General features: G+C 37.1%; 2 protein-coding genes and 1 long non-coding RNA gene across 4 annotated transcripts in view; 1 reads left to right on the top strand and 2 right to left on the bottom strand.

Annotated features, from left to right (window-relative positions):
• LOC145984019 (uncharacterized) overlaps window positions 1-9,020 on the bottom strand; it is an 11,439-nt gene extending 2,419 nt beyond the window's left edge. The window contains exons 1-2 of one of the 2 annotated variants that reach the window (XR_014441275.1): window positions 8,916-9,020; window positions 3,849-3,899 (exon numbers count right to left, since the gene is read on the bottom strand). This is a non-coding gene — a long non-coding RNA (uncharacterized LOC145984019). The remainder of the gene's footprint in view (window positions 1-3,848; window positions 3,900-8,915) is intronic. The other variant, XR_014441276.1, reaches the window with a different exon arrangement.
• A 6,731-nt stretch (window positions 9,021-15,751) lies between these two features.
• On the top strand, window positions 15,752-36,320 carry Dbct (Dihydrolipoamide branched chain transacylase E2). The gene is made up of 8 exons (XM_083117331.1): window positions 15,752-15,982; window positions 19,643-19,848; window positions 22,842-23,059; window positions 23,226-23,347; window positions 25,389-25,661; window positions 26,783-27,169; window positions 32,363-32,434; window positions 35,063-36,320. Exons 1-8 carry the CDS (start codon window positions 15,911-15,913, stop codon window positions 35,228-35,230), a joined length of 1,518 nt encoding a protein of 505 aa, XP_082973457.1. The 5' UTR covers window positions 15,752-15,910; the 3' UTR covers window positions 35,231-36,320.
• A 5,055-nt stretch (window positions 36,321-41,375) lies between these two features.
• On the bottom strand, window positions 41,376-113,954 carry AGBE (1,4-alpha-glucan-branching enzyme). The gene is made up of 14 exons (XM_083117332.1): window positions 113,761-113,954; window positions 108,364-108,533; window positions 105,118-105,233; window positions 101,041-101,169; window positions 95,626-95,770; window positions 90,013-90,103; window positions 86,299-86,508; window positions 85,488-85,559; window positions 73,753-73,924; window positions 64,466-64,675; window positions 59,223-59,394; window positions 54,301-54,485; window positions 48,014-48,262; window positions 41,376-41,608 (listed from the first exon to the last, which is right to left on the bottom strand). The coding sequence occupies exons 1-14, from the start codon at window positions 113,871-113,873 to the stop codon at window positions 41,558-41,560; spliced, it is 2,085 nt and encodes a 694-aa protein (XP_082973458.1). The 5' UTR covers window positions 113,874-113,954; the 3' UTR covers window positions 41,376-41,557.
• Between the last annotated feature and the right edge of the window lie 7,942 nt (window positions 113,955-121,896).

The following is a 121,896-nucleotide window of genomic DNA, read 5'->3' on the forward strand; positions in this document are numbered from 1 at the left end:
AGCAGGGGTAACACTCCTATGGCTTAACATGGTGATAATGAGATGAGTGATGGGATGCTTTGAGTAAATTTTGCCAGCAGGGGGGTTAAAATGATTTGGGCATGGGTGTCTCTTAGACAATTTAATTATATCAACACACATCCTCATCTTTGCAATTAGCCAAAAATGGCAGAAAAGTGAAGTAAAGTAAACCAAAACCAGTCAATCAATTCTAGCTGGGGGGATACCATCCACACATATGCCCTACATTTTGAGCACTGGAAACATGCAAAATTTATGTTTTAAGAAAATGATACCTAATGTTTAATTTTTAACGATTGTCAACTGGTACTAACTAAATCAACATTTCAGCTATTTAAAATTCAAACAATAATTTGCACTTTGATATGATAACCTTTGACTAGCAACATGAAAAAGGCACATATAAACCTTTGACATAAGGAAGATTATAGTGCTCTGTGGCTCAAAAAGTTAGAGAATTGCTTAGGATTTTGATTTGGTTTTTGTTATTTAACATTGTTTTCTGTCACTTTTGGCTAATTGCAATGATGAGGTTGAGTGGTGATATGATGAAATTGATGAAGGGACACTCACAGAGAACACCCATGCTTAAGCTGGGATTTGAACCCAGGGACCCTGGTATCATACCTCAATATGCTAACCACTCCACTCAGAGGAACGGTAGCATCAAGGGTGAGGTAGAAACGTTTCATTTTGTTTGTTTCCTCATCTATTTCATCTAGGAAATTTTGGCTGATACTGATATAAAATTAGAAATGGTCCTTGAAGAACATGAAATGTTCATTGATCTCCTTAATACATGTGCGTTTCGAGGTCACTGCAGTGCGAAAGAAGTTGAATAGGCCTATTTAGATATTTCCTTTTTTAGAAAGTAGCGCATGGAGATTACCCATAAAAATTTAACAAAATAGCAGAATTTTGCACTAAATTATGAGACATTTGTATATATATCGGATCGGTAAAATAAATGGTATTGGTTTTAACTACAGCGCCTAGAATAACGTAGTGTGGAAAACGGCATGCTTCTGTGCTCTCAGGCTGGTTCCACTCGAAAATGATACCAGAGGCGCTGGTGTCGGTACACATGCTAGGCATTCGTCTGCTTATAATGGAAGTAAATGGAGTTTTCGCTGCAACGTCTGATTCTTTTACATGAAGCATTTCTATGAATGTGATAATTGCTATGATATTTGGTACAGTGGTCGCGAAGATATTAACGAACATTCTAGACAGTCGACCACATCCTGTTATCGTCATGCTTTCGTTAATAATACGGGAGAAAAAATATGCGTGGAATGTTCTTGGCAACTAAATTTTTGTGTATGAATTAGGTTCATTATTATTATCATCATCATCATCATTTCTTTTAAAGATATACACACTGAAGCATTTGTATTTTGGATATTTATCTCTTTTCTTCTGCTTTAAACTAATCGCGGCGATGATGATAATGATGATTGCATGAAACGACAAGGGGAACCCCACAAAACTTTCTTAGAGCCATCGACATGAGTGTAAGGCAACTTTCAAACCAATGGGACAAGCGACACGGGATGTTCACACTGTCACACTAGTGACACACACTTCCAGATTGTAAAATAGCATTCATTGCACATGAGGGTCCCAACTAAGTGACAAGCGACATGGTGCCTTCAGTCTATTAGCAAGCGTTGCTTGCGAACAACAGATAGGTGACACAATAAATCGCACATTACAACAACAGATCTAGGCGACACGATAAGCCACACGTGTTGCTTTGTCGCTTGTGCGTCGCTCAAACTGGGCCATTTCCTCAATAGCTTGCAACTTGTTGCCGTGGTTTGTTGTTTGCGCATACGCGATGCAATGAGTGTCTTGCTTTAGTGAGATTGCGCACCAAAGCGACACTTATCCCTTGAGGTTTTCACCAACCTAACGCTGGCCTGTGCTTCCCGTCATGCCGCTACGATGTGAAATGTTGCTCTTGATTGGCTCCTTTCCAAGCAACATGTGTCACTTCGGTATGAAAGTTGCCTTGGACCGAATGACCCGTGTCGCTTTGGTGTGAAATCCTCGTATCGTTTGTCGCGTGTCGCTTTGGTGTAAAATCTCCTTGAGGAAACGGTGCAGTCAGAGCTTTTGTCCCTACGGTTCGAAAGGCTGCATTGATTTCCGACTGCTCGCTTTCAAGCGACATTTGTGGTTTGTCGCCTCGGTATGAAATAGCTCTCAGGATACTATTTATATTCTAATAACATAGAAAAATAAACTCTAATACACAGTCCAAGACCTGACGTCCGGAATCACATTGCGATGTTTCTTCTTGTGTTATGCATGCTATTTATTTATTAATTTTATTTTACTTTTCTTTCCAAATTAATACCATTTCTTGACTGCAAATCACTCCACAAATATAACTGTTTCCATCAATTCACTTACCGCCTTTCTAGAAAAACAAATCTACACAATATATTCCAAAAACTAACTAAGCCGCATTACTTTCATAACAAAATTAGCAGCTGTGTCGATCGCACTGCCATCTACTTGTCATCGTCTCGGGGAACCAGTTTCTTGGGTCGTTTTCCACACTACGTTATTCAAGGTGCTGTAGTTTTAACGAAAACTATGTTTCAGGATTCCACTGATCCCTTCATCAGGTTACCAAACTAGGCCAGTGTAACTACACCTTAGCCGCGTCAGATATGACAAGGACTTGGGAATTTAAAATGGGTCGAATGAAATAAAAAGGAACATTTAGTCATCTGTCCCCATATGCATAAAACTGCCATGTTCCCAATTTTTTTTAAAAACATCTACTGTGTTCAGATTTTTAAATAGATATAAATAAAAAATGTTAATCAGGAAGAATGGATTACAGTCAAACACACTACATATTATATTGAACAGAATAATTTAACTTGTAGGTCATCGGTATAATTTAGGTATGGGGAAAACCCCTTTCACTCGTTAATTTCATCTTGTTTGACATTGGTACTTACCTATTATGCATTGCCAAACATTCTTTAAGGTGGAATTTTGATTTTCTCACTAAAATAATTTCAATTTTTCACATTACGAGTATTTATTGTTCTCCCAGAGTGATTTTACAATACCAGGAGTTTCTCCAATTTGTTTCAATTTCGACATACTCACTAATTTTGCCCCCCTAATCATGAATCTGCAGTTAAAATTAGGCGCTCACGCGTACAAATTGCAAAATAACCAAAATTAAGTGGTCTGCGATCGGCGAATGTATAGCCGTTTATAGCTAAGATATTGCCTTTTAAATTTTTGAGTCCAAATTTACCACCGATTCCAGGCTCCGCCCCTGGGGTAATTGACCCACCACTACCATGGCACCCGCCTCCGCTACACTATGCTCCGGCTACCCGGCTTTCACTATGGAGTCCCTTTTTAAGGGCATGTTAGAAATTGGCCGGAGTCACCTGTCACCAAATTGCAACTGCACATTCTTGATTAGAAGACCAAAATTAGTAAGTATACCGAATTTGAAACAAATTGGAGATATTTTCGTTATTGAAAATTAACGTAACCTATCCTTACCGTCAATGATTCGTTGAACAAACATACAATCCACACCCAAATTTCAACTTCACATTCATGATTACGATACCAAAAGTAGTAAGTATACCAAATTTGAAACAAATTGGAGATATTTCCGTTACTGAAAATTAATGTAACCTATCCTTACCGTCAATGATTCGTTCAACAAACATACAATCAACAATATGCAACACGTCCATTTTCTCACATACAAATGAACACTCCATGCAAGTGGTATACATTTAGGCACAACACTCTAGGAACAACACCATTGCTAAACTTACTATTTGAAGCCGCATTCCACAACTTCTTCTCCCTCCATATCCTCATCGGCACTGTAAATAATTGCACCACATTAATGATCTTTTCACTCCTTCATTCTTCCATGATCAATGATCTCCAAGTGATAAATTAACAATGTCGCAATGCTGTTGACAGCGTAATGAATAAAAGAAGGTAAAGTTCTCCCCTGCCATGAAGGCATATAGGGGGTGTGGGGGTAGCACCCCACACTTTCTTGATTCCGTCGTGAGTGGGGGTGATGTGATCAACATCATGCCCCTGACTGCCTTTACCCCCCAGGGATTCCCCCAGGTACCCATGTCATTTGACGCTGGGTGGGTGCCGGGGCAGCTTCCAATGTTAGAAAAGTTCCCGGATTTGAACTTTTGAACGAATACCGATCTTCAATTGTTCACCTCATCAAATATGGCTACCATAATAGTGTATCGACAATCATACCATTAATAGTTGCACATAATTTCGCAATTTCTATACGCCAGCGCCAAATTTCAACTTGAGATTCATCATTAGGAGGCCAAAGTTAGTAAGTATCTCCAATTTGAAAGTAATCGAATGAACTCCCCATATTGTTAAATCATACAGTTCTTCCTTTTTCTTGCTTTCGTAAGGCACAATATGGCGGGCTCAGCTTGGCGCATCATGGATCAGTGGGTATGCACTGTTCCACAAACAATTCATGGAAGGTTAGGTTAGGCATAGTTAAAATTAAAAACCAAACCATTCATGCATAGCCCAAAAACCATTGACGGATAGCCCCACGAACCATTTCCAGCAAGGTTAGGCAAGCATAGTTAAAATTTTGTTCATAAAGCAACATGATACAGCTTTCAATAAAAAATGACCTTCACATCGTGCAAAACAACGGCTTGATTGTAAACACTGACAGAGGGTTACGTCATCAAACATACGGAACATCCGGTCCACGTAGAGGAAGAATGGCAATTGTGCATCGGAGATACATTTCTCTTCGAAAATACATGATTTCCTGGTCCAATAGATTCAACGATGAAAGAAAATACCTCCACGAACTTTGAAAATGTCACAGAAACTCATTCCAGTTAGTTTCTCCTGTAAACTTGAAGAAATGCGGGTACTAATCTGATATTCCCATTTTTTCATTTTTACAGAAGAAACTACTTACAGTAATAAGTCCTGTAGCATTGTCTAACATCTGGAAGGTGTTTTGTGATGTGGGAATCTTTCATAGCAGAAATTCAACCCCATGAACCATTTCCGGTAAGATTAGGTTAGGTAGAGCCACGTATAGTTTACAATAGTTAAAAATTGGTTTTGAAAAAAATATGCATAGCCCCACGAACCATTGATACACAGCCCCCAAAACCATTTGCGGAAACGTACATTCTTCAGGTACAAAATCACTTTTTTTTTTAAAAAAAAAAATGTAATTACTTTGATCAAAAAAACGAGAATACACGTTAAAGAATGTTCCGTAAAGCATATAGTGGTCATTCCATGGGAAGTCACCAGAATTGTCCGGAAACGGGTCGCCACATAGTAACAGATTGTAACAAGCTTTAGTGCACGTATAGAGTTAGTAAGGAAATATCATTGTGTGAAATATCTCGTTTCAAAACATAATACATATTGTACAGGGTGCCTCTAAAGAATGTGATCCTTCAAAAAAAGTACAATACACCGACATTTTCACATAATTGTTAAGGAACAACGAACTGAGATAGAAAGTATGTTTTTGCTTTATTGTACAAAGTAAAGTATACTTGGTTGTAACGAAATGTAGATTTTGCCTTACCTTTATATGTGTATGCCCAGGAAGTGGTTGAAATTCATTGTTGTTACGATGTGCGGCAGAAAATCAGGTAAGTTTATTAATTTCCCCCCTACTGAGGAAATCAGCCAAAGTCTTTATATTCGTCATAGTGTGACTTCTATGTATGGTTCATCAGCACACACCCTCATATTGCTGTTTAATGTTTCTGGTTATAAATTACAGACACTTTTTACAGTATGTGTGGGAAAGAAAGTGCAAAATGAGGCTATTCCAGGAGTTAAAATCTTGTAATGGGAAAGGTGGCAACACTATGCAGGTGGTATAATTGGAAACACCTGAACTTTGTTATTATTTACAGGAAATATGAAAATTGCACTCTGCCTCATTTGGTATCTGTTGCGGACATACGAAATGCATGCAGTGTAGAATGTCTGTAATACGGAAGTTTCCAATAATCATATCCCAAGTCAACTGGAAGTTGTAAGTGGAAAGTAATTTCAAGGGATCAATCGGAGAGTAGCGGTGTGGAATATAATTTTACATTGACAATGAAGGTTGTCAATTTAGTTCACTGAAAACAGCTCATTTGTATGTCGCAAATGCAGTGTGAATACGTTGCACAGTTGCTGAATCCAGAGCAATGCCAGTCTTTGGTGAAGGCAGTATTCCTTTCTCAGCTCTCAGTTTTTTGGCTGTTTGTACCATGTACTCAGTAGTGTTGAAATATTCTTTAACATTTGTTGTTTGCCAACTATGAGGAGCAAGTGCGAGTATTTGAAGCTGTTCAGCTCTTGAAGTCTTGATGAATTTCTGCTGAAGTTCTGACATGAGAAGGTTTAGGTCATGTTCAGCATGAGTTTTTGTAGCCTCAGCAGATTCTTCTGACTCTTCAGGGATATGTAAAACTGCTGCAACATGCTTTGTAACACAAGATGGTATTTGCTTCATTTTTGTTTTTCCATACCTTTGCCTCTTCTCTTTGTTCACATGAGTCAGTGTCTTCATGGGAGATACTTGTATTTCATGCAGACTTGAATTCAGTCTCTTCGATGGACTAGCACTGCTGTCTGGGACACAATCACTGTCATTTACCTCATCAACATTACCCAAATCTTCAGGCTGGTATTGTGTTTCTTTCACGTGTGTCTCACATTTTCCACACAATTTTTGTCCAGGAATCAGTTTACCACCATATATCCTTGCTGTTTCCACAGTAATTGTCCTTAGTGACTTCTTACAAGGACCCTTGTGATAGAATGGGTCGCAGCAATGAGAACCAAATATGTGAGAATAGTTTTGCAAGTAAACCTTTGCATGATGAAACAAATGTTATCCACACTACCGATTCTAAATTTCAACAGTTCTTGATCTAAACCTGGCAGGGTGCTTACCAATACAGTTCCTGTTTTTGGTGTGTAGTGATGTAGGTGACAAGCACTGTCTATCTTCAAGCCTACACTGCACTGCACTCAGGGTTCATGTGGCACACATGAGGCAATGCCATGTCTGTGTTTATTTCACTTTGAGTTATCACACACAGAATGAATGTCTTCCTGTCTCTAAGTACAGTTTGTTAACAAGTCTTACTGTTCTTCACACTGAATAATCTAAAAACACCACTACTCTCACCAAAATATTACGGTACACCACCAGAAGCCAGCCTCATATCACACAATAGATTTGGCGAGAAAACAAGTGTCCTGAAATTCACATGAAACAAATGAGTATCAAAATGCACAAATGTTTCACAATTTGCATTAACTTTTTTGTTTTGGAATATACTCTTTTACAGGTGTGAGTGCATGGGTTGCGGTACAGCAACCTGAAATATTTGAAAGGAAAACTCAATTACGCATTATATGGGAAAGCAGATATTAGCAGAACGAGAGTACACATAATTCAGTATTCTATGAAAATGGTTCAGAGTGCAATCATGAAATTTCTCCTGAGGAACATGTTGGAATAGTACAATATTTTACTGCCACTCATTTCTTCTTGATATCTTTCCCTCATATGGAACTTTGCACCCAAAAAGAGTGTTTTTTTTAGCTTTTTCATATTTTTAACATACATGACACACTTTTTAAGCAAGAAGGAAATATATTGCAGCCTTCCTTTTTAGTGTGGAGACCCCACACCTTGGGAACTGTTCTTGTGAGAACTATGAAGATTGCATTTTATTTCCTTCCACTTTAAAATATGACATAGATTTCCACATATATACCACATATATGTGTGGGAAGTTGCTTTTTCGGTTATGAAAAAGAGAACCACAAATTAATATAGTTGTCACCAAACTTAACTTTTTTCATTGTATATATTTCCTTTACATAATACAACAACTAGAAATCATATGTCATTTCTTTTCGTTACGCTACAAGCATTTATCTTGTACCTTCGCGCTGTACGTTACCACGTCACTACACACTGAGACAGTAACTTTAATCAGTCCTGTAGCCCAAACTAATGACCGTAGACATAAATAATTTTACAGTTTTCCATAATACCCTCAGACATACATTTGTGCAAAATTTTATTAAAATTGGAAATGTAGTGGTGACTACCATTTCGGTGATTTGCCATGGAATGACCCATAGGTAAGTACAAATGTCAAAAATTGACAAAATAAAGAAGTTATATGTGTCCGGGGAATATCAGATTTTTACCGCAATGACTTACAGTAATAAATTCCTGTAGCATTGTCTAACATCTGGAAGGTGTTTTGTGTGATGTGGGAATGTTTCATAGCGGAAATTGAACCACTGACGCATAGCCCCACAAACCAATTCCGGTAAGGTTAGGTTAGGTAGGGTCACGTATAGGTTAGAATAGTTAAAAATTGGTTTCGAAAAAAATATGCGTAGACCCACACACCATTCTCGCATAGCCCCACGAACCATTTGCGGAAACGTATGTTCTTCAGTTGCAAAAACACTTCTCTTTTTTTTTAAAAAAAAAAATTGCAATTACTTTGATAAAAAAAAAAACGTGAATACACGTTAAAGAATGTTCCGCGAAGCATATAGGTAAGTACAAATGTCAAAAATTGACAAAATGAAGAAGTTATAGGTGTCCGGGGAATATCAGATTTTTACCTCAGACGGTTACCAAATTGATGAAAGGGTGATTAGAAGCAAGAATCCATATATAGGCAGGGTTCGAACCTGGAACCTTTGATAATCATGAATCGATCATTGAACTTACTCCACACATTAAAATATCATTTGAAATGTCTCAGATTTATACGCATGGAAAATATCGTGATTATTAAGTGTAAACTAATCTCGCACTTGCTTACCTTTCCTTGTTGAATGTGACAGTCTATGTTGCATTATCCGAATGTCATTTTCTATGAAGCATAATTTTGTGTCTTCTTATTTTCTTATGTTTACAACAGCGTACACAGATTATTACAAAGGCCGAGGATCACAGACTAGAAATGAGTAGGCGGGTCTTCCTTATCGCACAACACTGTATCCGCCTTGACTTATGACGTCACCAAGAAAAGCGTAAGCTTTGTTTTTTTCACAGTAACGTAGCCTAACACAGGGTGTGAATTCATTTAAGACTGGTAGGGGGAGAAAGATCTTAATATACAAACCACCTCCCCCACAAACATACATATAAATTAGACGATATACATATTTATAATGTTATTAAAAGTAAACATTTATTACTAAATTAAAAATAAATTATTATTATTAATTACACACAGGGACGTAGCTAGGTTGATCAGTTCGGGGGGGCCAAATCTGAAATTTGTTCCTATGTAAATATTTCCAGACAGTAAAGGTAAATAACTCTGTGTGTGTAATGTACACACACATACACACACAGATATATATATATATATATATATATATATATATATATATAATATTATATTACATTATAATATTGCTACATATATAGTGCATTGGTATATTAAACTACTAAGAAGTGTATATAATATACGTATATGTGAATACTGGAGTTCAAATAAAAATTAGAGTTCAACAATTTTCAGGAAGCAAATCAATTTATGTAATTACAGTAGAGCGTCGATTATCCGAACGTCGGTCAACCGAACGACCGCTTAACCGAACTGTGTACTCGCTCACTTTCAGATATCTGTAATGAAAAAAGTACGTGACTTAGCTGCTCGTAAGCGTGTAGGCTTGCTTAGACAGACCAAAATAAAGGATTTTTTAAACGTTAATTTTGTGTACTGTGTGTATTGTTCATGCAAAATGCGTATGTAATATGTACATATTTTTGTTTAATAAACTGTACCACATACTATATATTCCTACTAAAGTTGCCTTTGTACGTTACTTTGTAATACATACTTAAAGAGATGCCTGTTTTTATGAATAAATTTACTGTACAGTACTTCTTTTTGGCAAATAAACATGTACAGTTCGATTATCCGAACAAACCAGTTTTCCGAACACCCATGTCCCCCAATTACTTCGGATAATCGACGCTCTACTGTACTATTAAACTATTACTTTACAGTTTTCCTTAATGTATTTTACTTTCTGCTTGTCTCAATGACAACCTCTTCTTTTTTATCGAAACTATATCCTCTGTGGAAATGCTAAACTGATATATTATTATGTGTAGGATCTTTCCTATTCATTCTGGAGGATACCGGGATTTTTTTTTCACCTGTTCGAGCGGCTCCGGTGCCCACCCAGCGTCGTACGTATAAAGTGGGTACATGGAGGAAACTCTGGCAGGTAAACGAGGCCAGGGACGTGGTGCTGATTGATCACATCACCTCCACCTTCGGCCGTGATCAAGAAAGTGTGGAGCCCTAACTACACACCCCTATACGCTTTCATGGCATAGCGAAAAGCACAGGGGAGCACATTACTTTACTTTTTCATTATTTGGTATCCAGTACGTCATCATTAACAAATCATATTACATACACACACACGCACACATATACACAGTTTTTTGGGGTAACAATTATAACTTGTTACTTATGAGAAACGCTTATATTGAAAGCGAAGCGAACAAGAAAAATATTACTAATTTCATACCTTTCATTCTTTCAAACAGGCAATAACAAATACTTTCACGAGTCATCATGTAAGTAAACTGCTACATTTTCTTCGTCCTCTTGCATCTGCCTCGCCTCCCTCCCCCAAAGCCCTCCTGCCTCCTCACTAAAGTTATTGCTTGCTCGAAAGCAGCAAGGTCATTGGACTGTTCTGGTACTTGGCACCCTGGATAGAAGCAAAATCTAGCCGAATGAATCGAAAACAAAGGTTTACTGGGGAAGGGAAAATTTAACCGCATTTGCGTATTGCCTTACAGAAACGGTGCACTGAAACAGCAGGGGTACAATAACTCAACCCAGGGATAAGTCTTCCCTGCCATTTGAATGCCATTTCCTTCCCTTAATCCCTTAAAGCAAGAAAGACCGCTCCCTGCAATTTGTCAGGTTCGACACAAAGGGGTCTAGTCATACAGTGACGACCACAGATTAGAAATAGGTCTCGCAGGAACATTTTATGACGGGCAGTTCAGAGAGTATTTGGGACGCAGTGCCGCCTTTGGTTGTCCGCAACCATCTCGCCAACATTTGTTGAACAAGCTTGTTGTATTGTCTCCATTCAAGCTTTGTGCTGGTCTTAGGGCCGCCTGTCAAGATGTTGCTTTCCTGAAGAAAGAAGATCGCGTTTTATTCTAATTTCTGGACCTTCCCGATGGCGCAGTGGTACCGTCGTTCCCTTGTAATTAAGGGGTCCCGGGTTCGATACCCGGTGGAGGCACATAGTGGTTCGGATCCCACTTGAAACTGTAGGTCCAGTCCCGATTAACCTTACTGTGCACAAAGTGGTCTTAAAACAACTCAATCAATCAATCTTATTTCTGGCTGTGAATTTAGGCAGGGACGTAATTATAACAATAATAGGACGTTATGAAAACATTAATAATAATAATAAAAATAATAATAATGACGCTTTTAACATTGAAATTATTGTCAATTTTAAATTCTAGCACATTTAGTAGTATTCCAGCGCAAACAGCACTTTAAATTATGCGAGTGATTTGTAACTCTCCTCTAGACACTAACGTGTGCAGGTTTTTTTTCAGAGGGGATGGGGAGAGACAGTATAACATATTTCATAATTAACAACTTTTAAGCTTCCTTTTGAAAGTTTTCAAAGACAGAAATTTCGGGAGAGTTATAGCCGCATCAGTTCCCCCATGTGTACACCAGTGCCTCGAGATGTAGTAGGAAAAATAGATGCGTGCCACTTTTTTTGCGCCAATTTCGAAAATTGTGCACCTCTTAACTTGCACCCTGGATTCTCGCAAAACGACGTTGATGGTTTGTGCAAGTATCATGCACAAAGACACTGAAGTAGGTGTTTTCACACTTTGTTTATTTCTGTCTTGAGTTCGTGTTATCAGTAGGGAGCGAGTTTATAATAGCCACAAAGCATGCTAAATAGACAGGTAAATTGGCGCCAAAAATGACAAAATTTGACAACTTCAAAAAGCACAAAAAATAGTTAGTAAATATCAACTTGTTATTACCTTTATTTTTCAGTTTCACCCCTATTTTTTTTATTCTACGTATATTATATTTTTTTAAATATTGTGCCGATTTTTTGTTACTTTTAGTTAATCGCAATGTTGACGATCATGAATGGCAATTACCCGGTGGAGGCACAAGTGGTTCGGATCCCACTTTAAACAGTAGGTCCAGTCCCAATTAGCCTTACTGTGCATAAAGTGGACTTAAAACAACAAATCAAATCAAATCAAATGAATGGCAATTAATGAAGGAAAACTCACAAATCGCCATCACAATTATGATATGTAATATGCAGAATATTATTGGCGACTCAAATGTTCTGTTTCTTGTTGTTGTTGTTTTTTAACATTCTCAAGAATAAATTCATGTTTTTGCTTTATATTGCATATTTACCACGGCGGACCTCCTCGGTGTGGTTTACCACGTTGCCTTGTAACCAAAGAGTGCCAGGTTCAAGTCCCGATGGAGACACATTGCACAATGGGTCGGAGTCAAATTTAAATTATAAATCCAGTTCCAATTAATCTATTTGAGCATAAAATGGACTTTAAACTATTTTTGATTACGACGACAATGGGATCAGCTATTGTAATAGTGGAAGAAAATAATATCTCCTTCAGGATTCAAACACATAGTGGTTCGGATCCCACTTTAAACTGTAGGTCCAGTTCCGATTAGCCTTATTGTGAATGAAATGGACTTAAAACATCAATTCAATCAATCAATCAATCAAAGCAAGTATTAGATATGCCTACATTCTGATTTGGACGCCGTGGAAAAATCTTGAAACACTAATGGCGCGGCAAAACGAAAAAGTTTGGAAATTCCTGGTCTAGACCATAGAGATTAGCTTTGTTCCTTCGTTCGTCAGTGCTATATATATTTTTTAAAACAATGCAAATATAGGTAAAGATTATTTCTTCGTTGTGTGAGGTATCGGTAGACCGTTAACATCTGCTGGCAATGCCAACAATGCATTAGTGTACATTGTTATTAGATAGGCTTCCACTCTCCCCGACATCCATTCTAAACAATGGCATTACTTATTTCATTTATTCCAGTGTTCGTGGCGGAGTGGTAAGCGTAAAGGGCTACGGAATCAGAGATCCCATGTTCAAACCTCCACCAGCCATTGGTGACTCATTCTGTTTGTCTATGCTCCCATCACCTTTCCATCCGTCCATCATTCATCCATCCACATCGACTTCTAAAAATTAACCTACGAGGTAGGAAAAAAGGTAAAATAGCCAAATGAAAACCTATTGAATTCTAGCCGCCTCAGTGGCTGAGCACGTTAGCTACCGAATTACGATTTTGTCCCAAATTGATCTAAGTTCGAGTCCGTGAGTTTTTGTATTAAGTCCTCTTCATGCACAGATAGGCCAATCGGGACTGGACGTACAGTTTAAAGTTGGATTCAAACCACTATGTGCGTCCACTAGATATCGAACCCAGGCCAGGACCTCTTAATTATATGGTGACGACATTACCGCTACGCGATGTCCTCGCCTGGAGAGGCAGGCGCTCTTTTTGTTACTGTCCATGCATTAATTTCTTGTATCACCGTTGCATATCTTTGACATTAGCCAGACGTGTCAGTAAAGTAATGTAAAATCAGGAAACGAAAATCAAAGTAGCTACATCCAGTGTTCAAATTGAAATTTTTAATTTAACTCCTGACCAGGTAAATAATTTTCCTCTTAAATATTCTCGATCATATTTTGCTATTGCTAAGAATTTGACGTAATCATTTCTTTCAACTTCAAGTAAATATTACATTAATATCATCATATAAATTGTCAGTTTCTGTACTGAATTTTACATTAAAATTAATACTGTTGTTGGTTTGCAAATTACAATATGTATTTGATGAGAAAATATTTCCGGATTAATTTGCCTTCCTCTAAGAAAAATAATTCTGATATGAATTAAAAGTCCACTGAGACGAGATCAGTGATTACTGAACTCTTGTACATTAATTGGAAAATTTGTGTTATTTACTTTGAACCATCAGTCCGTATGTTTTAGGTACAAATCTCAAAATTTGAGAGGGGAAGCTGATATGACTTTTCTCCTCAGCATTTTTTCAATTTGAACACTCGATATACAGACATATACATATTTCATTATTTAAGTTAAACTACGAACACATACACACACACATATAATTGTTTTACAAAACTGATTGGTACTCACCTTGTAATTCGCCCACAATTCCATGCATTTTAGATGATAGGACGTTCCTCCGTTTTCCTTAATTTTTTCACATGGTTTCTTCCAGTTGCGAATCCCTATTTTCCTGAAACTTGATTCTGCATATCCTGAATCTGTGCCAAATTTACGGCATGGAAAACAAAAGCATGCGTCAAGTTCCACACTATATTCTAGCCACGGCGCAGATGCAAACCAGTATTTTTGAAATAATCGCTTTCGCTTTCCGAACGTAGTATTTGGATAGTTTTGCAAAAGTGGTTGCCTAGGATTATCTACACCAAGATCAGTAATTATTTTCACATTAGTACATTCACTTGTTTTTGCCTAACTTTGGAACGTCAGAACTTGGATCAACATCAACGAAAGGGTGGAATTTTGCTGTCCTACATTTGCTTCCGAAGATTTTCTTCGGAACAGTGTTTCCAACTCTGCTACAAATTTACCAGAAAATAATATGTAGTATTAATTTAGGATAATTTTTAATCGATCAAAATCTTGTTTGCGGGGGCCAGAGTTACAACTGCCGGGGCCAAAGCCCCCCCAGGCCCCCCCTAACGACGTCCCTGATTACACAAAAAGAAATAAATTTGTTACTTATCTATATATATCAGACATTATAAAGTAGCAAACTACTTCCTTTACTAACTGGTTAAAGTTATTAATAAATTATGAAATAGTCGAAGTGGTTCTATGGTTCTATTATGTGTAAGTTTTTTTAGTTTTTGCTTTATGTTAATATAAATTAATTAATTATTATTGATATTATTGTTTTCCGTTCTTGTTTTACTTTTATTGTGCGTGTTGATGTAGATTTGTTAATGATCTCTTGAGAGAGAAATGGCATTTAACACGTAACTACACTAACTTGTGTTTTTCCGATATTATTCTTAGTAAAGTATATTCGAAATTAAAAGTAATTGCTTATCTTTTGTTTGTTGTAACAAAACTCTCCCCCAGGAAATTTTTGGTGGGGGTATTTTTGCGGCCAAGAATGTTGGTGGGGGGATATCCCTCGCGTTCCCCCCAGGATTTCGCACCCTGTTTGCGTAGGCATTACGCCTTGACGTTAGAACGCGCCTTTGCTCTAGTGGTGTGCGATAAGATACGGAGATCCAAGAAGGGTTGGGTAGGGCCGCTAACCTAAACCCATATGCCCATAGCACCCGTACCTAAACCAAAGCTGCCTAAAATACTCACGTAGGTTAGTTGTTTGCTTTTTTTGGGCGGGGAGGTTGTCTTAGCATAAGTACAAAACGTTGTTATTTTTAGTAAGAGACAACACGTATGATGCAAGACAAAATTTGATAAAAATAGTCGTGGACAATTTGCCAAGCAATACTTGTGCATCAGCGATGTACAAACGTTTACGGTTTACAGCATAGTTTAGTTCGCAAGAGCGCTCGTACTTTGAACCTTTTTTATTACGTCAATGATATTGAGATATGGTATCTCGAACTCGTTGGGATATGTGAAATAGTATAACACGCAGGATACAGTGGTCTGTTGTAGCGTTTTTGTCATGCAAGGAAGTAACGACAAATATGACAATTATTACCGTCGGGAGACTTTTTAGAAGTGTTACCAAAAGTATCCGAGGAGAATGCATGTTAAAGGTTCGGTGATTAGGTGAAGAGCACTATTAGGAAAAAGCGTGTTTTATTAGTGGCATGACCATGCTTCGAATTCTTTTACCAAATTATATAATTTACAAAGAGTTCTTACAAGTTAGAAAATGCATGAAATTACTTTTGGCACACACTGAATATGAATTCACAGTCTCAACTTTTCATAATACTCAAAGTTTACGGTACAAAATATCAAGTTTCTGCACTTTTAGAAATTGATTGATTGATTGAGTTCGTGTTTTAAGTCCACTTTATGCACAGTAAGGCTATTCCGGACTGGACCTACAGTTTAAAGTCCAGTTCATGATGATAGGGCAGTTGAGACTGGGCCTATAGTTTATCATAAGATCCAAACCACACTGCAATGTGCCTTGCAGGGATTGAATCCACTTATTATTGAGGTGCTGATGATTATATTAGGATACAAAATTAGGTCCCAATGAAGTTTCAACTGTTAAGTGTCTGAGATTTCGTGCTGAAGTTACAACTGACACATATTGCATATCACTTGAGTATTTGAGTAATTGAATACAGGCTTGTGCAGGCTGTCATACTGCTACAGTGTGAATTGTTACTGTTGATGGGTTCTTTTTCAGGTGATATGTTGCATGCTCCTCATTATTTAGGTCTCTCCCTGAAGTGAGAAAGCATCATGCCACTTGAGAACAAACGCACAATAACAATGTTGGCCCAAGTTCCTTTTGTTTTATTGCGATTTCATCATGCTATGAATGCAATTTTTACATGGTTCGATTTCGATGTACGTCTGTTAATACATACTGCGGAGTTTTAGCAATTATTTAAGGTTTTGTTCAATATATGCTTTCGTGGTTTCGTTTGGTTCCCTTAGCATTAAAATGAAGTCGCTAAATGCATTTTACTAAGGTTCCAATTTACTTCTACATTCATTCCCACGCTTCTACGATATTTACTGTCGCTTGTCAACAGAGAATATATTGTCCATGAGAAGTGAGAAAGGTAATTTTAAAGTTCTTTTTTTTTCAACATAAATAATGGTATGACTTAAGATGACCTCTCTCCAATTTTCTTCATAGTTGACATACTTACTAATTGAGGCCTGCTAATGACGAATCTGAAGTTAAAATTTGTCGGAAATGTCTAGAAATTGCAAAATAATTGCGAACTAGCCCCATGAACCATTGACACTAGCCCCACAAACCATTGACGTGTGGTTAGGTTAGACATACATAGTTAAAATTTGGTGTTGTGGTAGTATCAGGAATATATATATATATTTCCTTGTGAAACAAAAATTTCGTGAAAATCTACGGTTTCCATTCCGAAAACTATCGCCTTATTTTAGCTTTTTTTTTCAATTTCAATGTGTTTCCGACTCAGATTCGTGATTAGGAGGCCACAATTAGTGAGTATGCCGAATATGAAGAAAATCCGAGAGGGGTTCGGTCATCTTAAGTCATTCCTAAATAACTTTTTTCGAGTCCAAACAGTGCTCATTAAGGTAGGTTCAAATTTCATGTGACAATGATTTCCAAAGTTCTACGATAATTAGTCTTTGTACTACGAGAAATCATAAAACAATCAAATACACTACTTGACTCCAAATCAACGAACTAGACGACTATGTGTTGCACCGTGCAACAAACTAGACACTTCGGTGCAGAGAGTGTCAAAGCGAGTCAAAAAGTTCAGCGAACTAGACAGGGCTGGTGGTATATCACACTGCAGTTGCCTGCAATTGATTGGTCTGACCCCAAGTGACACATGATGCATGTTGTTTCAGTGCGAAATCTCCCCATGGGTAGTGCAATTTGAGGAATGATGGTAAGTAACAGGCCAAACAGTTGGGCTTGTTACCTTGAACCTTATTGGTACATTGATTTGTCTTTTAATAGATAGATTTTGATATTTGTGTAACTTAAAATGTGTTTCAAGCTTCAGAAGTGGTACCCTTGACCCTCTGTACCCCCTCAAGAAAATGAAATATTTTGCATGTTTTTTTAAGATTTGTTTTTTATGAACATTTTCAGTTGTTTTTAGCTCACGGGAATGTGTTATTGTGAAGTAAAGTACGTCTCTCTGTAACTTACTGTGAAGCAGAACAGCCCAAAGGCTTCGTGCAAGTGAATATATAACCCAAAATGACACTCAACAACAGCAGCTATAATTTTACATTGTTATGTTAGGTTTGGGACTGATAGTTATTTTCAACGTGTTCTTTCGCTATTTGTGTATGCATACGTGGTTTTTACTAATAAAATGCAGGGAAAATACTCCAAATTGGCAGGTTTTTACTTATGTGGACCATACTTTGGAATGAAATATCTCAGTTATTTTTATTTACCATGTGCTGGAACCAATTTTATTGAAACATTGAAATCTGTCGATTAAAAAAAAATCAACATATTTCTTGAGGGGTACAGTAGGTTAACTGCCCCTGTGTTCCTGCAATTATTACAGTTCTCCACTATATGGGTATTACCAGGGCTTGAAAAATCCAGGTCACCATGGCAACTAAAAATTTCAGCCTGGCGACTGATCTTTTGCTGTAAAATTGCAGTACAGCATAAGTTAGTAAATGATTTTTATATCGACGTTGTGAACATTCCATAAAATTAGTAACAATTTTTTACTCTTGTCCCCAACCCCCATTTCCCACTTTCTCACATGATATAGCGATGGTGTGATTACGGTGATGCTCTGCTTCTTATAGTTAGATTTTTGATTAATTTGCTTTATTTTACTTTGCTTTTTGTACCACTTTTGGCTAATTTGCGAAGATGGTGATGATATGATGAAACATCCAAGTCCAGGCCAGGATTCGAACCCTGGCGTCGTAGCGCGATGTGCTCACCACTCTGCCATGGGAGTCGGCTCAGCTTCTTATGGTATGCACAATTGCTAGGTGATTTCAGAGCTGGCGCCTAGCTCTGAAGAAGATTTTTTGAGCACTGGATATTACACTCCTAATGATCTACTGTGAAATTCACCTGTATGAATGAGAACAGCTGCATGTGCACATGAAGTACAAACATTGTGACACAAATTTCATACAAAAAGAAGGTCTCACTTTTTGCACACCTATGGCACACAAAACAAATTTTATTCATAAAAAGTGGACATATGCACACTCAAATAGCAAAAGAAAGAAAATAAAACATGTGCAAATGATAACACCACAAACCAAACCAGGCACTCCTAACCTAGCAACGTTCAAATTGGTAGGCAACATCCCATCTGGTCTTGTTCTGTCTTGTATCAGGTCCTATATTCACTTTTGTAAAGTCTTCAGGCTGGGCTGCGTCAGGTTAAGGTAACAGAGGTGCAGTACTTCACCATAACACATCTCTTTGAGCTAAAATCAACTGAAGACGTTTATGATCAATATAATCTTCATAAACCATGCACATTTTTTTTCACTTGCTAGTGGGTAAATTTATGTAGGTTAAGTTTTGCAGAGTTTGCTTTAACTTTCCTTTATGTTTAGATAGGCTAATTGGGTTGACATACTATTTAAAGTTTGATCGAACTTCAGACCCCTGATTAAAGTATAAGGAAGTTGAAACACAAGAACACATTCAAACTATTCAGATAAAATCTTGGAAACTGTCTCAGTAGTGTAATTTATTAGTACGAAAGCTGTTTATTAATAACTCCTATATATTACAGGCAACAATAGTAGGAGGACCAAGGCCCATAAAATTAAGACATTGTTTAGAAAGGATCCAAAATATTCATGATACAAGACTGAAAGTATTTTCGACAATAGTACATCAAACATCAGCCTTCCACGTTTCATCTTACAATGCAGCAATAGTTCCATTTAACCTGTCTGATATTGGAGAAGGTATTACAGAAGTGGCTGTAAAGGAATGGTAAGTGTCAGTATTTTGTTATTACTGTTTTATTGCGTAGATTTCACCAAGAATATAATATTTTAAGGATTTTATTTAACTCAACATTGGTTGCACCATATCTCTGAGGTACATGTGTCTAAAATTGTTGATTTTCTTGGAAGCAATTAGACATGTGGTTCTAAGCTTCTCAGTAGCTTATTCGGTAAAGTTCCAAATGTTTAATGATTTTTTCAAAGTTTCATGGGGGAAAGACAAAGTATTGCAGAAAAGTAGAACTGATTGTCACAGGAAATTTGAACCTTGGTTAAAGTGATTCTCACTGAAATTCTGAAAAGTGCGATTTATGGGGGGGGGGGGGAGGGGGCATAAAAAGTACCTTATGGAAACATCCACGCTTGCCATCAGCAAGGCATTTTTCTTTTGTAGAAGAAAGAGAAACTTCCTCAGTATAGTGGAAATGATTGTGAAAGTAAATTTGAAGCTTTCTGAAAGTAATTAACACTTTTTGCAATTCTCAAAAGTCCTATTTATCAGTGAAAAGGAGATAAGTACTAAAATATCCCCACTTCTCATTGAAAGGCTCTAAGGGGTGTCATGCTTGAAGCCAGCACCAACATGATGAGATGTTGAAAGCATTTAGGGAAATTATTGTGATGCTAAGAACCCTAAACATAGCCTGCCCTACTAGGGTGACCATAATATTTTGACCCATAAACAAGATGTCTCTTCGGATCCCACTTTAAACTGTAGGTCCAGTCCCAATTAGCCTTACTGTGCATAAAGTGGACTTAAAACAACAAATCAATCAATCAATCAACAAGATGTCTCAAGGAAGTCCGTTTACTTCCTCTTGAAAAAACTATTTTTTTTATTACTATTAGTTAAAGTACAGATCACATAAATGATACATTATAAACAACAAATAAAATATGATTTCCCATTATTAAAAGGATAATTGTGAGCTCAATATGGTGTTTCTTCTCTCTCCTGATCAGCCTTTGATGTTAGGTCTTCAATAATCTCCCCAACCCTCGCTCCCAACTCTCAGTAAAGTTAACCCATACCAACAAGATAGACTTCATTGTTGAAAAAAACATGTAAGAAAAATTTTTCACCTGTCCACATATTGTTCAGAATTGAGCAAACATGCTCAATGGGAGTAAATGTACTAGGCAAGCATAACACATAACAATAGAAACTGTGACACAAGCTAATGTAAACAGTAAACTGCTGCCTGATCGAATCTTCTCGACGATTCGCCACAGTGGCCATCTTGGATTTCTGACATCACATATGTTTTATTAGCAGCAAAACACCTACTAATAAATTATTACATGCCTACAAATGAAGACATATGCCCCATACCCACGCCTTCCTTTCATGTTCAATCAAAAACCAACTGGGTTATGAATGGTCAAAATCACTCGTGTAGGAGTTAGGATAAATTTGCTTTATTAATGTCAGAGGAGGCAGCCATCTTGTATTTATGACATCACTTAGACCATATGCCACAATTGCAGGTATTAGCAACATATAACAGGCAGTCATTCCTTCCTTTTATATGCCAAATCGCAAGTAAAGTGTAAAATATTGCTAAGAATCCTTCCAAAAAACGTACAAAATAGTTTCACTGGATATATCTCCATAACGGTGCGAGAAATGAATAAAACTGTAAGAATAATTTTTCTTCCTTTTTCAATTCTGAACAAAATATATCAACACAAAATTGTCAAAAACAACTTTTAAAGGAGTTATGGTAGATTTCCTTATTAGAGCGTGAGGTGGTAGCCATCTTGAATTTATGATATCACACAGGTCACATGCCACGTTTGCAGGCAAAACACCTGGTATTACATGATTGTGTACAACATTAGCATTGCATCACCAATGGTCATATCATTCCTTCATTCAAAAACCCACGCGATTACAAATGCCCCTGGACTAAAGGTAGAGGAAAGAGAAGGCGATTTGGAGACTGAACTGGAATGTGGTGAACGGCAGAGTGATACATATAAATGATGTTTGTAAAGTGACAATAAATATCATATGTAGTGCTAAGTAATGTTTTAGTATGTTTAAGAATCATTATATGTAAAAATAAAATAATGTGGAATTTTAAAATTAATCATGGCTATATTACTACAACCATACGTGCATCTCACATATACAGTGCGACAGATCATGTTAGTTTTCCAGGTGTGACCGATGAAGGGTTAAATTATTCATAGGTGATTTTGACTATGAAATTATTAACATAAGCACTGTTTGCCTTTTGACATGGACATTTTTTTAAAAAAATACTGTTGTTCTTGGTTGTATTGTTTTCGTAAGCTAGAATTGTTGGTAATTTTGGAATGGTAGCAGAAAGCGTGAAGTCAGAAATGTAATTTTTCCACAACCACATTTTTTTACTATAGATGACATCTGAACCAATCTGATACCAACATATCCACATTGTCTGATACTAGTTTGAATCTACAGATACTGTACTTGATTGTCTGAATGTTAACGATTAGCATGCAACTTTAATTGGTTTTAATTGGAACACTATATTTCAAGAGAGTATCTATGTTTTATCCTTTTATGTATTAATTTCAAATGACAGTTGTGGGGGATCACACCTAAATTGGAAGGATTGAACTGCATTTTATTACAACTTTTAAGAATTTAAGGACAACATACTATCACTTCATGAGAAAACAGACTATATGGTTATTTTTTATGCTGATTGATTGCCAGTCTTATCAAATCTTCCACCAATTTGAAACGTGTGATTAGGGCCTCCCCAATGTAGTGGGCCTTCCCAGTGGAGGCACATAGTGGTTTGGATCCCACTTTAAGCTGTAGATTCTGTCACGATTAGCCTTACTGTGCATAAAGTGAACTTAAAACACCAACACAATCAACGAAACATGTGATTAGTGTGTAGATGTTAAATATATTTTCTAAACCTTAGGTTTAGAAAGGTTTCAGACCTTGAGTGTAGACATGAATTTGTTTTTGCATTCCAGGTTTGTAAAAGTAGGGGATAAAGTATCAGAATTTGACAGCATATGTGAAGTTCAGAGTGATAAAGCTTCAGTTACAATAACAAGCCGATACAATGGAATTATAAAGAAGCTGCATTATGAAGTGGATGATACTGCATTTGTAGGAAAACCTCTTGTCAGTATAGAAGTAGAAGATAGAGGAGATACTGCAACATCAAGTGTGGAGTCTTCAGTTCCAGGTTTGTCGCTAAGTATTCATTTTCTATTTTTATTTATTTAGGTTATGAAACTATATCTTAAAAATGACTGATTTCCTGTTGCATCTGTAAAGTAAATTTTGAAAGTAACCATGTTCTGTAAATATTTATATTGATGTCTAAATTTGCATTACATCAATTTTTATAGCAAGAAAAGAAGCCGAGATTCAGAAAGATGGCACATCACATGTTGAAGTCGGTGGAATTGTAGCTTCTGCTGGAAAACCATTAGCCACACCTGCTGTCCGTCGCTTGGCTATGCAGTATAATGTAAGTTTTTTTAAGTGTGCATTTTTCTATTCCTTGTCTTTGTAAATATCGTAATTTAAACCAGTATTTTGTGTTCGAATAAGAAAGTTTTTCATGAAGAATAAAAATGTATGTTGTAGGGTCAAATTTTATATTCTCTTATTTCAGGCAAATGTCTTTTTCCTTTTCTTTCAACTTGTGTATTATCATAACTGTGTAAAGCTGACCTCCATGGCAGAGTGGTTAGCACATCGTGCTACCATACCAGGGGTTCTGGGTTTGAATTCCGGTTTGGGCATGGATGTTGGTAAGTGTCCATTCATCAATTTCATCATATCATCACTCATCCCCATCTTCGCAAATTAGCCAAAAGTGGCAAAAAGCAAAGTAAAATGAAGGAAATCAATCAATCAATAACTATGTAAAAATCCAAATACAAAAGGCCCAAGTTTAATTCTGTACTAATCATGGTACACACCCATTTCTAGCATGGTACAATTTTTATTGTCTGTACAACAGACGATAGAATGATTTTCACTATTCCAAATGCTGCTATAAAACTTCCATAATCTTAAAGAAAAACATGTAACTTAATGAAGCAGTTTATCCTACTTTTTTTTTACGGTTTTTATTATATCTATTTGAGATATATAATGCACCACAACAGGTTACATACTTGAAAGAAGGTAAAAAATGCTCACATTACTTCTAACATCAGTAAAATAGGTAGTGGCTGATTTAATAGTTCACTTTGGTGAAAAGCATTCATGCACTATGCATGGGAGGAAGTGATGGGGGAGGGGGCATCATTGGTATTTGTTTTTAAGTTGACAATTTATTTTTACTATAGTCTTGAGAGGGATAGTCCCTCCCCCTCCAAATTAATCTGCCCGTTTTAAGTAAAAATGCAGCATAACCAAATACATTCTGTGTTTGATGTCAAGGCTCTGCTGGACTTTTGACCTACACCAGCTGAGCCTTTTTCGAAAATTCCTCTCCTTTCAAAAAGCACTATGTGATGGAAAATAGGCTTACATAGCCACAAAACTATTGTGAATATCCAGACGTCAGCGAAAGCAAACCGCACCCAGATTCACATGAATGCTCCAGAACAAATTTAAGCAGATGTATCTTCTCAGAATTTGGAATATCAGTGTTTTTTGTAAAGGAGAATAATTTTTGAAAACAGCTTTGCTGGCATTGGCTAAAGGTCTAGTGGAGCCTTAAATATGTATTAGAATATGCATTCTTAGGATCTATTTCCATGAACCCTTGCAAAATATGTCAACAGATGATTTAGCTTTCTCATATTCTTTATTGAATTACTAACTCATCCTTTCCTTTTTGAATGAATGCTATACAGTTTTGAGGAACTGTGGCTAAAATTTTTATAAAGTGGGAAAATGTATAATCAGAAAAGTTCATGATTTTATTCATTGGTACCATGAAGATGAAATGGAAATTTAAGGTTCCATTGTACTATACTCTGTTCCAGGAATCTGTGGAGCAAACGTATGAAAATGAGTCCTCTGTACAACTAGTTTCTCGACTAAGATTTTATTTTCTTGTTTCCTTTTCATAGAATTATATATGGTTGAACCCCAATTTTATGTTCCCAGATTTTACATTTTCTGCATTATACATTCAATCTTGATGGTTCCAACAAAGCAACATGTTATAAAGTTTTCCTCAATTTTACATTTTCCTGCATTTTAAGTTTCTCTAGCCTGCCACGCAGGAGACCCAGGGTGTGTGATCTAAGGTCGGAATTTTTCCACCCTTGCTCCCACATAAAGTGGTTCTGGGGTTCACCCAGCCTTAAATCAAAGGGTACCTGGGGGCAACCCTGGGGGGTAAAGGTTGCAAGAGCATGGTGCTGATCCCATCACCTCCAAATTGGCTGAGATCGAGAATGTGTAGGGCTGTACACCCACATCCCCTAAATGTGCCTTCATGGCATGGTGCTATATGCAAGGGGAACTTTGCCTTTTTACCTAGCCTGGTCCCCTGAAAAATGTAAAATCGAGGTTCCACTGTATATCTAATACTTTTCATGTTACAGGTACAATTGAAAGATGTAAGAGGTACAGGGAAAGATGGAAGAATTTTGAAGGAAGATATTTTGCAGCATATTTCCAGCAGCAAATCTGGAGTAGTTGAAACATTGGGGCTTCCAGCTAAAAGTACTGCAATTACACAAGAATCTGTACCAAAAGCAACAGTGCAGGTCCCTAGTAGCACATCAGATGTTATCAGCTTGAAGAATGGAGAGGAGCGTGTAGTACCTATTTCAACATTTATGAAAGGGATGGTCAAGTCCATGACTCATTCTAAGGTGTGTAATCCTTTTGTTTCATGACATTAATTATGATGGTAATTTTGATTCAAGAGTAATGCATTTTTCAGCCAGTAGCATGCTGCAAGATTTTGTAAGGGGGAAATACTGTACATGTAAGTGAGATGGTTATAATGCCTTTTTGTAGGATTCAGTGCTATTTTTTTTTATCCCCACGTACTTACGATAGCTGGACGAAATACAGAGTTACAATCCCAACCAGTCACTTCCATCTGAGCATTCACTGATTCCAGTTCTACATGGTTTGGATAAATGTAATGTAGCTTAAGGCTCAGCTGGAATTTTGGTGGATGCCAGCAAAGCTTTTCAGAATTTTTTTTACTTTCGAAAAGCTGCTATGATATTCCAAATCCCGAAAAATTACATCTGCTTAGAATGCATTCCAGAGCATTCACGTGAATCTTCATGTTATTTGCTTTCACTGTTGTCTAGATATACACAATAGTAGCCACAAAAAATTCCTTGGAAGGAATTCTAAGCAGTCGTAATTTTTCAGGATTTGGAATATCATAGCAGTTTTTCAGGAGAGAAAATTCTGAAAAGAGCTTTGCTGGCATCAGCCAAAGGTCAAGCTGAACCTTAATTAGTCTGGGCATTCCTTGAATTCTAGAAATCGCGTAATTTTAAACCTTTCATGCATTAATTTTGTTCACAAAGATGGAATATTGCCTGTACAACACCTTATCACATATCGGAAGTGGAACCTTGAACATTTTTCAGGGGACCAAGGTGAAACCTTTGAATAAAAAAATCCAGGAACATAAATGAGGGTTCCACAATATGTAGTTTGCTTACAAAAGCAGTGGATAACATTGCACACTTGTCCTTGAGCCAAAAGTTTTCATTCCAGTATCTGGATAAGCCTTTGCTTTTGAGAGATCCCTGAATTTGACAGTGTTGTATGTTAGGTTTGCTTGAATCTAAGTACAATACACAAATTGATAAATCATTGCGTTGCTGTAGGTGGTAATTTTCTCATATGCAGAGGAGTAGATAGGAAATAATTATTTGTGTACTAGCTAGGTAGGTACATGTGTATAAGTAATGATCAACTGTGTCTTGTCTGCTATTGTGGTAACACATCTGCATCTTCATTTCAGACCATTCCTCATTTTGGAGTTTTTGATGATGTAAACATGAGCCAGATGAGGGAACTCCGCACTAGGCTAAATCAAAATACAGATGAAAAATTGACATATTTACCATTTGTAATTAAAGCTGTCTCGCTTGTCATGAATGACTATCCAATAATTAATGCTTCCATAGATGAAGAATTGCAAAACATTATATATAAAGGTTCACACAACATTGGAATTGCAATGGACACACCTTTTGGTTTAGTTGTTCCAGTCATAAAAGATGTTCAACAATGCAATGTTCTCGAAATTAATTCAGAACTGAAAAGATTGCAAGCACTTGCAATGAAAGGGTCTCTAAGTCTAAAAGAACTTAGTGGATGTACTTTTACAATTTCAAATATAGGACCAGTAAGTATTTTTTTTTTTTAATTATTTAGAAAGTTAGATATTTTATTGCATGTGTTGACTCATATTTTGCAGAGTTGCAAGATGTCTGATTATGGGCCTCAAGTTGTAATATTTTATTAATGGAATTATGTATATTCTGCTTCAAGGAAGAAATGGTACCATTATAACATGATTCTGTAGAAAACAAAGAAAATATTGAATTGTAGCATAAAGATATGTAGAAAGGCTGTTTGCATATTAGTTCTGTTATTCATTGAGAGTGAAATGTTTGGTTGTAGGTTAGGAGTACAGCGCCTAGAATAACATAGTGTAGAAAACGGCATGCTTCTGCGCTCTCTGGCTGGTTCCACTCGAAAATGATCCACTAGAGGTGCTGGTGTTGACCCCGGTACTTGGTGTTCGACTGCTTATAATGGAAGTAAATGGAGTTTTCGCTGCAACGTCTGATTCTTTTACATGAAGCATTTCTATGAATGTGATAATTGCTATGATATTTGGTACAGTGGTCGCGAAGATATTAACGAACATTCTCGACAGTCGGCCACGTCCTGTTATCGTCATACTTTCGTTAATAATACGGGACAAAAAATACGTGTGGAATGTTCGTGGCAACTAAATTTTTGTGTATGAATTAGGTTCATTATTATTATCATCATCATCATTTCTTTTAAAGATATACACACTGAAGCATTTGTATTTTTGATATTTACTGTCTCTTTTCTTCCGCTTTAAACTAATCGCGGCGATGATGATAATGATGATTGCATGAAATGACAAGGGGAACCCCACAAAATTTTCTTAGTGCCATCGACATGAGTGTAAGGCAACTTTCAAACCAATGGGACAAGCGACACGGGATGTTCACACTGTCACACTAGTGACACACACTTCCAGACTGTAAAATAGCATTCATTGCACATGAGGGTCCAAACAGCAAATGACACGTTCATATGGCGTATTCGCGTGCTACTTGTTACTTCGGTCGGAAAGCTCCTTAAAGGAAGGGTGCTGAGACCGAAGCGACGTGCTACAGGGGGAGTTCCCAACTAAGTGACAAGCAGCATGGTGCCTTTAGTCTATTAGCAAGCATTGCTTGCGAACAACAGATAGGCGACACGATAAACCGCACATTACAACAACAGATCTAGGCGACACGATAAGCCACACGTGTCGCTTTGTCGCTTGTGCGTCGCTCAAACTGGGCCATTTCCTCAATAGCTTGCAACATGTTGCCGTGGTTTGTTGTTCGCGCATACGCGATGCAATGAGTAACTTGCTTTAGTGAGATTGCGTACCAAAGCGACAAGCGGCACGTGACACTTATCGCTTGAGGATTTCACCAACCTAATGCTGGCCTGTGCTTCTTGTCATGCTGCTACGATGTGAAATGTTGCTCTTGATTGGCTCCTTTCCAAGCAACATGTGTCACTTCGGTATGAAAATTGCCTTGGACCGAATGACCCATGTCGCTTTGGTGTGAAATCCTCGTATCATTTGTCGCGTGTCGCTTTGGTGTAAAATCTCCTTGAGGAAACTGTGCAGTCAGAGCTTTTGTCCCTACGGTTCGAAAGGCTGCATTGATTTCCGACAGCTCGCTTTCAAGAGACATTTGTGGTTTGTCGCCTCGGTATGAAATATCTCTCAGGATACTATTTATATTCTAATAACATAGAAAAATAAACTCTAATACACAGTCCAAGACCTGACGTCCGGAATCACATTGCGATGTTTCTTCTTGTGTTACGCATGCTATTTATTTATTAATTTTATTTTACTTTTCTTTCCAAATTAATGCCATTTCGTGACTGCAAATCACTCCACAAATATAACTGTTTCCATCAATTCACTTACCGCCTTTCTAGAGAAACAAATCTATACAATATATTCCAAAAACTAACTAAGCCGCATTACTTTCATAACAAAATTAGCACCTGGGTCGATCGCACTGCCATCTACTTGTCATCGTCTCGGGGAACCAGTTTCTTGGGTCATTTTCCACACTACGTTATTCAAGGCGCTGTAGTTAGGAGTACAAGTAGGCATTTGAAATGTGTCACTGTAAATTTGTGTTTTTCTGTAGAAATGTAATTTTACATGTGAAAAATGTTTCATCCAAAAATTAACAAGTCGCAATACAATATATACCAAGGTAAGTCATTAAATAACAGGAATTTTGTTCTAAACTTGATGGAGATTTATGGACAACAAAAATTTGTATTTCGAGAATGAAAATAGTTACTTAGCAACACACCCGAAAGATGTCATGACGATTGAGCAGTATGCACCTGCTTGTAGAACATGGCCACTTCACTGTTCACTTGCGCCATAGAGGAGCAACGAAGTGTTATCGTTTTTTTTTTTTTGTTTTTTTTTGTCAGAGGGAGTAAAACTTCTGAAATTTACTGCAGAATTAAGGTTCAGTATGGAGACAATTGTTTAAGTTAGTCTGTACTAAGTTAATGGATTTGCTGGTTGATCTGCTGTTTCGCTGCCTCAGTTGCCTTGCTAACTGGCCTCCCACTCCATTGTTAATCACTGACATTTTGTCTTCTGTTTCTAAAAAGGGATCTTTCCACCCATTCATACACCTTCATTCTGCTGTAGATTTTAGAAGGTTTCACTCCCTCTGAACAAGAATAACACTTTGTTGTTCATCTATGGTGCAAGTAAGCAGTGTAGTGGTAATGTTGTACAAGCTATTGTGTCACCACACCTTTATGGTGTGTTGCTAAGAGTCCCGAAATACAAATTTTCATTGTGTATAAATCTCCATGCAGTTTAGAATAAAATTTGGTATTTAATGACTTCCCCTCGTATATATATATATATATATATATATATATATATATATATATATATATATATATATATATATATATATATATATATATATACACACACACACACACACCGCGTGAGGCACCTAAAAGTACCACCTGAAATAGCGAAGAAACCAGAAACAGTAGCGATGTGAGGTTTGCGGGAAACAATAATATCAAATAGGGCTCGTAAATCGGAGGTATGGAGTGGGTCGAAAAATATCAACAAATGGTGCATCTGGAGCAAAGTCATATTTTTTTAAATGGAACGATATACAATAACATGCATAATATAAAAGAGCACACACAGAGAAACACAACGCCGTTGGTCTCATGCATCTACTGCACATAGGAACGAAGATATGGCCATGTGAAAATATGTAAACAAACTAACAAGTGGCCCACTTGACCGTCAGTACCACGGCATGTACAAGTATGAGATGTCGGAAGCCATTGGACAAGATGAAGACAGAACGTGTTAAAGGAAGAAAAAATACAGTAGACATTGTGAGCACCATGTATTTGACAGTGTTACAGCATAATGTATTGAAAATGACCATGACAGTATGTCGAAGAACCACTGCGTAAGAAGCGAAAACCCGTCAAAGTGTGTGTTCAAAGTGGTGGCTGTCAGCTGCGATACAGACAACGAGGCGCCCACGCAAAGATCGTTGCACACAGAATGTAGCATCTCGTAGGGAATGTCCCTACAGGCCGCAGTAATGCGGTGTTGCATATCCTCTGGAGTTGTTGTCACATCCCGGTAGACAATGTCCTTCAGCTTTCCCCACAGGAAAAAGTCTAACGGTGTCAAATCTGGGGAACGAGCCAGCCATTTGACAGGCCCTCCACGTCCAATCCAACGATTTGGAAATGTATTTTCCACACATGCTGTAGCGCGTCTTGCACTGTGAGCTGGGCACCCGTCATGTTGGTACCACATTTCCCTCCTTGTCTGAAGTGGTACGTCCTCCAATAGTACAGGCAGTTCATGTTGTAAAAACTGTATGTATCGGTCAGCATTCAGTGTCACTTGTATAAAAAAGGGCCAATGAGATGTTCACCCACTATACCACACCACACGTTCACACTCCATGGGCGCTGGCGTTCCACTTGGCGAAGCCAATGTGGATTTGTCACCGACCAATAGTGCATGTTCCTTAGGTTGACATTTCCATGATTGGTAAAAGTTGCCTCGTCAGTGAAGAGGATACGTGACAAATCGGGTGTGTCGTGTCGTAACATCCACGTGTAAAACCGAACACGGTCCACAAAATCATTCCCGTGAAGTTCCTGATGGAGGGAGATATGATATGGGTGAAACTTGTGTGTGTGCAGAATGCGCAATACACTTCGCTGACTCATCCCAGCATCCCTGGTAATTTCACGGGAGCTAACGTGCGGATTCACAGCAACAGCGGCGAGAACATTTGTTGTACCTGCCTCACCTGTAGTTGGCTTGTTCCGCACACGTGCTCGTGGTGTTACACTTCCGGTGTCTCTTAATTTAATAAATAACTTACCAAACAGACGTCGAGATGGCTGTCGTCTGTCCGGATATCTCTCTGCGTACACACGTTAGGCTTCTGAGGCATTCTTTCGGCATTCCCCATAAATCAGGATCATGTCCGCTTTTTCTATGTTTGTGAACACCATAATCTTCGCTCTTACCACTACGACTGCTTGCTATGAACTAACACGATCTCGTGGACCTGCTATCAAAACTTGCTCTGCGTAAAGGCAGTTCTGTCAGGCACCTGAGAAGTCTTACATGCCGTGGTACTGACGGTCAAGTGGGCCACTTGTTAGTTTGTTTACATATTTTCACATGGCCATATCTTCGTTCCTATGTGCAGTAGATGCATGAGACCAACGGCGTTGTGTTTCTCTGTGTGTGCTCTTTTATATTATGCATGTTATTGTATATCGTTCCATTTAAAAAAATATGACTTTGCTCCAGATGCCCCATTTGTCGATATTTTTCGACCCACTCCATACCTCCGATTTACGAGCCCCATTTGATATTATTGTTTCCCGCAAACCTCACATCGCTACTGTTTCTGGTTTCTTCGCTATTTCAGGTGGTACTTTTAGGTGCCTCACGCGGTATATATATTAGGGCTGATACCAATAACCGATGTTTTACCCTATTTGATATAAAATTTCTAATTCTGGCACCCACCCAGCATCAAATGACATGGGTACCTGGGGGGTAAAGGCAGTCAAGGGTGTGATGCTGATCACATGACCAGATCAAGAAAGTGTGGTACCAACTATCAGGTGATGTTTCTTACCTTTTCCATATCAGTTTGTTAAAAAATGTTAACCCTTCCATTTTTTCTCTTTACTTACATATATATGTATTTATTTTCAGATTGGTTGTACATATGCATTTCCACTAATTATTCCACCTCAAGTAGCAATTGTAGCATTGGGGAAAATTCAGGTGAGAATTACTTAGTCATTATTTTTTAGTTTTTTTTATTTAGTAAGATCAGGTTCCTGTTGTTCAAATATTTATTTAGTTGTGGCACTGAAACATGCCTGCTCATTATAATTGTGGAGATCACACAGAACAGCAGTAATATTTTTTCAAAAATACTCGTACACTGCCCTGCAAAACTTAAGGACAAAGTGGGAAAAGAAACATAAAGTCACAAGTAGCAGCAACAACAGTTAGACAAAATATAATAAAACTTACGAGAGTGTGTGTGAGAACAGGAGCAATAACACACATAATAAAGCAGGAGCATACTGTAGACTAATGTCAGCATCAAAAATATTTAACCCTAGGTTTACATGCAAGAAAATTGAACTTCATGGGAGAACGAAGTCAAATAAACCTCATTCGATAGCTTGCAATTATCTATTTTTCAATAAACTTTATCTGAAAATTATTCTTCATTCCATATTATTATTATAACAAAAAATCACTAAAAGGAGTAGTTTTTTCTTCTATTTTGCAACACCTTAACACCTTAAAATTCATAATCAACTGTAGATATAATATTGAGATTTTGCACACTTGAAGTCAGATTAGTTTTGCATGTCTGTGGAGAAAATCAAATGCAAATCTTGATTAGATCCTTCAAAATTGGAAATTTTAGGGAAATGTGCAAACTTTAAATCCATAATTGCAAATTGAACAAAATTGCAGGAAAAAAAAATAGAAAAATAATATAAAACATTTGATCCAAATCCAGAAGTATGACATGTGTATCTCAAATATAACCAGAGATATTAATAATTATTTTGCACTCCTAATATGGTAAATTTAGTGAATGACATGTGGCGGGATGTGGCCAATACCAGACTCTGCAGGTTGCAAGTGACTTTCATAATGTTGCCACTTTGCTACACAGAATGTAGGAAACTTGGAAGTGCATTCCTATGGTCTGAACTAAAGCACTATTGTAATGTAAAGTAATAAATAAAATATTTCTCATGTTGCATTTGTTAACTTTTATCCAATCTTTGTACAAATGTCATTTTCTCATTTTATCCAATCTTTGTACAAATGTCATTTTCTCAGTATCATTTTATGTTGCACATTTAAACAGTCAGAGTGAGATCAACGATGAGCACGATTTGGTGAAGTTGATGAAGGATCTTTCCAAACATTTGAACCCAACTCCTCTGTATACAGTAATAAAGTATGCGATGAACAGCAACTTAATAACACAGGAAAAGAGGGAATGAAAAATTCATGCCAGTGATATCAATGCTTAAAAATTGTAGTTTAGAGGGCAGGCAGGCAATGCTTGGCTACAAAAGTGCACTTGCTCCATGCACATTTTAGCAATACGTCAATGAAACGTGGGGCCAGTTTCCAATACAAATAATTCTATTTTTTTCCCTTTGCACAATGTGCAAAGACAAGATATGGACATTTGATTTTTATTCCATGACCATCATTTGTATATGTATGCATTGCCACTGGGTTGACCATTACTGAGATTGCAACATTGTAATTAAGCATTAATTGTGGTTGTTCCACAAATGATATCAACATTATACATGATCGACATATTCCCACATTAATAAGCTTCAATCACAAAAAAGCTACGACACCAGGGGTCCCAGGTTCAAATCCCAGCCTGGGCATGGGTTTGTTCTTTGTAAGTTCACAATTAGCCAAAAGTGGCACAAATGTGAAGGAAAATAACCAATGAATCACAAAATATATATATTTTACAATATTTTATGAACTTGCACACAATTGAATTATACTTATACAGAGCATTTGCTATGAGACTCAGTGGCAAACTGCCCGGCATCAGCGCTTGTCTTTCCCGGTGAATGGGTCCACGACAGTCGCTTATATTAAACCTCACAAAAAAGTTTACAGTAACAGGGTCAGTTCTGAATAAAAGTGGAAAGAAAAATGGGGAAATAAAGTATACAAAGAGGGAGAATTACAGTAGATGAACTTGCACGTGTAAATGCCAATTTCCTTCGGAGATGCCAGGAATGTGTTGCAGCAGAGGGACATCATTTTCAACACCTTCTGTAGTCAAGGTTAGTACACAATATGAAAACTGTAATTTTAATAGCCGACTCTAGCGACTGTTGCTGACCTGTTCACCGGGAAAGACAAGGGCTGATGCCGGACAGCTTGCCGCCGAGTCTCGTAGCGAATGTCAGGGAATGCTCTGTATAAAAAAAACGGAAGAAAAAAAATACATTTTTACAACCATTTTTATCTGAATGAAGAACAGAACTTTACTTTTACACAAAAGTAAGGTAGACCTTTGGTTTTCCAATGAGGTATATTTGACCTTTTTCCTCCCATGGAGTACAATTTTACAAGCATGTAAACCTAGATCTTAATATTTTTGGTGTAGGTAGTAGTAGTACCACCAAAGTTAATAAAAGAAGAAAAATCAAGTATCAAGAAAAAGTTACACAGGATAAACACACACACACACACACACACATGTGAATGTGCACAAAGTTAAATTTGGCAGTAAATATTGCTTAAGGATTTCAATTTGCTGCTTGGTTTCCTGTAGCTATGTGCACTAATTATGAAGTATATTCATGAAAACTGATAATTGATTTCAATAATTTTCAGGTGTTACCTAAATATGATTCAAGTGGGGCATTGAGACCAGAACATATAATGGGTGCTAGTTGGACTGCCGATCATCGAATTGTAGCTGGTGCTGAACTTGCTAGATTTTCTAATTGTGTAAAGGAATACTTGGAGAATCCAGGAAGAATGTTGTTGAGTTTGAAGTAACTTTTTAATTGGTATGATGCTTGGTTAATGAATAGATTGTTAAACTTCTACAAATTTTAAATATCTTTTTGTTAGAGAAAATTGTGGAATATATTATCAATTTAACGAACTGTGTGTGCACATTCAAAAATAACATAAATAGTAGTTTTGTTTTGATATGGGTACATAGAAGAACAAAATAGCTCTCCAGTAAATGTTCGAGTTCCATATATTTTTTTGCCATTGTTTACTGTTAGAATATGTGCACTTGCTCAGTAGACACTTTGATATTGGAAGAAGTAGATAGTTTATACATGTTTGATATTTATTTTTATATGTGTATACAGTGGAACTTTGATAGTATAAATATTAATATTGGAGAAACAAATATTTTTGTATGTTCATAAAATGCACATTAATCATGGAAGGATCGATCTGGCAAAGAATTGTAGGGATGTTCTGTGATACATATAAAAATACATTTTTTATCTTGCATGGGCATTGTAAATGGAAAAGAATGTTTGTAGTGTTGATCATATGTAGTTTACTTGCAGTTAGTGCAAGCCATATGAATGTGAATTATTGAATGTACAAATAGCAGAGACATACATCCCCTCCTATAATAAGGCTGTGAATACAGGGTTTTAAATTGTACCAGGTAGCATATGGATATAAAATTTTGGTACTAATATGAAACCCTAAAATCATGACCATTAACTCGGCAAGCACATACTGATATTACCTTATTATGAGCACTGTTATTTGTTTATTGTTATTTTTTTATTCCTTACATTTTGTATATTGAATTATTATTTTCTTGTTGTACATGGGAAAATTATAGTTAAATACTCATGATTTATTTCTTGCCTTATCATTTGCAAAACTACAATATATGTTGAATACTCAGTTATACACCATATCACTGTAAATCTTTTTGTAAAATGGACAAAGATATTCATCTTAATTATGTACAGTTGTGGACGCTTCCGAGTTACAATGATTCCATTACAGTTTGGTCCAAAAAAATATCCCCACCCAAAGTTTTTATTGAAAGCACATGAGAATGAAAACTAACCTTATTCTATTGAAAACAAGGACACAGTATTTTATTGTTATTATTGGATTGAAAGATCTTATTATACACTAAGTTTTATAACATATCAGATAGGGGGTGTTTAAGGAGGGGGTGCAGAATAAAATTAAGGGATGCGCAAGAACCCCTTCGTGCCTCCCTGGCACCGCTCCTGCTTGTGCATTATCCTGTGCCATGAGGCACATAGGAGATGTTATGACTAAAATCACACCACTGTTGAGTGACTTTTACCCTTAGGGGTTTCACCCATTTATGAAAGACTGTGTGTGTGTCCCAGATCGACTTATGTAGGGATATAGACGCAAAAATTCCCACCTAAGATTAACGACCCTGGGAGTCGAATCCGGGCTCCTGTCTTGTGGTCACAGGCTCTTATAGAACACAAAATGTTGATAAATTTCACAAAAATTGAAAAATATAATGGATAGTAGAAGAAAATTGATGATAAATAGTGTAGAAAAATACTACCTTGTTTTCAATAGAATTAGGTTAGTTTTCATTGTCATGTGCTTTCAATAAAACCTTTGGGTGAGGATATTTTTTTGGACCAAACTGTAGAAGCCAATGCAATCACTAACAATCCAGAAGTGTACGTGACTTATCAAATTACATTCACATATGCAGCCTTATTTATTACTAATGGTTGTCTTTAAGAGGGAACCTAATGAAAAATAAGTAAATGGCATTATACACACTTATTACAAGAGTTGCAGCTGTGAAATAACCATAATACATGCTACATGTGTCACTTTGTGACAATCCCAGAGAGAGGCTTAATCTATCAGCATTTCTTAATTCTCTGGAAGTTTCATTTTTGAAAAATTGTACAACTAGTTTTTCCTCATTTGCTTTTGTGTTCTGTTCACTCTGAAACACTTCAATATTTCCATCTAGGTAAAATACTGCTTGCACTTCTTGTGTTGACAATTATTGATTGTTATAAGATTACAATTGGGACTATTGAGTAATAGAGGCAGAATAAAATTACTGCATAATTCGTATGGAAAAACATGCAGAAAGGTAAATGAAATCAGGTTTGTTTACGTAATAACATGTAACCCATGTATCAACAGCCCATTGAGGGCCTGGGCCACCTACCAAGCTCACTCCCACCTGATCGTACTCACTAACTCACCCGAGGTGGGAGATCATCCAACCACTTACTGGGCGATGTGTGGTCCGCACGACTAAACCCCAGTTGTTGTAGGTTTCCATGACCAGGTTACACTACTCATTCTTAGCTCCCCAATTTCCCCACGATGGTCGGTGGCCACTGATCCCACACAGGCCGAAGTTTCAGGACAAAAGTTATGGTTTCCCCAGGAGAGACTAACCTTATGCAATTCTCGTGGTATCTTTTATTTTTATTTCTGCCTTTGTGAGAAGGTACGCATGGGAGCAGCATAGGAATTTGAAATACTTTTACTGGATGTTTTCTATATGGATTTCACCTTGACAGGGTTATTAAAAAAGAACTCTACCACATAGCAGAAAATTAATTAAAACTTGTTTATAATTGTGGCCACCTGGAAAGATATCTTATGCAGACGATTTCTTCTTTTGGGTTTTGTGAAAGATTTAGTGTTCATCCCACCCCTCTTTGTTTTGTTAGAGGACTTACAAGATGCATAACTGAAGCCATCGTGTAAACCTACTAGATGGAGAAAGTACGAGGCTGAATTTGGCTAAAGGAGATTTCACACCAAAGTGACATGCAACATATGCAGCTCTGGGATGAGCCAATGAGCAGTATCATTTCACACCATAGAGCCATGACAGGCTGCATAGGCCTGCATTCGGTTGGTGAAATCATCAAGTGCCACCTGTGAAATCTCCCTAATATCTTGAGGTGTGTAGGGTTTATCCATGGAACGCACATTATGTGTAAGTGAATTCTCAGATATGCAAGCAGGGTCTCCCTGATGGCATAGCGGTAATGTCACTGCCTTGTAATCAAGGGGTCCCAGATTCAATACCCAGTGGAGGCACAGTGGTTTGGATCCCACTTTTAACTGTAGGTCCAGTTGCAATTAGCCTATCTTATGTATAAAAGTAAACTTTAAACAAAACTCAAACTCTGATATACACATTTGATACCTCTTTTAAATTTAAATAATCCTAAACTTGTATTACAACAAACATTGAAAGTTATTGACATCACTTTGAATAACTGTTTTTCTCCATTTTAATCCTGAAGAGATCTGTTCTACTTGTAAAGCAACTCGTAATAATTTTTTATTATTTTTTCCCTATATAGTACTGTGTTTCAAATTAAGACATTTTGCATTCGAACTGAAACTTCTGATTACAATACCTGTCATGTAGTGTCCAAATTCATTTTCTTTGGCAGTTTTTGCACAACCACCCATTAAGGCTGAAGTAATATTCTTATCCTTTTATCCTATTATAAAATGCATTTTTTACACCTGTTGTAAGCATGTGCTCACATTTTGATACAATGAAAAAAAAGACCACAGATACTTAATATATACACAAATAACTATATATACAGGGTGATTCAAAAGTCCCAGGACAGCCTTTTTTCTCTGAAACTGATATAATGGCAGATCAAACTTCACCTGGGTAAGGGGTCTGTGTGTGAGGGTGTTTCCGGGACATGGCCACCCTATTGGATTGTCAAATTTTTCAAATGGCAAGGAGGTCATGTGGAATATCAAAACACATTAGAATTTTCCAAGAAATGCAATGCTATAATTAGTTTTGTGATAGCTGTAATGGTACAAAAGTTATTGACACTGAAAGTTGCCACATCTTCTGTTTGTTGGCCAGTGTGGTCCCATTGAATGGCCAGCAAGATCTCCATACATCACTTTCCCAGACTTTGTTTTCTATGGGGTTACTTGAAACAGCTTGTGTACTCAGAGAAAATCTACAATGCACCACCTACGCTACTGCATCATGCAGGCCTCTGATCAAATACCCCCACAGATGCTCACGCGGGTCCATGCAGAGTGGATCTCGCTACTTCGAATAGTGTGTTTGGCACAATGGGAATCACATCCTCTAGGACATGAGGTGGGTACCGCAGCATGCAGTTTCTATCTTTGTGTCAACTTTTGTACCATTACAGCTATCACAAAACAAAATTCTAATGTGTTTTGATACCCCACATGACCCTCTTGCCATTTGAAAAAATTGACCTCGATCCAATATGGCGGCCATGTCCTGGAAGCACCCTCGCATATAGTCCCCTTACCGCATCCGTTTCAGAGAAAAAAGGGTATCTTGGGACTTTTGAATCTCCCTATATTTTGCCAGCTTATAAAGAATGTTAATATGTCTGAGAAATCATTAAGTTGGAAAACATGCAATATTTTATTTTATTCACAGGAAAATGAGTACATGCTTATCAACACCTATTACTACAACCCCATACTTTTTGCAGAACTATAACTTGGTGGAAGTACTCTGCATTCACAAAAAGACAGATTAATTAAGTGTTCATATTACTGACAGCTGCAATTATATTTATGCTAAAAGCAATTTGTTTCACTTTTTTTTAGTTGCTGAATGAATTTTATCACAAAAAATGAACTTATCACATGTAATTTGCTTGCAGACGATGGTTCTATACTATGGTAATTGTTGGGATCAATGTAGTAATCATCTTGAAATTTGCGCATAAAAGTCAATTTTTAATAGATTAATAAAATGTGTTATTTCACTGGCCTCTTGCACCAGGAGGTTTTCAAGTGGTGGATCTCAATGGACCAATGTGAGGGGGGGAAGGTGCACATCCATTTGAGATGTAGGAACAACTTTCTATGTGGTACTGAGACACTTGATGATCAGAGGCAGCTAGTGTTGAAACAAGATTCCTCATATTCAGGACTGCCAACTTCAAATAATTATTGGGGGGGGGGGGTTGCAGAAAATGTGCCTTGTTCCCATCCAAAGTTTGCATCTATGTTCATATTTATGGACCACTGAAAGGAACTTGAGTTGGAAGATTTGCATAAGGTATAGGCTAAAATAATTGGTTTCAGGTTCAACCAGAGGAGTTTTATACACAAGTTATCCTTTGGTTTATGAAACAATAGCATTAGTGCCTAACTCCGGAAATTTAATTTTGACTGAATTAAGTAAACTATGTAGCCAACCATGTTTTATTTTTAACTGGTACCTGCACAGAGGGAGGGATCTCTAAGGATATCCTTGTTCCAGTGGCATATTCTCCCATGTTACCTGGTTTACCTCTGGTAAACAAACTTTTTCATTGTCATATATATGTATTTTGCTGAAATATTTGAAGTTGTCAGACTTCTGTTTTTGTTTCACTTGCATGACTGCATTGGCGTGTTATACCTATTATATCAAATTCATGTATAACATACACAATAAATAAGAACTGTTGCTGTAAACCAGGTCAAATTTTCAGAATATGCGACTGCCTTGTTCTAACCATCTACTACCACTATGATAGTAGTTAAAATGTTGGTGATGCTTTGAAAGTATGTTTTCATCATAACTGTGCAAATTATCTTGACATGAACATTCTTCTTAAAACTTTAAATAACCACCTTGCATATTACCAAATAATACAATATAAAGATATCCTTGTTCTATTGCTACTATTATGATGGTTAAATTTTTGGTGATATTTTTAAATTGTGTTTTCACCACACTAACTTGGGACAATCTGTACCAGTGTATGAACAGAAATCCAATGCACCGGATGCGAGGAATGAACCATGTGTGGAAGCATTTGGAACTTGAGTTAACCTTTCAGCAAATGGCAACAGGCAAGTTCAACATTGACTCTGTTGTAACCAGATATGGAAAGTCTCCCCATTTGTTCAGCTCTAGGTCTTATTTTTAGCTTTGAGATAGGTGGTTAAAGGAAAATTTCACAAAGGGCTTATTCTAGTTCTAAGGTTGGGAATAAGTGGTGTTTCATCCTGATTTCCTGTATGCAGGATGCCTCTAGATGCTAAATTGACAGAAAATTGATTAGACTTAAAAAGCTCAGGAAGAGCATGTTTTTTATAAAGTTTCCACATGAGAAAAACTGTTTACAGATTTAACATTAGTTCCAAAGAAGCAATTCAACAATTCTTCACAAGGATAAACAATATATTTCATCAAAAATATAAATGCATTACTTTTCTAACATTGTTAACAATATTGTACAAAAAATATGGCACAATTTTCTTCTCTATGCAAAAATCGTTGTGAAAATTGGCAATTTCTTTGCAGCAATCTAACTACAAACTCAAGCATTAGTCTGAAATTGGTCATTCCTTCACTGGAGCAAACACCAATGCCGTACGGGATGGTAAATATGCCTACAAAGAAAAGATCAGTGTAATTACAATAAAAATAAATGTATTTAAAAATAATGATTGTCAAGTCATTCGAAGAGGACTCCTACCACTGACTTACTAGCGACCAGCAACTTAAGGTAGTTTTGCAACTATGCTGTTTCAAAATCAAATGAGATAACCCACCAGATATCTGAGTAACCAAAATGTTCACATTGCTTGCTGCAATATAGTGGAACTAACTAATTTTGAGTATTACTTGTTATTCAACAAGCAATATATAGTTTTCTCATGTGACCTCCATTGCTTCCTCCTTCAAGTATTTGTTGCCCATATCCAAACACAGTTAGAGGGCTGGAACCATTGTCCGAGAGTATTATGGGTGGAGGTGCTTGTTTTTCATAGTCTTAATGAATTTCTGCTTCATGGAGTGCCCTTTTGTGCATTCCTGGTGTGCCGACATGCATCATTCCACATGATTAATACAGACTTTAATCAGCAAGAATATTTTCCTGTGTGCTGGCTTAGTGGCTGAATAGAGCATGTTAAAAAGTTGACTTTCAATCTCGCCACCAAAGTTCCTGGTTTCGAGTCCCAGCGTATCCATTTATCATAAATTTCCTCTAATCATCAATCATCCTCATTGTTGCAATTAGTCAAAAGTTGCACAAATGTTACATAATATCAGCTGTGTATTCTCCCATACTGGTAAACCAACTATTTTCATATTATGTACAATGTAAATTGCCTGAAAAATGTCAAGACTTCTGTTTTTGTTTTACTTGCATGCCTTTATTGGTGTTTTTTCTATTATATCTAATTAATATACAATAAATATGAATTGTTTCAGTAAACCAAGTTAAATTTTCAGAAAACACCATGCATAATGTAGCAAAAATACAAAACTGATAATATCCCATGTTTTTCTGTTTTTGAACTGCTAAAAGAAACAAGGGATAATCATGATTTGTTAGTTTTTAACTGGCTTATTTGTAGTCAGATTAACCATGGCAGACCAGACCAAGGATAGAAGTGTCTGTCATCTTTCTTCAAAGTATTACCCTAACGTTCACCTGGATTGACCAAAGGGCAAATCATAAGCATCAAATTGAACAAAAATGAAGGATTAATTGAGCCTCTTCTTCAGATGAAGGAAACATGGACATAACTTGAATGCATCCCAATACACATTAAGAATGATATATGTTAAAAGCTAGCACATAACAGCAACAACGAAGTAAGTAAATCCTTCTAAGGCAAAGCCTCCAGTCAACTATCGCACATAACTTGCACAAGTTGGTGCATGATTTTGCAACATATTATTACAACTGAGACTGCAAGCCATTAATCTTAATGTATTATACTTTTGCAGTTCTTAGAACCATTTACATTTGTCAAAAGATAAATATGTCTTTGCAGAAAAAGAAAATCAGTACTGGTAAGATAGTATTGAAAATCACAAAAAAATCAACCATATTTTCAGCTCAGCAATTTTTTTTTTGTTGTTGTTACTGTAATATGTCGATAATAGGCAGGGCTCCAATATTTGCATTAATAGCATGTGGCATGTGATAGCTTCATGGTGCAACAGCCTTTCGAGGGCCAGGGCTTGCCAAGTGGGCTTTCATTGCGTGATCCATGGTCATCATGTTGAGATCCATCGCTGCTGTTTTTCTGGCTTTTGAGACTGGAGTCCACTACTTCTTCTTGTCAAGTAGTTCTCCAATGGACCTTTCCATTACAACATAAAAAAAGTTTTAAATCCATTCATTTTACAGATTATGACACAAAAATGAGGTGAGCAAAATATCTCTGCGATATTCCTTTTGGTTCTTGAGAAATACGCCTTCAAACATCGCTGAAATTCACCTCCTACGTCACTGAAGTGAAAATAGCTTCTGACGTACGCTGACGTCATGCATTAGCGAGGCGTGCAGGCAGGCAGGGCTTTCTGCCAGCCAAGTGACTTAGCGTGGGGTGTGGAAGTGACAACAAGAAGTCATTAGTTAATAGTTACTGTGTAAAAACACAAGTATCTTAAAATTCCATTACAAAAATGAGTGTTCCATTTCTTGCAGATGCATTATGTTCGAACAGTGGCAGCATTTATTATAATTCAGCCACTCTGTGGAGGGTTTTTCCATCAAAATGACAAAGCAATACTGCCACCAACCACCAATAGTCAATGGCTGAACACTTGAACAGTCTTGTTCATTGCCAATACATTGGTTCTAACTGGCAAGAAATTATTGTTACAAGAATGTCTTTCTGGAATTACTATTTTCGTCACAATATTTTGTTCAAAAATTTTAAAATAACAATACATTTAGAACACTCAGGTTTACACATAATTTTCTTAAATAAAAAAGTATGCAGAGTTTTTCATTTCCTGCAGAAAACAACAGTTTTCTTCAGTAAATATATATTTTGCAAAATTGTGTATTTATCCTACTTTTACGCTGCTTTTCTGTAATCGTAACTACGAAGACACATAGTTTAGAATTATTTTCTATTGTGTCACTTCTCTTGCCACTTTTGGATAATCACGATGATGAAGATGAATGATGATAAGCAGTGTTCGAAATCGGGGTGCAGGAGGGCACTACCCCCATTACTACCACCATCAATAACAACAATCAGCACCATATATGCATCACCAGAGAGTATAGTATTCTCAGTGGTATCCATAGGCGTAACTCTGAGTTTATCTTTGGGGGTTCAAGAGTGGATCGATGAAAAGCATGCACCATTATATGTATACATATATGTACACATACACACACACACATGAGATATATAGAAGTTTAAAATTCATGGGAAACACTTGGTTTCATGTAGCTGTCGGAATTATTCCATGTGTAACATGCATTATAGATTCCTTGTGGATAACATGTTTGAAAACATGTGTGTTCTACGTGCACAAATATGGCATATTTTGTTTTTTAAGCTTAAAAAACACAATAATGTTGGATCTTGCAGTATTTTTAGTTAAGAGCATTTCTTTTTAAATCATGAAAACTCAACAATTCACATTTTATGTCAAATTTGCATTATTTAGCCGTTTCGAATAGGTGAAAAATTATATTACTGCACATTCATAAACACTTGTTTGCAGTAATTAACATTTTTCAGTGTTGTCGCGTTTGCAAAAAATCACGGTCCCTACTAATCAGAACTTACCTTCTGGATGCCCCTCATATAAATCAGTAGAAGAAAAGTGAAAACATAGCAGGACTGGCAGAAAAACATCGATTACTAAAGAAAGTGATACGCTTTAGGATTGAATGATTCAAGTAATTGTTAAATTAAAATATTTACCAATTTATTATTATTATTATTACTATTATTTTATTTCATAGCATTGGACATGTACTTCAGTCAGTGATAGATTAACAATCATCTCTCTCATGAGTTTAAATGGACAGGGCAGAGGGGGGGGGGGGGTGAATTGCATTGCGAGTGTAGCAGAAAACTGAGATTGGGATAGCATGCACTTTGAATTTTTTATAACGTTTACAAAAGTGGTATTATTCAATAGATATATCCTGATTAGTTGGATTCTTCTTGATGTCGAGTAACAGTTCAATGTCATTGTAAATGTATGTTAACCATCGACATTAGACGGATGGTGATATCGGACAAAAATCGCATGCATCAATGGAGCCTAAATGTTTGTCCGACAAATGCTGTACCACGACATTTGACAAATTATAGGGTTGCATAGCACCCTTCCTTCAGAATGTCCAAAGAAATCCCATACTATGACATCCGACAACTATTGAATGGCACTACAGTGGTGGTGTGCTCCTCCCCCATCGGTTGACAGCTCTGTTCCCTTACTACTCCCATACAGACAAGAAAAAATGATAATTCAATGAATTTTCCAGGTAACATTTAGAGAATTATTAAATTTTTCTGCCCCTCTGGATATTTCTCTCCCACCTCCCTCCCAGGCACCATCATTTTCTGATATATATAAAAGGGGCCTAAAAGTTGACACCGAGACTTAGCAATAAGATTTCCTGTTCCCATGCAGCACTTCATAATGACATGTTTCATGGGAAATGTCTGGCACATTCATTCCATCGCACAGTGGGCCAGAATTCTGAAAATGGGGACAAAAATTGAAATTCCTACTTCCTACCATTTGTTCCCTGTAGAGCAATGATGCGACTGTCTCAAAACACAAATAGTTCCATACAGGTGTTACCATAAATGAGGATTTAAGGTGGGCAAACCCCATATATTTGCCAAATGCAATTTTGCAGATGTCTCGCGCACAGTTTCACCCATTGAGACTGGTGTTGAATTATCGGAACATTATCTGTGTGGGCTTTTGTTGCATATATTCTACATATTGTCAAGGTATGCACTTTCTGCGGGTAGAGTATGAATTCATTTACGGTATTGTGGACATCGTTATAAGAGCAGGTTCATACGCTGCTGTTTTCAGCAGAGTTGCAATGATGTGTGTTTATGCCCTTTGACTTTCAAAGTTTGTGGGACAAGGTGAGATGAAGATGTCTATGCCGAATGATTCAATGGGTCTTGCAAATGCAACCAAGAGAACACTGGCTGCTAACTCGTGCTAATTTTCAGTTACGAAATGGAAAAAAAATGTCAGTTGCATACGGCTTCACACTGACAAATATGCCTGCATTGAAATAGAATTTCATCAGAAAACAGTATTTAACATAAACAGAGCAGAATCAGAATACACTGGAGACCAGATACAGCATCTCAGTCCTACATACCTCTCAACTAGCATTCGGGAAGATCTGACAATTTTTCACACATTAGTTTGCAACAGAGTGAGTGGTACTGCTCAAGTGTGTTACATTTGTGACGCTTGGCCGACAGAATTAGAACAATTTTGACAAGATCACTCATAGAGCGACAAACATTGGAAACTGTGAAACATCTTGTAGCAGAATATTTCTGGTATTATATGCCTGACGGTGTACACAAGATCTTGGTGCACTGACCAGATGCTGTATCAGCAGCTGTTCCTTCCAGTTGGCAGCTCTCTGAGGAGGCAAAGGAGACAAGAATAAAGAGGATTAAGAGAGTGACTTTCCAGAGAGCTCCCGAATTTCTACCAACGAAAATATTTTGCATCATCTGCTTATCTCGTCTCATCTACTAATATCAAGCCTTCGGCCTTTGCCTCTTAAGAAATCATGCACGCTCTCAGAAGATATCACTCGCCTGCTCGACATCACGGAGTGTCAGATGAACCCCAACAATTTGCCTGACCAATGGAAATGTTTATGCACTGCTAACAGTGAAGGTTAAGGTTAATCTCAGCCAGTACATGAACACAGTGAACTTTACAATTTATTTTGTAGTGTAACGTAGGTGAAATTCATTGGGCACAATGCACCATGCCCTGAAGGAATATGGGAGAATGTGGTAGCTCCACATTTTCACGATCTCGGAACTTTGTGGAGGTAATGCAATCAGCACCATGCTATCCCCCCCCAATGTATGGGTTGCCTCCAGGTACCCATTTATTACTTTATTACATGCTGTGTAAACCTCACAGCCGCTTTATGCAGGAACCAAGCCAGAAAAAATCCCGACCCTGAGAATCGAACCTGAGTCTGCGTTTGGCAGTCAAGACACCCTACTGGATGTACCACTGTGTCTCCATTTGGTAGTGTTAATGTCAATATGCACAGCATTTAATTGATTTTATGTGATATGGCAAACTGCAGTTGTTCTCTGTATGTGAGCACAGAGATTTCTTTGTACACGTTCAGTTACTTTATTATTTTGCGCTGTCGTCATGTGAACAACCACATAATTTCAATTATTTTATATTTTTTATGTATTATATTCTGTTATTAGAAATACTGATAGTGTAAAGTATCTCTATTCACCAAATCAGATTTTTGTTCCCATTTTTAGAATTCTGGCCCACTGTGCATTGGGGAAAACAACCAATCAAGACAAAATTCCCCGACATTTCCCTGACTTTCTTTGACCTCTCAAATTCCCAGTTTTCCATTTTTTCCAAGGCTGTCGCCACCCTGCTATAATCACCACCATTTAAAAATAAGTACATATTCTACTCTCCCTCTCAGACTTTCCACAGCTGGAGCCCTGGGTACATATCAGGAACTGTCATGGCATTATATACAGGCTGTCTCATCTGAAATTACACACTAAGATAATTATTGCAAAAAATTGAGTACACGCATCCCACGAGCTGCATCGAGGATGTCAAGCTCAAACTCAATTTTCTGTCAGGTTGCCTGAAACTCATCTCGTGTGACTGTTGCAATGGCAATACATATGTAAGCCCTGAGCTCCAAATTCGGACATTGTAGTGACTGACCATCCCTGATAAATGGAAAGTTGCATCTGAAAACAAATAGGGCAAGATCCCTAATTGATAAAAAATATGAAACGTATGTCATGTCTTACCATTAATGAGTCCCTTCTATTGGCAAATGGTTCTCCAAGTGTGAAATGATGTACACTAGTATCTATTCTCTTATGGCCACCAAATTTGTCATCATCAGAACACAGGACAATCTTGTACTTTCCTGGATTTTCAACTCCAAGTTTGTAGTCTGTGAAACTGCTGGTTGGGTGGAAGTTAAAAACAAAGAGAAGTTGGGCTCTTTCAAAAACAACCACCTTATCACCTTCATGTTTCCAGCTCACGTAAGCCTGCAAAAAAGTACATATTATAATTACAATTTGTGGACATGATCATAAATAAAAATTGTCCATAATTATACATACTTCATGCAAGACAATTGCCCATATACTTTCATATTTTAGTGACAGTAGCTACTTTTGCTGTCTCTTTCCTGCCTCATCAGACAATATCCTTTTAGTTTTTCTTTTAAAAAAGGTAAAATGAAGCTGAGCTAAAGGGTGTTATAACTCTCACCAAAAGCCCTGACATCACTGCTTTAACTGCACCATTGCTGATTAACCGGTATGGTAAGCACATACCTGAGAATGAGTCAATTTTGAAAAAGTTAATTTCTTGCTTGAAATATCTACCATATAACTATCAATATTATCTGCAAAATTTTAATTCATTAGATTATTTTTATGATCTCATAACTTGTAGATAAATTTTGAAATGAATTTCAAAACATTGCCACTGAATGTGCACACAAACACTAAAACACACAGAAATAAATAAAAAATACATTAAAATGGAAACAGACAGAAAAATACAACTGAATGAAACTAACATTCTTAGTATGGCACAGGTCAAAGAGATCTGAGCATGCTACAAACATGAGCATGCTACAAACAAACAACCAAATGACTGTGTTTAATCTTTAGCAGATGGATGGGAGATATACAAAGTATTAGGAAAGTCCCCACACTCAAAGTTTGAGAATTTTATGCTTATAATTTATTGAACTTGTAAACATAATGAATACATATATTTGTTAATTATATCTTGAAATACACAAAAAATAGTTTGTACATTAAATGTCAGTAATACTGCAATCTCTGACTGAGGCCAATAACACACTTCCAACAAAGCAATTCATTCCCATGCGGAGTTGCTAACGGGTGCTTCCCTAGGTGACAGATAAGGGAATGCTCACCAGATATGGTGGGTACCAGGGAAATAAAATACCCCGGGTGGACCAAAACCAGACTCTGCAGCCCTGCATTGAATGGAGTTGGCTCTCCAAAGGCTAGAGGAAGAAAACCTCGATAATAAATTACCAAATTACCTGGTCGTCTAGGTTGGGGGTTGAGCATGGGCTAACGACCCTATCCCATAAAACAAACATTGTTATGGAACTCAAACAATGATAGCCGGATGGATTCTATGGAAAGACACAGGCATGGTAAAGGACTACGTAAACGGAAGAATGATATCTACATGGCCACATGGAATGTTAGAATACTAAGTAAACCAGGTGCACTGCAAAACCTAAAGGAGGTAATGGAGAAATACAGAATAATAGTAGAAGCATTGCAGGAGATCAAGTGGCAAGGAAATGGAATGCTATCTACTGGGGACTATACATTAATGTATAGTGGAAGTACAAGAGGTGGCACAGGATTCCTACTAAACAATAAATATAAAACTTTACATTGAGAATGAAAGCCAGGTTTTCAACATTACCTTATGTGTACATGCCCCAATGGAAGAGGCAGAATATGAAAAGGATGGATTCTACCAGCAGTTGTTGGAACAGGTAATTGATCGTATACCAAAACATGACATTAAAATTTTAATGCTACGGTTGGACGTGAAGAAGCATTCCAAGACACTATAGGAAAGGAAAGTTTGCATGAATTTTCAAAAGATAATGGTCTGAGACTGATAGATCTGGCTATGTGTAACTTAATGGCAATTAGAAGCACCTGGCATCAAAAAAAGACTGAGGAAAATGCATGGTACTCATCCGCTTGTGTAACACAAAATCAAATTGACCATGTGCTGATAGAAAAAAGGCATGCCTCTGATATTCTACAAATAGATAGCTGCCGAGGAGCAGACAGTGATTTGGACCATTATTTAGTCTGCATTAAATACAGACAGTGAATAGCCACATATAGGGATGGAAGAAGAGGGAAGGTGACCTCAAGGTATGATGATGAGAAGTTAAAAAGAGATTAAGCAATTGCCAACCAATTTTGTTTAATGGTAGGTAACCAACATGAGCAAAGAAGTCAAAGGGTGGGAAAGCAAAAGTGTTGAAGGGAAAAGGAGTATGATTAAGGAAATACTACATGAAACAGCACAAGAAGTGCTGGGAGAGAAGACGAAGATCTGAAGAGGTGACTGGTTTGATGAGGAGTGTAGAACAGCAATAAATGAAAGAAATGAGGCACGAAAGAGAATGCTTAATAAGGAAACCAGGTATAATACAGAACAATATAGACTAAAAAGAAAGATTGATTGATTGATTGAATTAAAATTGTTTTGGGTGCATCGGCACATCAGGCCATTTTGCACCCTTCAAAGAACTAAAAAGAAAGGAAGCAGACAGAGTGTGCAGGAGAAAGAAATGGTACTTTGAGAAAAAGTGGATTGAGGAATTTGAAGAATATAATAGTAATCAGCAAGTAAGGATTGATTGATTGATTTGTTGTTTTAAGTCCACTTTATGCACAGAAAGGCTAATCGGGACTGGACCTACAGTTTAAAGTGGGATCCGAACCACTATGTGCCTCCACCGGGTATTGAACCCGGGACCCCTTGATTACAAGGCAGCAAGTAAGGAAAATGTACATGAGGGTGAAGAATATAAGGAAAGGCTTCCAACCGAAGACAGCTTTTCTGTAAAGACCAAGTAGGAAACCTAAAAAAAATATACATATAAAAAAAATGAGGTCTTAGAGAGATGGGCAAAATACTTCAGTAAACTACTTAATGTAGAAGATGGGTCCTAAGATCTAGAATTGAGTGATGGAGAGGAGTACCCAGAAGAGGACTATAATGACAAAACCGGAGCATCTCCAACACTAGAAGAAGTGAGAACAGCTATTAAGTCTCTTAAGAATAATAAAACCCCAGGGATTGATAATATCACTGCTGAAATGGTTAAGAATGGAGGAAACCAAGGAATAAAGTATACTATACAAAAAAATTATTATCTGATATATGGGAACATGAACAGATGCCCGATCAATGGAGTATGGCAATAATCTGTTGTATACATAAAAAAGAATGATAAAACCTGCTGTTGACGTATAGCCCTACTGAGCGTAATATACAAAGTGCTTGTAAAGATCCTAGCGGTAAGATTGTCACCACTCACTGAAGGAATAATAGGGGATTTATCAGTGTGGTTTTAGACCAAACAGATCCACTACGGATCAAATCTTCATGGTTAGGCAGATAATGGGAAAATATTATGAATATAAGATTAATATTCATCAGTTGTTTATAGAGTTTAAGCAGGCATATTACAGTATTATGCGAGGAAAATTGTATGAGGCAATGAAGGAGCTAGGGATCCCAAGCAAGCTATAAGATTAACCAGAATGACGGTAAGGGGTACTAAATGCAAGGTGAAGATTGAAGGAGAGCTCACAAGGGAATTTGCAGTGAACCACGGTTTGAGACAAGGAGATGTGCTATCTACGATATTGTTCAATACAGCTTTAGAAAAGATCACGAGAAGAGTGGGTGAAGGGAGTAACCCAAGAGGGACTCTCTTCAACAGACAGAGCCAAAATCTAACATATGCTGATGACATTGATATGATGACACAAAGACTGCAAGAACTGAAGGAAGAACTTGAAAGATTGGAGAATACAGCTAGTGAGATGGGACTCCAAATAAATCAAACCAAGACTAAATACATGTTCTCAGCGCAAAATAAGGAATTCAGGGAAGGCCAACATATACAACTTAATGGAGGCACTTATGAAAAATGCAAAAGTTTTAAATACCTTGGAACATTAGTTACCATGGATAATAATATTAAGGAGGAAATAAAAGCAGGAATTGCAGCTGGTAATCAAAGTTATTTTTCACTGTTAAGAATTTTCACATCTAGCAGCCTGAGTAGAAATTTGAAAATCAAAGTATATCAGGTAGTGGTGAAGCCAGTGGTGACATATGGAGCAGAGACATGGACTTTGGCGCAAGCGAAGATGGGAAAGAAGGATACTAAGAAAAATATACGGGCCAGTAAATGAGAATGGATAGTGGCAAATAAGGAGGAATGATGAAATTAGAGCACTCTAAAAAAAAAAACAGATATAGTTTCAGATATAAGAAGCATGAGACTGAGGTGGCTGGGACATGTGGAAAAAATGCCTGAAGACAAAGCAGTTAAGAAGGTCTATAAAGGGAGACCAGGAGGGAGAAGATTAAGAGGAAGGCCAAGGAAAAGATGGTTGGAGTGTGTTGAGGAGGACCTTAGGAGGATGGGAGTAAGACAGTGGAGAAGTAGAGCAGAAGATAGAAGAGAATGGGCTAGCATTGTGAGAGGCGCCAAGGCCCTTCAGGGGCTGTAGCAGCCAAGGAGTAAGTAAGTAAAGAAATTCACTGTGCATGTGTAAATACACCGTTGACAAACTGTGATTGTACGTCTCACACCAAGGACTAACAGCAGCACTTCTCTAAACATAAATTCATTCTTCAAGGTCATACCAATCCCTACTGACAGGCAACTCACCCAGATGAATGCCTTAGAAGTGTTGTTTTTTTAAGTATGAGTGCAGCGACATTTCAAATGCTCTGTATCTCCCAGTACATCATGGCAGCAAAAAATCAATACTTTAAGCAATGTGTAACAATTAAGAGTCGGGGGGGGGGGGGGGGATGGGGGTAAGTGAAAAGAGTCACCAATCTCGCCCTCACAAGAGCTCATTAATCTGCAACTGCTGCACACGGCTATGCAATAATTTCATGAAGCACCCTTTTTTAATGCAGCTATCTGCATAGGAAATATGTCTGTTGCAATACAATAATCCTTCCGCCTTTCTTTCTGCAACTTAGTTTGGGAGTAGGACCTCCCCGATGGCGCAGTGGTAGCGTCATTGCCTTGAAATCAAGGGGTCCCGGGTTCGAACCCGGTGGAGGCACATAGTGGTTCGGATTCCACTTTAAACTGTAGGTCCAGTCCCGATTAGCCTCACTGTGCATAAAGTGGACTTAAAACACCAAATCAATCATTAGTTTGGGAGTAGGCAAACTGCTGATTAAAAAAAAAATAATGAAGTGTATCCAGCTTCTCTGTCTTCAACAAGTCCTTTATCTTTAAAGCATGCAGGACCTTTCATTCTGCCAGCTGTCGCTTGGTGCCAGTCTGCCTGGAGGGAGGCTGCTACCAGTGCCAGTGTTATGTCTGGCTGTTCCAAAGCAGTTAAAGTTTTGTTTTGCACTTGGAGTATATTGGACCCTGATATGTATGTTAAGTAAGAAAAAAGAACTGAAATATAATCTTTGTATTAGGAGAAATGATGTGTTAATTGTAGTAATGTAGTACTGACCACTTAATTGGCCATCAGACATCTCAGGCATAAATTGTCACTGCCTTAGCAGCCATCAGGCACCTAAAGGTTAACCTTCAGAGTGATAAAATAAAATCAGCTATTGGTAACCGGAATGCTTAATGTAAAAAACATATAAAATATTTACATTCACTGTAATCAGTGCTCGAAGTGAGGGGGAATACAGGAGATAGTATCCCCAGTTAGGAAAATTTAAGCAAAGCATCCCCCCCACTAGCATCAAGGCTCAAGAAAATATCCCCACATAATAATTTCCACTTCAAGCATTGACTGTAGTAATCTAATGTACCCCCTCATCTTCATCTTTCAGTTTGTTAATCCACTGAATTGCACAAATTGATGTGAAAGTATTTTGAACAAAATCAGTGAACATTTGAATGTAGCAAGAAGTGAAGAAGTAAACTCTCATTCCACTTTACAAACATCTTCATGAATGAAGAATGGCAAAGTAGCAAAAAATAAATGCCTCAAACATTAAGTTCTCATGTTTGACCAAAAGCCAACCACCACATGTGCAATATTTTTCATTATTCTGTGTGCAATATGATTCTCTCAACAGAGAATTACAAATGTTCCGAGAAATGATGGATTCAATTAAATGCCTGGTCACTGCCAGGATCAATGTTAATATGACTGGAAGGAAATGCAGAAAGCAGAAGTGTTGATTGGGAACAAAAAATGTAGGGTAAATCAGATCTGGAGACGACGTGAAGGTAGAAGTGTGACAGATTGGTGGGCTGCAATGTTGTACTTACTGGATCTGTGTGAAGCCATCCATATTCTTCTTCCAACTTATTCATTGCTTCATCAAATGCACCCAAATACTTGTATTTTAACAAGTCGTCATCCACTAAATGCCACTGACGTCTAGCATAGTGATATGAGTCATTGTTTCCAGCACGAGGAAAATCTAACCACTCAGGATGGCCAAATTCATTTCCTATAATGAAACATTATATTTTGTTATATATCAAATAAAATAATACAATATTCAAAATACAATTCCATTCATAAACCTACATATTTTATTTCTTGATAAGCGGCATATTTAGGCATGCATAAAATAACTGTAAATTTGAAGCTGTATATGAATTTTATTCTTCAAATATATATTTCAGAGTTTTTATAAAATATATTTCCGAGTTCTTATAAAAAAGTCCAACTTTGTTTTAGTCCACTTTATGCTCAGATAGGTTTATCAGGACTGACCTACCACATTTTAAAATGGTATCCAAACTACTGTGAAAAGTACCTTCACCAGAGGAGAAAGTCATGTGGAAAGTGTTGTTACTTGTGAGAAAGGAAAGGAGAAGTGGTGAAACATTGTATTTAATCACAATTATGGACCAAAGAATAATGTATATTTCTTCAAGAGTGAGTGATGTGATGATAAATAATTTGTGAAATTATGTTATGTATTGTGGTAACACTGTTTCTCTGGAGTCTCAGACTACATTTATAATACCGAGGAAATACATGGCACTTCTTTTGAGTTTCTGATATGCATCCTCCTTTGGAAAGAAAATTATGGCTAATCTATTCATTTCTTTATCTTGCTATACACATTGCCACCTTTTCGGAAAATGTGAAATTGTTGTCAAATTTCTCTTTGTTCTTACATGACTGCAATTCAGACCTCTAAAGATTTCAAATAAGAATGTTATTTAGTGGCTTTCCATTGTCAATTTTGTTGGATCATGACAATTGAATCTTGTACAGACTGCTTTAGTTTTCAGTATTTATAGAAACATGCACTGTTGGAGATTTATCTATAAAAGTAACCACGTTTATTCTTTCTTTATATATTTTATATTGCATATAGCTTCAATTGTTTATTTGTGTATATCAAATGCCTTAAGTAACCTGCACTCCCATTGGCTAATTCATTCTGAGTGCGGTGTCTAGTTGCCGCCATCTTAGCACGGTAGTTACTTCCAGCCAGTGTGCGTAGAGAAGCCACTCGGGACACAGCCAGAAACAGTCGCGGACAATAAGCCTGACGTGGCTACGTTTCATTAGTGGCACGTTGTTGTGTAACACCAGCTGCAACTTCGTTTTTAGCAGTTTTCCCTAGACAGGAGTGCATGGGAAGTGTAATCAAGTGTTATGTATATACCTTATAATACATAGTTATAGTTATCAGTGTGTGTGCCTGTGTTTTCTTTACAACTCTCAAGAGGATCACGGTGAACTTTGCCCTGTAGCGACACAATCCATACCAGACACATGTAAGTGGTAACCTACAATTTCACTTACATTAAGATCCTACCGGTTCGGATCATCATTCGTTTCTGGTCCTTCACAGCCAGACAGGTTCTACATTCAGTTATGGTCCTTTATGGTCCGGAAGCAATCATGCACATATATCTATGGTTTTCAGATTGTCGTGCTATAAACAGTTGCCATTTCAGTTCATGACTTGCCCTACTAATAGCAAAACAAGCACTGTTTGGTTGTTTTATCATAGTTGTGCTTGTGACATCTGATATGCATGGGTTTCTTGCACTCAACTGATTGATTTGATATACTTAGTTTTTCTGCCACTTTTGGGTAATTGCAAATATGAGGATGAATGGTGATAACATGAATCACAAACACACATGGACAGCACACAATACAAACCCACAGATAATTATACTGGCTGAGTGTCCAGATGCCAGTCCCTCGTTGGCCTGCAATATTGGTATACTATGTGGAAGTGATGTTGACTTTTTGTGTGTTTTCAGAAAGGGTCACCCTGAAAGGTTTCTTGCTGGTGGGAAAAGCAGCTCCTGGTTGTTCTCAAAAGACATTTTCATCATATGATATTTAGCATTATATGGACAAGACCATTATAAAATTTATTGTGTTCTTTACATCATGATTTTTTATACAGAAAAATGGAAGACCTGCTGTGAAAATCAGTGGTGGATTAACATGACCCACTTTCGAGTTTAGGGTGCATGACTGCTATAGGGATGGTGCATGACTGCTATCTGCCACCTATTAGGTTCAATTTATGATAGCAGATGTAATTCTTGCTTTCTTAGGCTTGTATTGGATTTGTTTTAAGTTTGCCACACTAAGAGACTTGCTACTCAGACTTCTTTCAAAAGAAAGGGTTGAAAATGGGCAGCTGACTATGGCATTTACATTTCCTGTGTATATGTGCTGAAAGCGTTAATGTATAAGATTCAAATTATTATTTATTTATTACAGTGTAATTTAACCCATTTATGCCGGAGATTGAAAATTTTGAATTTTTACATGAAATTCACATATGTTAGGTAGAAATATATAAAAAACAAAAATTTGAAGGAAAATTCCTTTTATCTAATCCCGTTTATGGGTTATGTGGCGTTCCAAAAATGGAACACTAGGCAAAACCATTACCAGTTTGTACAAAATGTAAAAAATCCTGGATTTTATCTCAGAATGTTACTATTGAGTGTGATATTCAACTGAACACCACATTTTCACATCAAAAAGTGGTGTTCTTATGACATTGAGCACAGTGTGTTTGCTTTCTTTGCTTAATGATCACAGGATTCATGCCATCATAACGTGAATCAATGTTGTGCTTCTGAGGTCTTCCTTTCCGGCCAGGTTCTGCAGGATGGCCATGGGTCTCCAGATAATGACATGCCACACGACGATGAAATGCCAGAAGATTTATTGGCTTTGCATCATATGTTTTATGCAGTTGCCAAGCATTTTGTAAGACCAGTTCAAAACAGAACAACAGAGGGCTGGAGTATCATTTCTTGCCACAGATTGATGCTCAATACTTGTCAATGTTTTCTTCAGCTCTGTCTATGGCCCCCATAAACTTATTATACACTGATCATGTGTGTGGCTGCTGAACCTGTATTTTCTTCTTATGTTTCTGAAAATAATGACTGACAAGACACAAAGGACAGACACCAGCACCAGATGATGCAGATGGCAGATGATATTGCCTTTGCCATCACTATGATAATCAAATGCACCTCTTTCTTTTTTTCTTTAGAGCATCATCCGATTCCAGTGGAGCTTTGTCAATGCAATCTTTTCTCACTGTACCTGTTGCCTGATGACCCAGTCAACTAAGCTTATCAAGTAATGCAATACTAATGAAAAATTATCGAACACAAAATGGTATTGTCCAGGGTGCTCCTTTGTAAGTGCCTCAACAAACTGAAGGACAGTGGATGCACCAACACCATGTTCAGGTTTTTACCCTGATATGACTGAAACCAGCAAATGTAGCCTAGACATGTTGCACCATACCACAATTTGTAGCCAAACCAAATTGGCTTTCCCTGAATAAACTGTTTGCACTCGTGACGACCAAAGTAAGGAACCATGGATTCGTCCACACTAAAGCATTTCGTTTGGAACAAATTTCATACATCTCTCACTTAGTTTGTTTTTGATAGGTCGCAACTTGGCAAACTTGTCCATTGGGTCCAAATTTGCATTGTCAGCAACATGCAGATTAGAAAATATAGTTTCAAAGTGGTCACATCTATTGGCACCAGTAACAAGTACATTATGTTCAAGTGGTAGTGGTTTTGCCTCGTGTTCCAAAAACGGAGCAGGGAAATTTTCAAGCCTATAACTAATACAAGAATAATAATTGCTGCATTTTCTTGTTATAGCCTGATAGAGTATCTAGTACAGTAGTCACACTGAAAAATTTACAACTCTAGGATGTAATGCAGTAATGTTATAGTAACCTGTCTTTGGATGGATGTTCAAAAACCTTCTCGAAAATACAAATCAACTTTTTACAACATCCCTGTAGCTCGGTATCTGCATCAGTGACTAACTCTGTGCACTAGGTCATATCACATACCCTTACGAAATAGGTTGACATGACAAATCAGACAATATTGAAGACTTTGAGCAGTGGGCTACAAATAACTTCCACATGACTGGTGTTCCAATTATGGAACACTAGGCATAAATGGGTTAATTTACAACATATTTACAATTGTTTTTGGAATTAAAGAACAATTAATAAATGTTCATGATAAATGACCCAATAAATGTTACTATTGTTAATACAGTGGAGCCTGGAGTTCACATTTTTCATGGCCTCCTGGTAAAAACTTAAGACATGGAAAAATTTACAACTATGGAAATTCTCTTTAACATGTTTCTTTATTGGGACCATGAAGGTTAAATTTAGAATGCAGGAAATCCAAATGTAAAATCATGGTTTCACTGCATGAAATCTTACTTTCCCTCAAGTTAGTGTGTCAAAAGAGTTTTCAGCTAATGCAGATACCAAGCTAATGCAGATACCAATCTTGAATCCAGACTTTTTGCATCCACTTTGGAGGATGTGAGGTGTTTTATACATCTATCTGATAAAATGTACATTAAGTATACTGTATGCTACAGTATCTTCTGTACTATACTGTGCTCTAACAATGATGGTGACTATATTGAGAAATAGTTTTTGGTGTAAAGAATCTTATTATAAATTTGTGACAAATGTGGGTCCTTCGTAAAAAGCTTCTAGAACTTACTTCCTGAATACCTCTCATGTGGATGTATACATCATACACATTTATTTATCTATATTTATTCCATTTGCATAAACAATTATAGTTCTTGTTCTCACTATGAAAAAGGTGCCTGTACTGTGTGCTGATGCATATAGCCAAAAAAAAAACAAAAAAAACACTGTGTATCTATGTGCTATACTTACCCATAAAATTGAGGTATGCTTCACCTCCCAGACCATGAGTAATCAGTCTTATCATCTTGTGCAATGCAATTCCTCTGTCAATAATGGGAGATGGATGCGACACTTTCGACATATGAGTGTACATTTCCTTATCCATTAACCAAAATGCAATTGTTTTGTCACCAACAAGTGCCTGTTAATGTACAAAAAATAACCCATACTACAAGTAATTATAATAAATCATTACATTTACAATAGGGATGGGGCAAATTAATTAGTTGACACAGGCAAATCTTTAAAATAAGTAAAATTGCTGATAATTTAGCCAATCGAATATTTCCACAAACAGCCTATAAGTAAGTTTTCAAATATCTTGGCTTTGTATTATTTTGCTAATAGCTATATATTTCTCATCATTTTCTGCTAAAATATTTAAATTCTGCTTGTCAAACCCCTCGTACCTGATCAGATGATGAAAATCATAATTAGATGCACCATGGCAAAATATCGGGACAAATTTTGGTCTCTGGATCTTAATATTACAGTTATTACACAGAGCCATTAAAAATTTACCACTTGTATGGGAATGGTGTTTCACCTTGATATTTGTATCTGAAAATTCACAATCACATACCAGACATTTTTTTTGCATTTTTAAAATTTTTAATTTGTTCTTCTGTTAAAGACATCAGAGGCCTTGATTTTAATAAAATATTAGATGCTATATCATGGCACTCATTTTCAATTCTATGTGCAAATTCTTTGATAGCATTTTGTCCCATGTATAATTGTGGTTCACTAGCTACACCATCCCGTATAACTATATAACAAAAACTAGAAGGTTCATGTAACTGGTATGATGTAATTGAAGATTCATCAGGATCTGGGTTGCAGAATGCAAGGGGTTTGAGGTTTGATTCAAAATCACAAACTATATATGCTGGGTGTTCCAACAAAGCTTCAAATTTTTTAAATTCGGCATTTTCACTTGGATTAGGCATCACCATATGAACAGGTTTATGGTTCCCACAATATTTTAAATGTTCAACTAATTTGTTTTTAGCAATTTCTGCATTTTCTTTACGAACCCCATTTATTATTTTTCTACCATCAAATACAGTTAAACATCTTCGGCACAACTTGTATATTGTTTTAGATTTATTTATTTGTTTTCTTACTAAAGCTTCAAGATTATGTATCAAAGTGTAATGGTATGTGCCATCCCCCTCAATTAAAAGCAAATCAATCGTTACAGCAAAATCATCATCAACTGTACTAATTCTGAGAGGTTCTATCAAGCAATTCCCAGCACCAGTGGAACAAATAAATACATTAATAGATAATGGTTTACCATTGATATCTCTGGCCTTTTTTTCAAATTTATCAATATTTTGAATAGACATTGGATATTTTAAGCCCTCCATTGCTTCATCAAAATCGTGTTCATATTCTATTCTATATTCATGTTCAATTTCTATTTGAATAAACAGCTACAGTTTCTGTTATGTGGGGGTGTGTAAATTTTGTTCCATTCGGTTTCTTATATTGTGTAAATAATTTGAAAGATAATTTATAAGAGCTATTTTGTTTATTTAGAATATCTTGCACATCAGAATTGATATTATTCAAAAAATTCTTAATATCACATTTTGGATCTGATATAAAACGGTAATCACTTAGTTGGCCATTAAAACTACTATAGATAGGTGCATAGCGAAGCTGCTTTGCTGGTTTATAATTAATAGGGGTTTCAAGTTTTCTTTTTAGACCAGATAAAGATGTAGAAAACTGTGCAGAACAAGTATTTTTATGTTTATATAAGAAATATTCCAGACTATATTTTCTATGACAATTTGGGCATATTCTTGTGGGAGTTCTATATTTGCCTGGATCACAATTCTTTTGGTGCCTAGCCCAATTGGGGCTAGAAATATTCGTATTGCATTGATAACAATATTTTTGATTTGGCATTTTTGTTATTAGTTATAAAATTTCTTGGGATTTAAATTAAAACTCTATATTTAATATAAAATATGAATTGGGTTCAGCAGTGTACTTTGTATAATTATTGTATATATTTAATATGTTAATATTATTAATTATTATCCTAGGTTTATTATATCAAATTTTTTGGGATTCAAATCAAAATTTTATACTTAATAAAAACTATGACAAATTGTAATGCCAATATTGCTTACATGCACCAAGGTGGAATAAGTATTGATCGACAGAAAAGCAGTGACCTACTGAAAGACTAACCTGCCTCAATTGCATGTTAGTACAGGCACGTCGGTGGCAATGACCCGATAGCATGTGTTATGTATTGATCTTATAAAACACACGGAAACAGATTACAACAGCAGCAGGCCAAAACTCTAAATATAAATTAATTACAACTAGATGTAACAAATATCAGACTTTTTTATACAAAATATAAGATGCTTGTTCAGTATACTAGAAATATGTTTAATATAAATAATAAGAAAATCACTATATCATACCAAACAGAGCTATAATATGAGGAGCACTGGAACAACACCTCTATACACTTGAACTATTCTCACAATATTAACTATTAAAGTTAGATCCCGCTTTATATATATATAGCTAAATCCGGTCTGAGAAGAAAAAAAAAACGGGAAAGTCCCGAGAATTTTGATTTTATGGGAATTTCCTGTGGAATTATACTTTCTACGGGAAATTCCCGAGGAATTATACTTTTTACGGGAAATCCCCGAGGAATTATACTTTTTACGGGAGGCTTTTTACAAAAATTTTAGATTAGACAAAATAGCACACTATAATAAAAAAAACTCTTAAGAGCATCTTGGATTAGTTTTAAGTGTGGTCAAAACAATATCGAGAAAAGCCATATTTTTAACAAATTTATAAACAGCAATTTTGGCAAATTCAGGATTAGCCACATCAATTTGAGGGGGTCATCTTTTCTCGGAAGCTTTTTTTTACAAAAATCTTAGGTTTTACACAGTAGCAATGAAATTTTATAGACCTTTTGCCTTAGTTTTAAGTATTTCTATTCAGTCAAAACACCTCATCATTTATCGATCCAGTCACTACTCATGGCAAGTGACATTTTGGTCATTTTTGAATTACAAAGTAAACCAACCTTCAATTTTTGAGTGAAATTGCCATGTCATACAATTTGCATTAGGGTCAGTGAAGCCTTCCGAAATTGTAAACACAAAAACAATTTATCTACAGTACAGCTTCTAATAACCTTTTTTCTTAATGAACTCAGAAATGACCACAATGTCACTTACCATGTATTACACCTGATCCCTTCAATTAATAGCTGGCCAGCTACAAGGAAAAAGTGATAAATAATATGTTTTCGTGTGTGTATTTTTATATCTTATTGCATGTATGTATATGTATTTATTTGATTGTGCATTGCTGCGTATTAGATTACCATATGCTTAAGCTTGCGAGTTGGGGAGCTGTTGTTCAAAAGACATTGCAGAGGAAAATTCTAGACCTCTGAGGGGAGAGGAGGATTCAAATGCCAGTCTTTTCCCAGAATTATGACAATGAGGAACCTTCGTTTCTGAGGGCAACGGCTATCAATTTGATAGTCCTTGTCCCTCGAATCTTCAAGAGTTTAGACCACTGGCTAAACTGATTAATATGGAGAATTAAAGTTTTGGTGTAAGCCAACCCCAGTTTGGAATCCTCAAGTTCCCATTAGAAGAGATTTTGCATATATGGGATATTTTTGAGTCACATCATAATGCCTGGCAGACTGAAGTAAAGATGCTGTGCAAGGAAATGCAAATAAAATGCTCCCTTAATAGTTTTGCTAGAAGGTTGCATTACTGGCTGGAATATAAATAATTTGAGAGTAGGCCGCAGAAATAGATAGACTAACTCTGTGTTAAATGGAAGTGCCAATGGTGCAAGCTGTAGGTGCACATTTGTTGTTTCAGACCTTTTTATGGATTTTTAACAATGTACCTGTGGAAACTATCTGTAAATATGTAAATACAGCGTGTTCCGCTTACACATATAATAAAAGAAAAAAATCACAACTTTTTTATTTACCAATATTTTTTGTTCAAACTTTGTACAAACATGGAACAACTCAATTTTTTTTTCCAAATGAAGAAAACTAGCGCACTTCCACAAGTGAACAGTTAGTGGCACCTCAAATGTCAAACCGGTTGTCAGCCTCAATCCACATGTTTTGAAGCATGTGCGGGGTAATGTTGCTTACTGCAACCACAATTTTATCACGCAAGTCTTGCAAATCTCTAACCGGTGTACAGTAAGCTTTGTTTTAACACATCCCCACAACAAAAAATCACACAGTGAGGTCTGGGGACCGTGGGGGCCATTCAATAAAATTCGAACCTCTTCCTATCCATTTTCCATTGAAATGCTCGTCCAGGAAGTCTCTAACGAGATTTGAGAAATGAACCGGTTTCGCGTAACTGTTTTTCAAATTTCTTTATTTGAATGTATGATGGAACTACTTCTTTAGCACCCAAACCATAATGTGCACGAAATAGTCTCTGCACAAGTGTCACAGACTTCACTTCAGACAACGTTAAAACACAAAACACCTTTTCTTGTGGCGACCACATGACGAATGGTTACTGAGAAACTGATAATATCAGTTTTCAAGACATTCTGGCTACTGCGCATGCGCGACTACCACTGAATGTGTTGCTAAAAAATTTCTGAGTCCTTCTTTAAAATGAAACAACAATCACATCATTCTGACAGTTTGTTTAGAAGTTATGAATTTTTCTTTTATTATACGTATAAGCGGGACACGCTGTAGAACAGCATATAAAAAAACCTATGTAATTCTCTAAGATAATCCTTTGATTTAAACAAACTCCCTGAATAAAAACTGCCAGTTTACAATTTTATATATTCACTTTTTTGTATTAATGTAATGTGTTAAAACTAACCCAGGGACAGGTAAAATGTTGTATGTATGAGTGACCTAGTTCTGAATTTTGGCTTTACTGAATCTGCTCTTGAGGCACCCATGAAGAAGTTTGGAAGGAGAGAGATTGGATGAATGCAAGGAAGTAATCCAGGGCCGGCAGGGCCGGCATTTCAGAAGGGAAGCCAGGGCTCCAACATAGATTCAAAAGGTTTAATTTATCTCATAGTTAAGTTCATTCCTTAAAAAAAAAAAAGGACTGTTTTTCTTTCTAAGCTCTCTGAATGACATCATCAACCTCTCACATAAAGTTCAACCAATTTCATGAACCTGCATGTAAATGAATACCAACCTGATCATGTGATTCAGCATAAGCAACAGCCTTTTCCATCCACCTTCTATTGGTAAGAGTGTGAATGATATTACCCATATTCCAATCATCATCCCTTACTTCCTTCAACAGCTTAATCCATTTGTCTGGTATCGCCATGGCTAGCCTGTAATCAAAGCCTGTCCCACCCTCAGAGACAGGTCTGCATATAGCTGGCATTCCAGAAACGTCCTGTGAATTTAAAATGTCAAATTGTTGGAATAAATTACACACAAAAAATTAGCATAATATTAGTAATTTTCATTATTAAAGCTAAACTCTGTGATGCAACAACCTTTTGAGGGCCAGGGCGTACTATGTGGTTTTTGGTATGTGATGCATGTTCAGTGCATCAAGTTCCATCACAGCTTTTCGAAACTGGAGTCTGCTACTATTTTTTTCCCCATTAGCCCCCCATGATGGTGATCAAAACAGAAATTTTGGAGCCCTCACTGGTGATCAAACCTGTGACTGCTTGCACCAAATACAAGAGTGGTAACCATTCAGCTAAGCAGGAGCCCAAATCTATTATTGTTACTTAATGTAGTACCACCACTACTACTACTACTAACAACAACATATAATCTGATATTCTTGCTTTCCATATTAGGTGTGTATATATAAATACTCTAGTTCAAAAGTTTGTCAAAGTTTGTTGTATGTCCAATTTATGCTAGAATAGGTTAATCAGGACATGACCTTCACTCTAAAGTGGAATTGGAACCACTGTATAATGTGTTTCCACTAGGGATTGAACCAGGGGATCCCTTGATTAGAAAGCTGTGACCTTGACAAAATAAAATACACTCCTTCAAAACCCTATCACCTAAGAATTAAAATCAGCCTACATAAGGAGATCACAAAACCCAACAGAGGATTGTAGTGACTGAATTTAGGCATCACAGCCTCATTAGCCTGCAATAATGCAGTTACTGGGGTGTACTACCTGGAAGAGAGGTTGACATTTGGATGTCCGATTCTTTGTTGGTATCAGCAAAAAGTACATATGGTCCATGCCTGTTATAAACAGAGTGACAGTGACAAATACAGACTGCTGAGTAAGTCATGTGCAAAACTGTGTGTAGTATTTTCTTAGCATGCATTAGGTTCCTTGGTACAAGTTGAATGCTGTTTGGTTGGTAAAGCTTACTTGAAATGGCCACTGAGAACTAACATCCATTTATGGTCATACCCTTCGTCAAATGGATACTTCCCTTGGGTGAAAAAAAACAAAAACAAAAACAACAACTTCATTGGTTCCAGGTGCATGAGGAGCATTTCAAAGTATTTCAGTGGCCTGCAAAGCCACAAGATCTCAACCCCATATAATATCTTTGAGATAAAGTAACATAGACTGAGAAATTCACAAGGTCTGGTTGTTTCCATACAATCTGTACGAGGGTCACTATTTATATTTTGAGCCTTGGCAACACTGATTGAAGTTAGGTGCGATTTGACGTTTGCACGGAATCATCTGGCATTATTGACCATAACGTACTTTAAATGTTTTGTCAGTAGCTTCATTTGTGTTGTTTATGTTGTCTTGGAGATTGCGCGACAACAATAAAATGGAATTAACTCGTGAACATTTTCGTGCGATGATTTTTTACGATTTTCGACGTGAATTATCAAGACAAGAGTGCATCGATCAACTTACTTCCACATTTGGCGATGAAGTCCCATCCTTTGCCACTGTGAAACGCTGGTATAACGAATTTAATCGTGGCTGCCATTCGCTCACCGACGAGATTCGCGAAGGTCATCCAAAATCAGTTGTTGTTCAAGAAAACATTGATGCTGTGCAAAACCTAAAACTGCAAGATCGTCATGTGACATACTGTGAGATTGAGGCAACCATAGGCATTAGTTCCACCAGCATATATAAAATATTACATGATCATTTAGCTGTGAGAAAGGTATGTTCTCGTTGGATCCCACACAATTTGACAAAAACTCAAAAAGACGCTCGCGTCAATTGGTGCAAACAAATGCTCAATAAATACAATCGTGGTGCTTCAAAAGACGTATATAAGATTGTAACAGGTGACGAATCATGGATATATGCATATGAGCTGGAACGTAAACAGCAGTCGACTGTATGGGTGTTTCAAGATTAACCCAATCCAACAAAAGTTGTTCGCGCTCGAAGCACATCGAAACAAATGGTCACCTGTTTTTTAGGGAAAACTGGTCATGTGGCAACTGTGCCTTTAGAGGAACGTAGAACGGTCAACTCTGAATGGTACACAACAATTTGTTTGCCAGAGGTTTTTGGCCAAATACGGAAAACAAACAAACGCCGTCGGATCATTCTTCATCAAGACAATGCCAGCTGTCACACATCTCATCTAACAACCGACTTTATGAACAGTCAAAAAATCGAATTGATGGGTCATCCGCCATACAGTCCTGATTTGGCACTCAATGACTTCTTCTTGTTCCTGAATGTCAAGAATAAATTGCGTGGACAACAATTTTCGTCGGCGGAAGATGCAGTTGATGCATTCAAAAACCATATTATGGAGGTGTCTCAAGAAGATTGGAAAAACTGCTTTGACAAATGGTTTGAACGAATGCAAAAGTGTATTGACCATAAAGGAGAATACTTCGAAAAACAATAAAGCAGTTTTCAATGCCAAATTCCTGTTTTTTCATTGTTAGGCTCAAAATATAAATAGTGACCCTCGTATGAAGCATTATCTGAGGAACATTTTTCAGAATTTTGCTTGGTCTGTTCCCGAAAGAAATAATGCTCTTCTGGAGGTAAGCCACAAGTGTGTGTCAAAGTAACCACTTGAGTAAACTGCCTGTGATATTTTGTTCATGCCTACTATTGTGGCGCATGGCCCGTGTGACGTTATACATCAAAGATGGCTGCCTCTGAAGATATTAACAAAGAAAATTGACAATGTCTCCTTATTTCCTTCAGGAGTCATATCGACCATTTGTAGGTTTGTTGGGTTTTTGCATGATCATATTGACGATTTGTAGGTTTGTTGAGCTTTTGCATGAAGGGAGGACATGTGTATAGGGGATCCCTTCATTTTGAGGCATGCAATCATAAGTATATTACTAGGAGTTTTGCTGAACAATGCGTCAAGAGAAGGTACATGGTGCCAGGAATCCAAGATGGCCACCATGGAGGTTCTGAGCATAAAATACTGTCCATATCCTGATTTAGAGTTCGTTTATCAGATTTTTCCAAACGTATTATATGTTAATAAATAACAAGTGAAATAATATTATAAATTTTGTTACTACAGTAGTGTCAAAAAGTTAAGCATGATGAAGATATGAGAAAATGTTTTATTCCTGGAGACCTCGGTGGCCAGTCCATGTGGCGATTTCTTAATCTTCAAGAAAGTCATCCAACAATTTGGCTTGATGCGCACATGTATTATCATCCTTGAAGATTAAGTCTGGGTCAACTGCATCTCTGAAAATTCACACATGTTGTTGGATTACCTCGTCTCTGTACTTATGAGTAGTTAACAGTACCTCCAGCAGAGAGGTGCAGCTCCATACATCCATTTAACGTGCCCACACTATTATTCCATCACCAGCAAACTGATCCCATTCCACAATATTCCTGGGATAAATCTTGCTCGAGGTTCTCTCCAGATGAATGTGCGATGGGAATCATTTTGCACAATGAATGTGGACTGATCTGTGAAAAGCACATCCCTCCATTCGTTATGGTTCAATTTTGATGGTGCTGACTCCACTGTGAATATAAACGGGCTCTTCTGGGCACTGGATCAAGTGGCACACACACTACTGAACGTCTGGCAGAGGGACCAGCTGTGCTGAGTCTCTGGTACACAGTTTGGCAAGAGAAACTCTAACCACTAAGTCTGCCGCAAGCTCTGAGGACAGTTGTCTTGCAGGCATCATCCGGTTTTGTCATGCAGTTAAAGCCGGATATGCTGTTGTGGCATTGTTACTAGTGGACAACATTGTACTGGCCTACGATGAACATCTACTGTCTCTTGGAACTATAGCGAAAGCCCGGAAATAACTTCCAGGTCTCCTGTGATTCTTTCCTTTAAAAAATTGTCCAACTGATGTCTTTGTGCCATGTTCTTACTGTACAGTGCACACTTTACCAAGAGATTGTCCTCCGATCACAATGAGCGTTCGGTACAGAATGAGGCACTCTTGGTCTGACAACTATGTTTTGTTTGCCTTTCAATCAAGGGCCTATTTGACGGTAGCACTACTCTTGCCTGTGCACATAAGGTGAGTTACACTCCTTGAGATAAATATTTACAGTTATCTTGCAACTCTTCCACCTTCGATATTTCAAGTTTTTGGACACTTAACTTATTATGGTAAAGGAGAAATGATGTCACCTGTGACTTCCTTATTCAACATTCTCTGAAGCTCTAGGTAGTGTGAATATGACAAGAACGATCTCCTTGTCATCCTCACTTTCTTCCTTTTCCCATCAACAGCCTATTGGCTGGGTAGATTTGGATGTGCCTTTTCTTCATTTATTTCACTCCAATGCTTGGAAGTAATCCCTTCTTATGAAAGGTGTGACAGTCACTTTGGTTGGAGCAAGATGTGAGCCTTGAACATCTCATTATGTGAACAGCTACCATCGCAGTTCACCGAAATCCTTGATTTTGGTGTCCGGTACTTAAATGAATTTCTTAACAATCCTATCATTATGTTTGGGGTGAGCGTTTTCATGAGACAGTCAAATTTCAATTTCCCTTGTACACCCTGGACTGCATTTTGCAGACTAATAATGCTCTGGAGTCTAGACTCATGTCTGTCCATATGTGTTTGTGATTGTCCTCTCATCTATTTCATCCAATCATTATTCATTCTCACCTTTGAAAATGTCCAAAAGTGGCAGAAACACAAAGTAAAATTAATCAGTTAATTCATTTGATTGATTGGTTTGATGTTTTAAGTCCACTTTATGCACAGTAAGGCTAATCGGAACTGGACCTACAGTTTAAAGAGGGATCCAAACCACTATGTGCATCAACCGGGTATCAAACCCAGGACCCCTTGATTACAAGGTGACGATGCTATCACTACACCATCAAGGAGGCCGAATCAGTCAATTCATTCATTTATTCTGTCATCATGTTCATCGAATCCAATAGACCAAGATTTGCAACCTATTGAAGCACATCATCGTCTGGACCATCAAATACGTTCAACAATCAGTTGTTTCCTTCCTTGCAAGTACTCCTGTGCCTACACAACCTGGGTTAGCATTAATAGATAGTGAACGCTGCCGCCAAAGTGACCCTCACACCTTTCATCAGAAAGCTTTTTCCAAGTATTAGAGTAAAATAAAAGCAGAAAAGGCACATTCATATCTACCCAACTCAATAGGCTGTTGGTGGTAAAATAGAAGAAAATGAGGATGACAAGGAGATCATTCTTGTCATATTCACACTACCTACAGCTCCCTACACTTAACATATCGTGGTTCAAGAAAGATAAAATGTTCATAAATGTGCAGAGATCAGTCCCTGCGACGAACTGAACTGTGTCTTTGTAGTGGAGATGAAGAGAAGGGTGAAAACAATGTCTTACAAGAGAGAGAATCAGATAAAAAATGATGAGGAATTTGACTCAAGTGACTGTACTGATGATACCATGTTTTCCAAATGATTACAACTACTCTTAATCTTGATAGCAGGTGAGCCGATTAAATTTCAAAAGACAATGCAGTAGTCACAGGATATAGACAGAACCTCCATGGTGGCCATCTTGGATTCCCAACGATGTGTTAAGCAAAACACCTAGTAATATACTTATGATTGCATGCCTCAAAATGAAGGCATCCTCCACACATGTCTCCCCTTCATGCAAAAACCCAACAAACCTACAAATGGTCAATATGACTCCTGAAGGAAATATGGAGACATTGTCGATTTTCTTTGTTAATGTCTTCAGAGGCAGCCATCTTTGACGTATAACATCACACAGGTAATGCACCACAATAGTAGGCATGAACAAAATATCACAGGCAGTAGTTTTTTGCCCTTTATATGCCGCAATGTCAAGTAAAGTGTAAAATATTGCTTAGAATCCTTGCAGGAAAGGGTATGGAATTCTTTCAGTGCATATATCTCCATAACAGTGCAATATATGAAAAAAAACTAAGAATATTTTTCGTTCTGTTTTGAATTCTGAACAAAATATATTTCTATGAAAAATTGTTAAAAACCAATTTTAAAGGAGTTATGATCGATTTCTTTTGTTGGTGTGTGAAGCAGTGGCCGCCATGGATTTGTGTGTCCCTAGAAAACTTGGACCCGGTATGCCAGATGTCTACCCAATATTTTTCCCCTTTCTTTAGGCATGCCCTAACCGAATCAAAAGAGAAAACTTGTCCACCTCAAAATTTCTGCAGGACTTATGGCCAGGAACTGGATTATTACGCTACTCAACAATATTTCATATTGAGGCACACATCACGAAGCATTAACACTATTAAAGTAAATGAAGACATAAGTGAAAGCAGCAGAAGTACCCATGGGGGAAGGGGGGAGGGATTATTGTGCAGACTGCAGCATCGGAATTTTGGGAGGATTTTATCCTTAAAATAATATAAAATTCAACCATTTATACAGTTTTCTAAAATACAGGGTGCGGCAGAATTCATTAGACGGTTTGAAATTCCAAAACTATGTATTGTAATATAAACTGATGATCAAACACTTATACTGCTGCAAGGCACATACAAAAGCATTTCATTTGGTGTTTACGATTTGAAAATAATGTCAGCGAGATGAACTCCATTGTTCTGCAAACATATCTCTGCACGCTGCATAACAGATTCCATCATCTTGCACAGCATCTCCAGTGGAATGTTCTCAATTTCAGCTCTTATGGATTCCTTCAGCTCTTTGGTAGTGTGGGGTCAATTTGGATGAAAATGCAAGCTCACATGTAACATTCACCGCACACTTCTATCTGAGATGCCCAGAGCCATTGAATGTCGAAGAGCTGAACATCACTGACTACGCAACACAGTCACTCTCACCCTCTGCACATTTTCAGGTGTCCGTACAGCACGTGGACGGTAGATAGCAGATGCGGTGGTTCTGAAGGTTTTCACCCAATTTAAAATTGTCTGGCATGTTGGAACCTTCCCATTTCTTCAGATATTAAACTTATGTCTGAAGTCACGTTGTGTTGCAGTAGCAGAGTCATTGTTCTTGAAAAACCGCTCCACAGCTTACGCGTGGTGCTCACTTGACCAGACCTCCATGTCTACTGAAGGCTTTGAGCTGCTTCACTAAATAACGAGTGAACCAGCACGCTATCTATCGGCAGACGTCAATGGCACTAATTTCAAACTGTCTAATGAATTCTGCCACACCTTGTATATGTAAAAAAGTTTACATCTTAGGACCTTATTTTGAAGAAAATAAAGTACTTCAGGCAGGGCTGCCCACATGCAGGTTTGTGGATATGGCAAGGGGGAAGGGGGAAATTTTTTGTCATGGAAATTTGATTGAACAGTTTTGAACACAATTGAATTAAGTTATCAACTAACCATTGCTGCTAAATAAATAGAGGTAGACTGCCAAGGGAATTGTAATGGGTAATGTGTATTATCAGGTAGGGAAGAGGGGGCAATATCAAACTCTTACATATTAGGCCTTAAATTGACATGTCGGGGATACATTTTGTGTTGGGGGGGTTGGGGACCCCTGAGTGTGCAATACTGTAATTTCAGAGGGACCTGCCACACTATCAGACATTAAAGGTTTACACATTTTTACAGACATTGAAGCTTTGCAAAGTATGACATTGCTTTTGATACAATTAACAAAAGTACAGCAGTTAACATCAATTCCACTAAGCTGTACATGTTTGACAAATGTAATTATTTTGTTGCAGCTTCTGTGGCAGAGTGGTTAGCATACACAATACAAAGCCAGGGGCCTTAGGTGCTAATTCAGGGTAAAGGATGGATGTGGTATTGTTTGCCCCAGGTATTGTGCATTGCTTTCCTTAGGGACCACTGAAGTTGCATGACACACATTCAGTTTCCACAAATACACCTTCTCCGCCAAAAAGGTTTATACAGATTTTTTTCACCTAGGAGTGTAAGGTTTTATAGTAGGGGTGTATGAGTATTACACTGAAATGACAAGAAAATGTACCTATATGAAAAACTTTTGTTGTTGTTTGGGAAAAGAATGAGAAACTTAATGAGATGTTGAAGATGTGTGACTGACCTAAATCCTTTCATACAGCCCAAATTATAATGAATAAATAAAAAAAAAATGAATAATCAAAAGAGGTCCTACAGTTCTTTAAGATGCACAGGAACCAATGAAACATACACAGACTAGAAATCGAACCTGAGACCCTTTGATTGAAACATGACAGTTTTGTTCGAACTTGGAGTGTGCTGACCAGCACGATCCAGTGCAAAAGAAAATTTGTTTACACTAATTATATCCATTTCTAGGGGTAATTTATTATCTGCACAAATAGTAAGGCCTACACTGCATCAAATGATGTAACCTCAGTGCAATGCACCCCTTTCTTCACTCAACACATCATTTTAATATTTTCCAAAGACTGTCCAACCACTTCAAAAAGTAACAAACTTGAGACAATGACAGAGTTAATTGCATCTTCCTGTCTTGTCCAAGATCTTGCCATTATTTTACTTTTATTGACCTGAAGTACAAAGATAAGATTGAATATGTCACGTATTGACTTCAAACTTGAAGCCCACAAGGCAGCACTGAAAGGGAGAAAACAACAAGCGTAGTGTGTTCTGCCAGAACTTTTATGACAGCAATAAATGCATATGTCCGTTTTTGGAGATGAACCTTCAGGAGTATCTCTTTGCATTGATTTTGCTGTGCCCCCACTGCGAGCTTCTGCCTGCTGCCCAATGCTTTCACCTGTGGAGGTTCAAGTGCAAAACTGCAACAGTGTGGCTAACTCCTGATTTCACTTATGTAAAAATATTAGCAAAACATTGTGAAAAGATAAAGACATTGTTTTTTGTTCATTCTCAAAGTGAATGTGATACATTATTCCTGTATGATATAGAACCAACAGTGCATGGTTTGTGCCATCTCTATTTCATTTAATCAGCATTCATTTTCATCATAATTAATGTGTAGACGTCAAAAAATAGAAAACAAATTACATTGGATAATTATGGGAATAAGACAAACTAATGTAATTAATAATTATGTCAACATTAAATTTTCAATTTAGTATGTAATATATGCTACCAAGCTGCAGAATACAAATATTCAACATACCTCTGCAATGGTAACTATTTCTGGATAAAGTTCATGCAACATGTGATTAGCCAACATCAAGTATACCAAAGCCTCTGTGTCTGTATTAAGCCCAAAATACTCATCATAGTGGCCACTGAAGCCTTGTCCTATACCCCGAGAATGATACAGCATGGAAGTAACACCATCGAATCTGTAAATACAGAAAGAAATGCTACTTAAAACTTGTACCACTGAAGATTGAATTGGATTGATTTGGTGTTTTAAGTCCACTTTATGCACAGTAAGGTTAATTGGAACTGGACCTACAGTTTAAAGTGGGATCCAAACCACTATGTGTCTCCACCGGAATCGAACCCGGGACCCCTTGATTACAAGGTGGGTACCACTGAAGAACTAACACAAATAATCTAACTCATAAAATACTAAAAAATTAAATCTAGATATGTAAGCTATCCCAGTGATGAGTAGGCCTTCCCGATGGCGCAGTGGTAGTGTCGTTGCCTTGTAATCAAGGGGTCCCGGGTTCGATATCCGGTGGAGGCACATAGTGGTTTGGATCCCACTTTAAACTGTAGGTCGAGTCCCGTTTTTAGCCTTTCTGTGCATAAAGTGGACTTAAAACAACAAATCAATCAATCAAAAAAACAATGATGTGTACTGAAATTTAAACAATCATCTGGACAGATATCACTTTGTATTGATGCTGAAATTCTTAAATCCTTGCAAAAACAGTGGTGGAATGCCAATTACACATCTTTCCGAGTGCTGCGACAAAAGAACTTACATGGGAAAATATATATTTCACAGAAAAGAATTATAAAAATTATAACATGTTGATTTACTGCAACCAAGAAAGTCATGTGTATAATGTGAGAAAATGTAAAATATTGAAATGTAAAAATTGGACTTCCACTGTACTAATCACAAAATTTGGACACCATTAAAGGAAAATTTCACAGCACATCATCTTGATGGCCAAGGACTTCTAGTAACATGTGGTCAACATGTGCCAATTCCTAGTAATGATCATATTCCTATTCCTCATTGTTCTCACAATGTTGGAACGACACAAAAATCTCCCATGGGTTCACCTGGGACTATTTGAATCAAAGACAAAAGGAACTTGGTAGGAAATTTCAGGAATTTAAAATTACTTTGAATAGTTATAAATGTTGGAATATGAAACTCAAATTGAAACTAGGCCTCCCTGATGGCAGACCCTTTAACTCAAGGGTTCCCAGGTTTGATATCCACTGAAGGTGCAGTGGTTCGGATACCACTTTAAACAGTTAGTCTTTCTGTTCCTAAAGTGGACTTAAAAATTCAATTCAAAACAAATTGTAACTGTAAAAAAGTCAATCTACTAGAAATTTGATTTTTAAAATACTATTAAAGGTTAGTTTGTGAACATTGCACTATTAGAAAAAATCACATTTTTTAACAACCAACCAATACCACAACCAGGGTTGTGCAATTATGTGCAAAAAAGGTTTTCTACATGACATGTAAATTGCACGTAAAATACGTATAAAATGTGAAGTATATAAAAAAAACTAGCATCAAACATAAAAGTTAAAAGAAAACATGGTTTTTGCGATGATTATTGTTATGTATGGCAGTTGGCAGTGGCAGAATAAAAAGGCTTTAAAAATACTTTCTTTCCGAATTTGTATGTACTCTTATATTGGAATTTTACAAACAAAAAATAATGGAATTTTACAAAGAAAAATAAATAAATAAATAAATAAGTAGTTGAATGTTCTGTTCATTACTAATCTGTCCCATGAACAACAAATTTTCGCAATTTTTCCAGTTCCTTTTTCAATATAATGTATAACAATTAACAATCAACATATTTTTTTATAGTATGTATGAAAAAGAAATTTGAAGATATAACTAAAACTTTGAAATTCAATCCAAATAAATTGTCATTAACTGTTGTGTTATGTTATAAATACATGTACTAGTGCAAGACGTATATATCAACTGGTTTCTCAATTTTTTTAAAAATACGTGAAAGAACAGGTATATTTTAAAATATCTGTTAGGGAGGGAGCATGAGGTGGCTGCATAAACAATCTTCAGAAAATAATGATTTTGTGCTGAAATATGTAAGGAAATTAAAGTTTAAACTGTAACATAATTAAAGTACTAGTTTTTATACAACTAATTTACAAAACAAAGTTAGTTTTTTACGTCTGTGTAAGAAACTGGTTTTCTACGCAAAGTAAATTACTTGTAAATTAAGTGTAACTTACGTAAAAAACCGTAACTAGTAAATTACCTTTCCAATCCTGACCACATGGTAACAATTTAAAGTTTATCAAAATATTTTAAAATGTTGAACATATTGCAAATATACCATATTAATACCATACTTCTTGCCACACAATATTGACATATAATTAACATAAATTGTAAATTTTGCATAATTTTCAGGATATCGAAACTGCAAAAGTATTTCAATTCTGCTAGACACACGACTCTGGAAAAGTATTAGCTACTATCGGTGAATAAATTTGAACCCAATGATACCAGTCCCAGTCACAGGTAATCTATGCTTTAGAATGGTAAACCATTAGAACAGTCACCATCGGTGTTAAATTGATACTCTTATCAATGGCACTGATATCAGTATCAGTTCAGTCCTTAGGAAATAGTGATGTGAACAAGTTGAAAATTGAGAGATTCCCATATACTCACCAATAATGTTTTGGACAGATTCTGATATACATAATTATTGAACAGAAAAATGCTATAAAGATATTGTTTGTGTATTTAAATATTCTTAAGATATTTTACACTGGTACACAAACTGTTGTCACATATTTATGAGAAGGAATTTATAGTTTTAATGAAATCATTACAAGTAAAAGAGAGCTTCAAAAAATACATTTTTTTAGATGCTTTAATTTCACAAAAACATTACAACATGGCATTGCATTAACTTTGTCAATACTACATCAATATGTCCTCCATAATAACAAATTTTGAAAGTAACCCTGCTGAAAATTTTGTCTGTTTTCAGTAGATCTATAGGTGTTTTGAAGCATCTACTGTGTTCATATTTTCAAACAGATATAAATATTTTCTTGTTGAGTTGGTAGATATAAATATTTTGTTGCAGAGTTGGTGTTTTAAGTCCACTTTATGTACAGTAAGGCTAATCGGGACTGGACCTACAGTTTAAAGTGGGATCCGAACCACTATGTGCCTCCACACAGATATAAATAACACACTACGTACATGTTAAATATAATACTGAAGAAGTTATTTTCACTTGTACTTTCTCTATGTCCTGTTTTCAGTAGAGCAATAGGTGTTTTGAAACATCTACTGTGTTTAGATTTTCAAATAGATATGAAAGCAAATTGTAAATCATGAGGAATGGAAATTTATATTTACAGCCAATATGTTGAGGTAAACATGCTACCTACAATATTACATGTAATATTGAACAGGATATTTAACTTGCAGTTCCTCTATTGAACATGTACATTAGGCCTACTGAAGGTGTTCAGTAGGAAACCATTGAGTTTCAGCCATCCTCAGTGTCAGAGTGGTTAGCACATCCTGCTACGATTCCAGGGGTCCTGGGTTTGAATCCCAGACTGGGCATGGATGTTTGAGTGTCCATTCATCAATTTCATTATGTCATCACTTACCCCCATATTTGCAAATTAGCTGAGAGTGGCACAAAAGGTGAAGTAAAATAAAACAAATCAATCAATCATTGAGATTCAGTAGAAATTTCCAGCAGGGAAGAAAATGAATTCTGGAATCAGTTTCTGATACTAGCTTCAATATGCCACTTTTGGTTGATTTCAGATTTACATATATGTGGGAAATTGTTGTTGGAAATAAAATATGAAATATAGGAAGGAAGGATTGATTTGGTGTTTTAAGTCCACTTTATGCTCAGTAAGGCATAATAATACATGCTCAGAAAATAGTTAAGAGAAAATTTAAAATAATGATAAAGAATTCTTGAGGTAAGTGAAAGGATCTACAACTGACACCAATTATCTTATATGTATTATGATTAAATTTTTCCATAATCGTTATTTATTTGTATTAATGCAAGGGTTGATTTTTACACAGAGCCAACACTAGGGAGATTTTGCATTCAGGACCCTTGCCATATAGCAAGGGTACAGCACATGAAAGATAGCTGTGATTATCTAAGAAGCTTGGCTTTCTGCAGCATGTGCTAGAAGATTGCTTGTACACCAGTGTACACTTTGAATTTCTCCATCACCACAGCAACTGGAGCAACCTGATTGGTTCTAGGGTTCATGTGACCCTCCCTGCCTTCTGAAGCAAGAGACAAAAATAGAATTCTAACTTGCTTCCTTCATCGCATGGGGAGTTTAACTATCCACATTGTTTTTCTTTCTTTGTGTGTGGGCTGTGTGGTGTTACAATATGCAATTTGACTGACATATCGTCCGTCAGATGACATACCAACGTATCTCATTTTTTTTTTAAATCGAGTTATTGAAAACACTGTGGTCATACCAGTGACCTACATTACCTGACAAAGCGACATAGCTCAAATCCAACTAATAAGGAAGTTATGGATATTTTTTTTTTAATTTGGTGTATCTCAATTTGTTAAACAATTTGGTACGACATAGCGACATATCTTGACTTACATCGTTATGTCAGACAAAGTATATCCTAAACTATATCACAAGTTGGTGTATCTCATTTTGTTTACAGTAGCAAAATGAAACAATAGGAGAAAATTTGCACAAAAAAGGGAACAAGAAAGTGATGCAGAAATTTATATTTCAATGTTTACAAATCGGCCAAGTCACAATCTAAAAAAAGGAGCACTGTCTGACAAAGGATAATGAAAGCAAGAGGTAAAATGAACATTGATACCCTTTGTTGAAGGAATGTCAGCTGTCAGATGTTTCCTAATGCAGAAATATATTGGACTGTTCATAAGTCGGAAATATCACAATTCAACAATAGTGGCACAGTTTTCCGAAGAAGGATCGAAGCTATAAGCTCCATTGTCAAAAAATTCTCAAAGCTTTCAACTTGACCAAGACCATTTTGCGATCAACCACCTTGGGAAGAAGATGGATGTCTTAGTACTCTGGGAAGATGGCTCAAGAAATATTGTTCCATCAGAGAACTACATGTGCTCGGAAAGAAAAACACCATCGAAGCCGGGATAAAAATTTACTGTCATCTGTAAAATTTTACTGGCCTCCAGGAAGGAGGTGGTACAAAGGGACTGTTATAGAAACAGTTAATGAAGAATCTGCTGTATCATCTGTATATCTGATGAAAATATACCTCTGTCTCAGCTGCTGTACAAATGAAAGGTATATCAACCCCTATGCAAGAACACTGTGGGAGTGACTTTGCTATAGACAGTGAATTATTTGAAGAAGATGTCAATGGTCCAGATGATCTCAATTATGTGCCAGGGATATGCAACACTGTGAATGAAAGAGATGCAAGGATGCAGTTTTCTCCTCGTGTTCGAGGTGTCACATCCTGACTTGCAGAGATCATTTCGTTGAAGATAGTGGCTGTACATTTCACAAGAAATGGATTATTATTGACAATTCAAAATGTGAGATAAACAAAGTGCAGAAGGAAAATTCTATAACATTTGATAGCATTGCCATCACTACAGACCACATTGCAACAAATCCTGAAAATGTTGATGATGGTTCACCAAAAAAAAAAGCACCACTATGACTTCTCGAAAAGGAGGGAAGAAAAAATGAGTAAGAAGTTACATAATGAAGGCTATCAATACATCAGTTCAGCTACAGCTGAGTTGGTCAAAACAAGAATAGGATTGTGCTGAGATTTTTTGGTGTGTTGTTTTCTTGACAGGGACAAATGGAAGGCATGTGTTGCTGCAGCCATACATCTTCAAGTTTAAGAAGGCTAGAGAGTTAGTTAGCTGAGATTGTTTGAGCCACATCATGAGCAAAACGGGGAAGACTGCACAGTGTCATCTCCAGATCGCTAAAGCAAGTTGGAGAAATCTTTGTCCCATCTCAGCTCGTACCCATCATACAACTGGCATGAAGAAACCATCCTTACAAAGTGTACACAATGCAGATGGAAGATTTTGTTGATTTTAAGGCACTTGCTGAAGATATAAGGCTTTTCCAGCTTAAAAAGACTGATGATGGTGTTATGTTTAGTTGGAAAGATATTCGTGAACTACGATTTCAGAGATGCAAGCCAAACACACACTGTCTACATGAAAACAAGTTTACTGCAAGAGGATCAAGAAAGAAAGATAGAAAAGTTATTCCTTGATGGTTATGTATTGTAGCGAAATTATTTCTCAAGATGCACTTTTTATTACAATAATGTAGTAATTGTGCACTTTTTGTTTCTTAATTGCCCCTAGTAGTGAAAAGTTTTGTAACTTGTCTATTGTATTTAAAACATATAAATATAAAGAACTTCAAAATAAGAAAAAAACATTCACTTTGAAAAGGAGAGAAAAAGCAAATAAGCTTCACATACAATATCATCATAAATATTATAGTATGATTTTGTTCAAATTTTGAATAATAAAAAGGATTTGTCAAATTGTGCAGCTGCAACTTGATACTAATTTGCATGGCATATGTCAAAGATATTTCTGAGTGATTAATCATTACGATGTGACATACAGATGTATCTAAAAAAAAATATGAATTTACAAGCACAAAATGCACCATCCTTAACATTCAATCAGAAACATAAGTCTGTTTTATGACAAAATAAAATTTCTCAGGGCAAATAGTATTCTCACAACTATCTACCAAAGTGTGTGCGAAAACGTTTTTTGCTTCTCCTGAAAACTTCCGAGATACATTGCTATGTCATCTGACCGACGATATGTTTACAAAACTCAAATATACTGACTCGTGTGGCATGATTTTAAAACTACAGGGTGAGGCAAAAGTCCTGCACCACCCTTTTAATTTGAAAATGTTGAAAATGGCTTGACGGAGGATGATGAAACTTCGGATATGGGTAATGGGGGTGGGTGTACACCAGATGGGAGTCAGTATGCATCATGGTGGCCATCTTGAAAGCAATCCTTTTAAATTACCTCCAGATTTTCAAATGGAAAGGGGGTCATGCAGCACATCATTTAAGATGCAGGGAATGTGTGAATGCCACCACTTAGAACAACTCTTATAACAGAGGTTAGTACTCAATATGCAATATAAATATACAGTGAAACCCTGATTTTACATTCCCGGATTTTACATTTTCCCGCATTATACATTCAATCTTCATGATCCCAACATTGCAAAATGTTATAAAATTTACCTAGATTTTACACATAACCACATTTTAAGTTCTTGCAGCTTGATCCCCTGAAAAACTTAAAATTGAGGTTCCATTGTAATTGTCTATAGGCTAAAGATATGTGCATAAAAATAAGTGGGATGTTATGGATTGAAAATGCTGGCATCTGTGCCATTTCTTGCCATCTGCAGTCATGGGCTATCTCGGTCCCGAGCCAAACTGAATGCACTGTAGTTTACATGTAACATACTTTTATGCTTCCAAAAATGTCATTTTGTAATGCAAATTATAATATAAACGAGTATGGCACTTACATTTGCATGTGCAACAAGTTCCTGATTTGTAGCCCCATTTATGTATTAGTATGCCTACAAAAAAACACTTGGCATTACCACTCTAATTGCTCATGCTATGCCACTGATGATTACATCTGAATCATAGTGAGCAAACTTTTCTGTACATTGAAAAAGTAACAACCAACTCAATCTGAGACTGCATATTTACTTAATATAGTAACTATAATCACACATATGCATACCTGCACCCCAGCGAAACACATGCATGTGCATTTGAAGAAAAGGGTATTGCCACAATATCAGGTATTAAAGGAAACCAAATATCTTGTAATGATGAAAAGAATGGGTATCGCATCCATTACCAAAACCAAGGGTCTACTTAATTTTTTTAATATTCTCTTTTCTATGAGATAGTGAATAATTTTAATTAGTTTCAAAATATATCAAAACCTTCCCAATTTTAAATAAAAGTACTTGTGCCTTCACATAATCTTTCACAATAAAAAATCAAAATATCAAATATTACATTTGGGAAGAATGTTGTATGAAAACGACAATGCTACATTGCTTTCTACACACATCTGACTCAGCAAATTCTGCAAAATTTCAATGTTTCACTTTATGGAATGATGACATCAAGGCACTTGTGATTTTTGCTTTCCCTTGATTAATGTATTTTATGGAAGGTGAAGGTACGTGGTGGTTACTTGTCATCAAGTATAATGTGAAAATGCAATACAATTCAATCACACATTACACACTGTTCTGCACAAAAATAAATTTACTATTTAGCATATTTATGGGAAAGTTCTGTAATGCAATTGCTTCAAGTGGAATAGATTGATTGATTGACTGATTTAGTTTATTTTACTTCGTGTTTTGTGCCTCTTGGCTAATTTGCGAAGATGGGGATGAGTAATGAAATTATGAAATTGATGAATGGACAATCACAAACAACCAAGTCCGAGCAGGATTCGAACCCGGGACCCTTGGCGTTGCAGCACGATGTGCTAACCACTCGGCCACAGGATCCGGCAAGTGGGATAGATTTTAAACTTCATTGCAGCTAGTTAAATGTGGGTAAAACAAGCAAATGAAGCAAAGTGAAAGAAATTTACACATGTAACAGTAACTTCAAGTTAACTTACAACCTCACAGCAATTAGAACTATCATGCTGGTGCAAGTGCAACACTGCAGGCACAGTATAAACCATTAGTCATGAGCAAAATTATTATGCTGCAGAATAACTGAATGCAGAAGACATGCATCTTGGTAGAAGTGAACATCAGAAATTTTAAATGCCAAGGCTGAGTGAGGACAAATATATTTCAATTGAATAGTCTACCTGTAATAATTATGATGCCATCTTTATTCCAAGTGGAAGTGAAACCTTTGTCATTAACTTTAATAAGTATGCCCCTCCATTGCAGTGCTGTAACTGATACAAAAATTACTTGGAAGTAATGTCAATTCTGATGGGTTAATAATCAAGATTTAAAATAACTATGATGTTTAAGTTACAAAAGTAGAAAAACATTCGGAGTTAATACAGTTTGCCCATCTATTGGAAATTCATATTCTTAAAATGATAGGTACCGAGTTTATTGAGTTGTGAACCAAGCACTATCGAACCAAAAACTATCGAATTAAAAATTATAGATACTCGAGCTTGGACTCCAAATTAAAAATTAACCAGTATACCTACATAAAAACGAGTTACATCAAAATTTAGCTTATTCAATTCTGCGTTAATCTATGCTAGCCAATTTTCTTTTGAGTATACCTTCTATTTTTATCATTGTGAGAACAAAAAAAGGACCATTTTTTTTTAGTTTTGCAAAATGATAGCTGTCTTTGAAATTCTGTACATCAAAAAGGGGTTGTCTGATCATTATGAAATTTTAGTAGGGTGCAGGTAGAAAGATTTTAAAAACAATTATTAATTTTCAGGTATTCCAGAATCCTCAAAAAACAGTTATTTTCAATTTTGCCAAACAACTTTTTCTTGGTATTGGGTAGTCCTACAAATACAATATTAGTCTTGTTTTGAAGCTCTTTGCATCTGTTTTTTAAAATGCCTTATCATTGTCAATTCACATTGCGAAACAGATTTTATACAGATTTTTATTCAGTGGAGTAATGCTAATCACGGAACGTGTCAACACTGCACACAGCGATGTCTGTTGAATAGCAGAAACAGCTGGTGGGCACTGCGACTCAATGCCTGCACCCTACTAAAATTTCATCATAATTGGACAACCAGTTTTTGATTTATAGAATTTCAAAGAGAGCGATAGTTTGCAAAACTAAAAAAACAGCCCTTTCTTGTTCTCACAACAATAAAATCTACACGGGATACTTGAAAAAAAAATAATTGGTTAGTATAGATTAACAAAGAATTGAATAAGCTAAATTGTGATGTAACTAGTTTTTATGGCAATTTTTAATTTGAGTCCAAACTCTAGTATCTATAATTTTTAATCCGATAGTGGTCATACATGCTTTTGCGTCATAAATGGAGCTCAATTCTAATCTGATATTTTATATGCACCTTACTTGAACTTCTGTTTTCATCTAGCACTCATTCATTTCGATCATATGATTTTTGGGATTGATTCAGTGCAACATAGTGGAAGGGGAATAAGTTTAGAAATGTGAGGTAAATACATAAAACTTAACTTGCCTAATCTAAACACAGGCTTCTTTTTCTAACCAAAAACATGCAAATTAACTTGCAGAAATCATTCATCTATAAAGTATGATATCCCACAGTGGGACAAGTGGGACAATTAGTAGGTATCCCCATCATATCTTGCTGTTGTTTTAGCCTCTTTATAAATAAGAGAAGAATGCTGTGGAAATTCTGAAGCAACCAAACCTAATTGGACTAGCCTATACAAAATGGAACAACTGAAAAATGTCTCTCATCCTAGGAGACACAATGAAATTGTCTTTCGCTGATTTATTAATAAATCATCACGGTAAAGCTACCGTGTGCATTGCACCATGCCATGAAGGCACATAGAGGCTTGGAGGTAGGGTCCCACTCATATTCTCAATCTCTCATCACAGTATTTGAATTTGAATTTAAAATTTTGGGTGTCAGCACATAGGCTATTTGACACCCGTCACTTTATATGGGGTCCAGCCTCTTACCAGAACTAAAATAACATTACTGCAATGTTGTGCTGCAACTAAAATATTCTGACTGATTAAAAGCTGAGGCTGTTACAAGGCACTCAGCACACACAAGGACAAAACACGGAATTATACTGGCCATATAGCCAGTCGCCAGAGCCTCGTTCGTCTGCAAAATGCAGTCTAGGGTGTACTATGTGGAAGTGAGGTTGACAATTGGGTGTATTATGTGGAAGGTCACCCCTTACACTCCTCAATCTCTGTCACAGTAGAAGTGATGTGATGAGCAACACGTTCAGAGGCATTTGCCCCATATGGTTGCTCCATAAACGACCATGTTATGTTACCCTCTTCCCAGCACATGTGAGCAAATAACTAGGTATACAAAAAGAAAGGAACTGGAGAAAATACAAAGAATGGAAGAAAGCACATGACAGATATGTGATCCAGTCACTGTGCATGAAATAATGAGTACCACATTTCTTGTTTCAATTTTGTCAGTTCACCTGTTTTATTCATGTTTGGCAAATGAGAGACGTGGCAGTAAGAGAAAATAGTACTCACTTTCGCGGAAAAAGTGAGTACTATTTTCTCTATATTTATTCACCTGTTTTAGTTGTAATGCTTCTGTTAAATATTACAATTGTACAAAAAACACTGTTAACCTCTGTGTACTGAAAACTTGGTTGGTAACATTTGGTGTAAAAATTCGGTTTGCAGAGCTAAAGCATTAACAAAAATTAAGCCCTTGCTATGTCACAGTATGACCATATCAGTTTAAAAAGTAGCGAGTAAAATATAGATTAGTAATAAGAGTTTCTTGTTGTACATACACATCTGAAAGCTGACTGCACATACACATTATATTTTTCATTTCTCTTCTTCCATTGCAACTTTTGATGATAAATCAGAAATATCAACTAAAATAACCTATGATTAATCTGTGGTAAATAAACGTGCTCCAGATCTCGCACTCAGATCATGTCTGTGCAAGGTTTTGTGCAAAGAAGAAAAAAAATATAAATGCTTACCGAAAACCATCAAACTTGTACTCTTCTGTGAACCATCTTAAATTAGAGAGTAAAAATCGAAGAACCTCGTACCTGGGAGATAAATAAACAATAAATGCATTACAAAATAGACATAAGAAAATAAATAAGTTGTTCAATTAACTTTTGCAAAGTATTAGTATTTTGGTTATTTTACATTGCTTTCTACGCCTTTAAGTTAATGTAGCAATGACAAATTCATGAAACAGATGACATAAGAAACATGTTGAAACATCCACAGATGTTCAAATCTCAGGATTTAAACCTATGACTTCAGGGTGTGTTAGCCATTTCATCACAGAGCCTGGCTAGTGTTTAACCTATCATTAAAATTTTTGCAACATGAAATATTCATTTCTTCAAAATCTTTTGAATATACAGGAACCCTGATTTGATATTTCCCCCACATAAATACACTTAATACTCCTAGTCCCAACAGCATGTTTAAAATTTCCCTCAAATTTTAAAGGTTCCTGCATTTTAAGTTTTTCCACTTTGGTCCCCTGTAAAACATAAATACAAGGTTCCACTGTATGTGATTTAATATTAACAATAAATTACTATCATCTTTCTTATACAAGTTCAAAGAAAAGAAAAATAACTTTAAAATAGAATATGCAATTTGATTATAATATTAGACTAATAATTTTTTTAGATACACATCAACATATCATCCATTTAATGTATTTTATATTAATCTGATGATGAGTAAAGGAATTACAAGAACAAAAACAATGAAACAAATCATACACATGATGAAATAACAAATGTATCTAAGGTAAAGAAGACTTACTCTGAATAGTTAAAAAGTCTGCTATCCCAAAGGGAATGCTCTCCTCGTGGTCCATCATGAAAGAAACAACTATTTGTACCATCAAACTGGTTCAAGCCATCTAGAACATTCTTCGATGCATGTGAATGAACTACATCGAGCAGCACGTATAAGCCATGAGCATGGGCAACATCAATCATCTCTTTAAGCTCATCCGGGGTTCCATAGCGACTGAAATGTAAATTAAACAGCAAGATAAGTTAAGAGAAAGTAACACACATCAATAAAATAAAAAAAAGTGGTTAAGCTCACCTATAGATTTTAAAACAATCCTTTCATTTAAGGTGCACTTTATCTTGCAATTTTTGTCTTCATTGTCCAAATTCACATATACAGTGTAATCTTGATTTTACATTTTTCAAGTTAAGAGAAAATAAACTGAAACAGCAAGAAAATGCAAAAAAAAGAGAGAAATTTATAAGATATGGCCTTATTATGATCATGAAAATTGAATGCATAATGAAGGAACATGTAAAAATCGGGAATGTAAAATCAGGCTTCCACTGAATTGGATATTTGCTTAGTTGAACAGACATTTGGAATGCCCATGAGGGCCAGGGCCTACCTACCGACTGCTGGCCTCACCCCCGTCAGAGGTGGGAGATTAATCAACCATTTATGGGGTGATGTGTGGTTAGCATTGTGACGTGGTCGCGTCATTCGAATATAGTGGTAAAATTTTAGAAGCAAAAATGACTAAATAGGTTTTCTTATACCATTAAGTCCACGACCACTTCACATCAGCATTGGCCAAAATTAGAGCAAAAGGAAAAGAGAGGTTAATTATCAAAAACTAGACCTGTAAGAATACTCAAACCCGCAACCCTTTTCTCTTTTTACTTGATTCCACCATTTATTACCTCTGTGGTAAAATCATCATTCATTCCAAGCTATGACCACAGATATAACCAATTTTGGGCCCCTTATGCCGACTCACAAATTAACATGGATCTCGAGCACCCAATCCCCAACATACTGTATACTTCCCATTTTATTTAGTAGTCATGATTAGAAATTGGTTTCCGTGTTCGTGGTCATCTAGCTACGAAAACGGAACCACTCTCAACATGTACCAAAACAAGATGGAATGCTTAATCAACAAAATAAGAACAATTAGAAACGTCGAACTTCAATTTTGTGGCCATTTATTTTAACAAACTATTCCCCGTACAATTAGCAACTTCTCCCCAACAACTGACAACTCTTCATAAATATAGTTGTCCGTATAACATAATAAAACACACCTGAGTAATAAATAATTCCCTTTAACCATACATACCATTAAAAATCATGACTATGAACACACATATTAAATAAATACAATGGCATTTGCACGGTTTAGGTGATCGGAAACTTTACGTTATTTTATCGACGATATTCTCAAAAATCAAGCTGACGAATTTTTAACTGTGCTGTGCTTGACATGGAATAAACAAACTAAGATTCAATGCACAAAATGGATAATTCAAAACTATTCCTGAAAATCATAATGAACTAAAAATGACCGGTCAATTAACTTTAACATAAACCGAAATGAGTTAAATTAGTATACCTAGTTATTCCATGTCCAGCCATCATCAGTCAAACGCCACAGTCAAATTCATGTGTCGACGCAGATCCGATCACTCTCGCCAGTGTTCAAGGAAGGAGAAGGAAGCTCCTTATCGTATGAATGCCACAGCTGAAACTGCTATTCTCTTCGGAGAAAACCTCACCCGTAGCCATGGCTTTCTCCCTTGAGTTACAAGGTTCTCCCGCTAGGAGAAACAGCGTTGCTGGATTTGTTAGACGTCTAGAGCCGAGCATCAGGAACACACTGACTCAAAACTCCTTGTTAATTTAATGAGGAGAATGTGGTGGAGCTTTTTAAAAATATACTCATTATAAGCAAACACCACAGCATGACGTACCCCCAGTTCTCGTCGGTTTCTGTGACCGGGTTACGCTAGTCATTCATAGCTCCCCAATTTTCTCATGATGGTGGGTGGCCACTGGTCCCATACACAGGGTGAAATCTTAGGAGAAAAGTTGTCACACTTCCCTCATGAGACCCGAACCTGCATGCATTTCGTAGTCTGAGCCCAAAGCATGACACCTTAGACCGTACGGCTACAGTGAGGCAGACTAGAATATTTGAAATGAAATGTCATAGTTGTCAATTAGGGCTGAGCTGATGCTGATGTATCAGTATTTGCAGATACCAGTGCTATTAGCATCGACAAATAGAGTTTGAATTTATTTACCAATATTAGCCGATAATTTTCCAGCATTTTGGTATTTGACGGGGTCCATAAAAATGCCATGTGCCACTTTTGCTGAATCTAATTATCCTGGAAATTGTGCAAAGTTCACTTTTTATTGAGCACCAGTTTTGTGTGTGAAAAACTGGATTTTGTGATTACATAACATGTATTTTCATATTCTGATGTAATTCTTGAATATTTTAAACCAAAATTCTTGTTAAATTGATGCATATAATTGGAGTAGAATACTTACACACTAACATTTATCAATATTTTTGAACAACTTTTAATTATCCCAATTATCAAGTATTGGTATCAATGGGAATCTGTGAGAGTATTGGCATTGGTATGGGTATAATTCAGTCCTATTGTTAATTAGATGTTGAAAAACAAGTTCAATGGGACTCATTCATTTTTATTTTGCATGAATGATCTTAAGCATATGATTAATAATATTAAATATTTTAGATATGTAGAAGATACAGGGTGGGTCAAAAGTCTGGAACCACCCCTATAAAAGACAAATGGGTTGACACACACCAATCTAATATCCTAATGCATGATGTGGGTTGAGGGGGGAAAATTGTCTAGGCCATGCTACCAAGATGGCAGTTATCTTTGAGTCAACTTCATTTCTTAAATGTGAAGGTGGTCATGTGACATACCACAATGAGCTGGAATTTCACTGGTTGATTGATCGATTGATTTGCTTTATTTTACTTTGCTTTTTGTGCCACTTTTGGCTAATTTGCGAAGATGGGGAAGAGTGATGACATGATGAATAGACACTCACAAACATCCATGCCCATGCCGGGATTCGAACCCTAGACCCCTGGCATTGTAGCATGATGTGCTAACCACTCTGCCCTGAGGGCCGGCTGGAATTTCACTGGAAACATGATGGTGTGCACATTTATACTTATTAGAGTCAATGTAGTTCCCAAACCTATATTTCTTTTTAATTAGCAAGCAATTTCAGTATTATTTCACATTAGCATGTGATGGAACAGAGAGCAGAGTTTCAAAGTAAATGGTTTCAAAAGTAAATGCCTCTTCCTTCTGTGAAATAGTGAATATTGTTCCCTTATTTGGTCAGAACTTTCAATCCTTATGTCCAAAGACATCACGAACTGCACAGAAAATGTCACATTCTTGTTTCAGTTGCATTACAATTTACTTAATTGGATTAATTGATTTGGTGTTTTAAGTCCACTTTATGCACAGATAGGCTAATCGGGACTGGACCTACAGTTTAAAGTGGGATCCGAAACACTACGTGCCTCCACCGGGTATCGAACTCGGAACCCCTTGATTAGAAGGCAATGACGCTACCACTGCACCATCGGGGAGGCCCTTTTTCTTAATTGGAAGTGATGACACAGTATTATTTCAAATATATTTTAAAAATTATTTATGCATGCTTAATACAAACCTAGAGACAGCATAAAAACTTGTAACTTGGTAACCAAAACTTGCATAATATGCATGTTCCATTATTGCCATTAGTTGGATGGCATTGTAACCTGCAAAACAAGAAATGTAAAAGTAACAAAAATGGTGGTACTTCTGTGTATGATCCTCAAAATATTCTTGATTTTAGTGAAGTAAAATATTTAACTACTGGTTTGATCTTTCTTAAGTTAGATTAGCATGTGTTACAGTGAACTCTAATTTCCTACATGGAATATACTAAGTTTATTTACAATTCTTATTCGTCTCTCATACAATTCATGTGTTTAACCTGTCAGGCAATCAATCATATGGTCAGATAATAAGCAGGTCGTGATTAAGAGGCATGTTGTGTTACAGGCAAAATGCTGAAATGGAGGAGGGGATGGTAAAATAATAAGACAAAAACTATCCAAAGGGTCATGGAAGAACAATTAACAATAATACAGGCTTAGTGTTGTTTCTTGCCATAGACCAGGGGTTTCCAACTGGCGGGCCGCATGCGGCCCCCGTTGCCTTTTTCTGTAGCCCGCGAAACCAGTTTGAAAATTACATTAATTTTATTTATTTTCATTGAAATACGTTCTTTTTTTACTGAAGGAACGGATGCTCTGTGAAGAAAGACAATATAACAGGTAGAATTGATTTTGCAGTCAATAATGATAATCAGAAGAATCTAAAGTGACGTAAGTCTCTTCACACCATGAATTCCATCCCTTCGCTATGTGGAATGAACTCTCCTGCTTCCGCGAAGGCTTCACTCTTTGTGTTCAGAAACAAACTGCAGAGAGGCGCTATAGAGATCTGTTTTACTACGCATGAAGTACGAAGAGATTTCCAGTGTCCTAACTCGGATTGTACTGTGACTGATTGTTAAAGTTTGTGCAAATATCGAAATGAGCGATATCTCCAAAAAACGTAAGATTGAAAATTAAAATAGCTTCTCTCCAACTTGAATTGCGTGATTTGCAAGGCGATGTGTTCCTTCAAACTAGGCAAGAAAAGGGGCCAAAGTTTTTCAAATACCTTTCAAAGGAACACTTTCCAACCCTTCGTAGTTTTGGGCAAAGAATGACACCGATGTTCGTCAGCACATACACGTGTGAAAGTGTTTTTTCTTCAATGAAGTTCATCAAGAACCGCTACAGAAGCCGACTGGCACTTTCTTCACTGCTTCACCTTCTGAGACTTTCAAATACAGAAATTGAAGTGGACATTCCAACTTTAATAAAAGAAGCAGATCGGCCTCAATTTTCACATTGAACACTTACTATGAAGGATTCTTATTTGTATGGTGTGTCTTTAATTTCTTTCAATTCATCAATAAGTATTGGGTTTTGAGAAATAAATTGTAATTATACAATTTTGATTTGTAATTACATTGTTTTATTGCCTCATTTTAGAAATTTAGGTCATGTGAAAGTACTACATTTTCAGTTCAGTACTTACAATTTTTGTAATTTTTAATCCCCCCCCCCAAAAAAAAAATGCGGCCCGCCTATCAACTGCTGGATATAATTTTGGCCCTCGGACCTTTTGAAGTTGGAAACCACTGGCATAGACCAAAACTGATGGACAGGATAATGAAAAAGTACGTTAATTCTCCCAAACCAAAGAAATGGAAGCCCAACTTACAGCATGTTATCTATTAATAACCTGACCAAAATCATTACTACTGTATATGGTATAGGGGAGGGAGTTTACATTTGGAACTCTTGCCCATCTGTTCTTCTGCATAGATTGAATCAATCTTTTAGGGTGTGTTGAGTTCCTTAAAATTTTTGATTTGTAAAAAACTGGGACAAAATGTCTGCTTCAGGGAATACAAGTTATTTCTAAATTTGAACTAGTGTGTTGTAACTAGAACACTCACTAGATAAAACAGCAATAAACACTAGAAAATTCACATGCATTCAATGCAGTTATTATTTACACATTTATAACTACGGGAACTGACCAAATTATGCCTGAAGTGTCCATGTCTCAGACATTTTTACCTTAAACCCCTCCCTTTCTTTTACAGAGGAAACAAGAGGTGGACAAAATAATGTTTTCATGTTTTTAACAAACGTAGTTTCATCTGAGAACATTAAAATACAACCCGAGGAACATTGCATATATTCCTGAAGAAGGGTATCATGATATAAGTAAGTCTATTATATATTATCTAAAATTTGGAAGGCAAGTCTCAAATCATCAACACAGGGAAGATGGCAATCGATGCATTCCGAAAGTCATAACGAAACGAACGAAAGTAACTGGGCTTGTGAACCTGGTGAAACCACTTATTTTACACACTTATGGGATGCTCTAGACGAAAGCGCAGCATTTTGTTTATAAAAATTTTCCGCATGGTGTCCAGCGGAAGGTACTTCCTTCTGACAGAAAAAAACTCTACTGCGGATACTATTACTCATTTTAATCACATTGTAAGAACAGTTGTGGCACACTCATCTTGTGCATGTTGCTTCATAACTATCTCTGTTAAAATTATAATACAATTACCGAACTAGTGCAGTTTGAAGCCATCATGCACACGCATTGTCTGCAGGTAGCAGATGATTCTCACTGAACAAACCAACCTCCTGGCTCATGCGATTGGTGAATCTCGTTCTTGTATGAGACGCACGGAATGAGACTTTTGGGACAGCATAATGAACCTGACGAAACGCATGGAAGAACTTATGGAACGGCCAGTTGCCATAACTCGTTTAACGCGTTAAACTCGTGCGACTTTCGGAACGGGCCTAATATATACACCACATCATGTCCTTATCAATATTTGTATTATTGTTATTTAGCATTGCTCTACCACTTCATGATGATTAGATGAAACTGATGAAGAGACAATCACAAATAACACCCATACTCAGGCCTGGACTGAAACCTGAGAACGTTGGTGGCAAGATCAAAAGTCGACCATTTAATGCACTAGGCCCTGAGCTGGCATCAATTTATCAGTCTCAGGTTCTAACTGTCAAATACAAGCAACAAGCACATTTCAAGGATGTGATTGTTAATTTGTCAACTAGCATATTTACGTGTGTAAAATGTGTGTGCGTGTATAATGCATACCCTGGTTTTTGATGGGGGAAAGCAACGAACAATTATATCTCGTATATAATGTGCAGTACAATTCAGGTTCAAGAAATGGCTTTCTTAGTTGTAGGTTGTAAAGTTTATGCTATGCCGATCAAGATCGAATGACACCATACCTATTCAATAAGTCACCTGTTGCTATGTGGGCCAAGAAGAAATATAGTCTTGTGTATACAATGAGTCACCAACCCACTCCATCTACCCCTCTCCCGCTTCTGTGATTAGCGCTTCCCAAAGCTTTCACATATGTAACCACCTTGTTTAATTTGTAGTAGAAGAAAGCGAGATCAACATTATGTTAGGATTTGCAGTGCTCAGGAAGTTATTTTCCAGTATTTCTTGCCTGACAACTACTGCTGATGCACATCCCATGTAACAAGAGGTGCATGCTCAAATTCTGCCAGAATGGCACAGCACAGCTTTTCTTGGTGTCACAAAATGTTCTATTACAAAGTGAAAAATCATGGGAAATTGCCATTTCATTTTTATAGTGCTTTTATTAAAATTATTATTACTAAATCAACTCAAGATGGTAACTTGTATCTGCACCTGTTTATGTATGTACATGTTATACACAGTGACATGGTGAAAACATGCATGGTTTTAATGTTGGCTGTCCAAATTACTCAGTCCATAATTTGCACCGCAGTTTTGGGGGGAAATTTTTTTTGGAAAAAAGTGCACATTATACATGATTAAATACTGTAATACTGTAAACTTATGACTAATGTGAGTTATGGGCTTTGGTGGGTGAGATTTCCTGAGATAATATAATATGAATCCCAAATTTGCCTGTTTGGAAGTTGATTTTATGTGTAATGTAAAATACTACAAACTGTTATGCCAATATACCTTCTCAGCTTTGACATCTCGAGCAATGCATCAGTTGCTTTATCATAACGTTTTATATTATTTCTAGTCACCCTATAATTGTGGCCATACTCAAACTCTGATTGTGTCAGTTACTATTTCACATTGCTTAGTAATTCTATAGAGAAATAATTCACGAAAATAAACTATTTTTCTGAAATATGTACTATTACATTTTCTTTTTAAATTTGTAACACCCATTTGACAATTAGGTTAATTTTCCAATAACTTAACATTCAAAGAAACAGAATACTTGCATGCCAAATACAAAATTATGCAAGTATACTATGCATGAATGGCACCTGACTAAGTTCTGTTCCTCAGTTCCATTCACTTGTAACTTACAAAAGATTGACTTGATACTGTTTAAATATGTGGAAGACAAAGTTTTTTTAAGGAAAGTAAACAACATTAAAAAAATATATTTAATACAAATAAATTATAGATATATGTTAACTAGTTAAAAAAATTGTCTCTCTCTAGGGATATATATGTATTTATAACTATTTCAATTTTGTTAGTGTTGCATAAACACTGCTGCCTCAATGACTGAGCATGTAGAGTGCAAAACTCACACATTCTGTGTTTGATTTCCAGCCAGGACATACGTATTGTGTGTGTCATTCAATCATCATTCATTCTCATTATTGTGTGATTAACCTAAGGCAGAAAAGTGATAAAATATGAAAGAACAAAACACCACCTACAAATTACAACATAAATTCATTTATTCTCATCAGTCTACCTAAACAGGTAGAGCACCAACATTAAATAATTAAATTACAAATACATCAAAACATGGAAATAGTTACAACACGAGAGCAAATTAAAATGCAAAACTAAGACTTAAATCACAAAAGCTTCCATAGGTTGAGCTGAGGGATTTGATACAAGTGCAGAAGACAAGATTTCTATTATATTTGTCCATCCTACAATTCACATATTTCTATGTATGCTATTATTCCTATTTTAGAACATTTAAGGCAAAATTAACCTTTATCAATCACTGAACATCCCACTGTGGAGCATTAATGCACATAAAAACTGAGCCATTAGATAAGAAGCCTAATAGAATATGTGAACAATATGGCCATTTCTCCTGATGGAGTGCTGAGAATTTTTCATTATTTTCTTCAATTCATTTAACTTTTCATTCATGACTATTTCAAATGCATTGATGTCTCACAATCTTGATAATTTAAAGTCATTTTCGGTTAGAGAGCCAATATGGTAATGAGCAGCAGGAACAAAACAATTATGCTGTTATACAAGCATCTAAAACAAAATTAATATATTAAATCATGTTGATATGTATGTATAATTCACAACTGATTATTCATTTCACCTGTCAGCTAAACAGATGCAGAAGAACCTGAATTTTATAATTTTCCTATAATGCCATATTGGTAAAAAGGTAATTTGTTACAATGCTTTGTACATTTTATATTTCCTGCAGTGCACATTTTTCTCTCTTGCAGAAGTCCCTGAAATGTTTAATTGAAGTTTTCTTTCAGCTTTATCACATGTATTGTCCATTTTATTTACCATCTTTTAAAGAAAACAATATTAATACAAAAGACTACCACTTATATTACAAAAGTTCCCACAAAAATTATGCAAAACTTACCTAATTTTACTATACGAGGAATCACATCCCTTGCAAATTCTTTGTACTGTCCAACCTTTGCTTCTTCTGTGCCAATCCCAACATGACATTCGTATATTCTTAGACTGTCAGGTTTCTTGACTTTATTGTGTTTGAAATGATATTTCTAGAAGAATGAAAGCACAAAGAATTATGATATAGCAAGATCATGTGTGTATGAAAACATTATTCAATATTTATATTAACTCCCTTATCAGCCTACCAAAAAAATGTCTGTCAGTCTAGTATGTAAATAAAATATAAGAACTTTCTGGGGTAAGTTCCACTATAACTATTAATACAGTGCATACTTGTACATGAAAGACTCTTGATTATGTTCAGTACACACTTTCTAAGCTGCAGTAATTATCTCTCATCTAATCCGTGTAAATTGGAAGAATCTCACCCAGTTTAGGACTAACTCCTTCATCAGCCCATCTCCTCTGTTTGCAGTACTTGCTTTAAATAAATTATAATGAAACACACATATTGTCCTATATTGTAGATTGTCCTACAATATGAATAGCCAAAAGTTTAATTATGCATTTATCAAAATCAGCATGGGAAAAAAACTACTTTTTTGTACAAGGCCAAATACTATCAGACCCACAGATAACATGAACAAGATTTGCCTCCCTACTTTACATGGCAAACTAAAATTTCTGAATCAACACTATGAAATAAACATGTTGAGATAATCCTGAGAAACCCACATAACTAAACTTCACTAAAATTTTAAACAAGAAACCAAACTACAGTTATCAAGAATAATTAACTTAGTTTTTGATTTCTCAACATTTCTCCTTATTTCTTCATTCTCTTCTACAACATTTCCCCTTTCATCTCTTAGCTTAAATAGAAAGAGGAGACAGCTGTAAGTTTGCGGATGATAGTGGAAATGTTGTAGAAGAGGATGTGGAGAAATCATTTTGATAAAGTGCTGAACGTGAAAATAGGAAATGAACATGAAGTGAAGGAAAAAGAAAAGCAGAAGGAAAAAATGAATCTCACATGGAAAGAAGTGGAGGAAGCACTGAAGAGAGGCAGAGCACCTGAAGTAGATGAAGTGCCAGTGGAAATGATACTAGGAGCAGAAGTGATTGATGTACAGTGGCTGTACAGTGTGGCAAGAGAGAGAAGTGCTAAGAGATTGGACAAAGGGACTAATAGTTTCCATATTCAAGAAGGGTGACAGAAAAGAATGTAAAAACTACAGAGGAATAACACTAATGTGCCACTCAGTGAAGGTGAATGATAAAATATTAGAGAAAAGAATAAGGGAAGTAACAGAGCTGAACATGAGAGAGGAACAGTATGGATTTAGGAAAGGCAGATCAACAGTACATCCAATATTCACCATAAGGCAATTACACGAAAGGCACTACGAGTATGGAAATGATTCCTAGATATAGAAAAGGCATATGATAGCATGGACAGAACAAAGATTTGGAAGGATCTAAGAGAGAAAGGAGTCGAAGAAGAAATAGTGTAGAGTGCAGAGCACATACAAGGCCAACCAGAGCTATGTGAGGACACCAGTGGGAAGATCAGAGTGGTTCAGTATAAGTAATGGACTAAAACATGGAAATGCTCTTTCCCAACTGCTCTTCATAATTACAATGGATGCAATTAATGAAGAGGTGAGGAAGAAGATAGGAGAGGAGGAGATGAAGGCCCTGTTGTTCGCTGATGACTACGTAATATGGGGAAACCGGGAAGAAGTACAGAGACAGCTTGATAGTTGGAACGAGGAAATCAGAAGAGCAGGAATGAAATTCAGTGCAGAAAAGAACGAGGTGCTAATAACAAGAAACTGAGCCAGAAATAAAGATGGGCATGAAAGAGTTGAGGGTAGTGGAGAGCTTCAAATATCTAGGAAGCATAATTGAGAGAAGTGGAGGAATTGTTGAGGTAAACAGAAGAGGACAAATGGGTGGTGGACTTGATATAGAGTTCGAAGATTAATATGGAACAGGGATGTACCTATGAAATGCAAGAAGGTAATATATAACTCATACTATGTGCCAATAATTACATGCCTTGTAATCAAGGGGTCCCGGGTTTGATACCTGGTGGAGGCACAAGTGGTTCGGATACCTCTTTAAGGGCATGCGAGACAGTTTCCGCCCGGTTTTTCTCTCCGAATCAGGGGCAACTTAGCTCTCTTGGACCCAGATCTGGCTATTTTGTACACTCCTTTGCCTGTAAACTGGGGCACCCACCCTGTGCCTCACTATGATACCATCACTGATTTCAACCCACATAGACCAACTTTTGCCATGATTATACATTTTGCACGTGACGTGATATTGTTAAATTGGCTGCATCACCCCCTTCCCTCTTATATAGCCAGCTACTTTTTTTATAGTGCAGTGTTGACGTGAAATTGGCATAATATTGTTATTAGGGAATCCTTTATATTCGATTTCATACGACCATGAGATGGTGATGCCGCTGGATCTAGAAGCTGAAAACTAAGAATAAATTGTCATCAATTTAGAGTTAACGGTAATAGCAGCACCCCACCCCTTTGACAACTAACATTATTCTAGGAAGCACTTCGTAAATCTAGCTCCTTGAAAGTCAGTTTTAACTCCATTTAAGGTAAAATTTAGCTCTTTTATGTGCACCAGGTTTGGCAACACTGCCAGGAGGCAAGGAGAAATGCATTGGGCATATGGGAGTATTTTCTGATTTGTTATCTTGGGAATATCAAACTTCCGATGGAATAGTAAATTATATCAACAGGAAGAGGGCAGTTTCAAGAAGTGATTGCCCAGCAGAAAAGTTGAAACTCCCATTTCATTAGCCGTAACTTGATGTTGAAGATACATGGGATTCAGAAAATTCTTATTAGTCATATTTTTTACAGGTCGTATCTAGCTTAATAATTAACTTTGAAAAATGCTTCAACCTGCCACACGTGGAGAAATTCATACTCTCTTGTACCCCCACGTTTTTCTTCAGTAGCATTGCAAATTCAGACGATATTCAAATAAATGCACGCATGGTGTGTAACTGTATCTCCTCACCTTAAACTGTAGGTCCAGTTCCGATTAGCCTTACTGTGCATAATCACACCAATCAACCAACCAACCAATAATTATGCATGGAGCAGAGACTTGGACAATGACAGAGAGACAAAAGAAAGATGCAGGCAGTGGAGATGAAATTTTTAAGGAGTATACTGGGGAAGATTAGATGGGATAAAATAAGGAATGAGGAGAGCTAACAGACAGTGGGTGTCAGTGACGTGCACTGAGGAGTAGCTAGTCTAGCAGAGATAGATCAATCAATCTCACATCTCGAATTATATTCAAATCACAATATTTATTGTCTTGTTAAAGCCACCACAGCTCATACGCAACACTTTCTTTTCCACGCGCTTCTCGTCCATCGGTGTTCTCCGCGGGCAAAGCTGGCTGGATACCCTAGCTCGCTCTTCTTCCGCCAGACCAGTTTTCAGGTAGAAACGGCCGGCCCAAGGAAAAGGAAGATTTCTACCTCTACCTCTCTTGTCCCCTCGCCCCCCGCTGCAATGGTTGAAAGCCCAGGCTTTCAGGTCCCCCAGTCTATCTCCTATGGTTTCTCATAGATTTTTTGTAAATCCTGTAAAGAACTCAGGGTAAAATTTTCTGCAGTACTTATGTTCTCTGTATTTACACAACCTTTTACACATTGTACAATATGTGTGTATGTATAATATGGGATGTAGTTTTATTATTTATGAAATGGGAACGTGTTATGTGCAGACAATGATGTTATGCTTTCTTTCTTTTTTTCTTTTACAAATATGGAATATATAATGATTAAATTACAAATATATGTTCAGGCTCTATCTGACTCTCGTTTTAGTAGTGTTTTATTTAAATATACTACTCTTGGTCTCTAACAGTCATAAATACGGATGTATTTATTTGGGTTGTTGTTGGTTTCGTTTATTTTACTTCGCTTTTCTGCCACATTTGGTTATCGCGAAAATGAGGATTGAGTGATAATATGATGAAATTGGTTAAGGGACCTCATATGAACAATCCAGGCCAGGATTCGAACCCGTGATGAGTGCGCATTCTTGTCCTATGTGTTGCAGTGAATAATGAAATAATTTGGAATAAAAAATGTATCTCAGAACTCAAAAAGTCAAATGAATATCATTGAAGAAACTACAAAAAAGTGTGTTGTGTTTTGTTACCTGTCACCAAATCAACCAAGCGTGGGGGACTGGTTATCATAGCATGCTACGACACCAGGATTTCCAGGTTCAAAACCCGACCCAGGCATGGGCGTTCCCTGTGCTCGTCCCTTCATCAATTTAATCGTATCTTCGCAATTAACCAAATGTGACAAAAAAGCGACGCTAAGTAACAAAAATGAAATCAAATCATTGATTGATTGCTCAATTTGGTTCATTTTACTTCGCTTTTCCGCCACCTTTGGTACAACAAAATAGATGAAGGAACACACACAAAGAACACAAATGGCCAATCCGAGATTCGAACCCAGGATCTCTGGCTTAGAGTCAAATCAAATAGTTTTTTACTTTCGAATGTGGGTGGGGGTTACGTGTACTTTTTTCTGGTACTCATTCATAATTTTGCAATCTTTTTCTGTTATTGACATTCTTCTTTTTTGTAGGAATACTGGCCCTAAAGGGAGGAAAGGTGTGACCCACACCAAACCCCCCCCCCCCCCCCTTGAGCATGCCACTGACTGCTACCCCAAGTGTCGACGTCACCGCACGTCACTGGTGGGTGTGGTGAAGCTTCAGGACAGGATAGATCAGGCACAGATCAGATGGTTCAGACACATGGGAGGATGGATGCAGAAAGAGCTTGCAATGCACAAGGAGTGGGAATAAGGCCAAGGGGAAAACCAAGATGTCGGTGGAAAGAGCAGATAGCAGAGTGTGTTAGGAGAAGAGGACAAGATTGGAACACCATGGAAAGAGGAGTGGTGGAAGACGAGGGAAAAATGAAGAAGCTTGAGGCTATGCCTACCCAGCCAGAGGCAGAAAACAGCGAAGAATGATTATGACTGGTATAAAAAAATATATAAGATGCTTTGGCACCGGTCAAATTCATAACCTTTTGCACAGAATTTTGTTTGTACTGAATAACCATTTATACTTACAGCAAAACCTCATTTTTACGTTCACAGATTTTACATTTTCCCAAATTATACATTCAATCTTGAGGGTCCCAATGTAGCAAAATACTATAAGCTTACCTAGGTATATAAAAGTTTCCTCAATTTGATATTTCCTGCATTTTAAGTTTTTTCAGCTTGGTCTCCTGAAAAACGTAAAAGCGAGGTTCCACTGTACACATATATAACTTTATTAATACAAAACATATATTCATTTTTTTATTATTCATGAAAATTCCAGCTACAACTTACTTGCTCAGGAGGCGGATTCCAAACTCTTTGTTTGAATGTGTATCCTTCAGATTTTGGGGGCTGAACCACATATGGTGCCCATGGGGATAGACGATAAATAAGTTCACCAGTCTGAGTTCTGATAACAAGCTAAAGACAGTAAAGAAGAAAAGGATAATTCTATCTACAAATAACTATTCATATTTTGAGCAAAACAGCACATGAAAGCATCACCTTCTGATTTTGTAGAGTTCAATTTTTCCTCCCTCACTCTTATTATGAAATACAATAATTTACCTAGGGGTAATGCTAGAAAATTAAAAAAAGAAGAAAGGCTTAGGAAGTTAGGAATAAAAACTAATTCTAAGTCTGAATTTCTGTACTGTACTGTTTTGCAATAACTCAACAGAGATTATGCAAGCTTTTAAGAACAACTTTATATCTCCACATCAAAAAAATAGTTGTAAATCTGCATTCGATTAAGTATAGCAATGCATATATACTGGTTCAAGAGAGTTGTAGGAGGAAAAATAATAATCACAACAAAGAAGGGGCAATGCCATGGAAATGGATTTGACACCAATGTGAAACACAACAGTAACACCAGCCATGCTCCTGTTAACTTCTCAAAATGTTCAACATGGGGTGAGATGATAAAAGAGTTCACTAGTCCGAGTTCTGATGACAAGCTAAAGAAAGTAAAGCAAATCTAGGATAAATCTATCTACTAATACTATTGGGTCTATGATTCTCATTCAAGCTCTAGGCCTCCCTGATGGTGTAGTGGTGAGGTCATCTTGTAATCATGGGGTCCTGAGTTCAATACCCAGAGGTTTGGATCCCACTTTGAACTGTAGGTCCAGTTCCAATTAGCCTACATGTGCATGAAGAGGGCTTAAAGCTCAAACTCACTGAAACTCTATCCCAATCTAGACCCTTAACCCAGCCCATTAATGCAATCAAAATCTACCTCCTGGGAATAAAACAACAAAAAGAGAGAGAGAGAAAGAGAGGGAGGGGTGTTGAACAGGTATCTGTTGAGACAAAACTCTTACATATGCTTCACATCAAGAGAGCACATGAGAGTTGTGCTATTTATTACATACAGCATGTTAAAACAAAAAATGATATTACACTAACAATTAAAACAGGATAATAAATGAAACATTAAAAAATGCAATAATATAACATTTTAAACAGGTATATTCTGCATACCACTACCATGATAAAATACTGTAATAAAAATCAGCATTACTAATGTTTCCTTTTTTTAATAATGAAGCAAGAAAACTTCCATTGTTTGCCCATATTTCCGAGAAGTAGCTTTAGCTAAGTCATCTGCACTTTCTGCTGTGAATTACACAGGCCTGAAAGATTCAGGGTTTTGAGAAATAATGGTGTTTTTTAGTATATCTATGGTGCTAAACATGAAAATGACACTGTAATATTCCTTCACCCATACTTTTTATTCTACAGCTTCCACGTCATTAATACGCAGTACAAGCTAATTCACTTTGTCTTGTCTGCAATGTACTATGCTTTGTGAACTTTCTGTTTAATATAGTTCCATGTTTTGTTGTTGTAAGTACAGGGGTTGGACAAAATAATATGAACACCCACCTAATATGGTGTGGGACTACTACCTTTCGCTTTGAGAACAGCCTCAATCCTCATGGGAATGGATGCATACAAATCCTGGATGGTAGTCAGTGAGATGCTATACCATTCCTCGACAAGAAACTGCTCCAATTCCTTGAGATTGGCTGGCAGAGGGAAACAGGCCCGTACTCTGGTTTCCAATACTGACCAAAATGGCTCGATAATATATTCAAATCAGGTGATTGTGCAGGCCAGGGAAGATGTGTAAGTGCGTCATAGTGCTCATCAAACCAATCTTGGACAGTGCCAGTGGTATGAATGGGGGCATTAACATCCTGGAAGATGGTATCCCCTGCTGGGAACAATGCCTGCGCCATTGGATGGACATGGTCACCTAAAATGCAGCATTGCATTTGGCAATACATCTTGGCAGTTACCCTTCCATTCAGTGTGACAATAGGACCCAGTGAATGCCATGAAATGACCGCCCACACCATTACACTATCACCACCATGCTTCACTGTTGGCACCAGACAGTCTGGATTGTATGCTTCGGCCGATGTTCACCATACGTAAGCACGTACACTGGTGGGGAATAGTGTGAAGGTTGATTCGTCAGACCACATGACATGTTTTCATTGGTCAGTAGTCCAGGTTTTGTGCTCTTGACACAAATGATGTATCCGTTTGGCATTGCCATGGATATTCTGTTTATGCAGTTCTCGGTGCACTCTTTTTGTTGACATTCCATTCTAGACATGCATATTCAGCTCAGCAGTCACTTTGGTTGCGGTGGTCTTCCTCTGAGAGCCAAGAATCCTCCTTAATGCCCTCCCGTCTCTCTGTCAGTTTCGTCTTTCTGCCACTATTCTGTTTCGCAGACACCATTTTCCCCTGCACTTTGTATGCTGTCATGACGGTATATACACAGTAGCTCGCGATACCCCTACTAACTTATTTACCATTGTTACAGATGCACCAACTAATCGGGCACCAACAATTTGCCCTCCTTGGAAGTCTGTAAAGTCAGATATAATGGTAACGCAACACAACACCAAGCCGTTCACAGGCTTACTGGTGGCTCATACCTCTAGCAGAGGGATCATAGGACATGGAGAAAACAAAAGATGCATTCCGTGCATGCCAGTGCAGTCAGCACACAACTCCGAAAATGGGGCTCATCTAATCGGGTGTTCATATTATTTTGTCCAACCCCTGTATGTAGGTGTGGCAATAATGTTTTCCTGATGCTACATCAGGGATTTCCAAAGTGGGGGTGACATCCTAGGCAGTGACTTACATATACTTGCTGTGTTGTTTGCATACTCAGTGTGAACTGAGCTGTTGTTGCAGATTCTTATGTGATTCTTGAATATTTCAAAGTAAAATTATTGGTAAATTGATGCATAAATTAGAATGGACTACTTATGCACTAATGTGGCCGTAGTGGCTCAGTTGGTAACGCATCTGACTACCATGCTAAAGGTCCTGGGTTCGATCCCCAGCTGGTTCAAATCCGGGGACCTTTTCTAACATTGGAAGTGGCACCAGCGCCCACCCAGCGTCAAATGACATGAGTACTTGGGGGAAACCCTGGGGGGTAAAGTTGGTCAGGGGCATGATGCTGATCACATCACCCCCACTCATGACCGGATCAAGAAAGTGTGGGGCGTTACTCCCACACCCCCTATACGCCTTCATGGCATGGTGAGCACTTTAATATTAGTGCATAAGTAAAAAAAAAAAGGTAATCAACATTTTGAACACTTTTCAAGTATCGGTATCGGTGGGAATCTGTGAGAATATCGGCATGGGTACAAGTTCAAAGTTGTATTGGCTCAGCCCTACAAAACATGGAACTGTATTAAATAGAAAGTTCACAAAACATGGTACACTGCAGACAAGACGAAGTGAATTTGCATGTACTACATGTTAATGATATTGTAGCTCTAGAGCAAAAATTATGGGTGCAGAAGAAATATCAGTGTTTGGTATTAGAAGTACAACACACATTCTAAAATATTGTGCCTTGAGGATGGCATAGTGGTAATGCTGTTGCTTTGTAATCAAGGAATCCCAAGTATGCCTCCTGGGGGAAATACACTGCAGTGCTTGGGATGTCACTTTTATATCAAGCCCATTCCTCATTAGTCTATCTGAGCATAAAGTGAATTTAATACATATTTTGATCTGATACTTCAGGACCAATTTCAAATCAGGTTTATCTATGTAATTTCCCTTGATCATTTCAAAAGAATGTTCCCTATAATGCAATGTACATAATTAACTGTTTCATAGTAGTATGTGCTGACATTTTGTGTGTGGGAAGGAGGGGGTGGGGGAGACTAGTTTGCTCACTGCTTCCATCTTTCCTCTTACAGAATATTCTTGGGTCATCTGAGGTAAATGGAGGTCCCTTCAAGGGACCCTACCATTTGGGCAACCAAGGAACATAGCCCTACACACAGCACAAAAGAAAAGGAAAAATAAAGTAAGTACCTTCACTTCTGATAAATGCTTCAAAGCACATGAACCATCTGGATTTGGAGGAATCTGTATTTCCCATTTTCCATATTGAAGCTTGTTAAATGGATGACTCTGGTTATTCCAACCATCTACAAAATTCAAACATGAAATGGCTCTATTAGCACAATAAAAAATCAAGCAAAATCAAACAGTCAAGGCAGTATTTTTTATCACTTTTACACACCACCTCTTTTCTAATCTCCTTAGGTGGTGAAAAATTTCAGAACTGAAAATGAAAATGAAGAATAGCATATTACAAGTAGGAGAAATATTTATTTAAATTTAAGTGCCTCTCCCATGGTGTAGTTGTCAAGTCATCCCCTTGTAATCAAGGGATCCCAGGTTTGATACCCAGTGGAGGCACAAGTGGTTTTGATTCCACTTTAAACTGTAGGTCCAGTTCCAATTAGCCTTCCTGTGCATAAAGTGGACTTAAAACCAAAAATCAAACTCATTATTTAAATTTAATATACTAGTTTTAAGGTGACATAGTTGTAATATACATATATTAATTTATTTTAATCATGATGTACTTGCTTTCCTCTCATTTCATGCATTCCAAAGATTATAGCAAAGTTTAAGTACACTTTGAACACAAACAGGTTAATTGGGTCACAGTCAAATGTAGGGCTTAAAAATACTGAATCTTTAGCGGAAGAGTGGGATCTATATATTCCGCCATGTGAATTCTAATGAGGATGAAAGTGACATCTTCAGTTGGTGTACAGTGACATGCACTGTCTGTGCATAAGACATTGTAGCATTTGTTGTTTGTTGTGTGTGTGTGTGGGGGGGGGGGTTATTACGTAGTTGTTGCGTGTAAAAATACACGTTGTCGCAATCATCTGATATTGTGTTTTTCTTTCCCTCCTCCTGGTGGAGTAATGTGTCTCTCGTATGCCACATGACATGATTCGTTCATTCCTCGCATGTAACTGGGGTATGCAACTGTGCTCAACTTTTCGGATTTTGTGTTCCGTGTTCATGTTTTGATGTTTGATGTCAGGATGTGTTGTCTTTAACGCATTTCTCATTGTCACGGTCCTTCTTGCTGTGTTACATACCCTTTCCATGCATTGTTCTTGCTGGAAATCCCGAATTCCTTTGAGGACTCCATTGCACATGCGTGCAGTGAAATTTTCATAGTGACTTCCGGACTGAGCACATACGATTCCTTGATGACTCCCTTGGAACCGCCTCTCTATCTGTGATAGTATTCGTCCCAGTTAGGTGTGATGTTCACTTTGTCACCTTTTGCGAGGCTCCTATCTCGGAAATGAAGCCTCAGTCATAAAAATGGAACTCACACTTTTCGCTTGTTTTCGTGTGAAGAATCACCTCCCAAGCGTTACTTACTTACTTACATACATGCATACATACATAGAGACACACACACACACAGGGTTAAACCATTTTCTAAATGCATCATTTTTGTTTCTCACTGCCTCTCTAGTACTTTCATTCCACCATCTTCTTTCTTTTCTTGCTTGTCCTTCCACATGCCTTTTTGGCTGCCTCTACAATTTTGTGTTAAATCTTGTCCATTCTGTTTCTACTGCTTTGGGTTACCTCTTGATATTTCTCTCATCATCTTATCCTTCTCTCTCGTTCTTCCCTACTATCTTTTATTTTCCATCTCCTACTAGTAGCCTGTGGTCACTGTCACATAAGTTCTCACTGGGTATTACTTTAATGTTGTTCACTATCTTCTTTACTTCCTTGTTTACCAATACATAATCTATTTTGTTCATGATTCCAACAGTATCTTGTAATCTTATGGCTGTCATATTTCTTCTTAAACAGCTATTACCTACTAACAGTCCATTTGTCTTACAAAAGTCAAGTTGCCTCCTTCCCTCCTTATTCCTCTGTCCCCATCCATCTGCTCCAAGTACTTCCGTATACCCTTTCCTGTCTCTTACCACTTGTGCATTAAAATCACCCATCACAATTTGCCATTCCTTTCCTACATGTTCTTACAAGTCTTCTTCAAATTCTTCTATCTCCTCCTTTGTACATCCTGTTTGTGGGGCTCACCTGAATTATTTATATTACTTTCCCTCTTACATTCATTTCTAGTTTCATAATTCTGTCATTCACCCTTTCTACTCCCTCACTTATTCCACTTCTGACTACAAATCCAACCCCACTTCGTCTGCCCTCATCAGTCCCTGCCCAGTACAGCTTATAGTATCTCCTCTTCCTTCCATTTCGATCATTCCAAAGATGTCGATCCCTCTCCTCTCCATTAGATCCACAATTTCTTCAGTCCTTCCTGTCAGTGTTCCAATATTCAATGTCCCTATTCATAGCCCCAAGTCGTCTCAAATTTCCAGTCTGGCTTGCTTCTCTCTTATCTCAAAATGTTTATGTTTTCGGCTGTTGGCTAATCTGGCCTGTCACAGCCTACACCTGAGTGGTGGGGCTGCCACCTGTGGGTTCTCAGGTACACCCTTGTTTTCTGTCAGAGTTCCAACTCCCTTAGCCTTTCTGGATTCCTCCAAGCCCACAAGGCAGTGGGGGAAATCACTTTTATGGTGGTGTTTATTCGCCATGACACAAGGCTGTCGATGGGTATCTGTGGTATTTGCTGAGTATGTCCATGCCACTGGACACCCTCCACACCCTGATAGCCTTGCCACCTTGGTCCGCAACTCCCCCTCATATCTGAAAGAGGTTTCACTATCCACCACCTGTGACCCATCCAGTAGCTGAGGCTCACACTGGACTGTGTAAATATTCTTCGCCAATTATGTGCATGAATTTACAAAGAAATTTGCTTTACAATAAGAATATTAAAAATAGATGTTATGTAATCACAATATGTAGTTTTTCGTGGAAAATAAAGAGTAACACTGATGTTTGCATAATTTCCAGGATAACTAGACTCCGTGAAAATGTCGCGTGACATTTTTGCGGACCCCGTGAAAGACCAAAATGCCGGAAAAGTATCGGTAGATGAATTATAACCTATACCACTGGTATGGGAAAATCGTTCTGATCAAAGTAATCAGCTTGACACTTCAGTATTTTAGTGGTACATATTCTGACCATGTTACAAGTTTTTTTTTGTTTTGAAGGTATTTTATTTGTATTTTTTCTTAACAAGCAGGTGCATAATTTCACACATGAGTTAAGTTATATCTGGAGAAGCAAATAAAATACTTTGTCTGAACTTGGTGCAAAGACATTTTCAAGACTCCATAAACCTAAACTTACTGAAGTCTCCTACAAGGTACAGTTCAACAGCTCCTGGTGCCCATTCCCTCCAAGTCACAGAGTTATCCTCATTGAAGTGCATGCCATAGTATTTATAACCCTGAGTGAAGTTTTCCAAGCCTCCTTCATAATCCTTAACTTTTTCAACATAATCTTGGAAAACTGCATACCTGCAACAAATAAGGTATTTCATAGTTACAACTAAATATATAGACTAAAGGAAATATGCACAAAATTTCAGAAATACTTAAGCACAGTTCCTGTTGGATAGAATGTATGGTTCAGGCATATAATATTTTACATAACAGACACCTGATCAGTGGTTGAAGTAAGGGAGGATAGTATCCCACCCATGCTGTCTTACTGTCACCATGTTAAACAATAGGAACATCCCCCCACCTAGTCCAAAGGCTCAACCAAACATTCCCCAGCTAGCAATTTTCACTTCAAGCATTGTACGAGATTGTGCACGACTACGGGTTGTACCCACAAGAAAACCACTGCTAGTTTTGATTGAAATATTTCTAATATAACCCTAGATGATGCAATGGCAATAACTTTGATAAATAACAGTACTCATTCTGTTTTGCAAATTTGTCATTTTGTGCATTGTCATACATTCTATATTTACTCAACAGTTATTTTCGCCCAAGTTCCGATTCTTTAATTCAGATTTAATCATGGTATGCAGGCATTTTTTTCATGGTTCGATTTATATTTGTGTCTGCTAACACATACCCATAAGGTTCTTCTCTTCCAACCAACCAATTCATTTACTGTTGACTTGGTCATGGACCGCTGCCGCCATCTATCTAGGTAGTTCATGAATGTGTGTGGTGTAAAGGGATTTCATAGTTATGTTATAGTGGAACCACAAAAAAGGACTTGCACAGAACTACATCACACTTGCTAGTGTGGGGGAGGGCAGTGGGGGAGGAGTCTTCAACGTGGTCCAAGCCAGTGTTGCCAGGACTATTGATTCTTGAGATATTTCCTTAATAAACTGTTGCTATCTTACTTGGGCATGGAGGAGAGAGGTAGAGCGGAGCACATGGAACACCACTCAGACATGAAAATTGCTGTTTGAACTGTGAAATTATGCCAAAAGCCACTCAATTGTGCTAGGACATAATAATAATTTTTATTATTTTATTACTATTTTTAGATTACATTACATTTCTATTTTGGTTCTTTGCCTCACTTTTGTGCCTCTATGGGTAAGTACGACGATAGGAATGAATGAGAAACTGATGGATTGAGTTGGGTGTTTTAAATTCACTTTGTGCACAGTAAGGCTATCGGGACTGGACCTACAGTTTAAAGTGGGATCAAAACTACTATGTGCCTCCACCGGGTATCGAACCTGGAACCCCTTGATTACAAGGTGACGACTCCACCAGAGGCACGGTTGGCCCTATAGCGCACAGGATCAGTGAACCCCCAGTAATGTATGGCATTGACCTCGAGAATGAACAATAAACAATGTCTTTACCTTTTCACAATTTTTCACTAAAATTTGTACACAATAAGTCATGTATTTGTGTCCGTAACACAACAAATTCTTTTGCTGAGAAAGGGAAACCGCGAGTCGGCCACCCTAGTACAGACCCTCAGTTGAACCCCCACAGGACACCTCCTGCCATAGTGAAGGTTCGGACAGCAAGCAGAAGCTCAGGGTGGCTACTTGGGAAAAATCCATGGAAGAGGATACTGCTGAACCTCTCTCTCAATGAAACGGACATGTGCAGTTCACGCTCTCACAGCAGAAGGCACCGTTCTCGCTGCAAGTGAGGCCCAGCTGGTTCCTCCCTTCCAGTGTTGCCTTGTGAGGTTCAAGTTTGAAGCGCATTCATTACATATTCGATCTTCTCTGTTGAATATTTTTTGTGCTGAAGGTATTGGCATAAATGCAAAATTGTAGCAGAGAAGGATGAGTAGAAATGAATGAAAACTGGAATTAGATACGATGAATTAAAATAAAAGAGATACATTACTAAAATAACTCTTGCGTGCATTCAGACTTTTTCCTTAAAAGTAGAAACACTTCGGGTATTTGAAGAATGGCATGATCTTAGACAAGAAAGGAAGACATGACTAACCCTGTCATTGACTCAAGTTTGTTTCCATGTTAGTTTTTGAAGTGCTTGGATAGTTGTTGCAAGGTATTGACAAAGATTGCATTGATGCTGTGAGTGAAGCGAAGGATGGGTTATGTTACGTCATTTGTCTGTGCAGGTAAGAAATGACCACTAAAACACATCCCATTAACGTAAAGAAACTTTCTCGTCTGTTGAAAGAAAATTAGAGATAAAACGTGTGCTGGTCGACCAACTCCAAATTCGAAGAAAGAAATAAAAAAGCTGCCGCATTTCAATGAAAGGGTGTCAGGTTTGATTTCTAGTATTACGCACATGCCATTGGTTGCCATTTGCCTTTAATAATTGTAGTACCATTGTGATTAGTTGTTTTTTAATTGCAGGCATGGATGTCCAGAAGGGGAAAAGGGGCATAAGATTAGGGAGCAATTGCCCCCCCCCCCCAAGAACGTCATTCATCGGCTACTATTTGATCATCAAGTTGTTTTTTTAACCGATCTTCTGGTTTCCCAAGGAACAATCTCCCGATCTTTTCAAGTCTTATCTGGCAACACTGCCCTGAGCCCCGAAAGCAGTAGGGAAGATGTGCAAACACTTTTGACCAAAGGTTATTTTCCTTGTGGTCGATCTATAGGCAAGTCAGGCTAGGGCTCTTAGTATTCAAACAGCCTCTCTACATGCTTTTGTGGTTAGGTTAGGCAGGCCAGGTTTAGGGCTCTTAGCATTACAATAATTTCCCTAAATGCTTTCAACATCTCATGTTGTTGGTCTCAAGCATGACACCCCTTCGAGACTCGTACTGGAAGTAGTCTGTAGAATGTGTTGTCAATGGGAAGGAGGGATATTTGTGTAAGGTATCTTTCACATCTTCACCCTGATAAATTGCACTTTTCAGAACTCAAAACTTTTAATTACTTTCACCAAGGTTCAGATTTACCCTAACAATCATTTATACAATTCTGCAACACTTAGTCTTTCTCCTATGAAACTGAAAAAGTCATTGGGAAAATTTTAGCATCCACGAAACGTATTTCGCCGGTAAATCATGTATTTTTGAAGATTAATGTCTCTCCAATGCACAAAAGCAGTTGCCACTATGTCGTTCCACTACGTGAACCAAATGTTGTGTGCGTTCGATGATGTAACCCCCAGTCACGGTTTCCAACCACACCGTTGTTTTCAAAGAACATGTTTGGTACTAAGTTACTATGCTTCGGACAGATTCCTACAGAAGAAACTACTTACCGTAATAAGTTCCTGTAGCATTGTTTAACATCTGGAAGGTGTTTTGTGTGATGTGGGAATGTTTCATAGCAGAAATTCATGTTCTTTGTTGAAAATTAATTCTCCGACGGACAATAGTGTTTGGCACATACACCTATGTACATCATCACGCGTCGTGATTGTGTTTCGTTCATGTTCATTGGGTATCCAGTGTTTCGAACTGTCTGTTTTTGGAACGAAAGTTAGAAACATGATGTGTCATGGATGCGTTGTGAAACTCGTACCGGGTGTGGAAGATCCAGTGGATTTTGTAATTTAATTGAACACGGGATCGTGAAGAAATGAAAGGAATGTCGAAAATGTGGCAGTGTATGTAAGCTACTCGTTAGAAGGAATGGGCTGTGGGTATATGCCTAATATGACGTGTCGTGGATGCGTGGTGAAATTCAGGTAAGTTTTCCGTATCCTGGAAACGGATTTCTTTAAATTTAAAAGTTGGGGGCTCATTTGGAGGCAGGTGACTCCGGCCACTTTCTAACATGCCTTTAACAGGGACTTTATAGAGAAAGCCGGGTAGCCGGAGTGGAGGCGGGATCCTGGTAGCGGTAGGTCAATTACCCCAGGGGCGGAGCCCGGAATCTGTGGGAAATTTGGACTCAAAAATTTCAAACTAAAATAATTTTTTAGTTTAAATTTCCCAGTGATTCCGGGATGGATAGCACCACGAAACATTACAATTTTCTTTGTAAAACAATGCGAAATTTTTTTTAAAGAAAAATTAGATCAGATGAGATTTGTTCACGGGTAATTCTTGGGTTCCAAAGTTTGAAACACTGCATAACGAATGAAAATCGACAAAACACAAACACGACGCGCGATTATGTAGGAAGGTGTACGCGCCATATTGTATCTCAGGCAAGCGAAAAGACTACGAGAAAGAAGTACTCGTAATGTGAAAAAATGCAATTACTTTGATCAAAAAAACGTGAATACACCTTAAAGAATGTTCCGCGAAGCAGATAGGTAAGTACAAATGTCAAAAATTGACGAAACAAAGAAGTTATAGGTGTCCGACGAATAGTAAATTTTTACCCTATGTTTGCTTAACCTAACCGAACCTAACCTTGGCATGCATGGTTCGTGGGGCTATCCGTGCATGGTTCATGGGGTTTTAGAACTCAGAAAAAATACAAAATCAGTAACACGAAAGTAGGTATTTTTTGGTGAAGAAGGTTGGAAACACTGCACACCCACTGATCATAGACAAGACTAGTCTAGATTTGCCCGCCATATTGTGTGTAACTCAATCAAAAAACGAACGAACAATAATTACTCGATATGTGGAAAATTGAAATTATTTTCGTGAAAAAAAACGAAATGCCACCTTCAAGGATCCTTAGCAATGCAGAATACGTAAGTACCAATGTGAAAAAGAAGAAAATAAAGGAATTTCAGACGTTTCGCGGATACTAAAATTTTAATAAATCGTTAAACATTTGGAACCGTTAACGTTCTTTTGATTACATATTTTGTTTCAGCGATTTGTAAAGCAATGTGGATGATTAGTGAGTCCAGTACATATACCATCTAAAATTCTGTCAAGGGTACCCTGTCAAGTACCAAAAGAACATAAATATACCTTATTGAACGTTACTCATTCACAAGAGTTACGATTACACAAACTAGTCATATGGGCGACATATATTGTAAAATAAAAATTGCTTCTTGGAACATTCACTTTCTACATTGTATTAGTTTTGTAACCATTTATGCGCAATACAATTTCTTGGCTGGTTTATTCCAGTCGGTTGTCACGTGCTTCGTGACCTTCACTTGTAAACCGGCGGCAGACAAGGTCGCCAGCATTCTAGTTTTACAGTCAGAAGTTTGCATGCGAGTAGCGTATCAACTTGCACTAATACGCAATTTCCGTCACCATTGCAAATATGGCATGCAACTGTATGTCATTTGCAACACACATATGCCGGACTATGAACAGAATACTAGAAAAAATAAATAAATACCAACTAGCTTAGATAGCTACAAGACAGCTCATATCTTCTAAAAGTACTCTTACCGTCTTCGGATTTCTCTTTCATAAGATTTAAGATACGGATCTCTTTCTAGCAGTGCATTAATGTTAGGAACTTCCACTTCCATAGGATCCAACGAAGAGTATTTTCCTCCCATTTTGGAGTTGTGTACTTTTCACCTTCTCCCTCTTGCTCTGACTTTGTCGTCTGCTTCAGAAATGTCTCGTCCGCGCGGAACTCGCCAATCGGCTTCGTCAAGGCACTGCAGTTCAGTGCAGACTGTAAAACAGCATCTGATTGGTCGATCATGTGAACTGCGCATATTTTTTTTTCTAATTTGGATGCCTCCACAACGCTCGACTTGACAGTACTGGAGGCACACTGTTTACTACCTGCAGCGGCGCAGGCCCGTAGCTAGAGGGGGGCCAGGAGGGGCAACTACACCCCTGAGAGCCTGCTTTGCCCCCTGTGAAAAATCAATTATATCATGTGTTACTCTAGCAACATAACATAGACACTTATTGATTTTGTGTTTTATTAGGGTGTATGGGATTCCGTATAATGTCGTATCATGATTGGGGAGATGGGGAATTCCCTTCCAGATTCAGACTTTGGAAAATGATTTCGCAATTTTCAGTATCTAGAAGAGTTGTGACATTTTGAGTAGTCTTGTATTAAAGGTGCCTAAAGGTGTCGGATGTTCTTCTTGGGTGTGTTGCTATGAACTTGGAACTGCTTAAATTTTTGCTTCATGTGGTAGAGTGAGGGAGTGGATATTGATTTGTGTTACTTATTGTTGCTTTGCTGCCACTTCTAGCTAATCGCAACAATGAGTGATGACGTGAAATTGATGAAGAGACACTCATAAACAGTGCCGCAACCACAGGGGGGCATTGACCCCTCCCCCCGACCTTGGACGGAAGTCCATTCTAGGGGAAGCAAACATTGAAGTAAAAAACAAGACTAGGCGAATCTAAGAATAGCAGGACAATTGGATACTCATGATGGAATTAGTTTTTACGTGTTCCTTTCATTTCTCTTCCAGACGGCCAAGGGAACTTGCAAGGGGCGATTGCCCCCCTCCATTTCGAATTTTATACTAATAAATATACATTTCGTAAAATTTTCTTGCTCGCAGTGTCTCCTATTCTTATAGTCCAAGTTCAGAGCCATAGCTATGGGGCGGCGGGAGTCAGCCCTGGGAGCAAAATGATCTATAGTAAAAATAATGTTAAAGAGAATGACATGGCGCCCCGTAAAGTTATTTGCGCCCTACTAAAACAATTTCTTTCTATGAAACGTAATATAAAATGTTAAATATGACACTGTAATCCAAGAAGTCATTGATCAGTCAAGGAATTCCTATTTGTTTGTCAGGTGTCAAAACATGTATTTCAAGTATAATATAATACAATTCACACAATATTTTGCAAAATGGTTAATGTAACCAGTAGGCAAACATTGTCTCTAGTGATGATAGAGTCTCCCCTTTGAAGGAAATAGAGTCCGTGGTGGACTAAGGGACCCATGCTTTAATGTTTTAGCAAGTACAAAAAAATGTATTACAAATTTTTACACAATTCATCAAAGTGTAGATAATATGTAACCATTATTATTTAATTAATTCGATTATTCTTGCATAACACAACAGAATGGTGTTGTTGGATTCACGTTAGATACCTTTGTGAGTAAGTCTTGCATACTGGAAACCAGAGGTAATCATTATGAAGCATGATATATAAAGAGCTCCCTTAATCAGTTTTGCAGAGAGGCCCAAAGTTATTGGTACATATTAATCATCTATTAACATCTATTAAACTTTATATTCTTTGCAGTGGCGTGCCCAGGATTTTCGAAAGGGAGGGGTTATGTCTACATTTTTAAGTAGTCATTCCTCATTTTGCCATATTTTCCTGCCTTTGACGTTATTATTTTTAAATATTGGACCAAAAAGGGGGGGGTATAAGCCCCACTAGTGCCCCCTTGGGCACGCCACTGATTCTTTGGCAATCTGGAAAGATCATTATCGAAATATTGCTATTTGATGTTGCTCGAAGTTTTTATTGTTCGTTGCAGTTTCAAGATATTATCCACTTATCTCTTTTGGAAGAGGGGGCAAGTGCCTCTGTGTGTCCTGCTATATCTGCCAATGTGACACAATATATTAAGAAATTACCCCCTCTAGGATTGACTTCGCCCCCCCCCCCCCCCAACAAAGAATTCCTGGCTACGGGCCTGCAGCGGCGGCGCCAGGATTATTCATTTAGGGGTGCTGAAAGAAATTTAGGGGTTGCGATTCTGAAAACATGAACCACGCATGCAACCTTTCGAAACTGGGGAGGGGGGGGGGGCGCAAGGACTGTTTACTTTCCCTTGGTAGGAATTTAAGAAAAATCAAATCATGACTTTGGGGGTTATTCCTGAGTAAACAAAAAATGATCGATAAGACAATTCGATTATTGATGGCGGGTAGTGTTGACCACGGGACGAGACGGGACAGGCTTTTAAAAATTCGAGACGAGACGAGATTGATCATGTGTCCCGAGACAAACGAATATTTTCGAGACGAGACAGCATTTCACAGCATTTCCACGAGACGAGACAGGCCAAAGTCTCGTCTCGTGGGCAACACTAATGGCGGGGAAAGAACTTCCGGATTGGCGAATTTTCCAATGTAAACAAGTGGAATACAGATCGTCAGCGAGTTTATTTTCTTATAAAAGATCGGAAACAAAATGGATCACTTGAAATTTTCGATTGATGTACGAGAAACAAAAGTACCTAGAAAAGACTGGCAATTTCTCGGATCGTTTGGATGGAGATATAAGGGACAATACTAATATTTTCCAAGGCAATGTTGAATCTTCTACCATCAGTTTCGTTTTGAAAAGACTTCTCCAGGTTGAAATGAAGCTTACATTAATCATGAACATTGAAATACTTCGACCACAACAGTAAAAGAAATAAAGGTTTAAATTATTTTTATACACTAATACCTAATTAAATACATTTTATTCGAATTTAATTATTATATTATGTTGTTGTTTGTTTATTATTATTATGCTATTCGATCCCGAGTGAATATCCAGCACAACTATTTTCCATTAATACTTTTACATTTCATAGTTACTATACTGAAATACACACATATTGTAGTTTGTTATTAACTTTTGCAAGTGTCGTCCAAGAAAGGACTTTAGAAGTTAGAAAAAGTACTCACAAAGTTTATATTGTGTGACCTCATCTAAAATTATAATTTTTCGAATTTTGAAAACTGTGGAACCATTTATTCTTTGAATTAAATGGTAGAATATGAAGAAATATCCTGGTTCCTGTATTTTTCACTCATTTTTTCAATCTAATGCATATTTTATATTGATTACTCTGTTCGAATACTAACCAAGTTAACTTTATTTCTGTTATTAACAATAAAAATAACAAACTTCCTGCTTTTTTGCAACTTGAAATGAAGGATTCCAATTTCCAAAGGGGGGAGGAGGGGCCGACTGACCTACCGACGCAAAAGGCAAATGCGTTATAATAATATTATAAATAGTTCAAACTTTTAAATTTAATCAACACATGTGCGTTAGACAATTATAATTTTCGAGACATGTAAAATATTTTCATTTGATTTGATGGAGTGCCGACTGCAGAGCCTACTCCCACGTGTTTGTGTCCAATCTTTTCGCCTTACTGCCTAAATCCACTGATATTTCAATATCGGGTCTGTCTGAAAACGGTGCATAGATACCTGAGAACAATTGTTTTTTTCCCTATCTCATGTTGAAACCAAATGCCACGCAAATATTGTCGCCTTTTCCGAAGACACTGCCTTTACACAATTGAATTCAATGTTATTCTTTTCAAAAACGGAAGTGCAGTCCCCGCCAGCGCCAAGGAAGCACAGAAATGTAAACATCCGGTGAACAGCGCCCATATACTCTCTCTCTATATATACAAAGTTATTTCATATGTTATAAATACCAAAAATTTACAAAACAACAACCAAATTCATGACTACAACACAAGACAAAACAAAAATTACTTCCAGGAACACAGTAAGTAGACTTAAGATATCAAATCTATCACCTGTAAATGTCGGAATAACTTTCTATAATAAACTGCCAAATGACATAAATCCATAACTCCCCAAAATAGGAAAACGAAGGCAATCAAAAACTACCTCACAAATAGAACCCTATACAGTATATCAGAATATAAGTAACTCCCCACATGAAGTTTACTTTGGGACAGTGGCGCAGGAACGGGGGGTACAACAGGGGTACCCCCTCAAATTTTTGAAGGGGGGGTACTCTACACCCCTAAATCCGTAAATCCCGTTGTACCCCCTGTACCCCCCTTAGATAATTTGACAGACTCAATTCGCTCAATAAAAAAGGTTTAGGTATATTGTTTATAACTTACACGAATTATCTAATTTATCTTACTTAGCTACCACAGAAATTCAAACCATTGTAAACTTATTCTACTACATTGTGCTTGCTACTATGTAGTTAGTTCACTGACCTGTGTTCTTGGAAACCTCTTTAAGGAGATGAAAATTGTGTAAAATTTCTGTGAACCGATGGAATCAGATAAAGTTTACTCTCAGAAAATCACGCTCCAGATGAATGCTCCTTTGCGTAAAGGGGGGGGGGGGGTACACTTTTCTAAAGAAGTGGTCGCGTCGATTCAGAGATAATATATAAATCTTCATCAGAAGAGTATATGACTGACCTTTTCTTTTGATATTTTCAAATTGAATTTTCCGAAACGAAATACACAAATGAGACGAGACAATGTACTCCTGTACTTCATAACTTTGTAAGAGGGAAAACTATACTTAAACCTATATATTAAGATATTTTTGAAGATAGAGATGATACTGAGATAAGAAAAGTCTGTGTTTCCTCTCACATTTCGAAACGAGACTGAAATAAATGTCTGCAAAATCAAAGCGAGGCGATACTTGATGTCCGAGATGATCTCGTTCGAAACTCTGGTATCATATTTAAATAAATTGGTAAAAATAAATTTAAATTACTGTCTTATTAGACATACCAAGCGTATAATGTATTGACTTCTATTTTTTAAAATGTCGTGTATTTTGTTTACTGTAATTGCAAAGTTAATGCATTAGTAACAATTGCAAGCCTGTGCTGCCCGGTTTAATCTATTTATAATATAATATATTATTCACAGCATCGAAACAAGATTTAAAGCCGAAAAACGTTATTAAGAAAAGTTTTGCTTTACATATACGTTGTGAAACTTTGAGTGGTGACAGAATGTACGTGTTGCTTATACTAAACATTTCGTGGGTCAGGACGAAATATCTCGCCTTGTAATTGAAGGGTCCAACATGCACAGAGCTTTGGATTACACTTTGAACTGCAGATTCAGTCCCGATTAGCCCATGAAGTGAATATACATAGAATAAGTTTTAACAACTTCTGAGTGGACACCGAAACAAAAGAAAACCACAAACAAGAACGAGAAGGATCTCACCACACAGGAGGGTCTCCCGATGGCGCAGTGACAGCGTCGTCGCCTTGTAATCAAGGGGTCCCCGGTTCGATACCCGGTGGAGGCACATGGCACAGTGGTTCGGATCCCACTTTAAACCGTAGGTCCAGTCCCTATTAGCCTTACTGTGCATAAAGTGAACTTGCACCAACTCAATCAAACTCAAACTAACCACACAGGAGACGAGATGAGGCTGTGACAATTCTCGACTCGTTCATCTCGATGTCATTCCTAGGTCAAATGAAAGGTTCCCCTTTCCTAGACATTAGAACAGGGTGCAATTTATTATCAGAGGACGACAACTTTCTTGAATAAGTTGACCGGTTTAACGAAAGTTCGGGTTAACTGAAATAACCTAAAAGAACAGTAGAAAGTGCATTAAAACTCCGTTTATAGGAACAAAACGAAAACACGTTTATTATGGTGTACATTAAAGGGCATAGGCCTAAATACACTATACACCTACAGTAAAATGTAAAGCAATACTGTACATACAATTCAGTACGTACATACGCGATACCCATTTCACTTCTAGCCACATTTAAAACCTTGCATTCTTTTTTTTTTCCTTTTGCCTGTCCGGATTAAGCGAAGTCCGGCTCATCGGGGTCCAGATTAACGAGATTTTACTGTATTAACAAAATTAATTACAATTGCCGTTCTGGCTCCCAGAATGGGTTAACATATAAATTCAAATGCGTAAAATCTCACAAGCAATATTATAATACCATGTTTTTATTGTTATTATTATTGTATATTTTGAATAATAAACAGAAAAGAAAAGAGAAAAAGGCGGGGGAACCGTTTAAATTCAGAGAAACTGACGTCCTGGTTTATTTAAAGGCACCAGGACAGTAAGCGCATAGACTCGAATGTATGCGGGTGGAGGTCGGCGTACTTCGGGGTTCCCCCCCTTATTAATGTTGCTTCTCATTTGTGTCATGACCTTCCAAAATGGCATAGTAAAAATGTTGTCATATTTTAATCAAGGAGTCCCAAGTTGGATGCCCGATGAAAGCACAGTGCACAGTCACAGACACTGTTAGAGCTATATCTTTTAAAAGTAGGTAGTTGCAGTCGGAATTCCTCAAGAAAGTAAATGTTACTTGTAACTAGTTACTTCGAAACACTGATAAGAATTGCTCAAATTTAGAACCCTCCCTTAGGGCCGGATTTAGTTCTAGGTCCAGTGAGCCTGGGCCTAAGGGGTGCACAAATTTGGTGCGGCAAAATTGCCCTATGTAGATGAGATTCGTACTTAACCTTTCAGTTGTAAGGACAACAATAACAGTTATATAGCTCTAACCTTGCCCTTAGAAAAGCTGTTTATGACAGTTGCTGCTAAGCAGTTATTTATGCACTGCACACACTCCAAACACCTCAATACCCCCTAAATTTTTTTCACTAAGGCCAAACTTTTGATCATTTTCTGTCTACATGTACCCTTACACCTCCCCCCACCCTCTAAATACGAACCCATACTCTACCAGGTCGGCCCCCGTGGCGGAGTGGTTAGCACATCGCGCTACGACGCCAGGGACCCTGGGTTGGAATCCTGGCCTGGAAATGGATGTTTGTGAGTGTCTATTCATCAATTTAATCACTCATCCCCATCTTCGCAAATTAGCCAAAAGTGGCACAAGAAGCGAAGTAAAATAAAGCAAATCAATCAAACCATACTCGACCAGATGGGTAAATGCTGGATAAGCATATCTACCAAAAATCAGTTTCAGAAAGAGTGATATTTCATAAAACCAGTTTATTTTTTTGTTCTTGTTTACGAGACCCTATTTCCGTTCTTCCGTTAACACTTTTTATTTACAGAGCGTGATATTGAAACCAAGTGTTTATATTTTGAGGAGTTTAAAACTGCATTTTATTAAGGGTTCAGGGACTGAGAAAGTACTGTCTTGTCTCTCGTTTAAAATTACATGGAAATTCTAAGTTGCATAAAACTTATCACCAAAGATGAGTTTCTCTTACTAATCAGCCTATTATGGATGAGGTTTTTCTGTGGCTTCCTTAAGTCCCTCCAGGTAATTGCTACTACGTAACCTATAAGGCTTGGCTGGACCTTTGACCGACGCCAGGGTCAAAGTAAGTATTATATATAGTACATAGAATTGGACATTAATCGCTTAAAATCTAATGTTGATATCGAATGCAACACAAACACAACGCCATTCGAAGTGAAACCTTAAAGTTAAACTGGAAGAAAATTACATTAGTCAAAGGAATGCACGGGATATATGAGACTCACTGCAGGTCCTATGGTTTGCCAGTTGGCTTGTCAAGGCCACTGTGTTATCTAAACTGGACTTCATTCAATTCCTCGCAAATTTTTCTGCATGAAAGCAATGCACTGGGGGTATAATGAAAGTATGTTTAAAACTTCTAAATCATTTTTCTAATCAGTTAAGGTTAGGTTTATGACATTTCACATTCGGCTGGTATCGTAGATATTGGTAGATTTTGGATTGAATTCACAAGGTCTTTGAGCAAGATGGGAATGTTTGGTTGAGTGATTTGGTTAATTTTACTTCGCATTTCTATCACTTCTGGCTAATCACGAAGATGAGGATAAGTGATGGTATGATGAAATTGATGAAGGGACACTCACAAATAACACCCATGCCCAGGCCAGGATTCGA

Source organism: Lepisma saccharinum, chromosome 2 (genome assembly GCF_977018435.1).
Source record: "Lepisma saccharinum chromosome 2, izLepSacc3.1, whole genome shotgun sequence".
Lineage (NCBI taxonomy): Eukaryota > Metazoa > Arthropoda > Insecta > Zygentoma > Lepismatidae > Lepisma > Lepisma saccharinum.

Excerpts from the sequence above, each read along its gene's own strand:
- Dbct (XM_083117331.1), top strand. The coding sequence starts at position 15,911 with ATGACAATTATTACCGTCGGGAGACTTTTTAGAAGTGTTACCAAAAGT. Across the intron at positions 19,849-22,841 it reads GAAGTGGCTGTAAAGGAATG|GTTTGTAAAAGTAGGGGATA; the intron begins GTAAGTGTCAGT and ends TTTGCATTCCAG. Across the intron at positions 23,060-23,225 it reads TGTGGAGTCTTCAGTTCCAG|CAAGAAAAGAAGCCGAGATT; the intron begins GTTTGTCGCTAA and ends CAATTTTTATAG.
- AGBE (XM_083117332.1), bottom strand. The coding sequence starts at position 113,873 with ATGGGAGGAAAATACTCTTCGTTGGATCCTATGGAAGTGGAAGTTCCT. Across the intron at positions 64,676-73,752 it reads AAATAGTTACCATTGCAGAG|GACGTTTCTGGAATGCCAGC; the intron begins GTATGTTGAATA and ends TTAAATTCACAG. Across the intron at positions 54,486-59,222 it reads AGCATACCTCAATTTTATGG|GAAATGAATTTGGCCATCCT; the intron begins GTAAGTATAGCA and ends GTTTCATTATAG.